Genomic DNA, 144,179 nt, shown 5'->3' on the forward strand with positions numbered 1-144,179 from the left:
ATGCAAACTTGGAATTTGAGCGCGTTGGACCACATTCGAGCCATTTTTCAACATTGTGCTTGGTTGATGATATGAAAGTTGAACTAACCGAGCCAATAGAGAATTTTGGATATGAAGAAGAAAGCGTTTTTATTTTAAAGTTTGCTATGCCAAGAAGACAAAATGGCATTCTTCACTCAAAGGCCAAAAAGTGCAAAATGAGACATCCGAGAGTTGGCCTATTTGTTTTTCTGCCACCGCCCCATGAGCGTCATCATAATCTTGATTCAAAGTTGGGGCGTAAATTCATAAGCTCCAAATGGCGAGAAAAGCGGTAAAGTTGGTATCCGTCGTGCCGCGACGTTAACTTAAGCGCTTGGTGGGAGGCAACCCATCGTTTTTAAATTTTTTAATCATTTTTGAAATTTGATTTTTTAGAATTGTTTAGTTTATGATTTGTGACTAATCTGCAAAATTTCACAATTTTTGGAGTTGTTTTGAATAGGTGGAGTTTTCAGAACAGCCACAAATCAGTAGCTGCTGGTTTCTGTAATTTGTTAGACTGGTTTCTGTGCTTATTTTCTGAATCTGGAAAAATTTGGGCGAATTTTACTCTTCGCGATCGCGCAACAACCTCACGCGATCGCGGTTAAAAAAAAAAAAAAATTAACTCAGCGCGATCGCGACCGAAGGTCACGCGAACGCGCTGAGGCGCGTTTTCAGTTTTCAAAACAGAGTAAAGAAAGGCAAAACGGTAGAAACCCATCATTTCCTTCACTTTTTCTCAAAAATTCTCTCAATTTTCTCTCAAATTCAACTTCAATTTTTAAGAAGAATTCTTCAACTTGCAACTACAAGGTATGTGATTCTTTCATTGTCTTGATCCTAGGGTTGTTTTTATCATCTTTCCATGTTAGAAATTGTGAAAGAAAAATTTTCTTCCACTTGTTTAAGCATGAATATATGATAAAATTGTTGAATTTCTTGTTATATAAATGGTTGTTTGTTGTTGAGTGATGTGAGTTGAGAGATGGGTGCTGATATATGAAAAAAAAAATGGGGCAAAATACGTGCTTAAAATCATTGAATTGAAGCCCCAAAAATGATGCCCATAACCTGTTTGTGAAAATGTTTCTGAGAATCTGAAATGACTCAGCGCGATCGCGCTGATAATAGACGCGATCGCGCTGAATAAATGGCTCAAATTTTCGCGATCGCGCCAGTTCCTTGCGCGATCGCGCTAAAGGAATATCTCAAATTGGCGCGATCGCGCCTGGTTGCCACGCGATCGCGCTGAAGGAAAAATGGCAGTGCCCAAACAGAATGCTTGCGCAGAGCTGCTTAAAACTTGGGGGACCAATTTCCTTAACCCAACTCCTCATTATACATCATTGTAGGTGTTCATATGCATTGTGTTTGTTTTGTAGGTACTTAAACTTTAAAAAATGGCTTCATCATCTAGTGCTGCCCAAGTACCCTTGATTGAATATTATGACACCACCACCTTCCAGTCAGCAAAATGTTCGAAGGTGTATGATAGGCTGCTGGGAAAGAGCTTCATTGAAGAGAGGGGCTTTGTAACAGAAAATCTGGAAGAAAAGATGCCCGAGTTCTATGGAAGGTTGGTAACAAGTGGCTGGATACGCTTTGCAGATGAACCAATCAGGGCAAACCATACCCTTGTGCGGGAATTCTACGCAAATGCTGCAGAGGCAGACATTACACATAGGGCAATTGTCAAAGTCAGATGTGTGGATGTCCTGTGCAATGCCTCAAGAATAAATGCCTATTACAATCTGCAGGATGGTGACAACAGCGAGATGACACAGATGTATGAAAAACTGCGGCAACAATGGTTTGTGACCCACCTCCACGGTGGGGAGCAACCAAAGTGGCTGACAACAATGCAGAGAAAGATTGACTCTGCAGAGTTCACTGCTGAGGCCAAAACTTGGCTTGATATTGTCGCATCCAGGGTGTTGCCTTCGAAACATGAGTCAGACGTGCCCATTGAGAGGGCCAAATTAATTTGTGCTGTGATGGAAGGGTTGCCTGTCGACGTGGGGAGGCTCATTATGCAAGAAATCCGGGAGGTGGTGCTTGAACGGACTAAGAGTCTATTCTTCCCGTCATTGATCACTTACCTGTGCTCCACTGATGGAGTGCCCACAAGGCCAGGTGACAAAGAAAAGGGGCCTGGGGGACCAATTCATCCTTTGAAAAAGAAAGGGTCTGTTGCTATACAAAAGAAAAGGAAGATTGATATAGCAGGCTCGTCATTTGGGCAGTTTACATCTACTGCATCAGATTCTACTGGTGGGGCATCTGCTCCTCCTATGGCTATACCAATCCTGCCACCAATACAAGAAGCAGCCAGGCCTTTTCAATATATCTCCACCCAGGTCCATGGGATGGACAATCGGCTTCAGCAGCTAGTGGCTAGTCTCCCTGCGGGCCCACATGGAGAAGGCACATCTACAGCTCCCTCTGTTCCTATTGGTCCAACATTAGCAGGTATTGTGGAGGACATGAAACATATCAAAGAAAAGCAGGGAAAAATAGAGAGGAGGCAGAAAAAGGCAAGGGAGCACGCCAAGAAGCAAAGCAAATTCCTGAACAAAATGATGAGCATTCTGAGGAGTGTATGCGGCGCACAACATGAAGAGGAGGAAAATGAGGACGATTTTGTCCTGCCAGAGCCCAGCAGCTCCAGTTCAGAGGGTGAGCAGAGATGACCATAGCACGCAGTGCTAGGAGGTATGAAAAAAAAAAAATCTGTGTTGATGTACTGCAGTGAGGACACTGCAAGTTTTTTAGTTAGGGGTAGGAACCTCCTCGGCTTTTCTTTGCCAGAGTTCTTTTTCCTGAGGGGGGTTTTATTTTGTTGAAACTGGCATGTTTAGGATGTTACTTAGGTTGAATAGAGTAATTTTGTTTTATTTGGTACTACTTGGCAACTAATGGCATGTATTGTGTTTTGTTGAAATTTTTGGACCCCTCGAAATTTTCAAAAATGCATACTTAGAACAGTTATTGTCTGACATGATTGATTCTTTATATGACATTGTGATTATTGGGGTGTTGTGTGTGATGAATTACTACTTAGGAAGTCACAAGTGTAAAAATTATTGTCCTTATGCCGATGTGTGTGTGAAGTGTTAGTTTGATTCTGTTTATGCATGTATAATCTAGAACTTGCCCGGTTGGTCTTGTTTGAAATGCGAAAGTTAGTTTGGTTGTGAAATGATCTTAGGCTTTCTTTGTTGAAATAGTCACTTTGCCTAAATAAGCCTTACCAAAAGTGTTAAATACCCTTAGTTTCCCTTTTGAGCCTTTTTGACCTTTTTCTTGGCTAGCAAATTATGAAACCTTACCCTTTGTGAAATTAATCCATCTTCGCACCCGTTCCCTCCTTGATGCTACTAGTTAGATGAGGCAAAATGCCTAAGTTGGGGGTGAATTAAATGTGGAGTACATGTTAAAAACATAAGTTGGGGGGTGGTGGAGTTTGCTAGTGGAGATTCGATGTGGTAGTTGCGTATAAATATATATATATATATATAATAATAATAATAATAATAAAAAAAACAGAAAATTGTAACGCAAAAAGAATTGTAAGTTGGTTAAAAGTAAAACCACATCGAGGTCGAAAACTGAAAGAAAATAAAGGGGTGGAAAGAAAAGAGGCGAATTAAGGTGACAAGATGTTGTAGTGTTCAAGGAGGGTGAGTCACTAATTTCCAAAAAGTATCCGACCTGTCCCTAAACCTACATTACAAGCCGAAACAAGTCCTAATGTGATCACAACCGAACGAGCCTAGGATGAAAACATAGAAAATAAGGGCAAGCATATGGTATTTGCATGTGTAGATATGAATTTCTTTGTGAGTGTGAGTGTTTTTCTCTTCTCTTTCGTCTTCGTCCCATTCTTGTCGTATATATGTGTGTTGGGACATTCTTTGGTCTATGTGAGGGCATAAGGATGAGAATTGAACAAAATAAAGTGACCACCTAAAGTAGCGTTTGTGTGCACCATAATATGTTCGATAATGTAATGTCATTCATTGAAGCTTCATTGTTAGTCGTAGTGTTCTTGAGTTATGCATATTGTTTTAAAGTAGAGAGTTGGGGGTGGTCGTTTAAAGGAAAACATGCATGCCGGTAGTTCAGAGTCAAAACCAATGTAGACATTGTTATTCTATAATATCTAGGTGTTAGATTGAGTCATGGTTTTGTATGGCTTGCTTGAGGACAAGCAAATACTTTAAGTTGGGGGTGTTGATGTGGCGTGATTTTACACCACAATCGATGCTTTTTAACTATAAGTTTTACTTGTTTTTAAGCAAGTCTATGTCATTTTACGTAGTTTTTGTCATGTTTCAGGTAATACGAGGTCCCTAGAGCCTAAGTGTGGAAAACAAGCAAAAAAGTTGCAAAACTGGAATTAACTGGAAGTTCTGGAAAAGATCCGTGGAACAATACTCTACGCGATCGCGCAGAGTACCCACGCGATCGCGCCCACGCGGGAATTGTACTCCACGCGATCGCGCTGGAATGTAACGCGATCGCGCCTACGCGCGTTGTTAATTCCACGCGGTCGCGCAGGATCTACACGCGATCGCGATTAAGGGAGCAGCGGAAGCTGACGTCATCAACGCGATCGCGCATACACATGGCGCGATCGCGATGAAGGAGTTTCGGCAATTTTCAACCAGAACCTGGGATTTGACGATTTCTTCCATTCCAGTTCCTATAAATAGAAAATGAGGGCAAAACATCAGTATCTTTGGCTCAACACAAGTCCTTGGAGGCTAGGGTTTCACACCAACACATTGGAGGAGAAGATTGGAAGCACTTTAATGAGATATTCTTAATCCTTTCTTCTACTCTTATTTTGTATTGAATATTTATGTGTGTAGTATTTATTTCAATACTTGAATCTCGTTTATGGAAGTATTCTTGATTAAAGTTTGGATTGAATCTCTTGTTTTGCTTATGTGTTGAATGATTTTATTCCTAATGAAGTGAGTTATTGTTTCTTTAATTAATCTCATGTTGAATGATTCTTAAGGGAGTAGCTAACCCTAAGACTTGCCCATTTATTTCGGTTTAAACTTGGAAGAGGCAAACTCGGGATTGGGAAAGATTAATTAACAAGAATTTGGGGCGTTAACCCTCATCTAATGGAAATCGACCTAGGAATAGGCGACACCACTTGTAGCCATATTCGGGTGTTCTTAATGCTCCTAATTGCTTTAGGGATATTCAATTAGGTAGTCTAGTTAGTCTTCGGAAGAAGCTAATTTAGAGTCATTATCCGAGGCTAAGTAATATAAACTCACCATTATTTGTAAATCATGAAATACATTGGATCGTTACTTGAGCGTAGTTTCCCTTGTATCCATGCTTGTGGCCATTGATCATTTTACTTGCTTTCTAGGTTAGTTTACATTTTTGCATTAGTTATAATTCTCTCAAACAAAACCAAAACATTATCCATCGTTTGGCTTTAGCGTAGTTGGTGAAAATTCCTACTTTTCCTAATCGCCTACATATTGTTCTCTGTGGGATTCGACCCCGACTCATAGTTGGGTAAATTATATTTGCATACGACCGTGCCCATTCTAATTGATAGGGTGGATTTGGACGTTATCACATACTTGTCTCCTGTAATCTCTATTTCAGTGATGATCCTCTTTATTGTATTTCATGCTTTATATACTCAGTACATATTTCGTACTGACCCCCTTTCTTCGGGGGGCTGCGTTTCATGCCCGCAGGTACAGATAGTCGGTTTGGTGACACTTTAGCATAGGACTTCTACTCAGCTGTCTTGGAGAGCTCCATTGTTCCGGAGCCTAGACTTTTGGTACAGATCTTATGATGTATATATATATGTTTATCCAGGGGTACGGCGGGGCCCTGTCCCGTCATATTTCGCTATCGATACTCTTAGAGGTCTGTAGACATATGTGTGGGTTGTGTATAAGTTTGTTCAGTTGTGTCTATACGATGTGCTATGGATATGTTCGTATGTAGTGGCAGCCTTGTCGGCTTGCGTATGATATTTATATGTAGTAGCAGCCTTGTCGGCTTGCATATGATAATGATATGTAGTGGCAGCCTTGTCGGCTTGCACATCATTTTATGATTTGATTAGCTGTGACTCCTCAGGAGACAGTTTATCTTGATATAATTATATGATGACGTTATGAACCTTCGGAGTTCTTTTGCAAGTTTGCATATTGTTCACAGTTTCAATTTGACTATATCTAACAGGTACGTATATGAGTGTCCAGCTCGGGCACTAGTCATGGCCCATGGGGTTGGGTCGTGACATATCGTGTACAAATAGTCCGATATATCGGCACCTCGATCCCCTTGTTGAGAGGGTTTCTCAACCTTAAAATTCCTGATGGTCGCGTAATCTTGTGGAATGAAATCTGTCAATACATGCTCCGGTTTTAGGACCGAGGAGGTCTCGCTGGTTTTTGCTTTTAAAGATATGCTCATCGTTACGGAAATATGAAGGTATAAAGGCTTGTTTGAAGGTTTGAAGATTAGATAAAGAACTGATAAAAAGGTGTGAAGATATGAAGGTTTGCTTATCCAAGCACATGAAAGTAAAAATTTCTTTGGTAAAAATCAGAAAAGTAAAAAAATGAAAGGGGGAGTTTGCTTTTATAGAGTGGGGCCAAGACGGTTCACATTCCGTAACCGTCTTCGCAACCAACCAGGTCTCGACAAGTGCTAATGTCATAACGATGTGACAGATGTGACCTTGATCTTATCTACCCATGGGAAGCGTACATGAGAAGGAACCGAATCACCCCTCTAGATCATCGGGGCATACATAAGTAAGCCGGCCTCCCAACGAGACCTAGGTCGGGCCTTGGCACTGATACTACTATGATCAGGTAAAACTGCCATATCGACCACAAAGGATGTGGTTCCGAACAGACTACGGTCGACTGCAAAAAGTAAAACATACAAATGTGGCGGTTGGTAGCGAGGCATTTCGAATTTGGGTGTACTATAGAATGAAATGACAATTGATCAAATATTGCAAAGACATGCACAAGAACGCAGGCTCAAACAATGCAAATAAAGTACTCAATAAGACACGATAAAAAATCGATCCGCAAAATTCTATTAAAATTGTTCCACTTCACAAAATCCCAACTTTCTCGGGTGCATTAGTCCATCAGAAAAGTCGAAAAGGCCCTACTCTACGGCTATAAGCTGAAAAAGAAAAGAAAGAAAAATAGCAACACCCTTAACCGGCGTAGTAAGCCGAAGGTTGAGAACTCCAGCCTATCCTGTGGGATGCTGCGACGGTACGTGACACCGTCTGGTATTCCCAGAATCTTCACCAAAAGCGGATGAACCGGGGATATTTGGCTCCGAAAAATCTTTTTAATTAAGTACTATTATCGGCGGGCTTTCGCCAAAAGGCATTTCTCGACTGTTCTCCATGATATGATGGGTTCGGACCTGACAGCCAACCCCCTAATGTCTAACTGGAAAGCTTCCGGTCTCTCTGCGTCCAGGTACCCTCGGCGGCGCAAATGTTTTTCTTCCCCGAACGACATCCTCGGCTACGGTCTTTCCCTTAGAAGCTTTTCCCATCGGAAGTCTTGAAAGTCAAACACATTGGGTTGAAATACAATACAGAGAAATGAAGGTCGAGTGATCGGATTAAGAAATTACCATGGCTTTTGCCTTTCCACCCTTCGGGTGCCATTCTCCTCCAGGAATGGCCTGTGTTACGGGAAGCTCGGAGAAGGGTGATTCAAAGATAGTTGTATCGAGCTCAGGTTCAATCGTATTTGGTAAAGGGTTCTACACCTCTGGAAAATCGGTAGACAATGGACGATGAAGTTGGGTTGTACGTATCATCACAAACCGATGAACCACCCCCAGTCATAGTCATCCTCGGGGTCAATCAGGCTTCGGTTTCCCCGAGGAAGCAGATGAACGATCCCCCCTCGAATCACCTGAGGTATGTATATATGAAATAAATGATCAAGGGTAAAAGCGATCCCGGCTATATTAGCCAACTTCTCGATGCAGTACACAAGTCTCCAAATCTGTGGGGCGATCTGGCCGATATATATCTGATACCGACGACAAAAGTCCTCGATCACTCAAGGAACAGGGAGAGTAAACCCAATGGCGAAAGGATAAGTGTATGACAACGAGTAGCCAACAACATGGTGATTTGTTTTTATCCCATTCCCAACAGGGTGAACGTCAACATCTGCACCTAAGTTGCAGTCTTCCCTGACTACGGTAATGGTGTCATTGTCGATACAAGATTCAAAATTCTCCACCGAATCAAAATGGTAAGAGATTTTGCAGTCGTTCGCATATTTAAATCCCGATGGAAGAATATCAGCAGCGAGAGATTCTAGCTCTTTATCAGAACCGGTGTCTCCCATGGGCGACAAAAATGAAGATTGATCTTCACCTTGGGTTAATAATGGAACGTAGTCCATAACCGTGACAGGTATAACCTAACAATAGATGATCACGCCCTGATGAAAGAAGGTTCAAAGCTCGAGGAGGGCTATGGGCTCAATATGGAAATCGCAGCAAGGTTTTTTGGGAAGAAGCAAGGTTTAAGTTTAAAAGAATGCAGATGCATGGAAAAAGAAAAATACATGGGCTTTATATAGAAAAGAAATCAAGGGGTCCTATAGCGTATTAAGGACTCTGACACAAGGAGGCTTCCCAAAAAAGATTTGGCGGCTAAGTAATAATGACCTAGCATCGGGCAGAGTGAAGTGTTGACTAGAAGGTCTTGTCCTAGGTAGATAGGTGCAGCTGCTGAGCTTTATTTGGGTCCATTTCCCGCAGTCAAAATTTCACCTCGGGAAATGGGGGGACTATATGTATACGGGTAAAACCGAGGATATGGGCATACTCAGTTTCCCGATGTTAAGGTTATGCTTGGCTAGGATACGATCGGTTTATCGGGGGTAAAGCATCAAGCTTGATCTGGAATGAGGCATTAAGGCAAGTAGAAGAGACGGTTAACCACCATGAAGAGAAGACCGGAATATCCGCCTTCAGCTTGATCTCGAATTCAATTAAAATGAATAAAGAAAAAGCAAAGGGTTAAATTTACCTCTATACTATCCGAAATTGCTAGTTTTGTATTCGGTTAAACTTTTGCTCCATTTATACATTGTTATTTGCAAATCTTTTAGTATTTCCAAATTCTTCATGAAAAAAGGTATAAATTTACCCCTCAATTTTTTACCATGGTTTAAAATTACTCTAAGGTTCGTTGGAGCTCCGTTAGGGCTGGATTCAAGAGAAAAAAATGAGACTTTCTCCTGATGGCAGGATCATATTAGACCAAAACGTTAAACTGAGGGCAAAATTATTCAATTTCGAACAATACAGAGATATAATATCCCTTTTCCCTACAGAAAATACAGTAACTCTTTTTGTTGACAGGAAGAAAGATGAGTTTAGATTTAAGAAATTAACGGAAATAAAATTTAATTGTTATATACACTTGCAAGAGTAATGAATCATTAGAAAACTACACTGGCGTTTTGGCCTCATGCTAGCTTGCTAAGCTTCTAATCTAATTGAGTGTGTTTGATACATACCAATCAACTAAGGTCTACATACTACTCCTATTTTTCTATCTAATTTTGATTGTTAGATATAACACCTTCACGTTGGAGAGGTTCAATCCTTATTATAATTTCTTGTACTGGTGCTGCTGCTGATGAAGTATTACTAGAAGAATTGCCGCCGTTAACAATTTTTTGACAAGTCTCAATGAGGCAGTGCCTGCAAGTAGGACAAGAAGAGTGTGAATTGAGCCATTTATCGATACACTTGACGTGGAACCCATGGTTGCACTTTGGGAGAACCTTAACTTTCTCTCCAACTCCAAATTCCGACAAGCAAATGACACACTCAGTGCCAAGCCCTGGATGTTTCAATTCAGTAGTGTATGTTATAACTGGGAATGTCTTGAGTGCTTTCTTCTTGATCCCTTTATTGGCTAGCTTTGGTGAAGAAGGGTTATTTGTATGGTTTAAGGATGAGTCTGCCAATATTAGGCTGGAGCACTTAAATGCACACTTTATGATGGAGTTCAAGACAAGTGAACAAATTAAGGCACATACAAGTACTGCCAACACCATTATAACATTTGCATCAATTGTGTTGTTGTTGTGTCCAATTGGTTTGTGGCTGATTCCGGCTGCTGCCGGAGGCGGAGCCATGGCGGCCTCCAGGAGTAGTCTTCTTGAGTAGTGGAAGTTCTCCATGTATTGTGTGGAAGTAGTTGCCATGTTTTTCTTTGAACTGTTTCTTTGTTAGTTGTTGTTGGATGAATTGAAGCACACCTCTTGGAGGTGGTTTCTTATATACAATTTTGTAGGCTAATAGGAGTAAAGTGAAGATCAACTTTTTGACTCGTAATAATGGAAGGATATTATTATTTTATTTATGTTCTTTATTTAAGGAATAGTTCAGAGTTACAAGCCATGTTTTATATGTTTTATACTAGTAATTAGTTTTACTTGTAAGCACTAAATATATTAAACATAAGTTAACTCTAATGATTTCTTTCATTTTCAATCTGGATACTCCACTAAGATCCTTTGATTTTGTAAAAGATAATGGGCTACCCACTCAAGAGTACTCAAGATGGGGCCAGCCACCTCCATTGCCGACTGCCTACTAGACTGCCACGTGTATGTAAACAAGAGTTGATGACTGGAAAACAAAAAGTTAGTCAAATTATAGTAATTGTGTAAATTAATATGTGTAATAGTACGTCTGTACACAAACCTTAAATTCATTTCACATCACTTGATCTACACCTTCGGTGTCCATTTAAACAGATGTACTTTCATAATGTTTTTCAAGGAAAACAATCACCTATTAATTCATTAAGAATATAATATGTCCAAAGAAACATACTACTTCATTCACAAATCAACTTGGGAGCATCATTTCCGAAGAAATTAAAAACCATCTATCAAAAAAAATATAAAACTTAACTAAGTTACTAGCAACAGCATTAAAACTCTTGGAATATATACAAAAATGACTTGATCTAAAGAAGGTGACATGTTCTAAACCTAGAACGATCTCTTCAACATGAAGCATAAACTATTCTCTCTTTTCTTGCTTATCGTTTTTTTTTTTCCAGAAAACAATTTGTACATTTTTGATCTTAAAATATTGTTAAATTTCTCCATATATAGGGAAAAAAATCGGCTAGTCGGAAAACAAATTGGACTATGGTTTATAATTGTCCGCATGAAATACTTCACCAGCTAGCCAATCTGATATGCTACTCTATTCCATCTGCACATACTACATAGATGATAAGCTAGGAGAAATGGAAGTGTCTGTCATCATTTCATGTCGATTTAGATTGAACTGATTAAAAATACTAAGAAAAGTGGTACCAATTAAGAGCCCGTTTGGATTGGCTTATAAAGTTCCTTATAAGTTATTTTCAATTTTTTTGAATGTTTGACTGGCTAGCTTAAAGTCATTTTGTGCTTAAAATAAGCTCAAAAAAATAATTGGGCCCATTTGACTTACCTTATCTAAAGCAGCTTATAAGCTGAAAACAGCTTATAAGCAAAAAAAAAAAAAAAAAAAGTTAGACTGCCTCAACTTATTTTTTTTAGCTTATAAGCTATAGCTTATAGGCATAAGTCCATCCAAACAGGCTCTAAATGGCACGAAAGTACTTTGAATCTTTAATATTAAATTTGTACAAACATTTGTCGCAGAAAACATTAAACCATATCTTACCTTTATTGGTTACCTTTTCGGCTTTTCCATGCGTCCACTAGCTAGCTAGCTAGCCTTTGTTTATAAGTAATCTTTTAGATTTGAGCAATCCTTGCTTAAGATTTTTAGTAGTAGTATTTAACTTGTCCCGATTTAGTAGGAAATCTTGAGAGATTAGTCCTGTTGGATTAAATGTTGGGAAAATTATGGGGAGTGTCCATTTGGTGATCTAAGTAACCAAAATTAGCCCAACTATTCACTTCTTATCATAATTGAATCTTCGGTAATCTAATTGACGTTTAAGTCTCCCACAATCATTTTCTCGTCCAAATTATATTTAGGCTTGCTTGGTTTTTGTCCCACTGTGCAGGCAATAAGGAATATTTCTAGATAAAGCATCACAGATGATCACAACCATATCCTCATCAGATCGATCATCACTATTGCAAAGCACAAAATCTGTCAGTTTTCCTCTCTTTACTACTTTGCCATTATTTTTTCCCTTTTTTTAGCTAGTTATTTCTTTTAAATTTTTTACCAGCTACTTCACAATTAATTTAAGCAGAAAAATATTCCTCCCATCCGCATCCCCGTTTGATTGCCATGTAGTCTAATATAATATTAGTTGAGCAAATTATCTATAGCTATACCAAATAGATACATTAAATATACATTGATGGTATTCAGCTGCAATTTGAGTTGGTTTCGTGTGTTTTTATACGTGATTATACAAAGCATATAAATTATATATACAAAGTATATGTAATGTTTATATATAGTTATACAAAACATGTACATTATCTATACACCGGTGATATAATGGGCTACATTGATGGCAAACTAGATATATGAGTCGTATATATGAGTTATTTCCCCTTAAAAAATGTTTGCTTGTTAATTTCGACATACTGTGATTTTGATTTATATAATACTTTTCAGGCCTATCTTTAGCCGCAAAGTGCCAATTTATTAAAGGACTCTAATTAATTTCCTTGTATACCACTCCATGATAGTGCTGTAGTTTTGTTGAAGACAGTCGGAAGAAACTGTGGTTGTCAATATCAGAAGCTGATTGTAGTTATCATTAATGAGAAAAAGCAACAACCAGTTGTAGAAAAATTGAACACATATATTATTACAATATAAGTTAACTTTTTAATGTCCTAGTGTACTGCTGCTACTACTTAATTCAACTTTTCAATGTCCTAGTCAATGTCCTAGTGTACTGCTGCTACTACTTAATTCAACTTTTCAATGTCCTAGTGTACTGCTACTACTACTAAATTCTCATTTTTTATGTAATCCCATATATCGAAACGAATATTCCTATTTCCTACTCGTACAACAGAATAATATTTAGTTTTTTCACATTTGGTTGAGTCCATTGCTTGGTTTAAGATGTAACTTTATTTGCCTTTTTTAGCTTAAACTATGAGTACGGGGTGCAACTACATCTATAAGTGTACAGTTTTAGATATCATATGTAAATACAAGTGAACAATAGAAATCAAAATTTAATTAAAAAGACTTTCCATGTAATCTTTTTAATTCGATTTGAAGATTATGTAAACTCTAGCTAATATTATGTAAAACTCTAACCAATCCCATTAATCCTTGTAGATTTGGAGACAAACTTGTTATCCTAGAAAATCTTTTACCGAGCCCCACTTGTTGTAAGTTGTATGATCACAAGACACCAAATAAATTTCGGAATCAAGTGTGTATATATATATATATATATATATATATATGGCTTGTAATAAAGCAAGATAAATTTTCCAAGATACTAGATAAAAATTTTGCTATCTTTTTTTTAAAATCGGTTTTTTTTGTTGTAGTACTTTCCTGGATAAGAGTTAGTTTGAACAAAACTTTGCTCCTCTTTTGTGATAACTGATAACCTTTTGTTCTTATTATTTTTTCCAATCGTATTGGACAATTGTTGGATTATCTTACTGTAGTTCTTTTGTTAAGTACTATACTCGAAAAAACAAATCAAAAGGGGGGGGGGGGGGGGGGGGAATTGAACTAATTAAAAAAAAAAATTAGATGGCATTAATTGAAAAATCGAAGTTGGATAATACAAGGTCAAATTCTAAAACCGAATGCACACCCTTGCAATTTACAACTACTAACATTTATTTCAAAGATAGAGTCGTAATAAAAAGCTTGAAAGGTGTAGAATTGACATGGTTTGTTCTCAATCAGTCCACACAGAACTATTATATTTATATCAGAATAGTAAACTTCCTTTTTTGTTTAACTCTTTATTTCAGAATATTTGTCCTAATTAAGATAGTTGATTATGATATAGAGACTGTGATGATACCGTAATGCACAGTGTTTTTGTTAATGCTTCATCAGTTGTTATACTCTTGCGCTTTTTGTTACTCATAAAGTACTAATAATCACTTCGCCCTATCCAGTTACGGACAAGAGTACACTTGTAAAGTACTACTCCTATGTTGATATTATTGTCACACGCTTTAAAAAAGATAAAGAGTGAAATCCACTACATAGATTTTATCTATGAGTAGGCATCAATCCACAACAACAACAATCCAAAAAAAAAAAAAACTGAAATTAGTTGAGAATTTTGTCGCTAAATCATTCGTAATTAACAATTTTAATTATTATTTATCATTAATTCATTGCTAAATAGGATTGACAAAGACAGCAGCAACGGATTTTGTTGTTTAACGGTGACAGATCTTATTGTTTAATTATAGTATTTATTCTTTCCTAGTTCCTATTTTTTAATCAGTGATCGATCTGCCACTTTTATTCACGTGCTAATCTGTTGGTAGTGGAAGTAAAAGGATAAAACAAAAAAAAATTGTAGAAAAAAAAAAAAAAAAAAAACACAGTCGGAGCTTAAACGACCATACCGGTAGGTCCTGGGTTCGAGTCACAATGGAGGGAAAGTGTGGAAACACTATAAATCCTCCTAAAAAAAATAAAAAAAAAAAAAAAAAAAAAACTCCCCATTCTAGAAAAATAGAAAGGATGATATTGATGTTCAAATAATACCGTCTCTTGCTATTGTAAAGGGGCAATTGGCTATGGATAAGTTTTCCTACTTTTGTGAAAATTCTTTTAATAGACTGAACTTCAAACAAATAGGAGTTCAGATCTTTCACTCAGTGGATAAGAATTATGTTTGTCGACAAGAACCACATATATTTTTAGAAATAACTAGATTTTATTCGCAGCATGTGATAACGAAACTACAGAACTGTGATCTCGAACTTTAATAAAACTCATTTCAAATGGCACTTGAAAACGTTTTGTATGTACTAGTCCCTACGAACGTGCGCTTGCACGTTATTCCTTGTTAATTATCACAAAAAAATCGGGTAATATTATTTATAATTACATTACAATTTTCTGTTAATGTATAAAACCAATCTACTACTGATTCTTATTTAATTTGTCCATCTTTTGATTAGATTTCAAGATGAAATTAATGTTATCTCTGTTCTTGATGGTGTAAATATTTAGGATTATAGTTTCACAATTGTAGTGAAATAACAATTCTTCACTGAAAATTAAAGTCCAAGATATTTAGTAAATCCAAATATAATTACATTGGTTTTGAGATTGTAGTTTTCAGTTGGGTTCGAAGTCCTAAATAGTAGGTAAAAAAGTTAATATTACAATATTATTCAATATGATATTATTTTGTATAAATTTTTTTAATTTAAAAGGGTATAAAAATCGTTCAATAGTTAAAGAATATTTTGTCAACCAACATTTATACTCATGCTTTTAAAATAAACTAGTCTCTATGTCGTGCTTTGCACGAATTTCTCTTGCTTCTAATACTACGATATGCGGACCTAAAATATAAACCTTCAACTGCAATTTTTTTTTCTCATTGATTTCCAAATATTTAAGAAATCCCTTCCGTCTCTTTTAACCGATAAAAAATAGAATCTTAAATAATTAGTTGCTTTAACGTACCTAAATTTCTCCAAAAGGAGTAAAAATACTTTCTAAATTTTGTATTCCGACATCCCAATAGTTTTATTGCTTGACGTAGTTGTAGAGCGTCCATGGATACTTTTTGCATTACTGAAATGGTCAACGGCAAAAAACCAAATACTCCCTCCGTCTCAATTTAAATGAGGGTTAATCTATTTGGGAGTCAAATAGTTCTTTCTTTAACTACGATTTTCTCCAAGTCTTTTCATATATTGTGAATTATTAATTATGCCCCACTTTTTTCCCTTCCTTTTGACTGTCTATGGTACTTTGATCTACTTATTATCCATCGTCCCAATTTATACGGGGGTTGACCTATTTGGGAAGTCAAACAATTCTTTTTTTGACTAAAATTTCAAATATAGACTTATAATACTTTTATGTAGTTTTCAAATATTAATTTTATTATAATTTACTTGAAGAATCTATATTTGAAATTTTAGTCAAAAAAAGAATTGTTTGACTTCCCAAATAGGTCAACCCTCATATAAATTGGGACGATAGATAATAAGTAGATCAAAGTACCGTAGACAGTCAAAAGGAAGGGAAAAAAGTGGGAGGCGCATCCTTGACCACAGCCGGCTAATCACAGATCCAATACTTAAAACTTATCCGAGCATCTCCAATCTTCATTTGCAAACAAAAGATATTAGAGTTATGTAAAACCCTTTATATATTGGTAAGAGGTGGTTAGAAAAGTTGTGTGAAATTGGTATGGTTTTAAGTTTTAAGAATAGGTAGCACGTTAAGTTTTAAGAAATTTAAGTATGCTATATAAAGTCATATGCTATACCGTGGAGGGTTGCTACCAAGAGTCCTATTGTCTAACAAAGTCGGAACATGATTGAAATTGGAATCCGACGCAAATTCATATTACTCATTAGGCAAACTTTTAAATGTTCCAATTTTATCCGAACATGAAATTATGTTTTCAAGAAATACTTAGACTTATAAGGGTAAAATGGTCGTTCAATATTTGAAGGTTATTTTTGGTCAACCAATATTTATATTCATGCTTTTATAATAACTAGTCTCTAAAAACGTGTCTCGCACGTTATTCCCTGTCTACCTCAATCACCACAAAAAACATTAGATAAGTAACTAGTTATAATTACATACATTTATTTTATGAGGTTCAAAAATGTTACTATGGTATAAGATCGTATCCACTTAATATTTCTTTGAAAAATGTTTTTTGTATACATTTTTTCTTCTTTTCCCCGTATGGGAAACATGTTACAATTAAGATAATTCAATATAAGGGATTGAGTGATCCCCATATGGGAGACATGTTACAACTAAGATAATTCAATATAAGGGATTGAGTGATCCCCATATGGGAGACATGTTATAACTAAGAGAGTGATCATACATTTAGTTATCGTCATTTACAAATATAAAAGTGTTGTATATCATTACAAAACATAATTAAATTTTAAGAACATCTCTCAATTTTAAGAAGATTTAGTTATTTATTTTTAAAAAACTTAAGTTATTCACAAAAGTGAAATACAATACTTAACAGAAAAACAAGTCCTCCATTGCCGTAAAATTTTCTTTCTTCATGGTCATTTTTATGATGAAATGCCTATACGAAGAAACAATTTCAACTATTTTATTTTCTTTTAGCATAAATTTTTATATCTATCGACTTGCAAAAGATAATCAATTAATTTATGATAGATAATCTTGTGTTTTTGCTCATCCTCCTATATTGATTCCCACAATTAACTAATAGTTATTCAACTTTGAGTTCATCACACAAAAGTCACTCTTTTATTTTTTTATTACATAAAAGTCATCAAACTTAAACTTTATCATACAAAAAATACTTTTCTATTTTCCTTACATAAAAGTCGTCTAACTTAACAAAATTTTATCACACAAGAATCATTTTTCTAGTTTTTTTAACATAAAAGTCATCCAAGTTTGATCAAGTTGTAGGGATCTAATAGCTCAATTGATTGGCTACATGAACTTTCATCTTGTTGGTGAGGGTTCGAATCCCCACGTTGCAATCCCCTCCCCATTTCCCCTTCTCCTACCCCCTATGTAATACAAAAAGAAAAAAAAAGTTTGATCGAGTTAACTAAAACGTAAATTTCACCCGAATTCTTTTATTTTATACCGAAAATATGACATGACACTGTACAAAGCTAGTTAGGAATGATTACATAGACCTTCACCCAGGTTTCACTTCTTAACACTAATCTCCCTTGTGGGTTATGAAATTAAGTTTATCTCCTTATTTTGATTTCTTTGTATCAATTCGAAGCCATGAAACATATCAAGCTCATAAATTTTGAGTTTATCATTATATTTGTTTGATGCTCTAACAAAAAATATTATGCTAAATAAAGAAAGGTATTTATAAAATTCAAAATACAAATGCCTATATTAGTAAGGGTATTTATAAAATTTACTAAACTGAATTTAAAGAAAGGTATTTATAATATTCACTAAACATCGTATTTTAATTCTTTTGTTTACCTAAATTTTACGTCTAATTTTGTATCTATCTAATTTGATCCTTCCTTTAGATTCAGTAGACTTATTATGACTAAGTAATTCAATACGTACCAAACTAAACTTTGATCTATACAAATTCGTTTAGTTAATATAAAGAAGTAATTCCTACTTGAATTGAGAGTCCTAGCAAAGTTTTCTTTGCTGATATGGTGTTGTTACGGTTGGATTCAAAGTCCTAATAGGTTCTTAATATGACAATTATATCCGAGATAGAATAGAATTATCTATTTGAAGGAATTATTTTAAAGGGTATAAAAGTCGTTCAATATTTGAAGGATATTTTGATCAACCAACATTTATATTCATGTCTTTAAAATAGTATAGACTAGTCTCTATGTTCGTGCTTTGCACGAATATATTTGCGTGAAATACTATGAAATGCGTATTTTAAAATAATAAATTTTCAGCTTATATATATTCTAAAAAATAATTATCAAGTATCTCAATTTTATAAAATACGGAATAATTTTCTTACAAAAATTTTATAATTCTTAAGGTCATATACAAAAATCGATCAATATTATCAAATCAATATTTCACACGTTTTTGACCAATACTCAATGCTTTTGACGTGAAATGAAAATGGTAAAAAATGTCCCTAACGTATTGAAGTGGTTTAAATTTACTTCCCTTCCACTTATTGGGCCTATATTGCCCTTAATGTTAATTTTCAGGTTAAAATTATCCCTCCTTCCCCCTATTGGCCCCCAATTGCCTTTATCGTTAAACATGTCCTCCTTTTAATAGAATTATAAAATATAATATGTATAATTTTAATTAAATAGATTGTACTGATTTATTGGTCTACATATATATTAGATCCAACCCATGAGTAACCCCACCCATCTGAATTTATTATGTAGCTTAAGTTAGTAATTTTTGTTAATAGTTAATTAGAAATTCAAAGTTTTAGATATCAGATAAAATTGTCAAGATGATGAATTTTATTCAAACATTGTTATATTTTGTTTTACTCTTGTCTTAAAATAAATACTTTAGTTCAATGACTCTTTTTATTTTTAAGATGAAACATAAGTGGTAAAAGGTGAACTAACACCTAAGCCTATTAAAATACGGTCTATGGTGAATTTAAATTTTACACGCTTAAGAGTCTTCAATTAATTAGATTATGATTGAAATTGATAGCCAATACTTGTCCTGTTTTTTTTTTTTTAGACTTAATTCAGTAATTGAAGAGTAAAAATATTTTTCAATATTATAGCATAATTTCATCTCACACCATTTCTTTTTTTTCTTCTTCTTCCAGAGAGATTTTTCAATTATTATATAGCATATTTTGTTTCCTAGCATTGTTTTTCCTTCTTTCAACCAAAGTTGTATTTATTTACGTATGAAGTGGCCTTCACTGACTTGGATTCATTTAATTATACTGAAGGGATAAATTTTAACGATTTGGTTCGAACAAGGAAAGATGACCAAATTGAGGGTTAGTTTCCATGTAAAACTCCACCTCTATGTCTTTTTAACCAAAATAGTCCATTGATTTATGTAAAAAGATTAATGTAAATAAGGGTATAAAAGTCGTTTAATATTTAAAGGATATTTTGGTCAACCAATATTTATATTCATGCTTTTATAATAATATAGATAGATATAGAAAGATAGATAGATAGATAGATACATGAAAAAATCCTAAATTTAAAGTAGGCAAACTTCAGATTTGAATTTTATGGGTTCAAATTCTTGGACAATGACTTCAAGTATTACTAGTAATTAGGATCTAAATTTTAAATATTTATATATAAAGTGAATTTCATAATACATAATATATGAAGTTTGGATCAAAGCTACTTGTAGGGATTCAAAGAAGACCAACAAGCCGAATCAAACTAGAAAAAAGAACTGATTAGTGGTTCGGTTTGATTTAGTTTGGTTTTGAAAAAACACCCAAACAAAATTGATTTTGATTTGGTATTAATTAAATAAATTCAAATTGAGATCAAACTAACGTACATTTTTAAAAATTATTTTATACATAAAAATATTTATTATAATCTGCTTTGTAAATATTTCTTTGATAACTTTGTCATAATTTTTGTTTCTTAACATTTTTACCATTATATTTGGGCTAGCAATTTTATCCAACTGTCTATGTATATTAACTTAAAGGGAAAATGGTGATTTTAGTCCTTCTGTTATTGCATAATTCCTATTTTAATCCCTGTGTTAGTAGACTTAGCATATTTGACACTGAATTAAACAAGGTGAGTGATTTTGGTCCAATCTCTAATGGAATTTGACAGAGCCAAACCGATCACTGCTGCTTCTAAGGGTGCTTTAGGAATTTACTTCTCCAGTTTTAATTATACGAAACGATATTCTTTCTTATACAGAATTGGTACTACAGGTTGATACCAAGTGGCGGAAAAAGATTGCATTAGTATTTTAATAAACAACTCCAAAGTAAAAAAAAAAAAAAAAAAAAAAATCCAAAGTACAGAGCACATTTAAGACGATGGCTTTTCTTTTCTCTAAGAACGTAGAGCTCTTCAAGCTAAAACTGATGAATTCTAGAATATGGTCTCAATGTAAAATTTATGTTGGAGCTCATGAGGCGAGTTTAGTTTTGCTTCAATTTTTGAGTTCTCGGCTCAATTTTTCTTGTTAGTTTTCAACTTAAAGTGTTGAAGTACCAGGGAATTCTATGAAGAAGAAAAAAAAAAAAAATAGAAAATGGCATTGAATGCTACGAAATCAGTGTCTTATTTTTTCTCAAAATTTCTTGTTGGAATCCCTAGTCCATATATTAACTTAAATGAATTATTACATTCCTAATTTTTACCTTGTCCATGCCAATAATCCATCTACTTTTAATCAAGTTTCTCTGTATATATTAAGTTTATAGAGTTAGAAAGAGCTCAACTTCTAAAAATTGAAGCTCACAATGTATGATATCAATTTTTCTTCAATGTTACGTTATGGTTGATAGGTTTTTATGTAGTTAGTTACAATGAATTGGATTAGATATGATTTTATGAAATAATGCGGTATTTAACCTCATATATATGTGATAAAAGTCAAACATATTTTGTTATAAGATGCTTCATACCGGACCACAAAAAAATAAAAAAATAAACCGAGAAAATAAAAAAAAATCGGGAAAAAAATGAAGATAAAACCTAGCTTTTATTGGTTTAGTTTGGTTTATAAAACGGATATCTTTTTTTAATCCCTTGCTCCTGAAACTCCTCCTTTTGCTTTCCTGGTGACTCGAACCCACAATCTTTAGGTTGGAGGTAGACGGTGTTTATCATCTAAGCAACCCCTCTTGCCAAAACGGCTACATGATTTGATTTGATAAATAAAAAATTCGAACCAACACAATCTATATTGAACTCATAACTTAAAAGTCTATATCTGCCCCTGTTGATGCACAAATTCAAAAGGCTTAATACCCAGATAGACCCTTAAACTTGGCATGCTTTGTAAGATAAGCATATAAACTTATAAGGTGACCAGATAGACACTTAAACTTACTCAAAGTGTAATTTTCAAGTTTTTCAGTTGTTTTGAAAACAAAAACTATATTTTTCAAACACTCACAATTTTCATGGCCAAACAAGCCCTAAATATATCACAAAATATTTTTTTTAAAATGCAAAAATAAGGCAAACGCATATACATGAGACTATAAATGTGCACTTAAACCAATAAATACTCGCTAATCGCAATTTTGCAGCTTTCAATTAACTCGATTTTTTTTTTTTTACACTTGAATAATTAAAAAACAATAACTTTAACCAATAAAAATCCTTAAAAAAAGAAATTTCAAATTAAGAATTTTTTTTTTTTAAGGATTTTCTTCTCGGCTTTACAGTTTTCTTAATTTGAAATTTCTTTTACACTTGAAATGCTGAACTTAGAAATTTCTTAATTTGAAATTTCTTTTTTTAAGGATTTTTATTGGTTAAAGTTATTGTTTTTTAATTATTCAAGTGTAAAAAAAAATCCGAGTTAATTGAAAGCTGCAAAATTGCGATTAGCGAGTATTTATTGGTTTAAGTGCACATTTATAGTCTCATGTATATGCGTTTGCCTTATTTTTGCATTTTAAAAAAAATATTTTGTGATATATTTAGGGCTTGTTTGGCCATGAAAATTGTGAGTGTTTGAAAAATATAGTTTTTGTTTTCAAAACAACTGAAAAACTTGAAAAATACACTTTGAGTAAGTTTAAGTGTCTATCTAGTCACCTTATAAGTTTATATGGCTATCTTACAAAACATGCCAAGTTTAAGGGTCCATCTACGTATTAAGCCAATTCAAAATCGATACTCATTCGGACCTTGACATTAAATTCGTTCCAAATGGCACTTTGAAAACATGTTCATCAATATCTTTGGAAAATTATCTACTAAAATTTTATATAGCGATCAAAACTGTTCCTAATCATATTTGCGATTGCAACCGATTGCGACAAACTACTTTTATGCGAATATTGAATTTTCTAGCTAGTTTGAACCCACCAAGCAGTCCCAATAAATATCTGAAGCAGCCTTATGACCTTTCTCTTTTGTGTCATTAAATTGGATAACTTAATTAATATTTGTTCGTGGCTCCAAGAAACATCACCACTTCCAGAAAGACCATGCTGGCTTAGGGGCTTTGTGGATTCTCTAAACGAGAAAAGGACCAAAATCATCCATAATGTTTGGGTTTGAATCAAAATCATACATATTCTTTCACATGGTGCACTAATAGTACATTATGTTTGCATAAGTGGTGCACTTTTAGTCACAATCCCAAATAAATTTAACGGAAAAGAACAAAAATGCCCCTGAACTTTTAGAAAAGGTATAAAAATACCCTTTATTCATCTATTTTGCTAAAACTACCCCTCAATTCAACTTTTTGAGAATTTATTCCCCTTGACTAACGGACAACACTAATTTTTTTTTTAAAAAATAAATTAAATTGCACATGACATTTTATTACTGAAAAATTAATTTATTCTTTTAAAAAGAAATCTGAAAAATCGTTATTTGTAGAATAAGGAAAAATAATTTTTCAACATCCATTTCTTTAAAAAAACAAATGTAGTAAGCCTTATATATATATATATATATATATATATATATATATATATATAAAACAGAATTGGATTTTCATTAAAACATGTGGAATTTTTTTAAGTTTGGAAAAAAATATTTAAGGGTGGAAACCCCATTTTTTTTTTAGAAAATTCAATTTTTAAATCTGAAAAACTGATTGTTTTTTTAAGTAAAATGTGAAAAACTAATACTCCATAATTTTCTTCTAGATTTAAAAAAAGATAGTTTTCTGGTTTTTTTTTTAAACACAGTTTTTCCATAAAAAAATTAATTTTTTCAGATTTTTATAAAAATCCAATTTTTCACATTTTGAAAAGAAAAAAAATTAGTGTTGTCCGTTAGTCAAGGTTTTACTCGTTAAAAAAAAGTTTTCCAAATTTAAAAAAATTCCAAGGTTTCAGATTTCTTTTTAAAAGAATAAATCAATTTTTCAGTAATAAAATGTCATGTGCAATTTATTTTTATTTTTTTTTAAAAAAATTAGTGTTGTCCGTTAGTCAAGGGGAATAAATTCTCAAAAAGTTGAATTGAGGGGTAGTTTTAGCAAAATAGATGAATAAATGGTATTTTTATACCTTTTCTAAAAGTTCAGGGGCATTTTTGTTCTTTTCCGTTAAATTTATTTGGGATTGTGACTAAAAGTGCACCACTTATGCAAACATAATGTACTATTAGTGCACCATGTGAAAGAATATGTATGATTTTGATCCAAACTCAAACATTATGGATGATTTTGATCCTTTTCTCTTCTCTAAACGGACGATGAACAAAAAATAAAGTATTCTTGACTAAGTTGAGAGAAATTGAAGAAGGAATTTAAAAGTGAATAGTACAACTATCATGGTACATAGATTTATATCCTTGATTTTTTTTAATGAGAAATCCCACATGGTGTGAAGCTAGGGATAGCGAAGGGGCAGGCAGGTGCAATGCGGATTAAAGTCAATATGGGACAGGGCAAATGGCGCGTGTTGAAGTAACAAGGTACGTAGGAAAAATACTCGTACTAAATTTTTTTATTTTTCCACCGACTTTTCACTGAAAAATATTTAGTGACTATTTTTCATTGAATATTAGTGGGAAATACCTAAATAGTAGTTTTTCACACGGAGAAATTAGAAAGGTTTTTAGCGTTTTAATGAGAAACTGTTTTTCACTATGAGTTTTCTAGTGAGTTAGTTCGATAGGAATGAAGTGGGAAAATAATATTTTATAGCAGAATCTTCTCACTAAAGTCGGTGGGGAAAACCAAAGGCGGATGGAGCACTATAACTAGGGGTTAAATTGAACCCCAAACTTTGGATGCCGGGTATAAATTTATGTGTAAAAATTTATTAAAATTATAATAACTAGTAGATATGAACTCATAACTTTAGAAATATAATGGTAAAGTTTAACCCTAGAGTTCAAATCCTAAATCCGCCTATGGGAAAAACCTTTATTTCTAGTAATGAAAAAACTTACGTGGCTCGAGGCAGAGCAGTCATGCAGAGTGGGACAGGTTGAAAACACAGAAAAATGCTCTATAACAGGGCAAAGAGGATTAAATATTTTACGGGTTAAAGTTCAACCTGTGCCCTGAAGTAATTAAAAAAAAGTGCTTTATCGATGTTGATTGATCATGATATCCATAGCAGCCCCCACCACCAGGGCCGTGTTACACCTCGGAAAATCCCCCGTACATGTACAGTGAATAGGCGAACAGAGGACGTAGTGTATACGATGATGTCACGACTCAACCCCGTAGGCCGTGACTAGTGCCCGATCTGGGCACTCAAACGCATTCTAGTATATGGCAGAAGCCGACAAGGCTTTATTCTAAATTTAGATAATTTCCAGAAAAATTTCGGCAGAGTTTCCTTTGTTTTACGGACTATCCCAAATACCCTGCACGCAGAAAATACCAACAAAGGCCTCACAGGGCCAACAAAGCAACATCTACATATATGCGGACCGGCCGCCGCGGCGAAGGGGATCGCCCAAACACAACACATACACATATCTGTACAGAAAGATCCCAACCCACAAACATGTCCACAGACCTCTAACAGACCGACATAATCATATGACGGGACAGGGCCCCGCCGTACCCATGAACGAGAAATATACATATGTAGAAGTGACAGACTATACCAAAAGATGACTCTGAATAAAAGAGCGCTCCAAAAATAGCAGAATGAGATCCTAAGCAGACGGATCAGCAAACCTGTCGTCGGTACCTGCGCGGCATGAAAACGCAGCCCCCGAAGAAAGGGGGTCAGTACGAAATATGTACTGAATATGTAAAGCCTGAGTTGCAGAAACAAAATCATAAATGGTGCAGAACATACAGAAAGTAAACGGAAAATCCAAAGTATCAGATACATATTTCGTAAACATGCAGAGTGTGTACAGGACATATGTCATATCAAATCCGGCCCCTGCCAAGGGACTCGGCAGACAGAACGTGGCCACCCTCCCGACGCTGGTGCCACAACACAGAAGAATCAGAATAGGGGCATAACCCCGTAACATAATATGTCATATCAGATGGCCATAGTAAATCATATCAGAACAAACGTACATGGCACAGCTTACTCCACAAACCCATGTACGCATATACCTGCCCCCTCACATCGAGGCACGGCGAACAATGCAGGGGGATTACGCTTGACAACATATCCTGGCCCGGGCTCAGTGTGGGAAACATTGGGGCATCCACGAATAGAGTCGTGAGAAACTAATGCAAGTAAAATATCATAAATGTTTCCATAGACTCAATGAGGCATATCAAAGACAAACCGATCCGATGAAGTCGGAAGGAATCATAGTAAATGAGTTGCGAGTATCAAAACAATTTATCAGACTTAATGAAATATTTAAAACCATATTAGTTAGGTAATTAAAAGGGTAGTCGAAACATTCCTTTCAAAAATCGTTCAAAAAGGGGACTTTAGTACATTAAGGGCAAAACCGGGAATAGCGGGCCCACCTCGGAACAAGCAAGGCGGTGGGCTCAAATTACGCCCTTTAAGCTTATGGGGTCACCTATAAAGGTTCTACGGACATTCTATAGCTTTTCAAGGAGTTTAGAGAAAGTTTGCATAATTTCAGGAAAAGCATATCAAAATGGTTCAATTCTACTGAAGGAAAACCTGAGATTTTCTCTTATGGATTCCGATGGCCAAGAAGGTCTTTTGAGGCCCGAATCCGATCCTAAAACACTTAGACATGCCAAAAGAAGGATCGGGGTAGCTTTACATACCTTTCAAGCTCCTTACGCCTTTCCAAACACTCTTCCCGTTTCGTCAAAAATTTGCAAATGGTCAAGTTTACCAATTGTAAGTTATAGATGCTACAAATTCAATTCAACTCATATTTGTCTACCGAAATTTCGGCAGCACTTCCCCTATACATATAGCACCCCCGAGAACTCAACTCGGCTCACAATCATCAACAACAACCCAAACAACAACATCAACATCAACATAAAACACTAGAAACACAGTATGGCAACACTAGTTCTACTTGCCGACACAATGTCATTACCTTCATTTCAACTTCAATTTCCAAACCAATTTCAACGATTTCACATTCATTATCAAACTAGATCATCACAACATAGTTTAGAAGCGTTTCATATCGTTTCCTTAAATTATACGCACGATATACATAATATACGAACTTTCCACCAAAGTCATAACTCATTCAAAACTTCTAATCTTTGGCATACATATTCATGACATGTTTTCATCTTCCAAATTCATCAATAATCATCATGACTTGCAACCTAACAACTTCATTTTCGCAATGTCGTAAGATCGTACTAAAACGACATAAGCTTCTACATTCCGTTTCAATACTAACTTATATCATTCTACCTTCATTTACATTGTAAACATCACAATAACACACTAACATACTAAACAACTTAATTCATTACCATTCCAAGTCCACATATCCTACGGCCATATGCTCCATTCATCAACTTCAACCAAATTCATTTCACTTCCAATTCCCATATGCATTTCATCACAACCATAACTAGAATATAACATGAATTCAACACATTATAGCTATACAATTCATACATACACACGGCTACACATCATATTCCAAACCCACTTTACAAACTTCCATTTTTCCATACAATCAACACATTTCTATAGGCTACAACACAAACAAGACTTTATATCACAAGAATAAGGAATAAATTCTCACCTTTTCCTCAAGTCTTCTTCACTTGAACTTGTGTTCACTTTGATGAAATAAGGTCTCCTTTCTCCAAACCAACTACACCAAGTTGAAAAGGGCACTCACTTTAGTAGGAATCCAACAAGAACAAAATTTTAGAAGCAAGATTTTTGGAGTTGATTTTTCTATGGCCAAACCCGAATGGTCTCTTCTCTTTTACTCTTGTTTTACTTTGTTCTTTCTCAAGTCTTCTAAGGGATAAGAATGATATATATAATATAGTCCCTTAGTTAGTTTATCACATGGGAAATTAATGAAACATGGGCTTGGGCCAAGGCCTAATGTGGCCGGCCACCCTTAAGAAAATGGGCCTCATTTTCAATTCAAGTTTTGAGCCCAATAGCTTATGGATCGTATTTTGTAATTCCCGAAACTAATTTTCAAAATTCCAAAATTACCCTTAGCCTTGTCTGGCTCTTTCATGACTTTATTCTCTCATACATAACCCTTATGTTCAACAAACTATCAAATTTGACCTTATATCTCAAGAATCCAATATTTATCGAATTTTTCCAAACGTGTGAAAACACGGGATATAACAGATGATTGACGAGTAAGAAAGAGTATTAGATGACCCTCAATGAGGTTTTAAAGGCATACAATGCAAGGAGAGAAAGTTGTTAAGAAAAACAAACCATATGTTGTGTATCGGACAAATAATGACGAGCAATGAATTGGTGATGACATAATGATGTCTCAGCGAAGTGTAATAACGTCCTTTAGATTGGTATTGCAGTGTTAAATAGGTGTTAAGAAGGTTCCATAAGGATCGGGGATTAAACGAAGTAATAAAAATGAGATTCAGTGAACTGGAGGATTATACGGTCAATTTTACGGACCGTATAATGGTTTTACGGCCGTAGAATGGACCATAAAGATGTCACAGAATGAAGTGGAGGAAAGGTGGGTTTTACGGTAGATTATAAGGACCGTATAAAATTTTACGGTCCGTAAAAATGAACCGTCAAATTGACACAGAGAAGGGTGATCACTGGATCAGTTTTATGGTCAATTATACGGACCGTATAAATTTATACGGACCGTAAAATGGCATCGGGACAGATTTGCATTTTATAAAAATATGATCCAAGTTCATTTTATTTATTTCCCACTCTCACTCCACGACCCAATCTCTCTCTAGAACATTCTACACTCTTCCAAAACAAGAACCCAAACAAAAATTTAGGATCAACTTCATCAATCCACAAAAACCTAGTGTAAAAACACATCAAAGGATTATTTAAGTCAAGAAATTCCATAGAAGGTGGAACTAGGGTTTTGTCTAAGTGAAGCATTTCAACTCAAGACTTGTTCAACTATCATCTAAGGTATGTTTCATGGTTTTATCATGTTATTTAAGGTATTAGGAGGCTAAGAAGCTTGAATTGTAGAAAGACATGGAAAATGGGTCTTGAATGGATGAATAGTGCCATGAGTGAATGATAGTGGAGTTGAATCATGAATGTTGAAGTGTTGTGATTATGGATACGTTATAAATGATGTTTATATCATGGAACAAGTATTAAATGCGCGAAAACACAATAACGAGTTATACGGATAAATGTGGGAAAATTGAAGGAAAATGGTGGAATGTGGTGAACATATATAAATGATGATTGTTGATTGTAATATTGTGGATGTTGATGTGAGCGTTGGGAATTTGTATAGACTATGGGAAAAGTAGTATAAATAAAGGAAATGCTGCCCAATTTTCTCTAGAAATAGTGACGTATTTCCTTAAGTCGACTAACTAACGCCCATACGAATTCTCTCGTGAAGGTAGCGACGCGACATTAAAGGAGAGCAAGTGAACGAATAGCTAGCTAAACGTCAAAGGTATGTGAGGCTAGTCCTTTCTTTCTAATGGCATGAATCCTATAGCATAAGTTCTTTTCCTCTCCATAAGCTCATGTAATCCGAGAAGCTAAAAGCCTATATCCCTACATATCTATATAAGATAAGAGATATGATAATGATGTCATTTATTGCTTACACTCACCTTATGCACAAATTCCTTGGTGAGGCAGAATGTCAATAATTGCTCCATAATGGGACCGGGGGATCACGACCTCACGTCACCCCGGTAGGGTACGGTTGATCTTGAGACTTATGCATACATTATGATAAGCATATGATTACAAGTATTTTATGATGAGCATGTCATGAACATATTACACCGTGCCTAGTTGGCCGGGTAGTCACCGCTAAGGCGGACAGCTATACAGATACACCATGACCTTTTGAGCATGGGCAGACACCACTAGTGTGCGGCATGAGATGGTACCCCGGACGCGGGAGGCCTGGACGCGGGCTAATGTTATTGATTATCACACCGTTCCGATCTGGACGGGCAGCTTGCATGTTATGCATATATGATATGATGACGAGTATGAGTAAGACAACATGCATCACTTCTCTTATGATTGCCATTCAGATCCAGATGTTCATATTGATGTTCTCAGTATATTATTGTTGTCTTTCTTCATTGTTCATGCCTCTCATACTCAGTACAATATTCGTACTGACGTCCGTTTTTTTCTTGGACGCTGTGTTCATGCCCACAGGTAGACAGGGAGGTGAGCTTGATCCAGAATCTTAGTAGCTGTCAGCTGATTGAAAGCACCCCATTGTTCGAAGGTGCTTATGATTCCTCTTTTGGTGTATATGTATATTTTGGGCACGACGGAGTCTTGTTCCGTCTAGATGTCTAGTATGTCAGAAGAGGCTCGTAGATACTCAGTGTGGGTTAGATGGTCTCACAAGGTGTTATTATATGTATATATATTATTTTGATGGCCGAGAGGTAACTGTATATAATGCATGTATGTTTCTATATAAATTATGATTTTCCTAAAATTTGTGTATAAAATTGGTAAGAGAGAATTAAATGAGTAAGACGGGTATTAGAACGAGTGGTGCTCGGTGGCTAGCCCCGGGTACCCGTCGCGGCCCCTAGTCGGGTCGTGACAAAAGTTTTATCAGAGCAGTTCGTCCTAGGAAGTGTCTACGAGCCGTGTCTAGTAGAGTCTTGTTTATGGTGTGTAGCATGCCACATCAATAAACAAGAGGCTACAGGGCATTTAGGAAAATGACCATTCTTCTTCTTATGAGAATCGTGCGATAGAGCCATACCTAAGATTCTATGTTCCCTAATAGTGTGCTGTGATTTTAGAAAATGCTGCCAAAGGGAAAAACTACAGCCGCCCATAAGGGCAAAGCCACGATAAAAAGACGGGCAGAACGAGAACTTCCGATGAATGTAGCGGAAGGTGAATCACAAAATGAGGCCTCACCCGAGGTAGAAGAGCAAGGAGCAGCCTCAGCTCCGATCCCTCCACCGGGTGCTTCGGGTCAACAAGTGACTGAGGCCATACATTTATTGACACAATTGGTTGCCGCTCAGGCACAACGACAGAATGCGGGCCCGAGTGATCGTTCAACTAGTACGAGAGCCCGTGATTTTATGACCTTAAATCCTCCGGAATTCTTTGGGTCAAAGCCGGATGAAGATCCATAAAATTTCATTGATGAAATGTTGAGGACCTTAAAGATTATTCATGCCTCCGAGACCGAATCCATGGAGTTGGCTTCTTATAGACTCCGCGATGTGGGGGTATTATGGTATAACAATTGGATGGCATCAAGAGGAGAGAATGTGCCTCCTCCAGTATGGCAAGAGTTCATGGATGCCTTTATTCGTCATTATTTGCCACCCGAAGTCCGCCGAGCTAGAGCGGACAGGTTCTTGAATCTAAAGCAAGGAAGCATGAGTGCTTGAGAGTATAGTATGAAATTCAATTCTTTGGCCAGATATGCTCCAACTATGGTGGCCGACATAGGGGACCGGGTCTATAGATTTGTGAGTGGCCTAGGGCCACATTGTTTTAGAGATTGTTTGACGGCCTCGCTGCAAAACGGGATGGATATTTCTAGGATACAGGCCCATGCTTAGAATCTTGAGGAACTGCAATAGCCGCAAAGAAGTGATCGCGATAATGATCGAAGACAAGGTAAGAGGGCTAGATCTATGGAAGCGAGCAGTGAATATAGAGGGGGACCGAGACAGATGCATTCTAGACATTCAGGTCAATCAGTGACCAGTGCGCCTCCCAAATTCTCAGACAGGAGGTTTGATCGTTCTTTTCAGTCAGGGCAGGGCCAGAGTTCGAGAGCCTCAGATTCTCAGCTTAGGGGAGATTTTAGTTAGCGGAGACCTCCAGTACCGCGGTGCAGCCAGTGCGGTAGATTGCATTCCGGACAGTGTCGTCAGGGTTCAGATTCTTGCTATGCCTGCGGGCAGGCTGGTCATATGATGAGAGACTGTCCGTCAGCGAGAGGTAGAGCTGGGACTCAGCCTACAGGGTCAGTAGCTGGGTCTTCTTCAGTACGCCTGATAGCACAGATTCCCCAGACTTCAGCCGGTAGAGGTAGAGGCAGAAGGGGAGCATCTACTTCAGGTGCTGTTCAGCCCCGCGTATATGCTTTAGCTGGGCGACAGGATCTTGAGTCCTCCCCAGATGTTGTCACAGGTACATTGACTATATTTTCCCGTGACGTATATGCTTTGATCGATCCGGGTTCTACTTTCTCATATATTACTCCATATGTTGCTGATTATATTAGGGTGAGACCCGAGCCAATTAAACCTTTCGAGGTATTCACTCCGGTTGGTAATCCTGTCATAGCAAGACAAATGTACAAAAAATGTGTAGTTGTGATATGTGATCGCCAAACAAAAGCTGACTTGATTGAGCTGGAGATGGTAGATTTCGACGTAATTATGGGTATGGATTGGTTGGCGTCGTGCTATGCTAATGTTTGTTGCCGGACGAAATTAGTTCGATTCCAATTCCCGGGAGAGCCCGTGCTTGAATGGAAGGGTAATATAGCTTCTCCAAATGGTAGGTTTATTTCCTACCTTAAGGCAAGGAAGATGATAGCTAAGGGCTACATTTACCATCTAGTTCGAGTTCACGACACCAAGGCAAGGCCACCAGCTTTCCAATCTGTTCCGGTAGTGAATGAATTCCCAGATGTATTTCCAGAAGAACTACCAGGTCTTCCTCCAGAAAAGGAAATTGATTTCGCCATCGATGTATTACCGGACACCGAGCCTATTTCTATTCCTCCGTATCGAATGGCTCCGGCAGAATTGAAAGAGCTAAAATCGCAGTTTATAAGGCCCAGTTCATCACCGTGGGGAGCACCGGTCTTGTTTGTGAAGAAGAAAGACGGATCTCTACGAATGTGCATCGACTATAGGCAATTGAACAAAGTGACGATAAAGAACAGATATCCCCTTCCAAGGATAGATGATTTGTTCGATCAATTGCAAGGTGCCAAATGGTTTTCTAAAATAGATTTGCGATTAGGTTACCATCAAGTGAGGGTTAGAGAAGCGGATATTCCCAAGACTGCCTTCAGGATAAGATATGGTCACTACGAGTTCCGAGTAATGTCGTTTGGGTTGACAAATGCCCCGGCGGTGTTCATGAATTTAATGAATAATGTATTCAGGACATTTTTGGATCTCTTTGTGATAGTGTTTATCAATGATATACTGGTATATTCTCGCACAGAATCGGAACATGCAGATCATTTAAGAATTGTTCTTGGTGTTCTTCGAGCCCGAGAATTGTATACAAAATTTTTAAAGTGTGAGTTTTGGCTAAATTCTGTAACATTTTTGGGCCATATTATTTCAGATGATGGCATTCGAGTCGACACTTAGAAAATTGAAGCTGTGAAGACTTGGCCAAGGCCTATAACGCCCACGGAAGTTCGTAGTTTTCTGGGATTGTCAGGCTATTATAGAAGATTCGTAAAGGGCTTTTTTCTATTTCAGCCCCATTGACGAAGCTAACTCAAAAGTCCGCTAAATTTCAATAGAACGACGCGTGTGAGCGTAGTTTTCAAGAATTGAAAGACCGATTAACCTCAGCTCCAGTGTTAACGCTTCCAGAAAGGCCAGATGGCTATATTGTGTATTGTGACGCTTCCGGCGTGGGACTAGGATGTGTACTGATGCAGCACGGGAGAGTTATTGCATACGCTTCGAGGCAGTTGCGGAAACATGAACAGAATTATCCAACTCATGATCTCGAACTGGCCGCGGTTATTCACGCCCTGAAAATATGGAGGCATTATTTGTATGGTGTGCATGTTGAAATCTATACAGATCACAAGAGCCTTCAGTATATTTTTAAGCAGAAGGAGTTAAACCTACGGCAGAGGCGGTGGTTAGAATTGTTAAAAGATTACGATGTTAACATTTTATACCACCCTAGGAAGGTGAATGTAGTAGCCGATGCACTCAACCGTCGATCAATGGGCAGTTTAAGTGAAGTTCCTTCGGGAAGGAAAGAAATGGTTCGTGAGCTCTATCAATTAGCAAATCTTGGAGTGCGTGCGATTGATTCGGCTAGTGCAGGTATCAGCATTAATAACCCCGCGGCTTCATCCTTGAATATAGAGGTAAAGGAACGGCAGTATGAAGATGCCCAGTTAAGCCATTACCGAGACCTATCTCATGAGAAGGAAAAGTCTCCATTTGAAGTTTCCGTAGACGAAGTCCTTAGATGTCAGGGCAGACTATGCGTACCGGATGTGGCGGAATTACGCCAACGAATTCTAGAGGAAGCTCACTATTCTCGGTATTCTATCCACCCATGAGCAACGAAGATGTATCATGATCTGAAGATGATATATTGGTGGAATGGCATGAAGAAGGACATAGCAGAATTTGTAGCTCAGTGTCCGAATTGCCAACAAGTGAGAGCCGAATATCAAAAACCAGGAGGCTTATTACAAGCAATCGAAATCCCTATATGGAAATGGGAAGAAATTAATATGAATTTCATTGTAGGATTACCTCGCTCCCGAGGAAAATATGATTCTATATGGGTGATCGTGGACAGGCTCACAAAAGCAGCTCATTTCCTCCCAGTTAAAACGACGTATTCAGCAGAAGATTATGCTAGGTTGTACTTGAAAGAAATTGTACGATTTCATGGGATTCCGTTAGCTGTTATTACAGACAGAAGGGCACAGTTTACAGCCAAGTTTTGGAAATCCTTCCAAGAAGGTCTAGGTACTCAAGTCAAGTTCAGCACGACATTTCATCCGCAAATCGACGGACAAGCCGAGCGTACTATTCAGACCTTGGAGGATATTCTACGAGCGTGTGTGCTAGATTTTGGCGGTAGTTGGGATGAGAATTTACCCCTTATTGAATTTTCCTACAACAATAGCTATCATTCCGGTATTCAGATGGCCCCGTATGAAAGTTTATATGAGAGAAGATGTAGATCTCCAATTGGATGGTTCGAAACAGGAGAGGTACAATTAATAGTCCCTGACTTGATTCAACAAGCAGTCGAAAAAGTCAAGATCATCCGAGACCGATTGCTGACAGCTCAAAATCGCCAAAAGTCTTATGCGGATAACCGCCGACGACACTTGAAATTTCAGGTCGATGATTGGGTGTTTCTGAAAGTATCGCCAATGAAAGGAGTAATGAGGTTTGGTAAAAAGGGGAAGTTGAGCCCAAGATATATTGGACCTTATAGAGTCATTCGCAAGGTGGGTCGTGTAGCCTACGAATTGGACTTACATTCAGAACTCGAGTCAGTGCACCCAGTTTTCCATATTTCAATGCTCCGCAAGTGTATTGGAGACCCGACGAGAATAGTTCCGATTGATGATGTTCAGGTGACGAAAAATTGGCATATGAAGAAATGCCTGTTGCCATTTTAGATAGACAGGTGCGAAGACTTCGAAATAAAGAGGTTGCTTCGACCAAAGTTTTGTGGCGAAACAATAATCGGGAAGAAATGACTTGGGAAGCGGAGGAAAGCATGAAAGCAAAATATCCGCATTTATTCCAACCCCCAGAGGAGATTCTAGATGAAACATCGACGAGATGAGGTATGTATGTTTTATTTTTATGCTTTTGGTCGTGTGTGGCCATAGATATGTTGGTGTTGTGATGTAGCCCTGTGAGACGATTATATTATGGGTTGCTGTGACAGGTTAGTAGTGCCAAGTTACAGAGGAAAATCTGGCGAAATTTCTATAGAATCCCGAGTGTTTAACATTCGAGGACGAATGTTCAAAAAGGGGGGGAGAATGTTACACCTCGGAAAATCCCCCGTACATGTACAGTGAATAGGCGAACAGAAGACGTAGTGTATATGATGTTTGACGAGTAAGAAAGAGTATTAGATGACCCTCAATGAGGTTTTAAAGGCATACAATGCAATGAGAGAAAGTTGTTAAGAAAAACAAACCATATGTTGTGTATCAGACAAATAATGACGAGCAATGAATTGGTGATGGCATAATGATGTCTTAGCGAAGTGTAATAACGCCCTTTAGATTGGTATTGAAGTGTTAAATAAGTGTTAAGAAGGTTCCATAAGGATCGGGGATTAAACGAAGTAATAAAAATAAGATTCAGTGAACTGGTGGATTATACGGTCGATTTTACGGACCGTATAATGGTTTTACGGTAGTAGAATGGACCGTAAAGATATCACAGAATGAAGTGGAGGAAAGGTGGGTTTTACGGTAGATTGTACGGATCGTATAAAATTTTACGGTCCGTAAAAATGAACCGTCAAATTGACACAGAGAAGGGTGATCATTGGATCAGTTTTACGGTCAATTATACGGACCGTCTAATGGATCGTAAAATGGCATCGGGACAGATTTGCATTTTATAAAAATATGATCCAAGTTCATTTTATTTATTTCCCACTCTCACTCCACGACCCAATCTCTCTCTAGAACATTCTACACTCTTCCAAAACAAGAACCCAAACAAAAATTTAGGATCAACTTCATCAATCCACAAAAACCTAGTGTAAGAACACATCAAAGGATCATTTAAGTCAAGAAATTCCATAGAAGGTGGAACTAGGGTTTTGTCTAAGTGAAGCATTTCAACTCAAGACTTGTTCAACTATCATCTAAGGTATGTTTCACGGCTTTATCATGTTATTTAAGGTATTAGGAGGCTAAGAAGCTTGAATTGTAGAAAGACATGGAAAATGGGTCTTGAATGGATGAATAGTGCCATGAGTGAATGATAGTGGAGTTGAATCATGAATATTGAAGTGTTGTGATTATGGATACGTTATAAATGATGTTTATATCATGGAACAAGTATTAAATGCGCGAAAACACAATAACGAGTTATACGGATAAATGTGGAAAAATTGAAGGAAAATGGTGGAATGTGGTGAACATATATAAATGATGATTGTTGATTGTAATATTGTGGATGTTGATGTGAGCGTTGGGAATTTGTATAGACTATGGGAAAATTAATATAAATAAAGGAAGTGCTGCCCAATTTTCTCTAGAAATAGTGACGTATTTCCTTAAGTCGACTAACTAACGCCCATACGAATTCTCTCGTGAAGGTAGCGACGCGACATTAAAGGAGAGCAAGTGAACGAATAGCTAGCTAAACGTCAAAGGTATGTGAGGCTAGTCCTTTCTTTCTAATGGCATGAATCCTATAGCATAAGTTCTTTTCCTCTCCATGAGCTCATGTAATCCGAGAAGCTAAAAGCCTATATCCCTACATGTCTATATAAGATAAGAGATATGATAATGATGTCATTTATTGCTTACACTCACCTTATGCACTAATTCCTTCAAGGTGAGGCAGAATGTCAATAATTTCTCCATAATGGGACCGGGGGATCACGACCTCACGTCACCCCGGTAGGGTACGGTTGATCTTGAGACTTATGCATACATTATGATAAGCATGTGATTACAAGTATTTTATGATGAGCATGTCATGAGCATATTACACCGTGCCTAGTTGGCCGGGTAGTCACCGCTAAGGCGGGCAGCTATACAGATACACCATGACCTTTTGGGCATGGGCAGACACCACTAGTGGGCGGCATGAGATGGTACCCCGGACGCGGGCTAACGTTATTGATTATCACACCGTTCCGATCTGGACGGGCAGCTTGCATGTTTTGCATATATGATATGATGACGAGTATGAGTAAGACAACATGCATCACTTCTATTATGATTGCCATTCAGATCCAGATGTTCATATTGATGTTCTCAGTATATTATTGTTGTCTTTCTTCATTGTTCATGCCTCTCATACTCAGTACAATATTCGTACTGACGTCCGTTTTTTTCTTGGACGCTGTGTTCATGCCCACAGGTAGACAGGGAGGTGAGCTTGATCCAGAATTTTAGTAGCTGTCAGCTGATTGAAAGCACCCCATTGTTCGGAGGTGCTTATGATTCCTCTTTTGGTGTATATGTATATTTTGGGCACGACGGAGTCTTGTTCCGTCTAGATGTCTAGTATGTCAGAAGAGGCTCGTAGATACTCAGTGTGGGTTAGATGGTCTCACAAGGTGTTATGATATGTATATATATTATTTTGATGGCCGAGAGGCAACTGTATATAATGCATGTATGTTTCTATATAAATTATGATTTTCCTATAATTTGTGTATAAAATTGGTAAGAGAGCATTAAATGAGTAAGACGGGTATTAGAACGAGTGGTGCTCGGTGGCTAGCCCCGGGTACCCGTCGCGACCCCTAGTCGGGTCGTGACAGGCGGGCTCAAGGCCAAGGCCACTAAGGCAAACGGCCTTGAGACCCCAAATTTTTGGGGCCTCATTTTTATCATGTTTTATTGCTAATTTGTTTAAAAAATTAGTGTGACTTATAATATTTTTATATATAGTTTCTAAATATGTAAATTGTATTTTAAAAAACTTAAAGATTGTATGTCCGAATTCAGGATACAAATAATAAAATTTGACTCTTAAAAATCAAATTGTGTAACAAAACTTGAGATAGAGGGAGTAAACAATTTTTTTTTTTTAAAAAAGAAGAATTGTTTTTAGTGACGTGATTGATTAGTTATATTGTTGTCACTTGAATATTTTTTAGAATAAATTGATTTGAAAAAATTGTTAACAACTTTGTATTGTTCTTGACGATTATAAAATATTAATTAATGACTTCCCATATAAAAAAAACTTTAAAAATAGACTTTAAATAAACATATATATCACATTTTTTTCTTTTAATAAAAATAGAATCTCTCTTTGAAGTTTGACTTTAGGCTCCCTAATCTTGTTGAGACGGCCCTGCCCACCGCTTTTGCATGCCTATGTGTGGAGCCAAATTAAAGGGGTACAAGTGCTAAGGCTAGGTGTGCATAATTTTTTGAATGTGATCCTCCCTCATTTTAATAAGGTGGTGGGACCCTTTTACGTTTTCCCAAAAAAAAATAAAAAATCACGACAATACTATATATAGGCATTATGATTTATTAGTATGCATTCACTAGATGAATGTCTTAATTAATTATTTTCTTAATTATGATATAATGTATAATGTAATATGAAATAAAACTATGAAGTAAATACACAGAAGAAATATGTAGAGAGATATCAGATTATATTATTTCTGCTCTTTCAATATTGTATCTGTGCATCCTATTTATAGGAGCAACATGACATGGGATATTTTGAGATATTTTGGGATATTTATAACTTAATGGATATCCACTACTTGGGATATTTATAACACTCCCCCTTGGATGTCCATTAATAGATGATGTACCTCGTTAAACCTTATTAAAAAAAAAACCATGTGGGAAAAATTCCTAATGAAGGAAAAAGAGTGCACATATCTAGAAATACGCTTTGAGAGCTGCCTCATTAAAAACCTTACCAAGAAAACCCAATGGGACAAAACTTGGTTAAGGAAAAAAGAGTACAACACGTATTTCACTCCCCCTGACGAAGACCAAGATTCAGATGTCGGAGTCTTCGCATTCCAATCTTGAATATCATCTTCTCAAGAGTTGAAGTTGGCAAAGATTTAGTGAACAAATCTGCAGGATTGTCACTTGAACGGATTTGTTGCACATCAATATCACCATTCTTCTGGAGATCATGTGTGAAAAATAACTTTGGTGAAATGTGCTTTGTTCTATCTCCTTTTATGAAACCTCCTTTTAATTGAGCTATGCATGCAGCATTATCTTCATATAATACTGTGGGCATTTTTGTATCACACTTCAAGCCACATCTTTCTCTGATGAAATGTATCACTGATCTCAACCACACACATTCTCTACTTGCTTCATGAATAGCGATTATCTCAGCATGATTTGAAAAAGTAGCAACAATGGACTGCTTGGTCGATCGCCATGATATAGCAGTACCTCCGCATGTAAACAGATAGCCCGTTTGAGATCGAGCTTTATGTGGATCAGATAAATAACCTGCATCTGCATAACCAACAAGATCTGTACTACCTTTGTTAGTATAAAACAGACCCATATCGCTAGTTCCCTTCAGATATCGCAATATATGCTTAATCCCGTTCCAATGCCTCCGTGTAGGAGAAGAGCTATATATTGCTAGCAAATTAACAAAAAATGCTATGTCAGGTCTTGTAGCATTAGCAAGATACATAAGTGCACCTATTGCACTAAGATATGGTACTTCAGGACCAAGTAGCTCTTCGTTTTCTTCCTGAGGTCGGAACGGGTCTTTGCTCACTTCAAGTGAGCGAACAACCATAGGAGTACTTAAAGGATGTGCATTGTCCATGTAAAACCGATTTAAAACTTTCTCAGTATAGGCAGATTGATGTATAAAGATCCCTTTTGCGAAATGTTCAATTTGCAGACCAAGACAGAGTTTTGTCTTTCCGAGATCTTTCATCTCAAATTCTTTCTTCAAATATTCAATCGCCTTTTGGAGCTCTTCTGGAGTTCCAATGAGGTTTATGTCATCAACATAAACAGCAAGTATAATGAACCCTGATTTTGTTTTCTTAATAAAAACACATGGACAAATGGCATCATTTATATATCCTTCATTTATCAAGTACTCACTTAGGCGATTATACCACATACGCCCTGGTTGTTTTAAACCATATAATGATATTTGTAATCTGATTGAATACATTTTCCGAGACTTTAAACCAAATGCTTCAGGCATTTTATATCCTTCAGGAATTTTCATATAAATTTCATCAAGTAAGCCACATAGGCCGTGACAGCATCCATCAGTATAATTAATGTGACATCTTCTGTTGTTTGGACTGCTGGCCCAATAAACATTACGTTTACCAAGATGGATCATTTTACTTGGTAATTATTCTACGTCAACATGCTTTAAGAGACGTAGAAATCAAATCCTCACAACCTATACAATATTGCGCGCTATATTGTATATTGTCGACAAGATATCATGTTGTATCGGTTCGCAATTCGACATAACTTACTGAGATCTCATCACTTCATTATTTTCAGGTACCTGAACCTCCTATAAGGTTTATGAAGTGTTATGTCGTAGCTCTTCAAGAGCACATTGCCTCCTTATTATGATCATTTGCTCCTCCCTTTTTCAAGGATTATTATATTTGGAACCGATTGGTCTACCATGCTCCATGCACGCTGTAAACTTTGTCCTTCAGGGACATTAAGAGCATTTTGCAGATGAAATATGAAATAGTTGGGTCAGCAAATGCTTCCAGCATTTGACTTGAATTATCTGAGGATCATACTGATGATAATTCACAACATATTTCTTAGCTGCTTATTCTCTCCCCCTTATTTTAGTGACATATGTCCTCATTTTCTTTGGGAAAATCCATCTGTGTGCATCATGGTATATCCATTAATCATATACCGCACATCAAATGCTAAAAGATGAAAATATCTAGTTCCTGACCCTGAACCAAATATGAGGGGAGAATTTATCAAAATTTATTGATCTGAAGCATACAAGTGCTGTTGTATGCAATATATCATATCTCAGACCAACATCTGAAACTCTGTTCTCATAAGCAATGGTTTAGTTGTATTATGGAGGCATCCAATGCCAAACCAACTTAGATATAAATCAGCATTATCAAGATGATTGTCTTGATTACATATTCTGAAAATTGTGCTTCCAACTCAATTATTTTGAGCAAGCAACTTTGTAAATGTCAAACTGCCAGTTGACAATAAACATACATGTGACTGTCTTAAATAGATGCATCTATTTAAGACATCACATTGCAGGTGAAGGGGCCCACATTCACCTTTTATATTTTTCAGAATTTTGGGGATTCAGTCCCAACATTAGCTGGTGTAATCAACTTATTATGAGAACAAGCAACACAAACAAATTCTTGAAGAATATTCTAGTTCTTCAATATGTTTTTTAATACTCAATTAGCACATCAGATTTAAATCAGGACGATCAAAATGGTCTTGTCAACTGATAAAATTATCTGTACCCGTAAACTTCAAGTTTACTATGACGAGTGCTATTTCTTTTAATAAACTTCTGGTTTACTATTGCATAAAATTTTATGTCAAAACTTCTGATTTATTGTGACATGCGATCTCATCATGCTCGGGTAACGCTTTACACACGTGACCCTACCCGTAATAAGTTGGAGATATTCAATCTTCCAATCATCTGTAGTCTCAATATGATGACCATTTTTCTCGCTAGTAAACTTCAGGTTTACTATAATTTATTTTCCGATCGAAATAATTATGATCTGAGATGAATGGTACTATCATATATAAGCTCTTCGAGAGACATCAATTTGTTCACCATAATCATATATTATTTGGACACTGCTAGTGTCATGATACTTGTAAATAAATAATTAGCTCTTCTGGAGCCTTTGATCATTAATTTCTATTACCAAATATTTCTTAAATACTTCTGGTACCATTAAAGCAAATTTCGACACTACTGGTGTCACAAAATAAACATTGAATTCTAAACTTCAATATTTCAAACATCTCCTTCAGGGAGATTCATCATTAACTGAGAATTTTGTATCTAAGCTCAAACACATAATAATCAAATCCTTCATAAAGAAATACATTAATTGTTATTTCCTTCAAGGAAATCAATAACAACTAACCATAATGTATTAATGTGGTTATAGGAGAAAGCATTCTACTCTTCTTCCTTTTGCCTTAGAAATATGCTTCGACGTACGACAGGTACATATAGCAATGTCTGACTTTCATACCACCAGAATATAACATCTACATTCCTTGTATTTTATCCCTCCAGGAGATAAGTTGTGGTATTTGTTCATTCACTTCGGGGAATGAAACCTGATTATTTAAATGTGCTTGAAATACGACGCTCATCAATAGCTCGTTATTTTGCTCAAACACAAGAAAATATTGCTTCAAAGTATTTCTCAGATATTTTGGTAATTCTTTCTGCTTCAGGAGTAAAGTTTCAGAGTTTTACTGCTTCGGGAGTAAAGTTTCAAGTTTTACCACTTCGGGAGTAAAGTTTAAAGGTTGACTAATTCAGGAGTAAATTTCTGAATTCTACTACTTCGGGAGTAGATTCCAGAGTTGTACTATTTCAGGAGTAGAATTAAAAACCTTACTACTTCAGGAGTAAATATATAGGCTTACTACTTCTGGAGTAGAATTCAAAGTTTGCTACTCGTGGAGCAAAATTATGAGTTTAGTACTTCGGGAGAAAAACATATAATATTCAGAATATTTCTTCTCAATTATTCTACCTCTTCTGGAGATGGATCATAATATTTTCACAATCAAATGCACGTTTATATTTATAGGCTAAACTATATATTATCACATTCACTTCAGGGAATGGATCTATATTTGCAACATTTATCAAAAGTTTTCATTCTTCAGGAATAAAACATAATTATCTGAACGTGCCTTAAGCATATCAAATCGTGATAGCTTATAGCCTCTTTTAAGATATTGCTACTTCAGGAGCAAATCGAGGCATACATATAATGTGAAGAATTTTTCTCTAACACATCTTCAATCATAAACACAATAAGCCCGTAAAAATATTACCACTTCTGGTGTTCACTGATATAAACTCATTTAATCATTTCATATTTGCGAACTAACCTTCCAGTAGAATATTGGCATAAGGCCTTCAGCAACTTTGGTTTCAAGATATTTTGTCAAAAAGAGGCCGAAGTGCTATATTCCATAGTAATATTTAAAAAAAAAAAAAGGCCATGTTTCTTAGTTCTTACTACGCTGATGGTGAGCTTCTCCCAAAAATCAGTTTAAAATTTTCGTAGTTGTTAAAGTCAACAACAATCAACCATCAAAACAAAGATAGAAAAATACTTGGAACATGTTACCTGAACTGTTTAGACTAAATAAGTACTGCAAGTCCTTTACTTTATCTCCAGTGAGGCAACGACTTGTACTCAGTGTAATTCCAAGAATTGCACCTTCGAGACTTTCAAAGTATTTGCTCAAGATGGCTAAGGCTCGTGCTGATAACGTAATATGAAATAAAACTATGAAGTAAATACACAGAAGAAATATGTAGAGAGATATCAGATTATATTATTTCTGCTCTTTCAATATTGTATCTGTGCATCCTATTTATAGGAGCAACAGGACATGGGATATTTTGAGATATTTTGGGATATTTTGGGATATTTATAACTTAATGGATATCCACTACTTGGGATATTTATAACATAATGTGCATATTCCTGATCAGCTACCACTAGGTTATCCTGAAAAATTGTCTTATCAGCAAATACCGCAACATATTGTCCTAACTTTTTCTTATATAATACTCCTATAGGGTTAGGGAATTTGATATTTCCTAATCCATGTAAAGAAGATTAAAAAGAGAGAAAAGAAAACACAACACAACGACTGCAAAGAATTTAAATAGCAAAGTTGAAATGTGGGATATATAATTAAATCAAAATACGTTAATTGAGGCAAGAAACACTTCTTCAATAGCCTTTTGTTCAGTTTCTTATGGATTCAAACTCATCGGTATGAGTCAAGAAAATGGATTCTTAGCCTCTGATGTCTATATAAAAGAGCACGACAGAGCAAAAATACTTTCTTTAACTTTTATTCTAACGGGCTGACTACGTAAAAGTTCTTCGATATTGGTTCATGGATTACTCGAACTAAGTTCTGATGTGTTTCTAGTTGTGTTAATCAAGCAATCAAATCTTAGTATATACGTATATGTTTTATGTATGCAGCATGATTTGTATATAGAAGATGTCTAGTTTTTGGAGCTTGTCAGCTCGATCAAAGTTTTTCTTGTGCAGAGGATGCAAGTTGCAACTATGCACGATACTAATCGGTTTCTTAATTTTAATTAGCTAAAGTAAGTGACATAAGATCGAAAAGGTAGTTAATTGATATGAAATTAAGGTTGTCACTTAGCAAAACCACTGATAAATTAGTAATAATTTCCATTTCAGTTCATTTAAATATTCTTAAAGAGGCTCCCTTTTAACATGACCATTACATTACACTACCACCGTCTCATCTGAATGGATAGAATTTAAACTAGCCAATAATACCTTCCTAAAAAAAGAAAAACTTAAAGTGAATGGTAAGGTTTGATCGTACTACTTAAACCCCAAATATTTAATCTCTAGTTTAATCCTTATTAATCTATTTGGTTTGTGGATAAGTTATTCCAAATCTTTATCCATTACGAGGTAAGATTGACTTGTGGTCCCCTTCGTTGCAAGTAGTATGATTACAACATACAAAATTAGTTTGGAAATCAAGTTTAAGCTTAATTAAGGATTCTTGTGGTTTATAATTAAAGGAAAATAATCTTCTTGGATACATAATCAAAGTTTTATGTGTTTACCCCGAATGTGGGAAACCAATTAAATTTGTACGCGGGTATAGGACATGTGTTTGGATCCCAAAATTATAGGGAAATAAAACGTATGAAGGTTCTATTTTAGAACAATTAATGATTGGCTGTTTGCTGAGGATACAAATATTTGCTAATAAACACGCAATGCTTGATTGGAGAGATATAAAGTAGATGAAAGCAAGTGATATGAATCGGATGTGATATTTCAAGAGTGTTTGTATATATGCTTTGATGTTACAAGTGTTCTTGAAAATGAATAAGCCAACCCCTAGGTGGATGAGCTCTATTTATAGTGTTGCCTCTATGGGCCTCATACCATACAAATTGTTAAAATAATAATAATAAGGACAACTCTGAACGGATTTGGTGGGATTAGGTTGGCCGTACGGTCTGACACACGCATGGTTGGTGGTTGACCATGGCAGGACGCTACTGACGTATGGCTCGTGTGCAACAGTTGTACCGGACCAACGACACGGATACTCGGGGTAACGGCCTCGAGCAACTCGGTGATGAAGGAACCAGACCAAATGGTCATCCCAATCGGTTCCGGACTGGCGTTCCTCCGGTTCAGAGTGAAAGTATTCATGTATGTTCTTGCTCCCTTCTTTCTTCGGTTTCTCGTTCCACCGGTTTGACTCATATCCGGTTTTTACCGTATACAGATAGCCCACACTTCCCGGATCACCGATCTATCGGAGTAACGGGAAGTGGATAAACCACGAAACTGGTGACTCCGTTGGCTCGTCGTTATCTTCTTATTTTGGCGGGAACGGTTGCGTCACGTTCCCCCTTTATCGGCCACGTGTCTTATCTCGAATGGCCGGTTCTGACAACCGCCGCTCGCACGTCGCTTCGAGTCGCTTCTCATTAATTACGGGGGACACGTGGCATCCCCCGATTGGTTGGGGAACCGTAACCGTCACAGTCCCACGCCTATATAAGGCTCTTTTCCCCTTCATTCCAACACTTTCACGATCCATTTCTTCTTCATTTTTCACTCTTCTCTGCATTTCCTCATCTTCACCATATTTAGTAGTCTTGTACAACCAATCTGTCGTTGATTTATTGCATACACTACGTGAAAAGGGGGCAACTTTGTTACCATTTCTGCTAAATGTTCTCATTTGAGTGTTGTTTTGCACTTTGTTATTTCTCGAATCACCAGTTCCCCCAATCTTCTTGAACTTTTCTTTTGAGTCCTCTTCCTTTCATATCTTCAAAAATGTCTGAAACCACTTCCCATGATGTTCCATCGGTTTCATCTCCGGGTTCCGAGCCTGCATCTCCGGCCAAAACAAAAAGCACTTTTGAGCCCACGGCCTCGGATATTATACCGGCCAAGCCCAATTTCAACAAAGATCTCGAGGTTGAAAAACCTTCCTCGGTGTCCGATAGGGGATTTGATGTGAGGCGATACCCCTCATCCATTACTGAGGAGAGGCTAGACATAGTCCGGGCCGACTGCGGGTGGGACACCCATCCGGTTCGGGTTTTTGCCCCCGGACCAGATGAATCTGTTGCTGACCGTCGGGAAGGGTTTCTGTACATGTACACTTATCCTTTCACTCTCAAACTCGACCCACCAGTGGATCCGGTCATTCTCGACATGTGCTGGACTTACGGCGTGACGTTGGCTCAGATCGGCCCGATTGTTTGGACGGTCGTAGCGTGTCTCCGGTTGTTGGCCAACAACACTGAGAAGGAGTTCACGCTGGCCCATCTGATACGCTTATACTCCCCGAGGGTGTTCCGGGGTGGCGTAATAAAACTGGCCAAGTGTAGCCGGAACCCCTTCTTTTCAAAAATGGATGAAGACAGAGATAGGGGTTGCCTGGAGCGGAATGTCCGGGTGAAGACCGAGGACATTAATCCGGCCAGTCACATGCCCTTCCCGGAGAAATGGAACAACAAGCGTAAGTTCCGAATTTTTAAGTGATTGCTTTTGCATGTTTCGTCAAATTTCGGTCACACTTTCTCACCGTTTTCCTTATTTTTGTCAGCCAATGGATACATGCCTCCGGTCGTTCGTAATCTGAACGAATGGGTTACGGCCCTCCTCAGCCAATATGACCATGACAACCGGACGTGGGCCCACCTGTCACGCGGCCAATGGGTTGCCCAGAACCACGGTGCCACTTCGCTTCTACCCATATTCGCTACGTCTTATGCTATCCGTACTCATTGTGTCTTTAATTTTTCAGGTTTACCTAAGGGCTCGGTAGCCCCCAGATCGGAGTCGATAGCCGAACCCACAATGTCGGTGTCCGAGTTTGATACGGCGGGTGCATCTCGTGCCCTTGCTGCTGCTACTGCTGCCAAAAGAAAAAGGCCCTCGGACAAAGGGCAACAATCGAAGAAGAAAAGGGCGAGAAGCGTTACTCGGCCCTTACGGGATGAAACAGAGCCCGACATTATAGTTCGGAGAGTCGATGCCGTATATTCCGTGGCCCCGATACCGGAGGAGTCTGTCGTAGTTGCACCTTTTCCTTCGGTCGGTGAAGAACTTTTAGTTCCGGCTTCTCACACAGGTGCGGAAGAAATCCTTTCTCCAGCTCCTTTACGGTCGATTGACTTCGTCGACATTTCAGGTGAAACCTCCTCCGAAGAGCTTCCCCTTCAAAGGACAAGAAGGCCTAAGGAGGCGGCCGTTGCTGGAACCGGCCAAAGGGCTGAGCCGGTCCCGGAAGGCGAAGTCCCTACTGATATTCATCCGGCTCCCGAGCACGAGTCTGCTGCTACCACGGGGCCCCCGAGTTTTGCTGAAGATACTGGTGTTGTTCCAAGTTCTTCGACTCCGAGGCCTGACGAATTTGAGGATATGTTCTCGGGGACTCCTCCCGCTACCGGAGAAGCCGCAGGATTCGGACATCTTACGATCCCTCGGGCCACGAGGTCTGCCAACCGGACCTCCGAATCTGGGACCAGGGATGGCTTGGTGCACATCTTTCCGGCCCCAAGCGTGGAGCCGAGGAGAACAAGATCGGCTGTGGTTACTGTCCCCGAGGACTGCAGCTTTCTTTCCCGTCTGGTGGGTGTCGCCAGTTACCTGAGGCCTCTTGTCTCGGACTCGGATAAGCGGAAGATGACCGGGGTCACTTGGCAGTGCCTTATCAACGAGAGTATGCACGCGGCCAACCGGGTAAGATTCTTGGTCGTCTTTGTATAACTTTGCTGGTAACCTTAACCTTGCCTCGTTCACTTTTGCCGATAACTTTGAACTTTCTTCATTTTGCAGAGTGTGGTGCTCGCCAACGAAGCCTTCATCCGTGCCCAACAAGAGATGGACGATCTTAAGGGCCAATTGGATGCCCAGGGCCGAGAAACAGAGAAGTATGTGCATCTTCTTCGGGAGAAGGAGGAGGAGCTGATTCGAGCAGTTTCTCTCTCCCATCTTCAGCCCAAGCTTGACGCAGCAAAGGCCGAGAACCGCCGCTTGAGGAGTGAACTGGTCGCCATGACCGAATACAATCGGAGCCTCGAAGCTAAGAAGATCGGCCTTAACCGGGATAATGTTCAAATTTCCTCGAGGCTGGGTGAGCTAGAGACCGCTTTCTCCCAGCTCCGGGAGGAGCTAGATGTGGGAAGTAGGATGCTTCTAGTTTGGCCGAGAGGAATCAGCTTCTTGAATCTGAGAGTGCCCGGTATCAGGAGCATGCTAGGGTGTTCGAAGAGAAAGTGGAGAACAGGTCTCGGATGTGCGATGACCTGAAGAACCAACTCAAGGAATCGGCCGATGCAAATGACACCCTCCAGGCTGAGCTTCAATCGGCCATTCAACTGCAGAATGTTCTTGGGGAGGCTCGGGATGCTCTCGAGGCAAAGCTAGCCCAGGCCAAGGCCGAATTGGATGAATCTCAGAGAAGCGTGGAGGCCGCCGAGGCTCAAGTTATCATTGTTGCTCAGTACGAGAAATGAAAATCTCGGAGGATCACTCTTGAGCAAGCCGAGCATGGCTTTTCTGATCTTCCGGCCCTTATTGCCGAGGCCAAGAGGATCGAGGGAGAGGCTAAGGATGCCCTCAGTTCTGACTCTGATGATTCCGAGCGGACGGTGTCTGAGCATTCCGGCTCCAGCCATTCCGGGTAGTTTAGGGCCTGTGTTTGGTTTTTATCTCTTCATTTTTTCCTTTGTAGGACTTTTGTTTTTGATGTAAAAATATCCCTTGTATAAATGAAAAGTGCATCTTTCTTGTTTCTTCGTTTTGAATGTTTGCTATTATTTTTGCCATGATCGTTGGTCCGTTTTTGGACAAGTCAACTCATAGTCGTTAATTCACCGTGCCCGTAGGACTTATCCGATGCTTCATAAGTTCAGACGTCTCCGAATTACGATAGGCATTTCCTTTAGGGTCAGTATTTTTTCAGCCTTGGCTAAATTTTTGACGTAGCAGTCCCCGTTTGGGGGAGTTCATCAAATTTTGGCTCGGATCATTATGACCTTGTTGACTTTGTTGAATTTGGGGCACAGTACTCGGTATAGAGTATGTGAATGAGGCAGTGCCGGAATACGGCGGTTATCATCGGGGAAAATTCCTTTTAACAGAAAGACACGCGAGATTTTGCTATCCAAACTTTTGATAACTTTGTGTTTGCAAAATGTTTGTACATATGAGAATTTTAATTCCTTCTACCTTTGCCGTAGCAAATATACAATGGGACACGATTCATTATGATCGTTTGGTCCTTACATCGAAGGCCTTAGTTTTGCCATAGCAAATGCTAAATGGGACACAATTCATTATGATCGTTTGGTCCTTACATCGAAGGTTATGGCCGATGGCCGGGCCTTAGTTTTGCCGTAGCAAATGTTGAGCTTCTCCGCCTTCTCTGACTGGGGTTGTCTTTGATGCGGGCATAGTATTCCCCTAGCACTTATCCAAGCTGCAAGGTCGGGTGAGTGCTATTAAGTCCCCAATCAGAGGATGTGACCTCGAATTTCCGGGCGCTGGTCTTTTATCTTTGTCGAGTAACACATTCTACTTGTTGCCTCATTAAAAACCTTGTCGGAAAACCCATTTTGGGACAAAACCGTACTAAGGAAAAGAGTGCAACACGTGTTTTCAGGCCTAAATTCTAATTTTATCCCGTTCTTGACTCCCTGCAAAAGAGAAAGGTTAATCAGAGAATACGGGGAGGCCATACCTTAGCAGTAGTATCTTTTCAGATGAGCCACATTACAGTTATTACGCAGCCGTTGCCCGTCCATGGACTCCAACTGGTACGATCCTTTGCCCGTTATGCCGGTTACCTTATACGGGCCTTCCCAGTTCGGACCCAACTTTCCCTCGTTGGGATTCTTAGTGTGCAAGGTAACTTTTCGAAGCACCAAGTCCCGTCTTGGAAATGTCAAAAGTTGGCTCTTCGATTGTAATATCTTTCCGTTCTATGTTTTTGGGCCGCTATGCGGACCAGTGCGTTTTCGCGTAGTTCATCTGTGAGGTCGAGCTTCACGGACATGACCTCCTTGTTTGATTCCTCGGTGGTATACCTGAACCGGAGGGTCGGTTCGCCAACCTCCACGGGGATAAGGGCTTCGGCCCCGTAAACCAATGAGAATGGGGTTTCCCCCATGCTCGATTTGGATGTGGTTCTGTAAGCCCACAGCACCTCCGACAATATTTCTCTCCAATGGTGCTTTGATGTTTCAAGTCTTTTCCTCAAATTTTGGATTATCGTCTTGTTCGTGGATTCTGCCTGTCCGTTTGCACACGGGTGATACGGGGTTGACACGATTTTCTTGATCTTCAATCCCTCGAGAAAATTGTTGACCTTGCCACCCACGAACTGAGGACCATTATCATAAGTTATCTCGGCGAGGATGCCGAAACGGCAGATGATGTGATCCCATATGAAGTCGATGACTTCCCTTCTCTCTGATTTTTTCAAAGGCCTGCACTTCAACTTAGAAAAATAGTCAGTCATAAACAAAATGAAACGGGCCTTACCTGGTGCCTAGGGTAACGGACCCACAATGTCCATTCCCCACTTCATGAAAGGCCAAGGTGAGACCACCGAATGCAGCAACTCCCCGGGCTGGTGAGTAATCGGAGCATGCTTCTGACACCCGTCACATTTTCGGACAAAACTTTTCGAGTCTTCGTCCATCCGGTTACAATAATAACCTGCCCTGATAATCTTTCGAACCAAAGCTTCTGCACCGGAGTGGTTGCCACAGGTTCCTTCGTGTACCTCTCTCATCACGTATTCCGTTTCACCGGGGCCCAAACACTTAGCCAGGGGACCAAGGAAAGAGCGTCGATACAATTGGCCGTCCACCAAGCAAAAATGGGCAGCCTTGGTCCGTAGTGACTGTGATTCCTTCGTGTCATTTGGGAGCTTACCATCACGCAAGTAGTCAATGTACTTGTTGCGCCAATCCCAAGTTAAGCCCATTGTGTATATTTCGGCGTGTCCGTTTTCTATGGCCGTGTTCGATAAGTGTACCATTGCCCCGGGGTTGACTTCCTCCCCTTCGACCGAGGACCCCAAATTTGCTAATGCATCGGCCTCGCTGTTCTGCTCCCTCGGTATGTGCTGCATGGTCCACTCTTTAAATCGATGAAGCACCACTTGGGTTTTTTTGAGGTACCTTTGCATCCGCTCGTCCTTGACTTCGAATACGCCGTTCACTTGGTTTGCGACCAAAAGAGAATCACACTTTGCCTCGATCATTTCGACTCCTATACTTCGAGCCAATTCCAAACCTGCAATCATAGTGTTACACCTTGGAAAAATCCCCCGTACATGTACAGTGAATAGGCGAATGGAGGACGTAGTGTATACGATGTTTTGACGAGTAAGAGAGAGTATTAGATGACCCTCAATGAGGTTTTAAAGGCATACAATGCAAGGAGAGAAAGTTGTTAAGAAAAGCAAACCATATGTTGTGTATCGGACAAATAATGACGGGCAATGAATTGGTGATGGAATAATGATGTCTTAGCGAAGTGTAATGTCCCTTAGATTGGTCTCGAAGTGTTAAATAAGTGTTAAGAAGGTTCCATAAGGATCGAGGATTAAACGAAGTAATAAAAATAAGATTCAGTGAACTGGTGGATTATACGGACCGTATAATCGTTTTACGGCCGTATAATGAACCGTAGAAGTGTCACAGAAGTGATTGCTGAAAGGTGGGTTTTACGGTAGATTATACAGACCGTATAATGGTTTTACGGTCCTTAAAAATGAACCGTCAAATTGACACAGAGAAGGGTGATCACTGGATCAGTTTTACGGTCAATTATACGGATCGTATAAATTTTTACGGACCGTATAATGGACCGTAAAATGGCATCGGGACAGATTTGCATTTTATAAAAATATGATCCAAGTTCATTTTATTTATTTCCCACTCTCACTCTCACTCTCACTCTACGACCCAATCTCTCTCTAGAACATTCTACACTCTTCCAAAATAAGAATTCAAATGAAAATTTAGGATCAACTTCATCAATCCACAAAAACCTAGTGTAAGAACACATCAAAGGATCATTTAAGTCAAGAAATTCCATAGAAGGTGGAACTAGGGTTTTGTCTAAGTGAAGCATTTCAACTCAAGACTTGTTCAACTATCATCTAAGGTATGTTTCATGGCTTTATCATGTTATTTAAGGTATTAGGAAGCTAAGAAGCTTGAATTGTAGAAAGACATGGAAAATGGGTCTTGAATGGATGAATAGTGTCACCATTGAATGATAGTGGGATTGAATCATGAATGTTGAAGTGTTATGATTATGAATAAGTTATAAATGATAATTATATCATGAAACAAGTATTAAATGCGTGAAAACACAATAATGAGTTATACGGATAAATGTGGGGAACTTGGAGGAAAATGGTGGACTGTGGTGAATATATATAAATGATGGTTGTTGATTGTAATATTGTGGATGTTGATGTGAGCATTGGGAATTTATATAGACTATGGGAAAAGTAGTATAAATAAAGGAAGTGCAGCCCAATTTTCTCTAGAAATAGTGACGTATTTCCTTAAGTCGATTAACTAACGCCCATACGAATTCTCTCGTGAAGGTAGCGACGCGACATTAAAGGAGAGCAAGTGAACGAATAGCTAGCTAAACGTCAAATGGTATATATGGCCAGTCCTTTCTTTCCAATGGCATGAATCCTATAGCATAAGTTCTTTTCCTCTTCATGAGTTCATGTAATCCGAGAAGCTAAAAGCCTGTATCCCTACATGTCTATATAAGATAAGAGATATGATATGATGATGCTATATTGATAATGATGTCATTTATTGCTTACACTCACCTTATGCACTAATTCCTTCAAGGTGAGGCAGAATGTCAATAATTGCTCCATAATGGAACCGGGGGATCACGACCTTACGTCACCCCGGTAGAGTGTAGTTGATCTTGAACCTTATGCATGTATTATGATAAGCATATTATGATAAACATATGATTACAAGTATTTTATGATGAGCATGTCATGAGCATATTACACCGTGCCTAGTTGGCCGGGCAGTCACCGCTAAGGCGGGCAGCTATACGGATACACCATGACCTTTTGGCATGGGCAGACACCACTAGTGGGCGGCATGAGATGGTACCCCGGACGCGGGAGGCCTGGACGCGGGATAATGTTATTGATTATCACACCGTTCCGATATGTACGGGCAGCTTGCATGTTATGCATATATGATATGATGATGAGTACGAGTAAGACAGCATGCATCACTTCTCTTATGATTGTCATTCAGATCCAGATGTTCATATTGATGTTCTCATTACATTATTGTTATCTTTCTTCATTGTTTATGCCTCTCATACTCAGTACAATATTCGTACTGACGTCTGTTTTCTTTGAACGCTGTGTTCATGCCCACAGGTAGACAGGGAGGTGAGCTTGATCCAGATTCTTAGTAGCTGTCAGCTGATTGAGAGCACTCCATTGTTCGGAGGTGCTTATGATTCCTCTTTTGGTATATATGTACCTTTTGGGCACGACAGAGTCTTGTTCCGTCTATATGTATAGTATGTCAGTAGAGGCTCGTAGATACGTTGTGTGGGTTAGATAGTCTCACAAGATGTTATATGTATATATCATTTTGATGGCCGAGAGGGAAATATACATATAATGCATTTATGTTTCACTATAAAACATGTTTTCCTATAATTCGTGTATCACATTGGTAAAAAAGCAGTAAATGAGTAAGAGGAGTATTAGAGCGAGTGGTGCTCGGCGGCTAGCCCCGGGTACCCGTCACGGCCCCTAGTCGGGTCGTGACACATAGTCTCATACTCGGCTTCATTGTTAGTCAATTTAGCAGTTCTAATGGACTGTCGAATGACATCCCCGGCCGGGGTCCTAAGGACAATCCCTAGTCCTGAACCTTTAAGGTTCGAGGCCCCATCCGTGTGTAGAGACCAAATGCCCGTGGCCTTTCCCAAGGTCGGCAGAAGTTCTCATTCGACCTCTGGGACCATAGCCGGGGCAAAATCCGCCACAAAATCGGCTAAGACTTGGGATTTGATGGCCGTTCGAGGCCTATATTCGATATCGTAATCGCTAATTTCTACAGCCCACTTTGTTAATCTACCTGACAGCTCCAGTTTATGCATGATATTTTTTAGAGGGTAAGTGGTTACTACACGTATGAGGTGGCATTGAAAATAAGGCTTGAGGTTTTTGGAAGCGCTTACCAGTGCCAATGCCAATTTTTCCAAATGGGGATAACGGGTCTCCGCATCCTCCAAAGTTCTACTTACGTAATAGATAGGGAATTGCGTACCTGATTCTTCTCGGACCAAAACGCCACTTACCGCCACTTTGGAGACAGCTAGATAGAGGTAAAGCGGTTTGTCCGCCTTCGGTGTGTGCAGCAACGGGGGACTAGACAAGTACTTCTTCAATTCTCGTAGAGCTTCTCGGCACTCCGGTGTCCAAACGAAATCGTTCTTCTTCCTGAGCAAAGAGAAGAAACGGTGACTCTTGTCCGAGGACCTCGATATGAAGCGACTCAGCGCCGCTATTCTTCCGGTGAGCCTCTGTACCCCTTTTATGCTGTTCACAACCTCGATATCCTCGATGGCCTTGATCTTGACCGGACTGATTTCAATTCCCCGGTTTGACACCATGAAACCCAGAAATTTACCGAACCTTACTCCGAAGGCACAGTTTTCCGGGTTGAGCTTCATGTTGTATTTGCGGAGCACATCAAAGGTTTCCTGCAAATGCTTTAAATGGTCCTCTGTTTCCAGGGACTTAACAACCATATCGTCAACATAAACTTCCATCGTTTTCCCTATTTGTTCTTCGAACATTCTATTAACTAGGCGTTGGTAAGTTGCACCGACATTTTTTAGTCCGAAAGGCATGACATTGTAACAGTAAGTCCCATATCAGGTGATGAAGAATGTTTTCTCTTAATCCTCCGGGTGCATCCAAATTTGGTTATACCCGGAGTAAGCATCGAAAACTTAACATCTCATGTCCGGCCATCGCATCGATCGTTCTGTCGATGTGAGGCAATGGAAATGAGTCCTTCGGGCATGCCTTGTTTACATCCTTATAATCGACACACATGCGAAGTTTATTACCTTTTTTGGGCACTACCACCACGTTAGCAAGCCAATCCGGGTACTTCACCTCCCGGATAGAACCTATTTTTAAAAGCTTTGTTACCTCGTCTTTCACGAAGGCGTGTTTTTCCTCCGCCATGGGCCTTCTTTTTTGCTTCACCGGGGAAAACTTCTCGTCCAAGCTGAGCTTGTGAGTTGCTATTTCCGGTGATATACCTGTCATATCTATATGCGACCATGCAAAGCAATCGACGTTAGCTCGAAGAAACTCAATTAATTTGCGCCTGATCTCCGGGGTGAGCCCCGTGCCCAAGAATACCTTTCTGTCCGGTAGGTACTCGAATAGGATGATCTGCTCCAGCTCCTCTACGGTTGATGTAACACCCCGTACCTTTAACCTAATCTTTGACCATGAACCTAGACTTAGAAAACCAGATAAAGAATGTGGGAATTGGAAATTTCCTCTTCAGCTGTAAGATGGTGGTTTACGCCCATGAACAGTGACCGTATTTCAGTTTACGGGCCGTAAATCAAATTGTAAACTGGTAGTTGAATGTCATATGGTTAAATACGGACCGTATTTCACAATACGACTCGTATTTCAAATCGTAAACTGAAACCAAGGATTTCTGAGCATTCTGGAATTTGGCAATTTGATGTCAAATGGTTAAATACGGACCGTATTTCAAAATGTATTTGGAATTTGGGAAAACTTCCTTCATGAAATTTGTAGAGCTTTGAAATACCTTTCCAACGGTATATTATGGGGGTCAAACGGACATCTGTGCAAAAAGTTATGGCCATTTTACTGAAGAGAGGCAGTGTTGTCCGTATTTTAAAATACGACCAGTATTTCAAAATACGGCCAGTATTTAACTGGGCCGAAAAATGAATTTTTCCAGAACAGTATATATTCGTCCATATCAGTTCAAATCATTATTTTTCATTCCTTCAAGCCCTAGAACGACTTCCTACCCTCTTCCATCATCAAGAACACCAAGGTAAGCCTACTCTAATTATTCCAAATCAATTCTAATACCTATCCTTGTAATCTAAACAAGAAATCATCATTCCAAGACTAGGGTTTTCAAGAAAACCTATCTCAAGGTTCAAGAATTCAAGATTTTGGAAATCTTCTTCAAAGCTCAAGTCTTTAATTCAAGTTTTGGAGCAAATTAAGGTATGTAGAACTTCCATCCGCATGTGGGAATCTCTACGTTCTTCCCCATGCTCCGTTTCTTGATATCCATGAAGTTCAAATCCTAGGGCATTAAACCCAACATATTGGTAGCCCGTATTTATGTATATGAATTTTGTATCTATATTCGTTATTGTATTCCTAATCTTCCATTACGGTTATTAGGAACCCTAGCTTAATCCATGAATCATGAATTCTTCCTCATGTATTCTCATTATGTTTATATGAAACTTTATGATTTTATGTAGCAAGTTACAAGCATGTTTTCAAGTCAATTATATATATATATAAAATTATGAACTATTGTTATTACTCATGAATCAAGAACATGTTTGCAAAACTATGACAAGTTATCTCATGAAACCATATTACAAGATATTTCATGAAATCATGTTTACAAGTTATTTCATGAAATCATGATTACAAGTTATTTACAAGTTATTTCACGAAAATCATGGGCTTCTTAGCCAACTATATCATGTTCATGTTTTTGGGAATTGCTTAGTTAATCGAGAAGGCTCAGATAGCCTGAAACTACGTTGCCACCGTAGGATAAGGGTTGTCAGCAAGGAGGCAACACCTTCATTATGCAGTTTGGATCCTTACATGCTTATTATTACTTAAATCTCATATCCCTGGAAAGGTTGTGAGTGTTCTGCTGGTAGGACGCAAGTACCAGATCATGTTGTCGGTTATACTATAACATTCCCCACGTTACAAGCAGTTTTACATACATGTATTTCCATTGATTTACTGTTTTCAGACTTTACTCACGTTTTATGCTCATGTCCAAGTTACATTCAGTTTCAGTTCGTGTCATATACCTATACTGTGCCATGTTCTTCATTTCTGCAGGTTTTACATACTAGTACTATTCACCATGTACTAACGTCCCTTTTGCCCGGGCCCTGCACTTCACGGTGCAGATACCGGTTTTCAGGAGCATACACTTGCGCAATAGGATCACTTCAGTTATCAGCTTATTGGTGAGCCCCACTCCTCTCGGGGTTCAACATGGAGTCTGCATTAGTATTCAGTTTATGGTAGTCTAGGGCCATGTCCTGATAGTTAGTATTCAGAGACATGTTTTAGAGGTTTCATAGACAGATGTTAGTTCACAGAGTCAGTTGTGCTTTCATGTTTGCAGACTATTATGTTTTCATGATATTTCATGCTATGAGAAAATTTCAAGACTTTATTCCGCAAATTATATTTTCTTGATTCATTTAAATTGCATCATATAGATTATGTTGTTTTGATGCCCATGTTAACAAGCAAGGCATGAGGTTCGCTCGGACACATGCAAGCAAGGCCCGAGTGTCGTGTTACTCCCAGGCCATGGTTCGGGGCGTGACAGTTGACTTGGTTGCATCCGAGTAATCTGGCATGCCGAATGATCTGGGTACCTCGAAATCATCCTCTTCATGCACTGGATCCGACCCGGTATACTTTGATTGCTATTGGGGGATCTCCCCTCCGGTTACATCCTTTTCCTCCTGAGCCGGCTCCTTGGGCCGAGGCGCCGCTTCCTCTACTGCGAACATTTCCCTTGCTGCGGGCTGCTCACCTCGGATGGTTTTCACCCCCTCCGGGGCGGGGAATTTCAGCAACTGATGCAGTGTTGAGGGCACCGCCCTCATGCTATGTATCCAGGGTCTGCCCAATAGTGCATTATATTTCATGTCCCCTTCGATCACATTGAACACCGTTTGTTGAATGGTGCTATCCACGTTCACGAGAAATGAGATCTCCCTCTTCGTGGTTTCGCTCGCCATATTGAACCCGCTGAGTACCCGGGCCACTGGTACGATCCGATCGAGCAGTCCTAGCTGTTCGACCACTCTCCATCGGATGATGTTGGCCGAGCTACCTGGGTCAACCAAAATACGTTTAACCTTAGTTTTAAAGATAATTACAGAAATTACCAATGCATCATTGTGCGGTTGAATGATGCCCTCTGCGTCTTCGTCATTGAAGAAGATAGAGCCCCGGGTTGAGTGATCTCGGATGCGCTTTTCACGAACAATAGAAACCTTTGTCTGTTTCATTACCGGCCCTCGAGGGGCGTCAATACCCCCAACTATCATGTTGATTGTATGCTGGGGTTCGACCGGCTCGGCCCTTCGATGAGCTTCTCTTTCCTTGTAATGATTTTTGGCTCGCTCGCTCAGCAGATCTCGGAGATGACCGTTTTTCAATAACCGGGCTACCTCTTCTCTCAACTGGCGACAATCCTTGATTCTATGGCCATGGGTTCCGTGATATTCACACACCATGCTCGGATCCCGTTGGCCCGGATCTGACCTTAGCGGTTTCGGCCATCTTACATCCCGGACGCGGCCGATAGCCGAGACGAGGCCCGAAGTACTAACGTTGAAGTTGTACTTCGAAATCTTTGGTGGACCTTTATTACTGGCAGAACTTCCGGCATCGCTCCTGAACGAGAGCCCCCGGTTGTTTGACGGGTGTTCGACCCGCTTGCTACCCCGACCTGAGAAACGGCTCGGGCTCTCCATTGACTTTTCCGACCTAAAAGTTTGTCTCTCCGAATGGGAGTATGGCCAAAACCTTTCCCTCGATGATTCGGCCTTCGCTTCATAACCCTTCCTTGGTTTTTCAAAACTTCTATCCATTTTTACCGGGACCGGGGGGAGCTCGAACTGATCATCCTCCACCCGAATCTTCGATTCATACCGATTATGGACATCGGCCCATGTCACAGCCTCGTATTCCAGCAAAGTTTCTTTTAATTTGAATGAAGCAGTTGAACTTAGCACGTTGAGCCCGTTTGTGAAAGCTTGCGCGGCCCATTCTTCTGGAACCGGGGACAGTTCCATCCGTTCCCTCTGGAACCGGTTGACGAACTCATGCAGTAACTCATCGTCCCGTTGGGTTATTCGGAAGATATCGGCCTTGCGGGCCTGCACCTTTTTGGCACCGGCATGGGCCTTTACGAAGGCATCAGCGAGCATTTCGAAAGAAGTGATCGAATACTCAGGTAGGTGGTCATACCACGTCAACGCTCCCTTTGACAGGGTCTCCCAAAATTTTTTCAACAATATTGACTCAATCTCATCTTTCTCCATATCATTTCCTTTTATGGCATAGGTGTATGAGGTCACGTGCTCATGCGGGTCCGTTGTGCCATCATATTTCTGTATATCGGACATTTTGAACCTCTTTGGGATCAGTTTCGGGGCCGCGCTCGGAGGAAAAGGCCTTTGGATGTACCTTTTTGAATTCGGCTCTTTTAGTAAAGGCAGAGCCCCTGGGATCTGATCCAGCCGAGAGTTGTATGTCTCGACCCTCTTTTCGGTTGAGTCTACTCGTTTTGCCAAAGTTTCGAGCATCTTTAGAACCTCGATAGAAGAACCGGCTCCGGAGTCGTCGCTCTCAACCATTCGTGCCTCGTCGCTTCCGGTTTGGGCAACACCCTTTGCCTTTTCCGGCTCTGCTTCACCTTTTCCGCTCTGCAACCGGGAAATTGCGATTCCTTGCTCGGCGATTGCCGCTCTTTGTTCCTGTAACATTTTGAAAATTAAATGTAAGTTAACATTGTCGTTTGGTGCGTCCAGTTCTCTCCGGCCCTGGGTCCGGGACAACGTAACGGAATTGTGAGTATTTAGAGGATCAGTGACCGGTAGGGCGGCATTCTCCTGGTCACGGTATTTTGCCGGTTAAGTCCCTCCCTCGAATCGACGAGGTTCGGGTCAGCGGGATTTGGCAATCCCCGTAGTCCGCTGCCTTCATTTTCCGCCACAATCTCGGTGTTGTTGACATTGCCGGATTGTTCGATGTCGGCCATTTAGTTCGTTTTCGCAGAGACGGGCAGGAGATGTTTTTTATTTTGATGAATATGATAGAAATCAAGACCAAAGACCACTATTATCCTAACCCCACGGTGGGCGCCAAACTGTTTACCCCGAATTTGGGAAACCAATTAAATTTGTACGCGGGTATAGGACATGTGTTTGGATCCCAATATTATAGGGAAATAAAACATATGAAGGTTCTATTTCAGAACAATTAATGATTGGCTGTTTGTTGAGGATACAAATATTTGCTAATAAACACGCAATTCTTGATTGGAGAGATATAAAGTAGATGAAAGCAAGTGATATGAATCGGATGTGATATTTCAAGAGTGTTTGTATATATGCTTTGATGTTACAAGTGTTCTTGAAAATGAATAAGCCAACCCCTTCAAAGGAGGTGGATGAGCTCTATTTATAGTGTTGCCTCTATGGGCCTCATACCATACAAATTGTTAAAATAATAATAATAAGGACAACTCTGAACGGATTTGGTGGGATTAGGTTGGCCGTATGGTCTGACACACGCATGGTTGGTGGTTGACCATGGCAGGACGCTACTGACGTATGGCTCGTGTGCAATGGCTGTACCGGACCAACGGCACGGATACTCAGGGTAACGGCCTCGAGCAACTCGGTGATGAAGGAACCGGACCAAATGGTCATCCCAATCGGTTCCGGACTGGCGTTCCTCCGGTTCAGAGTGAAAGTCTTCATGTATGTTCTTGCTCCCTTCTTCCTTCGGTTTCTCGTTCCACCGGTTTGACTCATATCCGGTTTTTACCGTATACACTATGTCAAGTATTACTTTTGAAAAGATAAAATGGTGGTTAACAGAAAGTTTGAAAGGTGTAAAACTAATTATTATAAAGGGTTATTTCAGTCATCTAGAACTTTATACGGGAAGAGCTATCTATCCTTTTTGAAGTTAACTCTTTTTATCTTTTAAATCATTGTTAAATTAATTAAATTAGTTAATTAATTGATCTTGGTAAATTGTTTTCTTCTCTTTCTTTTTGCCCTTTTTGTTTGCTCATAGAAGTACCAACATGCAGTTGGACACCTATTTAATTTTGGGCTGGTCTACATAACCAAAAACGTGTTATGTGTCGTGGGCTCATCACTAATCCACCAAATTGTGCCAATTTGTCACCTTCTAATGACGGGCAATTCGCAGAATTGTCCTTTTGGGATGGTCTTTAAATTTTGCCCCTCAAATTGCTGGTCTTTAAGTTTTACCCTTCGCCTAAAACACATGTGCTCTGGGTTCGAACCCCCACTCAATCAAAAATTTAAAAAAAAAAATCGTAAAACAGAGTTTGAATTTCGTTCTGCCCCTCCGGCAGACATTTAACCAACTACCTTGTTTAAAAAACTTCATCCATAGCCAGTTAAACGTTTTAGCATTAAAATCACAATTGTCGCAAGCTTCAAGAAGTGGTTTTGAATTTCGAATATGAAAATTGAGTTTAAATTTAGTCGGTGTTGTCGAAAAAGTTTGAAAAGATTGGTAATTCAAACTTCAAAAATTTTTACTTTCAATTTCAAACAAATATGTCTGAAGTCTGACCGTAGCAAGCCAAACTTCAGGTACAATCGTCGATTGTTTGGTCTTGGCAAACCAAACTCAAGCCAAATGTCATAAGTTTGCTGCTAAGCCTCGTACACGAATTTTGCAACTTCAATTACATATGCCTGAAGTTGGTTCTGAAGTGGCTAAACATACGAATTTTTATACACTGTAGCTATGGTTTAGATGGTGATCCCAAAATCATTATTTGTTCACTTCCCCGCTTTAATTTGTTTGTTTGTTTCTTATAATATATTTAACTATCAAATTATTTATTTCATTATGGTTATATCTAACATATCAAATATAAAAATTAAAAAAGAATATTTTGACGATTTTCTTATGGGTCAATTTGGGGTAAATCTTAAGCCTAATTAGGCCAAAATTTTAGATAGGGACTCGGGTTGTGCCCATATTGACCCGTCATGAAAATATTTCGGGTCCTTCGAAGAAATGTTCTATTTCGGGGGTGGTCTTTAATTTTTGTCCCTCAAATCGTTGGTCTTTAATTTTTTCCCTTCGACACTTTAAGTAATAAAAAATTGGTTGAAAATACCCCTGACATTCTGGGTTCGAACCCCAGCAGAGTAAAATAAAACATAAAAAAACCGCAAGGCGAGGTTTCATAGAAACTACGCTCATTCGGGCAAAGTTATGTCTTAAGGTATAGGTCTGTAGTATGCCTTTTCCGGCATAGCTTTCTGTTGGAAATCTTACGAAAAATACTTGATCACGAACACTCTAGAGAATTCTTCATAGCTTAAGGCATGTCAATAAAGACACTGTCCTTAAGGATATTTCACCTGGTATAGGCGTATCCCCCATGATTCAACAAGCTCTTATAGTATAAAACTAGGAACCAGAATCTACCAAAGATTAAAGATGAAAATCCAGCACAATATAATACGGTAGAAGAATTTAGTATTGATTTATTTCTACCCCACGTAAAATAAGAAGACATAGACTTCATATGGATAGGATATACCATCTCATCAAATGGCTCAAGGATATAGTCCCAACGTTGGCAGTAAAGATGTCAAGAATAAAAGCAACTAAGTCAAGGAATAAAGGCAATTAACATCTCTAATGATGATGATAACGGATGATATTAAAGGGTATTAAAAGTGACCACTTGTCTGTTACAACACAAAATAGACGTTGGGATAGTTATGACAATCATCATATTAAAGACTCATTGCCTTGGTGTAGAGAGAATGAATTTATACAATATTCTTTTTGAGATATTAAATTATTTTTACATCAATCCCCCATATATCTCAAAAAGAATTTCAAGGAATAAAATAAAATAAAATAAAAAATTTTGCTGGATTTTCACATATGAGTATAATGCGTCGAATTTGGTGTCGCGTAGACTATGAATCAGACCTAGATAAAATAAGATTATACTTACAGAATAACTGGTGAAGTTTAGAACTTCTATGAACCAAGAATTCTTTTGTAAGCCCATTGTCTTATTTTATCACATTATACTCGCACAATCTTTGTCGTTATCGCGGTTTTGCGCTAAGAGGTCATGCGCGTGTCCTGGTATTCATGAGTGCTCTAGAAATCTGTAACAATTTCATAGGAGCGGCACCACTCCACACTTGTATAGTTCCAATCATCAAGGTATTCTGCAGAGCAATACACCACCTATAAATGATATTGAATTGGATTAAGTGTTTAACTCAACCTTACTTTGCCTTGCAGTATTGCACTATATTCACACACCATAGGAAGAGACATAATTTAATAGTACATTTTTGATCAACTAATGACTTGTTATTACTCATATGAACATAATTCATGGGATCTCCAATCACATAGGTTGAGTTACCATCATTGTTAATCTTCTCAAATGACAAAATCTCATTTCCCTCGATGTTTCTTTTGGTCTTGTAAATCGGCCAAATTCACCTCAGACTTCACACAATTATAAAAATCATCATATCTCGCAATAGCTGCTCTTATCACAATATGTCGACACAAATAAATATTGCTTTTGTTCAAATTTAAATACTCGCTAAGTAATTTCTTAACCACTCAGCCTCATAAATAGCCAACCTCAAAGCTACATTCAGCTATCATTATTGATATACTCTGTAGTAATTATGTTTTTCTTGATTGATTTATATGTTATTTCACCCCAACAAAAGGCGAACACATGGCTTTTGTTATACCCCATTTTAACCGGGTTAGAGCGGAGTATAACATATTGGAGATTCCTAAATTGTTTTGTTTTAAGGAGTCGCCACCTAATTAATTTTACGGTGAATTAGGACACCTAATTATTAACTAAGGTATAGCTAATTAAACCTCCGTTAATAGTCTGCTTAACCAGTATGATTCTAGGTAAGAGTTCTGTATTATCCTAAAGGGAAGGGGTTAGGCATCCTCTAGAATCCGTTAACTTACGGTTATCCGACCAAACTTAGGTTAATTAATTAAGGTTAAATATAGTGTTTAAATTTTAAGAAAATAGCTTGTAAAATATAGTAATGCTATTTGAACTGATTTGTAGGAAAATATATGACTTGCATAAAAGGAAATGCTTTTAAAAATGAGACTTATAAATATTGTTAATCTTTGAATGAGAATAGTGATGTTATCTTAAAATAAGACTCATAAAATATAATATTTTGCATAAGAAAAAGATAAATGCTGTTTATAATAAGACTTATAAAAGGGCTTCAATTAATAATGCTACTCAAAACGAGACTAACAAATTTGCATAAAAGGAGATTCTAAAGTGTTATTTAAAAATAAAGTTATAAATGCCGCTAAAGCTTTAAATGGAAATAGGATAATGCTATTCCAAATAAGATTTTTCAAAATATGATAATTTTGCATATAAGTAAAAACAAAATGCGAGTTTGCATAGTATTCCAGTAAATGTTTGAAAACAAACTAAACAATGACGTATTAATTGACTTGACATTTTACAAGCATAAATGAGATTCTGTTTTGTTAACTACATTTGGTCAAAATATGCATAATTTGAATACATCTTAAAAAATTGTTTACAAAATATTCTTAAGTTCATACTTGCGTATTAGCGGCGTTTTAAAATTCCTAGGATAGTAAGAACAAAACATGATTCTTTTAACTCGAAAATACGTATTTACGCTATTGAAAAATTAATTATTCTAGAAATAAGTATTATAAATAATTTTAACATAAAAAAAAAAAGAAGAAAATGAAACCTATGGAATTAATTTCGGGTTTTCCTTTAAATTAACTACCCGTTACACTAAATCTAACCCAACTAATTCATTATGGATTCATCTAGAACTAAAAAAAATAAAATGTTAGTCATGCATAAACGGAAATCAAATACATAACGAGAATAAAATAGAAAGAATAAATGCAAGCCAATGGATCTGGCCCATTTGGGCCACTGCTGCAAATCTGTTTTTTGCTATATGGGCCACTGCTGCAATTCTGTTTTTGCTATATGGGCCTTGACCCAGAATTTTCATTTGATGCGGATATGGGCTGGACACGAGAGGGACTTCGTTGGGCTTTCAGCCCAACACCGAATGCAAGAGAAGAACGAGCCCCTTGGGCTCGTATGCGACGGTCATGCATAAAAACGAAAGAAAAGGGATTAGTACTTAGCCAATAAATAAGACTAAACATATATAATGTGAATTCAGAACAGACCAGTGGATTATGTGTATATTTGAATATACATACATATACATGATTTAACGGGAGGGAGCAAGGAGAAGGAAAGTATTATGAAGCTTCGGGTGCACAAGGTCCAGTCCTCAGAAAAACAGCAATTATTAAGCTCAAAACAATAGTAGTGAACAATCAATAATATAGCAGTGAATAATAGAAATTGCATCCAAGAATATGACACTTTGAACCAACGACTAGTTATGACAGAAAATAGGATTCAAACACAGTTGCAGATGGTAAAATTCAACAGCAACATGCCTTTAGAGAGTGGCAATATTTTGCCTCGAAACTAACCAAAACTTAGTTCAAAATGCCACAAACAACAACTAAGCGTAGCAGCCAAAAATACATCACGGCAGAAGCAGGACTGAATCAGAACAGAAATACAGGATTCAGCAAAATACAATAGATATACTTCATATAGATCAAGACATATCCATTTCATTGTTAAGCAGGATGAAGATGTCCTACAATGGTGCTTTTAGAGCCAATTTCACATTCGAACAGGCAAAAAAAAGAAAACTGGTATTCGGCTGCTTACATAAATGATTCAGCTAATCAGATCACTAATCATTTTAGAAGGCATCTTCACACTTAAAAATAGACAGGACCCACTTTCTTATTCAATTTTTTGACATATGTTGACTTAAATAAGGGACTGGAAACCAAAAGGAAGAAACAACAAAGATAGCTTTAGATCTAATCCTCACAAAAAAAAACCAATAACAAGAACTAAAAAAAAATCAATAACTAAAGGGAGAGAGATTACAACACAATATTTTTATGAAATCCTTTTGAAGAATACTGATGGTGGGGAAAGAGATTTTTGGTTTTAATTCTTAAGCCACATGTTTCTACTCGAAAAGTTACAATCTAAAGTGTTTAAAACATATCTTAGGAGATCCTTCACATTTCACTAACCTTCTAACTGAAATAACATAATTCATGCTTTGTAAATCACCTTCCACAAACATAGGCGAGCATGGGTAATTTAAGAATGGTAACTACATTGAGCTAGAGAGATGCCAATTCATAGCTAAGTTAGCTTAAGAGCACAAGACTACAAGACATTAGACAAGCAAACTTTAACCATTCTTAAACCCTACACATGATCCAGTTTTCATCATAAAGTAGCCATCAACTTAAACTAACCCATTCCTAACAGCATTATACAAAATCTATCATCAACAGAAATTGAGGGACTTGACTAATAATCGCCAAAATACACAAAAACTAAACACTTTAAAACTACATCTAATAGATGCATAAGTTAACCAAGCCCGATTAAACTAAACAAAAACACATAAAGCACAACTGGCACTTAAGACCTAAACTAAATGCACCAACGCATAGCTAATTAATTGAGGCTAAAACAAAACAGATCATATAAATATTAAAAATGAAGAACTGCTAAAGTTAACGAAAGGGAGAGAATTACGAACCTTTTCCGGGTGCAGCGAACAGGGTACGGAGTCTCCGATATACCTCGAAACGACACAAAACTCTGAGCTCTCGATACTCAGACTCGAAACAGTCTCGGAAAAACGAAAAAAAAGATCAGAACGACTTCTATTTCAAATGAATATCCGAGCAATATTAAAACGTACGAAACTTAGTAACTTTTCAAAGGGTTTGAAGGAACTGGTAGGATTCGATTTTGGGTGTTTTGTAGTTCAAGAACCTTTTTTTCTCAGGGAGGTTTTTTCCGATCCCTCTCAAAAAAAATCCCCGTCCGTTTTATAGGGTTTTGCTTGGTGCTGTGTTGAAATAAAAATAGATACGCGTGGGGAACAGGGGAATGGGGGGTGGTAGAGGTCACGTGGGGGAGACACGATGAAGTGGGGGTGTCAGGGAGCGTGGAGATGCAACGGCGTGGAGAAATCGATAGGTGTGGGCGTGATATGGTGAATGGAGGTGGGGATCACGTGGTGTGGTAGGGGTGTGTCAGATGAAGCAGTGGGGGTGAGGGTGCGATGGAGTGGAAGGTGGAGGTGGTGGGTTGGTGATGATGGTAGGTGACGATGAAGGGGTGTAGGTGGCGGAGGTTGGAGGCGGTGAGGATGGGTGGCGACGAGAAAGGGAAAGGGGAAGGTTGAGCTGCGGCGGAAAAAATGGGGAAAATGAAGGGGAACCCTAAAAGGGTTCCCTTATTCGAATGACAAAATGGATCGGACCCGGTCCACTTGTGGACCGGGTCAATTTTAGACTGGGTATTAAAAAGAATAGGCTAATAAATTAAAACACGAATTGTTCTAAAAATTGAGATAAGGGATATGGACTAGTCCAAAATTATCAGGAGTCAAACAGGCTTTAATTTGGAGTCCGGTAAGTCAGAATGCGGACCGAGCGCAAGAAATAGTTTGACTTCTAAATTTGAATCAGAGACCGATTTTGATCAACGATGTACTAAGGGTGCCAGAATATCACCTGGTACGAAAAATGTGCAATTGTAAAAAGACCTGGATAATGAAATTTATGTTGTTGCAATGACCGTGTGATAAAAATTTTGACGATAAATAAAGCTATCATTTTAAACGCGCGAGAATAAATGCGGTGTGTATGCGGTATTTGATAAAATGCCGAGAAGTGTCAGTTTCAATGATACCAAATACCGTAACGAATAACTGGCGGTGATAACACTGCAAAATAATGATAATAATAATAATAGTATTAATAATCAATAACACTGATAATGATAAATGATGGTGATAATACTGATGCCCATAATAATGATTGTAGTGGTAATAATAATAATAATAATAATAATAATAATAATAATAATAATAATAATAATAATAATAATAATAATAATAATAATAACAATAATAATAATAACAACAACTATTGATGGTTAATAACAAAGCAGCAATAATAATAATGATAATAAATTAATAATAATAATAATACTAAAGATGGTAATTAATAATAAAAGATAATGATAATAATAATAAATAACAATTATCGATAATAACATAACAGTAAATGATAATAAATTAATGATAATAATAATAATAAAAGAATAACAGTTATTGATAATAACAAAAGTGATAATTAATAATGATAATAATGGCGATAATAAAATAATATGATAATGATAATAATGATAATAAAATAATAATAATAATAGTAAATAACAATTGTCGATAAAACAATGATCATAATAAAATAACGATGATAATGATGATTAATAATTAATAACAACATAACACTGATAATACTAATTAATAATAATAATAATAATAATGATAATAATTGGGAATAACCAGAATGATAATAATTAATGACAATTAGTAATAATAATAATTTAAGAATAGTAACAATAATTAATAATAGTGATAATAATAATAATAATCATAATAATAATAATAATAATAATTATTATTATTATAATAATTGCAGTAGGATAATAAACGTGGGTGTTAATAAAAGACTAATAATTATAGTAAAATTAAAATGCATATTTTCAATTTCTCAAAATACCAGAAGTATTAATAGGTATTTCGGGGGAGAGGCGGGACAAAATTGGGTGTCAACAACTTGTCCCTCTTTGCCTGACAATGATGAAAGAATTTTCGGGCAAAGACGTTGACTTAGTAGCCTATTTTGTCCCGGCTAAAGGATTGTGGAGGACTAAGGGCAAAGAGAATTACGGTCGAACTCTGGTCTCTGAATCGCCTACATATCTCGGGTTGCACGAGAATCAGGCCGTGTGTAGTTCTGGAATGTCTACGACCCTTATGTCTGGCAAATTACGATTTGGTGCGAATCCTCGCAAAAAAATATTGTCCCAGTGTCGAGTTATGATGACACTTGGTATTGTGATAGAACCCTGAAAATTGATTGTGCTGGAATGTGAACGGGAAATTTGAATTCGGAGCTGAGTGTTCGAGGTAGATCTTTGACCCTTGTCGAGAAGTCTGCTTGTCCTTCCCGACGTATTGCCCCAGTTCGCTGCCGAAGAAACAGTTTCACGTTGCGCTAAAGCTCCTGCGAAACTAAAAACTAGATGAAAATAGTCAGTAAGAATAAATATTGAAATACAACGACGCAAGTGCGGTGCAATGCGGCTGCGAGCATGTGCAGGGTACTAATAATAACAAAACAAGGCAGGTGCGGTGCAATGTCCTTATGCGGAAATTTAAAAAGGGCGGTGCATGGCCCACGTGATATATGAAAAGGCGGTGCTCAGCCTTATGCAGAAATTTACAAAGGGCGGTGCATGGCCCATGTAATATATGAAAGCGATGCGAAGGGCGGTGCGCAGCCCATGCGGAAATTTTAAAAGGGCGGTGCGCAGCCCATGCCTCATATGAAAGGCGGTGCATGGCCTTATGCAGAAATTTTAAAAGGGCGGTGCATGGCCCAGGCAATATGAAAGCGATGCAAAGGGCGGTGCGCAGCCCATGCATCATATGAGAGGCGGCGCATGGCCTTATGCAGAAATTTAAAGAAGGCGGTGCATGGCCCAGTAAATATATGAAAGCGATGCGAAGAGCGGTGCGCAGCTCATGCATCATATGAAAGGCGGTGCATGGCCTTATGCAGAAATTTAAAAGGGTGGTGCATGGCCCAGGCGATATGAAAGCGATGCAAAGGGCGGTGCGCAACCCATGCATCATATGAAAGGCGGTGCATGGCCTTATGCAGAAATTTAAAAGGGCGGTGCATGGCCCAGTAAATATATGAAAGCGATGCGAAGAGCGGTGCGCAGCTCATGCATCATATGAAAGGCGGTGCATGGCCTTATGCAGAAATTTAAAAGGGCGGTGCATGGCCCAGGCGATATGAAAGCGATGCGAAGAGCGGTGCGCAGCTCATGCATCATATGAAAGGCGGTGCATGGCCTTATGCAGAAATTTAAAAGGGCGGTGCATGGCCCAGTAAATATATGAAAGCGATGCGAAGAGCGGTGCGCAACTCATGCATCATATGAAAGGCGGTGCATGGCCCTATGCAGAAATTTAAAAGGGCGGTGCATGGCCCAGGCGATATGAAAGCGATGTGAAGAGCGGTGCGCAGCTCATGCATCATATGAAAGGCGGTGCATGGCCTTATGCAGAAATTTAAAAGGGCGGTGCATGGCCCAGTAAATATATGAAAGCGATGCGAAGAGCGGTGCGCAGCTCATGCATCATATGAAAGGCGGTGCATGGCCTTATGCAGAAATTTAAAAGGGCGGTGCATGGCCCAGGCGATATGAAAGCGATGCGAAGGGCGGTGCGCAGCCCATGCGGAAATTTTAAAAGGGCGGTGCGCAGCCCATGCCTCATATGAAAGGCGGTGCATGGCCTTATGCATAAATTTAAAAGGGCGGTGCATGGCCCAGTAAATATATGAAAGCGATGCGAAGAGCGGTGCGCAACTCATGCATCATATGAAAGGCGGTGCATGGCCTTATGCAAAAATTTAAACGGGCGGTGCATGGCTCGGTAAATATATGAAAGCGATGCGAAGAGCGGTGCGCAGCTCATGCATCATATGAAAGGCGGTGCATGGCCTTATGCAGAAATTTAAAAGGGCGGTGCATGGCCCAGGCGATATGAAAGCGATGCGAAGGGCGGTGCGCAGCCCATGCGGAAATTTTAAAAGGGCGGTGCGCAGCCCATGCCTCATATGAAAGGCGGTGCATGGCCTTATGCATAAATTTAAAAGGGCGGTGCATGGCCCAGTAAATATATGAAAGCGATGCGAAGAGCGGTGCGCAGCTCATGCATCATATGAAAGGCGGTGCATGGCCTTATGCAAAAATTTAAAAGGGCGGTGCATGGCCCAGGCGATATGAAAGCGATGCGAAGGGCGGTGCGCAGCCCATGCATCATATGGAAACGGTGAGTTGATATGGAAACGGCGAGCATACGCAGGGGTACTTAAAAATAAATAAAGCAATGTATTCGAAGGCAATAGAAAATATTTGTGCGTTGATATATATTTGAAAAAGATAATTTGCAAGATTAGCTCATTGTGATTGCCGAAAATTATTGACATTTAAAGGCATAATTGATAGAAGAACTCTCAAACCGTTCGACGCGCCATCCTTACAAGGCTGTACATGTTTTAGCTTCTGCAACTTGGAAACCTGCATCCAAAGAAAATTTTGTAAGTTTGGGGAGGGGGTTGATTCGCGTTGACTTGGAGGATCCGGCTCTTGGCGCTTCATGCCTCCAACTTCGTCTGAACTTGTAACCTCCGCTCATTTTAAGTCTTGGCCAACTGGTAAACAGTCTGATTACAATCACATTATTTCAAAGTAAAATAGACATAGTAAAATATGTGTATTGTGATAAATGGTTTCTGCTGAACTCGGAACTGTGACACATTGTGAAACAAAGCGAATGCCCCTTTTCCAATGTTTTCCTTTGTCCGATGACTCTGTTGAAACAATATTCTTCCAAGTCTCTCGATGTCATCTTGCGGCGACGCTCTTTAAAAAATTGTCCCAGTTTCTGGCACAAGGGATATTGAGCCTCTAAAATGGCGAGACCGAGCCTATATAGGCTGCCTACATATCCTGTATCCGACAGGAAATCAGGTCAAAACGTAGTTCATATTACAAACAGGAATGAAATGGGATTTTCTAATAATATGACCGAGGCCTATGCAGGCCGCCTACGTATCCCCCATGGGAATCAGGCCAAGCGTAGTTCATAATTACAAGCGGAAATAAAAGTTGAGGGTTTAAAATGATGTGACCGAGGCCTATGCGGGCCGCCTACGTATCCCCCACGGGAATCAGGTCAGGCGTAGTTCATAATTACAAGCGGAAATAAAAGTTGAGGGTTTAAAATGATGTGACCGAGGCCTATGCGGGCCGCCTACGTATCCCCCACGGGAATCAGGTCAGGCGTAGTTCATAATTACAAGCAAAAAGATGGAAATCTTATCTTAAAATCCAACCCGGTGTAGGTTTGTTACGCATCCCGCCACGGGAGAGTAGTGCCATTACATGGAAAGTATTGCGGAATATTACATACAAATAAATAGAAAACTCCTAAACATAATATCTCTTGACGGCATCTGTGTTGATAGCTTTCGACCAAATTTCACCATCCATTTCTGCTAAGACTAACACTCCTCTAGTCAATACTCGATGGACCATATAAGGTCCTTGCTAGTTAGGTGCAAATTTTCCTTTAGCTTCATCTTGACATGGAAATATGCGTTTCAGTACCAATTGCCCCGTTTTGAATTGTCTCGGTCTTACTTTCTTGTTGAAAGCTTTGGCCATTCTGTTCTGATAGAGCTGCCCGTGATAAACTGCATTCAATCTCTTTTCGTCAATGAGCATCAATTGTTCATATCGATTCTGTACCCATTTAGCGTCACTTAACTCAGCTTCTTGGATGATTCTCAGAGATGGGATTTCTACCTCAGCAGGTAACACCGTCTCTGTCCCATAGACCAAAAGATAAGGTGTTGCCCCCGTTGAAGTCCTCACAGTAGTACGATATCCGAGAAGAGCTAACGGCAGTTTTTCGTGCCAATGCCTGTAATTATCGATCATCTTTCTCAGTATTCTCTTGATGTTTTTATTGGCTGCTTCAACTGCCCCATTCATCTGAGGGCGATAAGGAGTGGAATTGCGATGGGTAATCTTAAATGTATCGCAAATCTCCCGCATCAGATTACTGTTAAGATTAGCTCCATTATCCGTTATAATTGATTCTGGGACTCCGAATCGGCAAATAATGTTGCTCCGAACAAAATCTGCTACCACTTTCTTTGTTACCGACTTGTGCGAAGATGCTTCCACCCACTTTGTGAAATAATCAATGGCTACCAAAATGAACCTGTGTCCATTCGAGGCGGCTGGCTCGATGGGACCAATGACATCCATACCCCAAGCTGCGAAAGGACACGGAGAGCTCGTCACATTCAATTCATTTGGCGGAACTCGAATCAAATCACCATGAATCTGACATCGGTGACATTTCTGCACAAAACGGATACAATCTGATTCCATAGTCATCCAGAAATAGCCTGCGCGAAGGATTTTCTTGGCCAGTGTAAAGCCATTCATATGAGGCCCACACGTACCGCCGTGCACTTCTTCAATCAAACGGGCTGCTTCTTTAGCATCAACACACCTTAATAGCCCTAAATCCGGAGTCCTCCTATATAGGATTTCCCCACTTAGGAAGAAATGGTTTGCTAATCTCCGAAGTGTTTTCTTCTGAACACTGGTTATGCCTTCCGTATAGTCTCCTGTCTTAAGATATTTCTTAATGTCGTAGTACCAAGGTTCTCCATCAGGCTCCTCATTCACATAGAAACAATAAGCATGTTGATCGTGCACATTTACCTTGATAGGATCTATGCGATTTTTGTCCGGGTGCTGAATCATAGAAGACAAAGTGGCCAACGCATCAGCGAACTCGTTCTGTGTCCTTGGAACGTGTTTGAATTCTACCTTGATAAATCTCTTACATAAATCCTTCACGCAATGCAAGTATGGAAGTATCTTCACATTCTTAGTGGTCCATTCACCTCGCACTTGATGAACCAGTAAGTCTGAATCGCCTATAACCAAAAGTTCCCGTATATTCATATCGACGACCATTCTGAGGCCAAGAATACAAGCCTCATATTCCGCCATATTGTTGGTGCACAGAAACTTGAGCTTTGCTGAAATGGGGTAATGCTGACCTGACTCTGAAATCAAAACTGCTCCAACACCGACTCCTTTAGAATTTGCCGCCCCATTGAAGAACAGTCTCCACCCTGGGTACTCTTCTGCGATATCTTCCCCGATAAACAACACTTCTTCATCCGGGAAATAGGTTTTAAGGGGTATGTACTCCTCGCCCACAGGATTTTCTGCAAGATGATCGGCTATCGCCTGCCCTTTGACAGCCTTTTGAGTAACATACACAATGTCAAACTCGCTCAGCAACATTTGCCACTTAGCTAGCTTCCCAGTAGGCATAGGCTTCTGGAAAATATACTTGAGTGGGTCCATCCTTGAGATGAGGTAAGTAGTATACGCAGACAAATAATGTCTCAATTTCTGTGCAACCCAAGTCAACGCACAACAGGTGCGTTCCAATAGCGTATATCGCGCCTCGTAAGGCGTGAACTTTTTGCTCAAGTAATATATCGCTCGCTCTTTCCTTCCTGTTTCGTCATGTTGTCCTAATACACATCCAAACGCGTTCTCTGATACGGACAAATACAATAACAAAGGTCTTCCAGCTTCTGGAGGCACCAAAACAGGCGGGCTAGACAAATATTGTTTGATTTTGTCAAAGGCTCTTTGGCAATCTTCAGTCCATTTGGTAGGAGCATCCTTCCTCAAACACTTAATTATCGGTTCGCATATTACCGTTGAATGCGCTATAAATCGACTGATGTAGTTGAGACGCCCGAGGAAACTCATCACATCTTTCCGACTCTTTGGGGCGGGCAATTCCCGAATGGCTTTTATCTTCGAGGGGTCCAACTCTATGCCTCTTCTGCTTACAATAAAACCCAACAGCTTCCCTGCAGGAACACCGAATGCACACTTTGCGGGGTTCAACTTCAGATTGTATCGCCTCAACCTGTCGAAGAACTTTCTCAAATCCGTCAGGTGGTCTGAGCTCTTTCGCGACTTGATGATGATATCATCCACATAGACTTCAATCTCTTTATGAATCATATCATGGAAAATGGTGGTCATGGCTCTCATGTAGGTGGCCCCTGCGTTTTTGAGCCCGAAAGGCATCACTCGATAATAGTACACCCCCCAAGGTGTGATGAATGCCGTTTTCTCTACATCTTCCTCGTTCATTAGGATTTGGTGATATCCCGCGTAGCAGTCAACGAAAGACTGCATCTCATGCTTCGCACAATTATCAATGAGCATGTGTATATTCGGGAGAGGAAAATCGTCTTTTGGACTAGCCTTGTTGAGATCCCGGTAATCCACGCATACTCTAACTTTACCATCCTTCTTTGGTACGGGAACGATATTGGCTAGCCAAGTGGGGTACATTGTAGTCCGAATGACCTTCGCATCAAACTGTTTGGGGATTTCTTCTTTGATTTTCAAGCTCAAATCCGATTTAATGTTTCTCTTCTTTTGCTTTATCGGAGGACAGGATGGATCAAGAGACAACTTATGCGAGACGATGTCAGTGCTTAGTCCGGGCATATCATCGTAAGACCAAGCAAACACATCTATATATTCTTTCAACAGTTTGATCAATTTTTCCCTCTGCGACGGGGTCAAATGGACACTGATTCTCACTTCCATCATAATTTTTGAATTACTCAAATTTATAACTTCCGTTTCATCCAGATTCGGTTTTGGCTTATTCTCAAAATGTTCGAAATCTTTAGTTAATCCTTCAGGTTGCATATCTTCTTCATATTCTTCAGAATCTTGCTCGGCATTTCCTACGGGCTTGCTTGTTTCATTATGTGTCACATTCGCAGTATCGGCAGATTTATTTATTTGATTGCTGAAAAGTAAAAGAAAATTAATTAAACAAAGACAGGAAGAATATAAATAAAAGCACGACTTGAAAATTGCATTTAAACTTTGAAAGTTTGGAGGCAAAGATAACAAAAGCATAGGCACGATTCAGGCCTCAATTTCAAATCGTGTCTGTTTCATCAAATGCTGAATACAATTAGTCTACCAAGACTCCCGAAGAAACGGGGGCGGGGTACAAGTCCAATTGTTCAAGCGGCATCCCGGCTCTGCATCTCGAATAGTCGAATCTTCAGAACAACCGTCCGAAACCATGTTGCATTCGGTTTCTTCTTCAGTGATGAACAAGTTCTTAAAACTTTCCAGGAGGGTATTCTCAAATATCTCCTGTGGTGCTTGAGCATCGGAAGCTTTAGAAAATGACTGATTCAGGCGAGGAACAGGCTTTGGCAAGGGAACGTCGCTCTTTCTTCTGAGACTAGCTGAAGCAATCTCCTCGGGGGTGGGCTCATATCCGAGCCCGAAAGTATACTTGTGCCCAGGCAGTTGAATTGGTTCCACAATTCCATCTGAGTTCGGGCCGAGGCCTTGACCGGGTCGGAAGCCATTTCTCAGCATCTCCCACGCCACCATCATAAGTACCTGTGGCAATTCCATCTTCCTCACTTGAGCGGTGCACACGTTCTCCTTGATATGGAAAACAGATCCGTCTAGCCTTTCCACACTTTGAATAGGAGGAATTGAACATTCCGGGTATAGAGAATTATTGCCTTCTCCATGGATTACTACTTCTTGATGATCCCACACGAACTTTAAACTCTGGTGCAAAGTGGAAGGAACCGCGCCAGCCATGTGGATCCATGGTCTCCCGATCAGCAAGTTGTAGCTAGTAGATATGTCCATCACTTGGAACTTCACTATGAACTCCACAGGCCCAATCTCCAGAAACAGATCAATCTCTCCAACAACATCTCTTTGGGCTCCGTCAAAACCTTTGACACTGACCTGACTGCCGCGGAGTTTCCCGACATCGATCCCTAAGGCTCGTAGAGTAGCGACAGGACATATATTGACAGTTGAACCTCCGTCGATCAATACTTTGGAGATGAACTTATCCCTGCATCTGATGGTGATGTTCAATGCTTTATTATGCCCCAAACCTTCAGGTGGCAACTCGTCATTATGAAAAGATACTCGATGGGCCTCAAGGATTTCCCCCACCATAGCCGACAGTTTCTCACTGGAAGTCTCAGCTGGAACATAGGCTTCACTTAGTATTTTCACTAGGGCACTCCTGTGCGCTTCAGAGTTCATCAACAATGCAAACAAGGAAATCTGAGCTGGTGTTTTCTTCAATTGTTCTATAACAGAATATTCTTTCGTCGGCATTTTCCTCCAGAATTCTTCGACTTCAGCTTCTGTAACAGTTTGTTTCGGACCATTCTCCTTGCTTGACGCCCCTCGTGCTATCTCTTCAGGGGCATAGCACCGTCCAGACCTAGTCATTCCGGTGGCAATGGTTTCCACGACCACTCTCCCTTTCCCTTTATCTCTCTCACCGGATTGATAATCCCAAGGGACCGCTTTGGTGTTGCGAGAAGGTGTTGGGGCAACGAAAGTTGTGATACTGGGCCTTGGAGTGAGCACTTCGAATGGGGCCCTCTTTTGAACCGTGATTATTGGAGCAACACAAGCCGACGATTCAACCTCCTCCCTTTCCTTAACTGGCACGATGGTCCCCTCTAGATTGCAATCTTCATCAATGGTGATCATGTGCACATTTGCATCGCCGTGATTCGGCAGTGGATTGTTGTTTATGTTCGGGGGAGCTTCCTTAAGCTGTATGACCCCTTCCTTGATTAATGTCTCAACTCTATCCTTGAGAGCAAAGCAGCTTCCGGTATCATGCCCTGCAATTCCCGAATGATATGCACAATGTTTAGTCCCGTCATACCATCCCGGGATGGGATCAGGAGTTCTTCCTTGAATCGGTTGGAGTATCCCTGCCATTTTCAGCCTCTCGTACAGTTGGGCTAAAGGTTCGGCTAATGGTGTGTAAGTTTTGGTTGGTCTTCTTTCGACATTTGGGCGTGGTCTAGGGGTGTTTTGTGGGCGGTTTGGCGGATGGTACTGGGGTTGCGTTGCGAAGGTTGGACGGTGTTGTGGTGGGTTTTGGTAGGGAGGGGTCCGGGGTGAATAGTATGCTGGTTGAGTATGATAGACGGGAAGGGGGTAGGTGGGGGTTGGTAATAAGGCTGAGGTGTTTGGGTGTACTGGCTGTAGTGTGAGGGCTGGGGTGAAGAATATTGGCGGGTTAATTTTTGGGTTGGTCTTTGATCTTGGATGGCCATGACCGGGGATACTCCGTCTCTCTTCTTCTTAGCAGGATCTGCCTGAATGGCCTTACTTGTGGCCTGCAAGGCCGCAAGATTTGTAACTCTCCCTGTTTTAATCCCTTCTTCTATGAAGTCCCCCATCCTGATGACTTCAGCAAACTTCTGCCCAATGACACTTAACATTCTCTCATAATATGTGGGGTCCTTTAGAGATTGTACGAAAAGCATCGTCATTTCACTCTCTACCATTGGAGGCTGGACTTTCGCAGCTTCTGCTCTCCAGCGCATAGCGTATTCCCGGAAAGTTTCTGTTGATTTTCTCTCCAGCTTCATTAAATAAAACCTGTCCGGGATAGTCTCAGTGTTGAACCTGAATCTGTCCATGAATTCCTGGGCCATATCTCCCCAACTGTGCCACCTCTGCGGGTCTTGGTATGTGTACCAATCAAGTGCCTCTCCTGTTAGACTTCTTATGAATAGTTTCATTCTGATAGTTTGATCTTTACCCACTCCGACAAGCTTATCGCAATATGATCTCAAATGAGCCCGAGGGTTTCCCTTCCCGTCGAACATGTCAAACTTCGGCACTTTATACCCAGCGGGTAATTCAATGTCAGGGTGAATGCACAGATCTTCATATTCAAGCCCTTCACATCCCCTGTTGGTCTGGATATTTCTGACAGCTTCCCTCAGACTGCGAAGCTCTTTTGCCACATCCTCGTCTGCTCTTGCCCTGGCTTCCCTTTCTAACTCTTCATAAGGGTCAACCTCTGGATGCTGCAAGGCCTGTATCTGGGTAGTGAAAGGCTGAGCTTCTGCCACATATTGCGTGTTATGGCTAGCAATACGCGCCAGTGGTGTATGTTGAACTGCTTGGTAGTTTTGGGTATGTGGGTTAATTTGGGTAACTGCAGGTTGAGGAATGTAAGGGGTAGTGAAAGGTTGCGAATTGGTTTGTTGGAAGTTGGCTTGTTGCTGGTCATTTGGTTGTGAGGTAGTTTGTTGTATGTTGGCTTGTTGCGGGGTTGTTTGCTGTTGGACAGTTTGTTGCGGGATGGTTGGTTGTGGGTGGATCTGGTGTGGAATGGCTTGTTGTGGATTCGATTGTTGTGAAGTGGATTGTTGTTGGTTAGTTTGTTGGGGGTTGGAGGTATTTGGGTGGACTGTGTAAAGCGGAGGGTTTGAGGGAGAAGGCTGTGGAGCGGGCGAATCGACAGGCGAAAAGGATGGTGGAATTGTCGCGTTTGTTCTTTGTTCAGGGTGATGGACAGATTGGTGAGATTCCGCAGTCGCTCAATTTCGGTTTGCATATTGGCCACTTGCTGCAACAATTGGGCAATGAGTTCATCATTTCCCCCTCCCGAAGCCTCAGGTTCCTCTCTTGGAAGAGTGACGAGTCCCAGGCCAGTTTGTTCGGATGCCCCTGAATCATTCATATTGCCGGATGTTCGTGCTTTTGATCTCGTGAAGTATGGATGGTCTGCCAGTTCGCAGTCAACGCGAATCAACCTTTGGGGGGATAATAAGAATTAAAATAAACCTTTAAAAATGAAGAAAACTGCGTTAGTACAGGGCAAATGCTTGCTTTGAAATTAATGTGAAAATTTAGTAAATAACGTTGAAAGAAACGCATATTGCATGTCGAACCAACATATATTGTGTAGCAAACGAAACGCATATAGCAAACAAACATATATTGGATAGCAAAACATATCAATGCGTCCTATTATGTAAGGGACCCTTTTTGTGCCAAAGGTAGGCTTAGCGTGGATTTGAAGGATAAAATATGTAGTCATGCGTCATTCCAGTGCGCTATTAATTGAAGTCCCAAAAACGAATACAGTGCTTAAAATCCCAATGCAAAAGAAATTATTACAATGCCTATTGAACAAGTTAACTAAAATGAAGATGGCCCTTCGTCGCTCTTGAGTCTCTTGGTTGCCCGAATTGACTGATCAATCTTTCGGCGATTCTGGGCAAGGTATGACATAGCTAGAACACCCCCTGTTTTGATGCCCTCTTTGATACAAGTATCGCCCTGCTCAGCCAGCAGTGTATCCAGCGCTTGCATGCTTTGCTCGTAGCTAAGTGCTTGTTGTTTCCAATTCTCTACTTCCCTTTCCTTTTCCTTAAGTTGCGCATGTTGCTCAATTTCAGAAACAAGATTTTTCTTACGCAATTGTCGGAGTAAGATGAATGCTTCGGCTTCCCCATCCTTAATCCGATCTTTCAGACTAACGCCGGGTTTGATTGATTCCTCCAAATCAGCGGCCAGCCATTCCATATAGTTGTCCTCGCACCCAGCTTGGTATCTATTTGGCTCCACTGAATCTGCTTTTGTAGTCTCTTTCAATTTCCACATGCGAATAACCTCTTTTGCAAAAGGAATTTTCCCTTCTTTGTAGTCAGCACAGTAATGATTCATATCTGCCACTAAAGGTATGTTTTGCTTCCTCCCTGATTGTCTCAAAACTCTCAGCGGGGCGTAAGGCTGCAAACCTCGAAGTCCTATCAAGACCAAAAATGGTATGATCTTCGTTCGAAACACCAAAACCTCGGACGGAAACCAACTGAACATCCATTGCATCGAGTCATCGTTCAAATGGCTAAGAAATTCTACCCACTCCTTCACACACTTTGGTTTCTCAAATGATTTTGCTGTTAAGATAGCACCTGGAACGTGACCCAGAACGTGATTCTCACCCGTCGGCTTCCGGAATTCTAGACCCCCGTTGACTTTCCGAAGATGTTCCATTAACCAAATTTGCAGAAGCAAGTTGCATCCTTCAAAATGTTTATACCCGTGTTTACAACGGCCTAATGCTCGGTAGATATCTGCCACGACCATAGGGACCAGAGTGTAGTGTTTCCCGTCGATGCCACCAAAAAGAGCCTTAGTTACAGTAACAAGATGGGTGTGAATGTCTTTTGTGGTTCCTTTAGGAAATACTATAGTCCCTAAAAAACATACTGCGAAAGCGAAGCACCGCTTCTGCTTCCAAGAGTCATACGAGAAGAATTCATCCTGATGATCGACGAAACTCCTTTGATAACTGAATCTGTGATACAAATACTCGAGTGGTATCATAGACTTCTGCAAACATCCCACACCTTTACCCTCTCTGAACCCGAAGCTGTCAGCAAATTCTTTTGGTAAAGGTTGCCTCGGAATAATCATGCCACAGTTTTGCTATTTTCTTGGTTTACGTAATAATGCCACATTTTCTATATAGCCTCCTATTTCCTCTAACAACGGAGTCATCTCAATGTTTCCAAATCTAAACACGACCCTCTTTTCATCCCAAAACACGGTTGCCGCCTCGATGATGTCTCTGCAGGGCTGGATATCCATCAAAGACGGTAAGTGTCCCAATGCTCCACGTACAACCCGCTGTCCGTAATCCCCCAAATCAACCCACCATGCTGTTAGTTGGGAAGGGACGCTCAAAACCATGCTGAATCTCGGGTAGGCATTGTGTTGACTCATGGTCACCTGCGTTCACAAATGGTTAGTTCTACCTAAATAGCACATGGTCCACATAACGCACATTCATCCTTCAAATCAATGCACATAACGTGATAACCGTCGCTCGGGGTCGTAGACCCACCTGGACATTTGGAAGAGGTTGACTAATGAACTTAATACACCCTGGGTATTAAGCCTCCTAGGTTCGTGCATGCCCTTAAAGGGTTTTGGCTTAGCTCTATCTTAGGCTGACTAGGAGTTGTTTTCCTATGACGCAAGGCTCCCCCAAGCGGACAACTTGGGAGTGGAAAGTCCGTGGCCGTCGACTGCACCGCTGATCGACTAAATCCACTAGACCAATCCAACTAAAGGGGTAATTTAGTAGTGCACGGGCTCAAACTGCGAAGCCGCTTTAAGTGTGTGAATATGTGTGAGTTTTCCAGGAGTGGAAGAAATATGAGCGGAATGCCAATTTAAGGAAAGCAATAACATACATATTACATAGAAAATTTACATAATAAAACAATCACTTAAAAGAACATAAAAAAAATAAATAAAGCAACAATAAAGGCAAAAAATAAAGAAAACAACCAAATATCCAACAAATTTAATTATTAACCTAAGTTGTTATGGTTAAGAACCTAAAAGTCCCCAGTGGAGTCGCCAAGCTGTTATACCCCATTTTAACCGGGTTAGAGCGGAGTATAACATATTGGAGATTCCTAAATTGTTTTGTTTTAAGGAGTCGCCACCTAATTAATTTTACGGTGAATTAGGACACCTAATTATTAACTAAGGTATAGCTAATTAAACCTCCGTTAATAGTCTGCTTAACCAGTATGATTCTAGGTAAGGGTTCTGTATTATCCTAAAGGGAAGGGGTTAGGCATCCTCTAGAATCCGTTAACTTACGGTTATCCGACCAAACTTAGGTTAATTAATTAAGGTTAAATATAGTGTTTAAATTTTAAGAAAATAGCTTGTAAAATATAGTAATGCTATTTGAACTGATTTGTAGGAAAATATATGACTTGCATAAAAGGAAATGCTTTTAAAAATGAGACTTATAAATATTGTTAATCTTTGAATGAGAATAGTGATGTTATCTTAAAATAAGACTCATAAAATATAATATTTTGCATAAGAAAAAGATAAATGCTGTTTATAATAAGACTTATAAAAGGGCTTCAATTAATAATGCTACTCAAAACGAGACTAACAAATTTGCATAAAAGGAGATTCTAAAGTGTTATTTAAAAATAAAGTTATAAATGCCGCTAAAGCTTTAAATGGAAATAGGATAATGCTATTCCAAATAAGATTTTTCAAAATATGATAATTTTAAATATAAGTAAAAACAAAATGCGAGTTTGCATAGTATTCCAGTAAATGTTTGAAAACAAACTAAACAATGACGTATTAATTGACTTGACATTTTACAAGCATAAATGAGATTCTGTTTTGTTAACTACATTTGGTCAAAATATGCATAATTTGAATACATCTTAAAAAATTGTTTACAAAATATTCTTAAGTTCATACTTGCGTATTAGCGGCGTTTTAAAATTCCTAGGATAGTAAGAACAAAACATGATTCTTTTAACTCGAAAATACGTATTTACGCTATTGAAAAATTAATTATTCTAGAAATAAATATTATAAATAATTTTAACATTAAAAAAAAAAAAAATGAAACCTATGGAATTAATTTCGGGTTTTCCTTTAAATTAACTACCCGTTACACTAAATCTAACCCAACTAATTCATTATGGATTCATCTAGAACTAAAAAAAATAAAATGTTAGTCATGCATAAACGGAAATCAAATACATAACGAGAATAAAATAGAAAGAATAAATGCAAGCCAATGGATCTGGCCCATTTGGGCCACTGCTGCAAATCTGTTTTTTGCTATATGGGCCACTGCTGCAATTCTGTTTTTGCTATATGGGCCTTGACCCAGAATTTTCATTTGATGCGGATATGGGCTGGACACGAGAGGGACTTCGTTGGGCTTTCAGCCCAACACCGAATGCAAGAGAAGAACGAGCCCCTTGGGCTCGTATGCGACGGTCATGCATAAAAACGAAAGAAAAGGGATTAGTACTTAGCCAATAAATAAGACTAAACATATATAATGTGAATTCAGAACAGACCAGTGGATTATGTGTATATTTGAATATACATACATATACATGGTTTAACGGGAGGGAGCAAGGAGAAGGAAAGTATTATGAAGCTTCGGGTGCACAAGGTCCAGTCCTCAGAAAAACAGCAATTATTAAGCTCAAAACAATAGTAGTGAACAATCAATAATATAGCAGTGAATAATAGAAATTGCATCCAAGAATATGACACTTTGAACCAACGACTAGTTATGACAGAAAATAGGCTTCAAACACAGTTGCAGATGGTAAAATTCAACAGCAACATGCCTTTAGAGAGTGGCAATATTTTGCCTCGAAACTAACCAAAACTTAGTTCAAAATGCCACAAACAACAACTAAGCGTAGCAGCCAAAAATACATCACGGCAGAAGCAGGACTGAATCAGAACAGAAATACAGGATTCAGCAAAATACAATAGATATACTTCATATAGATCAAGACATATCCATTTCATTGTTAAGCAGGATGAAGATGTCCTACAATGGTGCTTTTAGAGCCAATTTCACATTCGAACAGGCAAAAAAAAGAAAACTGGTATTCGGCTGCTTACATAAATGATTCAGCTAATCAGATCACTAATCATTTTAGAAGGCATCTTCACACTTAAAAATAGACAGGACCCACTTTCTTATTCAATTTTTTGACATATGTTGACTTAAATAAGGGACTGGAAACCAAAAGGAAGAAACAACAAAGATAGCTTTAGATCTAATCCTCACAAAAAAAAACCAATAACAAGAACTAAAAAAAAATCAATAACTAAAGGGAGAGAGATTACAACACAATATTTTTATGAAATCCTTTTGAAGAATACTGATGGTGGGGAAAGAGATTTTTGGTTTTAATTCTTAAGCCACATGTTTCTACTCGAAAAGTTACAATCTAAAGTGTTTAAAACATATCTTAGGAGATCCTTCACATTTCACTAACCTTCTAACTGAAATAACATAATTCATGCTTTGTAAATCACCTTCCACAAACATAGGCGAGCATGGGTAATTTAAGAATGGTAACTACATTGAGCTAGAGAGATGCCAATTCATAGCTAAGTTAGCTTAAGAGCACAAGACTACAAGACATTAGACAAGCAAACTTTAACCATTCTTAAACCCTACACATGATCCAGTTTTCATCATAAAGTAGCCATCAACTTAAACTAACCCATTCCTAACAGCATTATACAAAATCTATCATCAACAGAAATTGAGGGACTTGACTAATAATCGCCAAAATACACAAAAACTAAACACTTTAAAACTACATCTAATAGATGCATAAGTTAACCAAGCCCGATTAAACTAAACAAAAACACATAAAGCACAACTGGCACTTAAGACCTAAACTAAATGCACCAACGCATAGCTAATTAATTGAGGCTAAAACAAAACAGATCATATAAATATTAAAAATGAAGAACTGCTAAAGTTAACGAAAGGGAGAGAATTACGAACCTTTTCCGGGTGCAGCGAACAGGGTACGGAGTCTCCGATATACCTCGAAACGACACAAAACTCTGAGCTCTCGATACTCAGACTCGAAACAGTCTCGGAAAAACGAAAAAAAATATCAGAACGACTTCTATTTCAAATGAATATCCGAGCAATATTAAAACGTACGAAACTTAGTAACTTTTCAAAGGGTTTGAAGGAACTGGTAGGATTCGATTTTGGGTGTTTTGTAGTTCAAGAACCTTTTTTTCTCAGGGAGGTTTTTTCGGATCCCTCTAAAAAAAAATCCCCGTCCGTTTTATAGGGTTTTGCTTGGTGCTGTGTTGAAATAAAAATAGATACGCGTGGGGAACAGGGGAATGGGGGGTGGTAGAGGTCACGTGGGGGAGACACGATGAAGTGGGGGTGTCAGGGAGCGTGGAGATGCAACGGCGTGGAGGAATCGATAGGTGTGGGCGTGATATGGTGAATGGAGGTGGGGATCACGTGGTGTGGTAGGGGTGTGTCAGATGAAGCAGTGGGGGTGAGGGTGCGATGGAGTGGAAGGTGGAGGTGGTGGGTTGGTGATGATGGTAGGTGACGATGAAGGGGTGTAGGTGGCGGAGGTTGGAGGCGGTGAGGATGGGTGGCGACGAGAAAGGGAAAGGGGAAGGTTGAGCTGCGGCGGAAAAAATGGGGAAAATGAAGGGGAACCCTAAAAGGGTTCCCTTATTCGAATGACAAAATGGATCGGACCCGGTCCACTTGTGGACCGGGTCAATTTTAGACTGGGTATTAAAAAGAATAGGCTAATAAATTAAAACACGAATTGTTCTAAAAATTGAGATAAGGGATATGGACTAGTCCAAAATTATCAGGAGTCAAACAGGCTTTAATTTGGAGTCCGGTAAGTCAGAATGCGGACCGAGCGCAAGAAATAGTTTGACTTCTAAATTTGAATCAGAGACCGATTTTGATCAACGATGTACTAAGGGTGCCAGAATATCACCTGGTACGAAAAATGTGCAATTGTAAAAAGACCCGGATAATGAAATTTATGCTGTTGCAATGACCGTGTGATAAAAATTTTGACGATAAATAAAGCTATCATTTTAAACGCGCGAGAATAAATGCGGTGTGTATGCGGTAGTTGATAAAATGCCGAGAAGTGTCAGTTTCAATGATACCAAATACCGTAACGAATAACTGGCGGTGATAACACTGCAAAATAATGATAATAATAATAATAGTATTAATAATCAATAACACTGATAATGATAAATGATGGTGATAATACTGATGTCCATAATAATGATTGTAGTGGTAATAATAATAATAATAATAATAATAATAATAATAATAATAATAATAATAATAATAATAATAATAATAATAATAATAATAATAATAATAATAATAATAATAATAATAATAATAACAATAATAATAATAACAACAACTATTGATGGTTAATAACAAAGCAGCAATAATAATAATGATAATAAATTAATAATAATAATAATACTAAAGATGGTAATTAATAATAAAAGATAATGATAATAATAATAAATAACAATTATCGATAATAACATAACAGTAAATGATAATAAATTAATGATAATAATAATAATAAAAGAATAACAGTTATTGATAATAACAAAAGTGATAATTAATAATGATAATAATGGCGATAATAAAATAATATGATAATGATAATAATGATAATAAAATAATAATAATAGTAAATAACAATTGTCGATAAAACAATGATCATAATAAAATAACGATGATAATGATGATTAATAATTAATAACAACATAACACTGATAATACTAATTAATAATAATAATAATAATAATAATGATAATAATTGGGAATAACCAGAATGATAATAATTAATGACAATTAGTAATAATAATAATTTAAGAATAGTAACAATAATTAATAATAGTGATAATAATAATAATAATCATAATAATAATAATAATAATAATTATTATTATTATAATAATTGCAGTAGGATAATAAACGTGGGTGTTAATAAAAGACTAATAATTATAGTAAAATTAAAATGCATATTTTCAATTTCTCAAAATACCAGAAGTATTAATAGGCATTTCGGGGGAGAGGCGGGACAAAATTGGGTGTCAACAGCTTTTAGCGGACTTTGTCTCATATGAATCAAAGATCCAGAATCATCACTGTATCTCTCTAACACAACAAAAAATCCATCTAATACCATGATTCATGGTATCACATCAAAATATTATTTCAAAAACAGAATTGATCTCATCATCAATAGCTTCTTTCCAAAACTTTATTTTCAAAAACATTTTAAATAACAAAAGTCCACGTGCAATATTATCATAAAAATTCTTTCAAGATAACTCTAGTAAGACCATGACCCCCACATTTAAAAATTTTAAGATAGGGAAATAATATTTTCATAAATAATGACATTGTAAGCCCCACATTTTCAAAACTTTTAAGATAAGGTAAGAATATTTTCATAACTCATAAGAAGTTTTACTAATTTCTCATAAGACATTTCATCTTATAAATAACAAACTAATAATATAACTTCACTCAAATAATTATGTAAAATTAACTCCTACTATGTCATCATCAACAAATATTTTAAGAAAGCAATATGAGAGAAGTAAGTATCAATATCCCTTGTATTTTTGTACTAATGAGAGAAGTAAGTAGCATACCTGGAACTTAGACAGATTGTACTAAATTATTCTCTTTTAATTTTCCATAAGAATAAAGCAAGAAAGGTATCCTTAAGATTGTTGAAAATCTTACGAAAAATACTTGATCACGAACACTCTAGAGAATTCTTCATAACTTGAGGCATGTCAATTAAGACACTGTCCTTAAAGATATTTCATCCGGTATAGGTGTATCCCCCATGATTCAACAAGCTCTTTTAGTATAAAACTAGGAGCTAGAATTTAACAAAGATTAAAGATGAAAATCCAACACAATATAATATGGTAGGAGAATTTTTTATTGATTTATTTCTACCCCACGTAAAATAAGAAGACATAGACTTTATATAGATAGGAAATACCATCTCATCAAATGGCTCAAGGATATAGTCCAACGTTGGCAGTAAAGATGTCAAGAAATAAAAGCAATTAAGTCAAGGAATAAAGGCAATTAACATCTCTAATGATGATGATAACGGATGATATTCAAGGGTGTTAAAAGTGACCAATTGTCTGTTACAACACAAAATAGACGTTGGGATAGTTATGACAATCATCATATTAAAGACTCATTTAACTTGGTGTAAAGAGAATGAATTTATACAATATTCTTTTTGAGATATTAATTATTTTTACATCACTTTGTAGTGTAACTTAATTTCTACAAAACTATGCCGCCTTAAGGCATAGTTCTGTCGTCCTACAGAACTATGCCTTAAGGCATAACTTTGCCCCCAATAGGCATAGTTTCTATGAAAACCTTACCGTGCAAAATTGTTTTATTTTTAACTCTCCTGGGTTTCGATCCCAGAATCTCTGATTTCATAGACCAGCGAATAAGGATACTTTGGCCCACAAATTTTCAGTAAATGAGAAGTAGGGGCAAAAATGGAAGACCAACAATTTGAGGGACAAAAATTAATGACCAGTCCATATGAAGAACAGTCCGCACAATTTTTTTAAAGATATTCTCAGCCCAACCCGCTCAAATTTGGGTAGATTGAGTTGATCCTATTTTCATGGGCTTTTGCGACCCATATAACTGTCATAACTCACCATAAGATGCCCATTATGCTTGGCCCATACAAATTGAAATCAGGGCGATTTGCAAAAGGGTCGATCCAACCAGACAAATCACAAATGTACAAACGATAAAAAATACACTTTCTTAATGGTAAGAAAAATGAGAAAACCTAATGTAACTTGAATAGCAATGTCTTGCTAAAGAAAAAAAATCGAGTGCAAAGTTTTAGATAATTGTCAGAAAATTTCTCAAATCCCTACTTTAAGAAAGAAAAATCAAAACAAGAAAAAAAAAGGTACTTTTGGCATATATTTGTACTCATGAACCTTGAATTACATGTTTGCATAGACTGTATAATTGGAATACTACTTTTTCACTTCCGGGAAAAGGAAAACAAAGTGCTAATTTTGAAAGTGTATGATATATCCGCGCTTGAGATAAAGGAAATTATGAAAGACATGTCATCCATAATACAATGGAAAGATTTTTCATCACAACTTGAAAGCACCATTGCTTCTAAATAATTGTACTCTAAAACCCATAAAAACAACAAAACTTCTTAATAAACTAATACTATCCAAATCCAATTTGCATCGATTTTGGTTTAGTAAGAATTTCAATCATGTTTGAAGATGGATTTTCTTGATTTTAGGGTTTTATCTTGACATTCAGCAATTACAGGAATGTCAATGAAAATTTTAAAAGAATAACATTGTCACCTTAGACCATATAAATAATTCACATCTTTCTAGCCGCCTAAAAGAAGCATTCAGAAATAAAATTACGCTACGCAGAAGTTAGTTGATCACTAGGACAAACTAGATTCAAACACTCCAGGGCCCCATACAACTATATGAAGGGTTGTAATGATGTGGTTTGCTGGATTTGTAAAATGACATGAAAATATGCTACTTTTATAATGGCAGGGAACAGATGATCCCAACTATTAACGGAGGACAAAAATATTTTATTTCATATAGTTCAAGGGTAATTTTGAACTTTTTCCATACAGAAAGAATTGTTATTTCAATAATAAGAGAACACCAGTATTGTCACCTTAGACATCAAATATTTTCATCCCATGCAACTTCGTGGAGGGTTCTTCACCCTTTTCTTTTGCTTCAAACTTCAAAGATATCAAGATCAAGAAACTATGAACAACAGGTGAATAAAAGCACCCACTACATTGCACCCCAACACTGTCAATACAAGTATACAATTTCAAAATATATAGTAGATAATTATATAAAATGCCACCTGCTGATACAAAAGAGTTATGTTTACCTCACATTCGTTTAAAATTCTGGGTTCGCCTTTGCCTCACCAAAGTAAAAACTATAAGGCGACAGGCCAACACAAAAATATAATACAACTCACACAAAACTTATGCAGATCAAGAACAACAAGTGCATTGAGCCAGTCCATTCTCATAGCAAATATGACACCTCTTATTTTGTTCTTCATCCTCATCAAAAATTCGAGCAAAGGCAAGAACCTTACATCCCCACAACCTCACAAACATAATCAATTGGCCTTAAAGGAAGGCCTCTTAATAACTTTGGCAATTCAACAATTTCATTCAATTGCTTAATCAATTCAGCACCTCAATGTATTTCCCTTTGATAAAAACTTGTGGCAATGATTATTGTTCTTCTCACCCATAACACTTCTGTAATTCCTTCCTATACACGTTGTGCATTGAGACGTCTCTTTCATCGACTTTAACCTGATAACTTCTTAATATCATTTTCACCATATAACAATCTTCGAATTCCTTCGTATACTCGTGAAGTAAATCATACACGACTTGTTTTGTTTCAAGTTTCAAGATACCTTTTGTTAGGTTATAATAATAATAGACTACTTGCTCCAAATTAGATTTTTATAACCTTTACTTGTTTTAATGATCTAATTGCAAGTCCCTTCGGGGACATCCGATTAAAAAAAAAAAAATCTAATTGCAAAGCTAAAAATATATTCTATTTTCTTGTTTCTTATTATTTTTTTGTCATTCCTCTCTGTCTTAATTATAAGTCAAGATGTTAAGAGGTTTGGACTTAAATTCTGACTTGTAAATGTTTGTCCATCTAGTAATGTCTATCTGGTTAGTGAATATCACTACTAAAAAAACAGTGAAATTCGACCAAAATTTTCGACTACATGCGATCGAAAAAGGCCAATTTTCAACCAAAATTTCGACCGCAAGGCATGGTCGCTAACAGGTAGTGTGAAATTTTTTTCGACCTCACGTGGTCGAAAATTTTCGACCTCACGCGGTCGAAATAAGTTTTCTACCTAAATTACGAAAATAAAATTTTCGACCTCACGCGGTCGAAAAATTTATTTTTTATTTAAATATTAATAAAAAAATTTGACCGCTATTATTTTTATAGAAATATTATTTAAAGTTTTCGACCTCTTCTGGTCGAAATATGATAGAAGATAAAAATAATAAAAAAATATTTTCAGAATTTCGACCGCATGAGGTCAAAATTTAGCAATATTGTTGCCAGATTTCAACCTCATGAGGTCGAAATTGAAAATGTTGCCCAGATTTTCGACCTCGTGCGGTCGAAATTTTAATTTGTGAGTACAATTTCGACCTTATGAGGTCGAAAATTATCAATATTTGGATGAATTTTCGACCCCATGAGGTCGAAAATCTGGAAAAAAAAATTCCAGCATTCAACTTCTTTTACAGCAGCCCACCTGTCAATCACACTCATCAACCAAATCAACGATGCAATTCATCAACACGTCCAATTCATCAAAGTACTTCTACAATCATAAACTTCACATTCTAAAATCAAATTCAACCTCAAGTTTCAATTTAAAGTACTTCTAAATATCCTTAAAACTACATTCAAACACTTGAACATTGTAAAGTTAAAACATCCATAAACTAGTTCCTACAATCAAATTCACCTTCAAAAGTACATCTAATTCGAATTAAAACTATCATAAAAAAAAATTTACATATCCAAGAAAACATAGCAATATTACAATCCAAAAGTATACGAATCAAAAAAGTCAACGTTGGGTGTTAGAGACATGATCCGATTCTGCCCTACTATCCTCATCAACAAGAGCATGAACTATGTTGTCTTGTGACCTACGTCATCTACTGGGCTGTGACCTAAATCTCAAATTGTTAATATTCACGAAAAAAGAACCAAGTTTTCATCTATTGTACCGAGCTATTGTTTTTTTCTCCCAGGAACCTTTTCTTATCATAATGACTTGTATTTCCATAAGCTCTGCAACCAGAAAAGGTGCTAGTGCCATTAGGATATTCTACTCCAAACTGCAAGATAACTAACTCATTAAGTGGCCGCTCATCCTCACCACAACTGCAATGTTGAAGAAACAAAAGTTAAAGATATAAAATAAACTGGAATTAAACAGGAAAAAATGGACTAAAGTTGATAAAAATCTCACCCTCCATAGATTACAATATCCGTGTTCCGAGCAGCAGCAGTATGAGAAAATCGTCCCTGTGGTTTTTGGCCCATTACATCAAGCTGCGTCCATGATGAATTTATCACATCAAGAACCCAAACATCATTGTAGTATTTCTTGTCTCCAACTCCACCAATCACATATACTTGTAAAGTGAGTTTTTGCCTTTGTTAATAATTGTTTAGTATATTTACTGAAAGACTACAGTATCAGTTACTTGCCTTCGACCCAAAATTCACAGAGGCATGACCGGCTCGAGCACCAGGTGATCGTCCAACAACATCCAGCTGGTAAGAAAGAGAACGAACCGTCATCTTACACAATCTTTAGACAATTATTATCTCTATATCTAGACTATAGGAAATAGAAAATCAAGACAAAGACTGAAGCTAGTACCTTTGACCACACTAGTGTGTCCATGTCGAGCACATCAACATCACCTTGATATCAGTCACTACAATCTCCACCATAAATATAGAGCCTATTACCGATCGCAACAGCACTATGACTATCCCTAGAAGCAGGCATTTCATCCCTCACATCAGGAGATGACCACCTCATAGTTTTAAGGTCAAAAACATGTAAATCATTCAAATAGTTTGCCTCGCCTTCACCACTACCACCAAAGATGACTAATTTATCACCACCAATGAGAGTAGCCGTGTGACTTTCACGCGGGGCAGGTGGATTGCCTTGACATTCGAGTTGAGTCCATTCTTGGCTCCTGACATCCAATACATGAATATCATTGACCTTCCTTAAGCCATTTGTACCCCCAAATACTACCATTCTGTGGCCAGCAAGAACAGCACTGTGGCTATCTCTTGGCCCCGGTCCTTGCCCTGTTGTCACAAGGATGCTCCAAGCCATTGCCTCAAGATTTAGTACAAGTACATCGCTAAAATGTAAACCCCCTCGACATCCCTGAAATTGAGAAAATCGATTTAATGGAGGTATATTTGACCACTAAAAGATATCAACCAATTCACACAAAGTTATCTAGACATATGCTGCACATATTAAAATTACTGTGGACCACTTCAATCTCTAGAACAGAGAATACCTTTATATACGTATCCAACACATATCAACAGGAAAAAATACTAAACCAGCAGAAAAACAACACCAAACAAGCAGAAAACAGCAATGCAGCAGAAAGAAACAGAAGAAAAACAGCAAAAAAAAAAAACAGCAGAGAACTAACGAGCAACCCAAAAAAAAAAACAGCTTCATCCTAAACTGTTTTTAACCAGCAACCCAGCAGAAAAACAACACTAAACTGTTTTTAACCAGCAAATGAACACCTTCTCTCTCAAATCCAGAAAACACATCTTCTCTCTCGAAGTTGATCATTAAATGAACACCAAAAGCCAAACTAATTGCTATCACATTTAATAAAACTACCTGGCAAACAGATTGACCGACTCTCTCAGGGTATTCTCCTCCAGTAGCTCTTGATGCTCCCACAGCCTGTCATCAATTTACATAAATGAAATTTCAAATCTTTCGTGCTGTCTTCACTAAAAATTAGAAGTACAAAATGTACAAAAAAAGAAAATCTTTCTTCTTTCAGGCTACAATTTTCAAAGATTAAAAATAGGTATCACTAATGTCTAGAAAGACTAAAAATCATAAATGAAGATAGATATCACTAATGTCTAAAAGGAAAGATCTTTCTTCTTTCGAACTACTATTTCAAGGATTAACAATAGCTATCACTAATGTCTAAAATGAAATATCTTTCTTCCTTCAGACTACAATGTTCAAGGACTAACAATAGACATCACTAATGTCTAAACAGACTAAAAATTAGAAATTTAAGTTAGGAAAAAAAAACCAATATTTACGAAGATCAACCTGAATTGAACGCTAAAATAAAGTAAATCAAGTGATCAGGCATATCAAACATAATATACCCTGAAATGAACCTTAGAATTACGCAATTTAATGGGAATTATAGTTTGAAATTTCAAATCTTTCGTGCTGACTTAGCGGAAGATTCGAAGTGCAAAATGTATAACAAAGTAAGATCTTTCTTCTTTCAAACTACAATTTTGAAGGATTAACAACAGGCATCACTAATGTCTAAAAATACTAAAAATCAAGAATGAAGATAGATAAAAAGCCGCGATATTTACTAAGATCAACCTGAATTGGACAGTAACAAAGTAAATCAAGTGATCAGGCATATTAAACAAAAATACCTAGAAATGAATTGGACAATAACAAAGTAAATCAAGTGATCAGGCATGTTAAACATAAATAAATACCTTGAAATTGTACAGTAACAAAGTAAATCAAGTGATCAGCCACATTAAAAAAAAGAAGGAAAAACCCCTAAAAATGAACCCTAGAATTACACAATTACAACACAAAATTACCAAATTACTACGGTTACGAGGATGATTGAAGCGACAACGAGCACCATAGCCACAAATACCAGTCCTCAAGTAATAAATACAATCAGCCTCGTTTGGCCTTTCAGGAACACAAGAACAGAAAAAGCTGCTAAACCCACATACAAAAACCAAAATCCTGATTATGTAGGCATCAAACAGAAGCAATGAGGGACAAACCAAGAAACCCACATGGATATTCTGGGGAAAAGAGAAAGGAACTAAATAAAAACAAAACAAAAAAACTTACAGAGGGGAACTTGTTACTAGAATAGCAAATAAATTTCAATTTACACTTAGTAAAATTTTAACAAATAGCTACAAATGCAAACTTTAACAATAAATATAAGTAATCTACTAATTAAATTACAATTACAAAGTAATGTAACTAATAATGATAGATATGAGATATTTACCAAAAAAAAAAAATGACAGAAATGAGATTGAAAAAAAAAATGGAAAAAAATGACTTACCTTTAGTGGCGGCGGACAGCAACGGCGGCGACGGAGGACAGGCAGTGGTGGGGATGGAGCGTCAGCGGCGGGGAGGGGTAGGGGTGTGGTGGGGTGGAGTGTCGACGACTGGGTAGGGGTACGGTGGGGGTGGGAGTTTTAATATAATTAGGTTTTGGTTGTTGGGAATAAGAATTGCACGATTGAAGTTTGTGGGAGTATATTAAATTTTACAAGTTTATTATTTCGACTGCGTGCGGTCCAAATAGTTAAGTCAGATTTGACTTAATTATTTCGACCGCATGCGGTCGAAATATGATTTTTTTTAATTAATTATTTTATTTATATAATTTAATTTTTTAAAATATTTTTTCTCATTTATTATTTGTACAAAATAAGTTTCGATCTCATGCAGTCAAAATTTTATTTCCCGTGTAAATATCGACAGCTTGAGGGCGAAATCCCAAAAAAAAAAAAAATCTAAAAATTTCGACCTCATGTAGTCGATTTTTTTTCGACAAAAAAAATGCTTTGGAAAAGGCGTGATTCATTAAGTGAAAGACGCTAACCGAATAGTTAGAGATGCCGCAAGCAAAGATCATATAGCCTAATTGACTGCAAGTTGAATAAGCTATGACCCTCTTTAGATCATTCTGTAATATTCCCGTGGTTGCCGCAAGGAATGACATCATAGCTCCTGCAAAAGTAATAACAATCAAAGACGTAGGTGAGTATTCAAATAAAGGGGAGCACCTTGCTATCATGAAAACGCCAGCTGTTACCATAGTAGCTGCATGAATCAAAGCGGATACTGGAGTGGGACCCTCCATAGCATCGGGTGACCAAGTATGAGGTCGAAAATTTTTGATCGAAATTCACTGTTTTTTTTAGTAGTGTATGTAAATTTGTTGATGTAGTAGTTTAACTGATTAAGTAGTCACATTCATGTTGAATAGAATAGAAAAAGTACTAACATAAAAGAAAAAAGAAAGAATAAACAAAACAAATATAACATGGATAAACAGAATTAAAAAATTGCTAATTACTCCGCCTTTCTCTTCGATAAAACGCACATATTTAAGCTATACAATTTATGTTACTTCAAGGGTTGATTAGCTGACCCATCCAGCAGCCCCAATTGACCCGTTTAAAAGATGGGTCGGCTGGTGTTGCAACCTAAATTGACCCAACAAAGAAATATTATTGACCCAACCCGTTAAATATGGGATGGGTTACACATTCATGGAACAAATCTATCACCTCTATTTAGTTGTTCAGTTTAATATAACAGCTTTTAAGAAACTAAATAATACGTCCAAAATCAATTACGAGGTTTTCACGTCACTTCAGTAGTTGAAAACTTTGTTTTTATCTTCTTTTGTTTCGCTCTTGCCATTTCTTTTCCTATTTTTCTTATTACTTGCTTCGTTTTATAATAGTGCCCTGATTTGTTTCTATGAATTAGGAGTTCCAACTCACAAATATCATTCTACCATCAATAATCACGTCTGCTATTTTGTGGAGGTTGTTCCCAAAATTCCACATTCAACTCCTAGAGTACACATCATTGCTCTGCTATGTTCATTACAAAAAACAAATCTCAAAAGAATTCTAGATAAATAAGAACCAAAAACTATATAGGAAAAGATAAAATTGCCAAAAAATTATGAGAAGTTACCATGAACGATCCTCCACAGAAATTCCACAAGGAATAGCCTTACTTGAAGAAGTATGAATTCTCTGGCTAGGATGCTAAAAATATGGACGCCTGTATTTTCCTCAGCCAATTTGGTTACTCTATCTAATAGCTGAAGGGCTTCATTTCTCACTTGTAATTTGACCTCGTAAATTGCATCCATTTTATGTTGTAGCAGCACATTCTTGTCCCTAGTTGTTACAAAAATTCTACTACCTTTACCAAACCAATCATGATAACCAGCCAAAGCACGTATCTGGTTCACATGATCAACTCCATCAAGAACAACGAGGACCTTCTTAGATTGAAGTTTTTCTCTTATCAAGTTGGTTCCTTCAAATATGTCATTAGCCTGAACATGATAATTGAAGGTTTCTTTCATGAGGTCATTTTGCAAATATACAAGGTCATGTTCCTTTGTAACTTCCCCAATATTTGGAAGAAAAACTGCACCTTCAAAGTGGTGTGAAAACATGTCAAAAATGGCTTTTGCAGTTGCAGTCTTTCCCGTTCTTGGGGCTCCCCACATCCCAATAACACGAACATTTTCATCAAATCCTATCCTTAGACATCCTAGCCTTTTCATGTGAAATTCCACTGCCCTGAGATGCATTATTTCAGTTGATTTTATGATTGTCACCTCCCTCTCAACCACTTTAACAATTTCTTGGATGACCATTGCTTCATTCCTATACATAGAACAAGAAATAATCAAATGAGATTACCAAATTTTCACAAGAACGAAAAAGTAAAAACAAATAAAACAAAAACGACAAACTTATATTTGTTAATAAGACATATTTCATCTTTCACAATTTACGTGATACTAGTTGTTGGAAATATTAACAATATTAATCAGTAAAACGAACAAAAGGATAGAATCAACTTATCGGATGAATGCTGCGTTGTGGCAAGCCGCTGCCTTGCAAGCGATTTTGGACCGATTGTGGTGCAAATCGTTTATCCAGGTCGCTCCCCAAGGTTCCACAGCACTTCCAAACACTTGCACTAGTGACTGGAAGTTTGGAGTTTGCACAAACACAATTGCTCATAAAAAGAAGAAGAAGCAAAGACTTTACTTTATCTTTTTTGATATGTCCAAATATGATCCCATAAGATCATATATGTAGCAAAGTATTTAGCTTTTTCTGAAAATATTTTTCATGAAATTATAAGAGTAATTAAGATCATAAAGACAATTGTAATGAAGGCCATTAAGACAATTCAAAACATTTTCCTTCATTATGAGGGCTACCATTAAGACTCATAAAACATTTAATCAATTCTTCTTTTGACCAAAATTAATAGTAGATATTATATAAATTTCAAAGTGTTTCTTATTCTTTATTTGAGATATTAATAATATAAGTATATATGTTTTACAATCCCCCACATATCTCAAAAAAATAATAAGAAATAATTTCAGGGCAAAAGGAAGGAACATGTACGTAAGTGTCAATATCTTTCAATTTGAATTAACACATAGTGAAATGAGGCAACAACTAATACCCACAAAGTAAGTACTCTTGAACTAAATGGACATAAGTTGAGACCCCCACAACACATACGATATCCTTAATTTTATGCAAACTCCGCGGTACTAACAAAGTGTTTTTATGGTCATGCACACACCTCGGGTCTTATGAGTGCTCTAGAAAGACAGCCCAAGTCTTTCATAAAAGGCGACCACACCTTTACACTCATGTAGGTGATTCTATCAAGTCTATCTCAAATAGACCACCTTAAGGCTATCATTAAGAGCAGAATAAGCTCAACCTTCTCATATCAAACGGTGAGTCCATTAAGTGCTTCTCACTAGCACCACCACAACGGGTTATGGAAACATTAAGAGTAAAATTCAAGTAAATCCATCAAGTGCATCTCAAACACACCCCCACAACGGACTATGTATTAAGAGTAAAACTTAACCTTACAAAACACTACCACACGTCATAGGGATAGGATATGTAGTGTATATTGACGGCCTATATGGCTTCGTTTGACCATAAACGGGTATCCACCATATTACCTCAATCCATGGGCTTTATCCCTATCCCCCTTGACGTTTCAAGAATTATTCTCTTTGCCAAATTTTGGTTAACGATCCGCCAAATTTCTCTCGGACCTTACAAATTCTAAGCTTTAACAATTGCTTGACAACATTTTCGCCATCTAGGGTGCAGCATTCGGGCTGCTTCGCCTAGCTGCACGACGCTTGTATTGCTCTCCCACAACCCCGTTTTTATTTGCGTTCATACTCTTTTTTTTTCTATCTATTTACCCATATGTTTACGTTCTTAAACTCCCTATTTATATGCGATCAAAGCAGCCTTTTAACCACTTTTTTCTACGCCCTTGCCTTTTCTCCGATCTTTAAAATTTCTTCCTTTGAAAATTCTCCCTTTAGAGTGTTGGAATGATGGTTAAGAGTTCTTACTTTTGAGTTCCCACTCTGACTATTTAGAAGGCTATAATAATACCTTAATGAATTGAAGCGGATAAAGCTCAGCATTTCCGGAACCGGAACAAGCTCTTCTTTAGCAGCCTCGCTTTGTTAGCTTCTTGTTAGCAGTACTAGTTTGTAGTCTTTATTAACCTGGAACACAAGCTTTACCATCCAACCCGATCTGACCTTCGAAACTCATCATGTCTAACGCAAATATGTCCTTGTTTTTTCATTGTACACACTACTCTTAGCAATTCCAATTGCCTCCTGTGAGTCACAATGCAAAGAACTGGTTTAGCTTGTTCCCCATAATGACACATCTGTCAATATTAGAGCTAAAAATCATCATTTACAAGTAATAACATGTGAGTTATTTCAAGACTGATATATGCACTTGTAACACCTTTTTTTTTTTTTTTTGTTAAATCATTCTCAAAAATGCAAATTACATTTTTCATGATGAATATTTTTCTCATTTATTACCCTCACTATTTTGAGAATTTAATAAAATTTTATACTCATGAAAATATATCACACAATAATGAAAAGGTTTTAGGTAAAAGATAATTTTACCTTTTTATATCTTGAGTTTGATAGGTAGAAAAGTGATTTACCTTTTCAACTCACAACGAAGCTTGTAGATAACTTCTATTTTCACATCTACTGATTTTCTAGTTCTTCATCACCTTGACATCCACAAAGAGATCGTAATATATCTCTTGAGTTGACTTCGTCCACTGATAAAGTTGTGCAACAACAACAAATATCACAATGAGAAACTAAAATTTTATGATCAAATACCACCCAACAATTTAGGCTTAATAACCCGGGTTATTATTATTATTATTATACAAAAGAACAATTGCATATAAAGTGAAGTTAGGTGAGCTTTTATGAAATTACCCATAAAATTGAGAAAATAAGATTTATTGGCCAAATGACTTTTTCAGATCTGTTTTTTTTTTCAAATCTTTCTTATGCGTAAAAAATAAGATTTCTTATAAAAAAATCATAATTATTTGGGAGAAAAGTGAAATAAAGATTTGTGCTTACCTATTTCTGACGTCGATCCCAGTTAAGTTGGCAGCATCAGTTAAGGCTTGTTTCCATCTCTTCACCCTTTCCGGTTGGTCCTTGTATTTCTCATTGAGTTTAGCAAATGAATTGGCCAAAGTATTCCTTTGGTGTCGAACATCAGATGGATCCACATCATAAAATACTGGCACAACAGATAGCTCATACTTCTTATTGCATTCCATAATCTTTACGAGTTCGTCCAAGCACCAAGGTGATGAGGCATAATCTACAGAAAAAATAGGGATAGCCGTTCTTGATACTTCAACGGCCTCTAAAAGTTGGGTAGAAATCTCAGTTTCTACTCTGAGACTCACATCGTCTTTAAAAATTGTCAGCCCACTGCTCTCTAAAGCTTCATACAGATGGGATGTGAAGCTGTTCCTAGTATCCTCTCCCCGAAAATTCAAGAAACCGTCGTACTTCTTTTTAGCAAACTTTTCAACGTCGTGTTTTTTCGGGAGATTAAGCCTCATCGAAGTCAAAATGCAATTTGTCTTCAGATTCTTCAAAGTCGGGAAGAATAACTTTGGGGTGCAAACAGCCATTGTATATGACTCCTCAACCTAGCTAATAACAACGTGAGGGAACAAAATTGGGATGGACTATGTTAAGGATCCTAAATAAAGCAACAATATCTGAGAAAGAAATAGTTGAGGGAGGGAGAGAGAGAGAGAGAGAGACCAGAGAGGCGCTAACAATATTTACTCTACTTCCATTACTCTAGCACTTTGCTGTTTAACCCTGAAGGCTAAGCCCCTTAACATAGGATCCCACATATAATTTTTACTTGCGCAGTTAAAAACATATATGTATTTAGTAAATGGGTACAGTAAGTGGGTATATTTACGGAACATGACGATATTTTTCAGTTTACAAAATATATCAATAGGTTTGTTACAAAATCTATACGAATCAGTTAAATTAAAATGAAGTAAATAAAACACATTAAATTAACTGTTTTCCTTATTTTATCCACTTTTCTCTCTCCATTCAAAATTAATAGATATTGTTTCCTGATTTTCTCCAACTTTTATTTTTTTATTTCATCCACTTTTCTCTCCCATTCAAAATTAAGAGATATTATTCCCTAGTTTTCTCCAACTCTTACTCAAAAAGTCCATTCTAATCGGTAATTTTTATGTACAAAGTTCATACACCAGAAAACATATATGTATAATTTTTGTATGCAATATGTATAACTATATAAATTCATTATAATTTTTATATATGAAACATGCATAAAAATCGTATGTGTATTTTGATTATGATAAAGTACATTTAAATTGTAAAAAAAATATCATCAAAGTATGTATAAATTTTGAGAAAATATGTATAATAAATTTGTAATTGATACAAACCAGATTCCAACAAAGTTCATACACCAGAAAATAAATATGTATAAATTTTTGTATGCAATATGTATAGCCGTATAAATTTGTTATAATTTTATGTATGAAATATGTGTAAAAGTTGTATGTATATTTTGATTATGATAAAGTTGTTGTAAATATGATAATGTGGATGTCCATAACTTCTAGGAGTTAATTCACCATTATGTGCACCATTATATGTAGTTATACCACACCTCCACTACTCCCTCATTCATCTCCCACAACCACATATTCTTCCTACCTTCTCAAGGGATTAATGACATATTCAAGACAATCTTGTAACCCTCTCTCTATGGAGTAGTATAAATAGAGATATGATATGTGATGTACTACACACTTGAAAGAAAAGAAGAAAGTCATCTTTACATTGTTTTATTTTATATTGTTTATCTTGTTCTAATATTTTATATTGTTACTTTGAGCTTGTTTTTGCAATACGTTATCAGCACGAAGCTCTAATCTTCAAACTCCGAGTAATATATTAATCTCTTCGACTGTGAGGTATGTTTGCTGTCATTTTCCTTCATAATATCAATATGCTAACGTGGTAACAGAAAGCTTTGGTAATTTAATTTTGTTCAAGGTGAATTATCAGTACTACTGCTATTCGTTGGTTTTTGTATGTGGAATCGGCTTTCCTTCTCTAAAATTGGGTTGATGTTTAAACTCTTTAATTTTCTGTTATAAATCAAACAGAAAAACGTGACAAATCTTGCTACTCAACTGATGCAGTCTATGTGGATGGACTGTAGCTATCACAAACATTTGAATTTCTTAACATATGGTAAATAATTAATTTTTCATTCTTTCTTTGGTAAGAATCCTGCAAGTGCTTTATAATTCACTAGTTCCTCTAAAACTTTACAAGTTTAGAAACGACATGTCATTTATCCTACTCAAAAAAGGTATGTTAATGTTTGTAACAACAATTTTGATCAAGGTGTATAGGTTGTGAAATTTTTATAATGGCTTTACAGTATTGTCTTAATTGATCCTTGAGTGATGATTGTATAATTGTTAGTAGGATCCTTTATCTGTTTCAATTAGTTCCTTTAATCTTACTTTCTAGTGATGAAAAGATTTGCTCTTTTGTGAGAAACAAAAGGGTACTATTTGTGAAAAAGGACACTGTTTTGAGAGAGAGAAAAAAAGGTATTCTTCTCTGAAAAAAATAAAAGTACTCCTTTTGGGAAAGCAATGTACTGTTATATTTTGTTTGTGGAAATAAATATTCTGTTTTGAAATTACGTTATTTTATTATTTCTAACTTTAATATTTTTATGATAGTTTTAATCATCATATCGAATTTGTCGAAATTTGAGTTTGTGACACTTGATATCTCTGGAAAGAACTACTTATCATAGGTCCTCGATGCTGAAATTCACCAAGATGCCAAAGGTCTTGGTGCCACTATTACTCAGGATAATACAACATTGAGTCAGGACAAAGCAAAGGCAATGATTTTCCTTCGTCATCATCTGGATGAAGGATTGAAGGTTGAATACCTGACAGTGAAAGATCCACTTGAATTGTGGACTGGTTTGAAGGAAAGGTATGACCACATTAAGGTAACGATATTGCCCAAGGCTCGTTATGAGTGGATTCACTTACGATTACAGGATTTTAAAACTGTATGTGATTATAACTCTGTTGTTTATAGAATTACTTCCACACTGAAGTTATGTAGGGATAATATAACTGAAGAGGATATGTTGGAAAAGACTCTTACGACTTTTCATGCCTCCAATTTGGTATTACAATAGCAGTACCGTGAGAGGGGTTTTAAAAAGCATGTTGATTGATCTCATGTCTTCTTGTGGCTGAGCAGCATAATACCTTTTTATTGAAAAATCATGAAGCCCGTTCCACTGGAACTGCTCCATTCCTGGAAGCGAACGTGGTAGCAGCACATGGCGCAGCTGAAAGAAGACAAAACAATCGGGGCCATAATAATGAGTGTAGGCATGGCAAGGGCAAGGGACGATATAATAATCATCGTGATGGTGGTCACCATAAAAGGGAGAACAATATGGGCTATCAAGGCAATCCTTCAAAGAGCAACTATCATCGTTGTGGTTTGAAAGGTCACTGGAAAAATGAATGCCGGGCGCCTGAACATTTTGCCAGGCTTTATCCAAATTCCTTCAAAAGAAAGGTAAATAGAGGTGGTGCCTCTTCGCCTAATGCCTAGGTGGAGTCACACATGACTTTAAAAAATGATGATGAGGCAGGGCCTTCACGAAAATATGATGATAATGTTGAAACTAATTTGGCTTTGAAAGATGATGGTTTTGATGGGCTTGATGATATTACTCATTTGGAAGTTGAAGACTTCTTTGGAGATCAAAATTGAGATTTGGTCGTTTCACTGGGGAATGTGTTATGTTGTTATTGTTTATGTGTTTTAAGTTGTCCTTATGTTGTTTTATTTTCGAGTAGTACTTAAGTTCTCTACGTTGTTTTATTTTCAAGGATTAGTACTTAATTTTTATGTTGTTAGTTTCTATATTTCTTACAATGTATTTTTATTTTTACGAAGATAAATAAAAATTCCCCAGTCTTCAATTGGATCCAAGATGAGTAATGGAGATATGTGCCTTTTGGATAGTGCTACAACTCACACTATATTAAGAGAAAAGAAATATTTCACTCATTTGGTTATGAAAAAGGCCTATGTTAATACAATATCTGATAGTACAAAATTAATTGAGGGTTCTAGAAAAGCGACCTTATTACTACCTAGAGGAACAATATTGGCCATTAATAATGCACTGTATTGTAGCAAGTCTCGAAGAAACTTATTAAATTTCAAGGTTATTCGCCAAAATGGCTATCATGTTGAGACTGCCAATGAAGGACAGGTTGAGTACCTTCATATTATTACAATGAAAGCGGGGGAAAAGTTTGTGCATGAAAAATTACCCGCACTTTCTTCTGGGTTGTACCATACAAGTATTGGTGCAGTTGAAACACATGTTGTAGTAAACAAAAGATTTAATGGTTCTAATGATTTTATCATTTGGCATGACTGGTTGGGCCATCCTAGTTCTAATATGATGCGTAAAATAATTAAGAATCCACATGGGCATACTTTGAAGAACCAAAAGATTCTTCAATTTAAGGAATTCTCTTGTGTTGTTTGTCCTCAAGGAAAATTGGTTATTAAACCATCAGCAACTAAGGTTGGGATTGAATCCCTTGCATTTCTGGAACGTATACAGGGTGATATATGTGGGCCAATTCACCCTCCATGTGGACCATTTAAATATTATATGGTCTTGATTGATGCATCTACAAGGTGGTCACATGTTTGCTTATTATCAACTCGCAATATGGCTTTTGCGAGATTGTTGGCTCAAATAATAAGGTTAAGAGCACAATTTCCAGATAATGCGATAATAAAATTCGTCTTGATAATGCTGGTGAGTTTACATCTCAGGCCTTTAATGACTATTGTATGACCACTAGAATAACAGTTGAACATCCGGTTGCTCATGGTCATACTCAAAATGGTCTAGCAGAATCAATGATTAAACGCCTACAATTGATAGCTAGACCATTGCTAATGAGGACAAAACTTCCTGTTTCGGTACGGGGACATGTTATTTTGCATGCAGCAGCACTTGTGCACATAAGGCCAACCAGTTATCATGAATTCTCCCTATTACAATTGGCTTTTGGTCAGGAGCCAAATATTTCCCATCTTCGAATTTTTGGATGTGCGGTATGCGTTCCAATTGCTCCACCACAACGCACAAAGATGGGTCCCCAAAGAAGGTTGGGGATATATGTTGGGTATGAATCTCCTTCAATTTTAAAATATTTAGAACCGATGACTGGAGAATTATTTACAACAAGATTTGCTGTGTCATTTTGATGAATCAGTATACCCAACATTAGGGGGAGAACATAAGCAGTTGGAAAAGGAGATAGAATGCATTATCACTATCTCATTTAGATCCTTGAACAAATCAATGTGAGCAAGAGGTTCAAAAGATGATTTATTTGCAAAATGTCGCAAATCAACCGCCAGATGCATTTACTAACCGTCCAAGAGTTACTAAATCTCATATTCCAGCTGCAAATGCCCCAGTTCGAGTTGATGTCCCGATAGGACAAACGGTTAATGCAAATGAGTCCAAGCCACGTCTGAAACATGGTAGACCAATCGGTTCGAAGGATAAAAATCCTCGAAAAAGAAAAGAAATAAATGATCAAGATGATCATAATGTGAGGGAAATTGCTCTTGCTCAAGAAGAGCCCCGAGACTTAATAAATGATAAACCCATAGAGGAGGTCCAGATACTTCAAAACGGTTATATCCCGTACTTTCGCATGTTCGGGAAAATCCGAAATAATTTTGATTTGTAAGGAATGAGGTTATATGTTGGTTTGAGTTAAAATGTGTGTGTGTGTTGTCTATGAGAAAAATTATTGTGGAGTTGTTGAAGAAGGCCAAGCGCAACATCGAGATTTCGAAAATTAGTTTCGGGAATTACAAAACGAGAGTGTAATGAATTGGGCTCAACCAAATGAAAACAATTTTGGGCCCAATAACCATAGGGGTGGCCGGCCATTGAGGCTTGGCCCAAGCCCAAAATAATTGTGAGCATGTGATAAATTAATAAGGGGGCAATATTATATAATCATACCAATCCATTAGAAGGTTCAAGAAACATTTACAACACAAGAAAAATTGAAGAAACCCCTTTGAGGAGCTCTCGGCTAAGCACAAAAAAAAATAAAAAAATTCCCTAGCCTTTGATCTTGAACCAAAAATCTTACTCTTCTTGAATCCTTAACAAGTGCAAGACTCTCTACAACGTGGTGCAATTAGTTTGGCGAGGAGGCAACGTTTGTGGCAAGTGAAAGTTGGAAGAAAAGGTAAGGATTCCATGTTCTTGTTATGTTATGAAAGATTATATATGTGTTGTGATGTATGGAAATAAATGAAAGTGTGAAAATTTGGTGTGTTGAGAATATGTGTGTGTGGCCGTGTGCTATATGGGAGGAGGAGGAACATGGATTAAATTATTTGATATGTTAATTGTGGTGTTGTAGCCTTATGATGTAAATGGAAGCATAATGGTTCAAAACTAGCATGAAAATTGGTTGTAAGTTGTTGTGGAAAGATTATGTGAATTTACTCAGTTTAATGTAATCATGGAAGTGTAATTACTAAAGTGGGAAATGATGTTGTTGTTAATGAATTTGGAAGAAGACGACGCGACTTTATTGTTTTGTCGCATTTGTTGAAGTATCGGATAGAGTATGGAATTGGTGAATTGTTTGAACCCTTGAGTGTTGTTTAAAATATCGTCGAAATGTACTTGAGTGATTCTTAATTAGTTAATGGATATGGAAAACATGGATAGTAGCTTGATATTGTGGAGTTGAAATGAAAGTTTTTGCTTTATGAAGAAAAGAGGAATCTTTGCATTCTAGTGCGATCTGTGGTAGTTGTTTATATTGTTGAACGGGTTGTTGTTGTTGTTGTTGATATATTGAGCCGAGCTAAGTCTTGGGGATGCTATATGTATAAGGGAGATGCTACCGAAATTTCGGTAGGCCAGTATAGACTTAAGTGATTTCTTAAAAGCTTGCAACTCACAATTGGTAAATGTGACCATTTGTAGATTTTTGGCGAACTTGAGGCTTGGTTTTGGAGACGTATAGGTGGCGGAAAAGGTATGTAAAGCTCATCCTTTCCTTCTTTGGCATGCCCTAGATCTATTAGGTTGAGATTTCGACCTCGGGGACAATTCTGCTCTTCGTAATCCGAGATTGGGTTTTGTTACTATTCATTCAGTGCCATTGAACCCTAAAAGGTGCATTTTGCTTAAAAAGTGGCTAAACCTCCATAACTTTTACAAACGTAACCTGATCACTTTGAAACTTTCCTGGATGACTCCGTAGAGTCTAATAGACGTGATTCTTGTCCGCCACCTCGACTTGGCCCGAGGTGGGCCCGCTATCCCCGATGCCCCTCTTATTGTTGTGTTTGTCCTATTCCCGTACGGTAAGTCAAGGGAACTCATGGTTATTGTTCCGACTACTAAGCGGGAGATATTTTATCTATCCGAGACGGATTTTAATGATTATTGAACCAATTGCGGGGACAGAAACCCTGATATGTGTTATATGGCATTAGCCAATGTACTTTTGCCCGGAGTTCGCAGGTAACTCCTGGTTATTAGGCTGTTTACTATACGATAGGTGTTATGACCACCTTTATGATCATTATAAAATGTTTTTGACATCTAAAGCGTTTTAAAAAAATCTTACCCTGAGATTTTAGACAAACTACTTATTTTCTGTGTCTTCCGATATACGATTTTGGTATACCTGAGTCCTGTGTGATGCATGATCCTGGCATGTATGATTTACGTGTGGAATGTGATAATTTGGCATTCTGTATGGTTATTTTCTGTTTTGCCGAGTCCCGGGCCAGTTATGTGAATATGCGCATATGTAATATTGGTGGCTGGACCCTCGACCGCGGCGTGTCCGACATTGACTGCTAGACCCTCGACCGCGTCATGCCGGACGTGTGGCATTGACTGCTGGACCCTTGACCGCGTCTGCCGCACTTGTGATTATGCCTTACATAGACCGCTGGACCCTTGACCGCGGTATGTCGAATTTGTGATAGTGACCGCTGGATACTCGACCGCGGTATTTGTGATTGTGACCGATGGATACTCGGCCGCGGTTTGTGTGATAGCGACCGCTGGACTTAGGGCCGCGGAAACGGCGCGTTTATTTTCCTATGTCAGTGAAACAAAAAGGTTTTCCAAAAGAAAGCAAACATTTTGGCATTCCCATTGCCGTGTTGATTTTCCGAAACTTCTTTTGCTGTTGTACGCCGGATACGACTCCTTAGTATTCTGGCTATTGTGCTCGCTTTCTATATATCGTATTTCAGTTGTGACCTTGCTTTCTGTGTTGTATGCTTTACATACTCAGTACATATTTCGTACTGACCCCCCTCTTTTCGGGGGGCTGCGTTTCATGCCCGCAGGTACAGATCCACATTTTGGTGACCCGCCGGCATAGGACTCCATCTTGTGGTTTGAGGTGCTCCCTTTGTTCCGGAGCCGACGTTTTGGTACATACTCTTCTGATGTACATGTTATGTTGTTCAGGGCCCTGTCCTGCCAGGTGATTCTGTCGTATTGTATTAGAGGTCTGTAGACATAGACGTGGGTAATGTACAGTTTTGTCTGGATGTGTCGTGTGAGTTGGGTTTGGGCGGCTCATCCGCCGTGGCGACCCTATCGGTTGCATGTATATATGTTTCAATACGTTATGTATAATCTGAAAGCCTTGCCGGCTTCTGTGCAGTGTATATGGTTGTAAGTACGCGTGTGGAGCCTCGTCTGGTATTTATTTATATACAGGCTATTTGTATGCTGGATTTGGTAAATGAGCACCTAGGGGGTGCCCAAGTCGGGCACCAGTCACGGCCCACGGGGATGGGTCGTGACAGAAGTGGTATCAGAGCAGTTCCGTCCTCGGATTGTCTACAGGCCGTGTCTAGTAGAGTCTTGTTTATCGGTGTGTTGTGCACCATATCTATAAACAGGAGGCTACAAGACATTTAGGGTGTTATCTTTTCTTCTGGTCCTAGATCGTGCGATAGAGCTGTTTATCAGGAGTGTTCTTCTCTGACGAATTGCAATATTTTCAGCGATGCCTCCGAGGAAGGCCACGGGCGCCCAAAAGGGCAAGTCTACAGTGGCAGGTGAGACCAGCCGAGCTCAGGTGGCTACTAGGGCCCGTACCCAGATCGAGTCAGATGTTGTGCCTTCGACAGCCAGTTCCGTTACGCCACCGGTACCGGAGGGGTCTGGAGCAGCCACAACTGCATTACCGGGGGCGGCCCCACCGCCAGCTCCCGCGGCACCAGTACCTGTACCCCCAGCCCCCCAGCCACGGGCAGATGATGGGACCCTGAGAGAGGCAGTCCAGTTATTGACTCAGTTGGTGGCGGGACAGGTTCAGAGACAGGGAGCAGGAGATGATCGTGTAGACGGACGCAATGGTAAAAGGGCTCGTGATTTTCTGCTTTGTCGCCCACCAGAGTTTTCCGGGTTAAAGCCCGCAGAGGACCCTCAGGAGTTCGTCCGGCAAATGCAGCGTTCCCTGCGATTGATTAGTGCCTCCGAGGCAGAGTCGGTTGAGTTGGCGTCATACCGGTTGCACGACGTAGCAGCTAACTGGTATGAGTCTTGGATGTTATCCAGAGGTGAGGATGCCCCTCCAGCGGTATGGGGAGAGTTCACATAGGCCTTCCTGGCCCATTTTCTACCTCCGGAGATGAGGCGGGCCAGAGTAGATAGGTTCCTGCTATTGAGGCAGGGGGGCAGGAATGTTAGGGAGTATAGTCTGGAGTTTGATTCGCTGGCCAGATACGTGTCCACCTATGTTGCTGATATGACTGACCGGATGCACCGGTACGTGATGGGGTTGGATGATTATTTGGTTGACAGCTGTACGGTGATGGCGGCCCAGACAGAGATGGACATTGCCCGTATACAGGCCCACGCCCAGAGTATGGAGGACCGACGCTGAGGGCGCCAGCCTGACAGGGATTATGATAGGGGTCCGCCCAAGAGATCCAGATCCGCGAGATATTCTGGGGGATCGCGAGGCAGGCAGCCTCAGCAGCAGCAGAGCGGATATCCTCCCCAGCCAGCACAGAGCACCCCCCCCCCCCCCCACAATTCCCTGGTTGGGAATCGGATGGTGCAGAGTATTCGAGGGCAGGCCAGAGCTCTAGGGCTTCAGACTTTCAGAGGGACAGAGATTCCAGCCAGTGGAGGCCACCTTTACCCCGCTGCCCTCTCTGTAGGAGACACCACCGGGAGGGGGAGTGCCGTCGTGCCACGGGTGCTTGCTTTACCTGCGGCCAGCAGGGCCACTATATGAGAGACTGCCCACTCGGGGACCGTGCCGGGGGAGCAGCCCAACCTACCGGGTCAGTCGCTGGTTCGTCTTCCCCTTCGGTAGCCATGCGCCCGATGGGACGGGGCACACCGGCACCAGCAGGTCGTGGCAGAGGTCGCGGCGGAGCCTCCAGTTCCGGCGGTCCATCGAACCACCTATACGCGCTGACCAGCCGGCAGGACCCAGAGATGGCACCAGGTGCCGACCCAGGTATATTATCAATCTTTTCTTGAGAAAATTACGTGTGGATAAATCTGTGCTCTATTATATTATGTGATTTTCTTCCTCCGGGTGTTAGCAAAAGTAAAATAATCTTCAACCCAGCAGAACTATATGAGATAACCATAAACATACCTATGGAAATGGACATTGAGGATTCGGAAGGGCGACACGATAGTCGTATGGTTTAGACCCGGGGTGGGACCCGCTACGAAATCATTTTGAAAATCTACTGAAACTGTGATCTGTCCTAAATTGTCTGGCAAAGGTCGTGTGGGGCAGCCGACGCAGTTGTATTGACCTTAACGCATCCAAACGCACAAAAGTTCCAAGGTTAAGCGTGCTGGGGCCAGGGTAATTTTGGGATGGGTGACCCCCTGGGAAGTACCCCGAAACTTTCATAAAGCCAAGCACAAAAGATAAATGGGAACTTTGGTGTAGCCTAAAGGGAATTAAATGTACTAAATGGTGAGAAACCTTCAATAGGTCGAGTAGGCTAAGGCGAACCCAGCCGGTAAAGAAAAAGAGATAGCAATCGCAACCTTTGGAAATCTTCGAAGAAAAGACGAATCCCTCCCCGGATGTATCAAGAGACCCCATAAGGTCAGTTTAACATTCGAGGACGAATGTTCTAAAGGGGGGGAGGATGTTATATCCCGTACTTTCGCATGTTCGGGAAAATCCGAAATAATTTTGATTTGTAAGGAATGAGGTTATATGTTGGTTTGAGTTAAAATGTGTGTGTGTTGTCTATGAGAAAAATTATTGTGGAGTTGTTGAAGAAGGCCAAGCGCAACATCGAGATTTCAAAAATTAGTTTCGGGAATTACAAAACGAGAGTGTAATGAATTGGGCTCAACCAAATGAAAACAATTTTGGGCCCAATAACCATAGGGGTGGCCGGCCATTGAGGCTTGGCCCAAGCCCAAAATAATTGTGAGCATGTGATAAATTAATAAGGGGGCAATATTATATAATCATACAAATCCATTAGAAGGTTCAAGACACATTTACAACACAAGAAAAATTGAAGAAACCCCTTTGAGGAGCTCACGGATAAGCACAAAAAAAAATAAAAAATCCCTAGCCTTTGATCATGAACCAAAAATCTTACTCTTCTTGAATCCTTAACAAGTGCAAGACTCTCTACAACGTGGTGCAATTAGTTTGGCGAGGAGGCAACGTTTGTGGCAAGTGAAAGTTGGAAGAAAAGGTAAGGATTCCATGTTCTTGTTATGTTATGAAAGATTATATATGTGTTGTGATGTATGGAAATGAATGAAAGTGTGAAAATTTGGTGTGTTGAGAATATGTGTGTGTGGCCGTGTGCTATATGGGAGGAGGAGGAACATGGATTAAATTATTTGATATGTTAATTGTGGTGTTGTAGCCTTATGATGTAAATGGAAGCATAATGGTTCAAAACTTGCATGAAAATTTGTTGTAAGTTGTTGTGGAAAGATTATGTGAATTTACTCAGTTTAATGTAATCATGGAAGTGTAATTACTAAAGTGGGAAATGATGTTGTTGTTAATGAATTTGGAAGAAGACGACGCGACTTTATTGTTTTGTCGCATTTGTTGAAGTATCGGATAGAGTATGGAATTGGTGAATTGTTTGAACCCTTGAGTGTTGTTTAAAATATCGTCGAAATGTACTTGAGTGATTCTTAATTAGTTAATGGATATGGAAAACATGGATAGTAGCTTGATATTGTGGAGTTGAAATGAAAGTTTTTGCTTTATGAAGAAAAGAGGAATCTTTGCATTCTAGTGCGATCTGTAGTATTTGTTTATATTGTTGAACGGGTTGTTGTTGTTGTTGTTGATATATTGAGCCGAGCTAAGTCTCGGGGATGCTATATGTATAAGGGAGATGCTGCCGAAATTTCGGTAGGCCAGTATAGACTTAAGTGATTTCTTAAAAGCTTGCAACTCAGAATTGGTAAATGTGACCATTTGTAGATTTTTGGTGAACTTGAGGCTTGGTTTTGGAGACGTATAGGTGGCGGAAAAGGTATGTAAAGCTCATCCTTTCCTTCTTTGGCATGCCCTAGATCTATTAGGTTGAGATTTCGACCTCGGGGACAATTCTGCTCTTCGTAATCCGAGATTGGGTTTTGTTACTATTCATTCAGTGCCATTGAACCCCAAAAGGTGCATTTTGCTTAAAAAGTGGCTAAACCTCCATAACTTTTACAAACGTAACCCGATCACTCTGAAACTTTCCTGGATGACTCCGTAGAGTCTAATAGACGTGATTCTTGTCCGCCGCCTCGACTTGGCCCGAGGTGGGCCCGCTATCCCCGATGCCCCTCTTATTATTCTGTTTGTCCTATTCCCGTACGGTAAGTCAAGGGAACTCATGGTTATTGTTCCGACTACTAAGCGGGAGATATTTTATCTATCCGAGACGGATTTTAATGATTATTGAACCAATTGCGGGGACAGAAACCCTGATATGTGCTGTATGGCTTTAGCCAATGTACTTTTGCCCGGAGTTCGCAGGTAACTCCTGGTTATTAGGCTGTTTACTATACGATAGGTGTTATGACCACCTTTATGATCATTATAAAATGTTTTTGACATCTAAAGCGTTTTAAAAAAATCTTACCCTGAGATTTTTGACAAACTACTTATTTTCTGTGTCTTCCGATATACGATTTTGGTATACCTGAGTCCTGTGTGATGCATGATCCTGGCATGTATGATTTACGTGTGGAAAGTGATAATTTGGCATTCTGTATGGTTATTTTCTCTTTTGCCGAGTCCCGGGCCGGTTATGTGAATATGCGCATATGTAATATTGGTCGCTGGACCCTCTACCGCGGCGTGTCCGACATTGACTGCTGGACCCTCGACCGCGTCATGCCGGACGTGTGGCATTGACTGCTGGACCCTTGACCGCGTCTGCCGCACTTGTCATTATGCCCGACATAGACCGCTGGACCCTTGACCGCGATATGTCGAATTTGTGATAGTGACCGCTGGATACTCGACCGCGGTATTTGTGATTGTAACCGCTGGATACTCGGCCGCGGTTTGTGTGATAGCGACCGCTGGACTTAGGGCCGCGGAAACGGCGCGTTTATTTTCCTATGTGAGCGAAACAAAAAGGTTTTCCAAAAGAAAGCAAACATTTTGGCATTCCGATTGCCGTGTTGATTTTCTGAAACTTCTTTTGCTGTTGTACGCCGGATACGACTCCTTAGTATTCTGGCTATTGTGCTCGCTTTCTATATATCGTATTTCAGTTGTGACCTTGCTTTCTGTGTTGTATGCTTTACATACTCAGTACATATTTCGTACTGACCCCCCTCTTTTCGGGGGCTGCGTTTCATGCCCGCAGGTACAGATCCACATTTTGGTGACCCGCCGGCATAGGACTCCATCTTGTGGTTTGAGGTGCTCCCTTTGTTCCGGAGCCGACGTTTTGGTACATACTCTTCTGATGTACATGTTATGTTGTTCAGGGTACGGCAGGGCCCTGTCCTGCCAGGTGATTCTGTCGTATTGTATTAGAGGTCTGTAGACATAGACGTGGGTAATGTACAGTTTTGTCTGGATGTGTCGTGTGAGTTGGGTTTGGGCGGCTCATCCGCCGTGGCGACCCTATCGGTTGCATGTATATATGTTTCAATACGTTATGTATAATCTGAAAGCCTTGCCGGCTTCTGTGCAGTGTATATGGTTGTAAGTACCCGTGTGGAGCCTCGTCTGGTATTTATTTATATACAGGCCATTTGTATGCTGGATTTGGTAAATGAGCACCTAGGGGGTGCCCAAGTCGGGCACCAGTCACGGCCCACGGGGATGGGTCGTGACAAAAACAATGATAGTGAAGAGATCTCGATAAGTTATGACTCGACGGGGAAAAGGTGGAACCGAAATGATATTGCGGTCGACAATATTTTTGCTTATAATGTTGCTGTTGAAATAATGCAACAAGATGAGGATCTTGAGCCAAAATCTGTCGATGAATGTAGATAAAGAAATGATTGGCCAAAATGGAAGGACACAATTCAAGCAGAATTAGCTTCACTTGAAAAACGTGAAGTTTTCGGACCAATAGTCCGAATACCTCAAAATGTCAAGCCAGTGGGGTACAAATGGGTGTTTGTGCGAAAACGAAATGAAAAAGGTGAAGTCATAAGATATAAAGCACGACTTGTGGCACAAGGATTTTCGCAAAGGCATGGCATTGATTATGTGGAGACATATTCTCCTTTGGTGGATGTAATTACCTTCAGGTATCTAATAAATCTGGAAGTTCATGAAAAGCTTGATATGCGACTGATGGATGTTGTCACAGCCTATTTATATGGCTCATTGGACCACGACATTTTTATGAAAATCCCTGAAGCATACAAAAGTTCGCGGGAAACTTGTTCAATAAAGCTTCAGAAATCTTTATATGGATTAAAACAATCAGGGTGTATGTGGTACAATCGTCTCAGTGAATATTTGCTAAAAGAAGGATATAAAAATGATCCTATTTGTCCTTGGGTTTTTATAAGAAGGTCTGGGTCTGAATTTGTCATAATAGTTGTGTATGTTAATGACTTGAATATCATTGGCACTCCTAAAGAGCTTTCACAAGTTGTAGAGTGTTTGAAGAAAGAATTTGAAATGAAAGATCTAGGTAAGACAAAATTTTATCTAGGCCTACAAATTGAGCATTTGACAAATGGAATATTTTCCATCAATCAACATACACTGAATAGGTTTTAAAACGTTTTTACATGGATAAATCACATCCGTTGAGTACCCCGATGGTTTTGAGATCGCTTGACATAAATAAAGATCCATTTCGACCTCAAGAAATGATGAAGAGTTCATTGGTGATGAAACTCCATATCTCAGTGCAATTGGGGCACTAATATATCTAGCCAATAATACCGACCAGATATATTGCAGTGAGTTTATTGGCAAGATTCAGCTCCTCCCCAATAAGCAGACATTGGAATGGTGTTAAGCATATATTCAGGGAACAATTGATATGGGATTATTTTATTCTTATGAATCCAAGTCGGATATGATCGGTTATGCAGATGCAGGATATTTGTCTGACCCACATAAAGCCCGATCTCAAACAGGCTATTTATTTACATATGGAGGTACAGTTATATCATGACATTCAATGAAGCAAATAATAGCTGCCACTTCTTCAAATTATGCGGAGATAATAGCCATTCATGAAGCTAGTCGGGAGTGTGTTTAGTTGAGATCAATGTCTCAACATATTCAGGAAATGTGTGGTTTTCTTTTGAAAAGGGATATTCCAACTATATTGTACGAAGATAATGCTGCATGTATTGCTCAACTGAAGGGAGGATACATTAAAGGAGACAGAACAAAACACATTTCACCAAAGTTCTTTTTTACTCATGATCTTGAAAAGAAAGGTGAGATAAATGTTCAACAAATTCACTCGATTGATAATTTGGCAGATCTGTTCACTAAAGCATTACCAACCTCGACATTTGAGAAGCTGATATACAAGATTGGAATGCGTCGTCTCCGAGAACTAAAGTGATCTTTTCATCAGGGGAAAAAAATACGCGTTGCACTCTTTTCCCTTGGTCGAGGTTTTGTCCCATTGGATTTTCCTGACAAGGTTTTTAACGAGGCAGCAAATAATGCGAAACGAGACACATTATCGGACATCCAAGGGGGAGTGTTGTAAATATGATAATGTGGATGTCCATAACTTCTAGGAGTTAATTCACCATTATACGTAGTTATACCACACCTCCACTACTCCCTCATTCATCTCCCACAACCACATATTCTTCCCACTTTCTCAAGGAGTTAATGCCATATACAAGACAACCTTGTAACCCCCTCTCTATGGAGTAGTATAAATAGAGATATGATATGTGATGTACTACACACTTGAAAAAAAAAATCATCTTTACGTTGTTTTATTCTATATTGTTTCTCTTGTTCTAATATTTTATATTGTTACTTTGAGCATGTTTTTGCAATAAAAGTACATATAAATTGTATAAAATCTTATCAAAGTATGTATAGATTATGAGAAAGTATATATATGTATAATAAGTTTTCTGATTGATACAAACCAGATTCCATACACATTTCATACACTAATTCATATCGAATTTATTCGCATTTCATACACATTGTACCGTATACAGCTAAATGATATATAGCAAATTTCATACACATTTCATACATATATTAGTTTTCAACATTTTTGAAAACTACAGTTTATATAATATATAAAGATTTCAAGCACACAATGATCACACATATCTCAAAACGATACAAACCAATTTTTGTATACAATTAATACACAGGTTAGTAATAAAAAATACTTTGTAATATTGATTGAAAATTTAATCTAGGAGAGAAGATGAATTTTAGGTCTGGAAATGGTCTCTATCATAGAAGGAGAGGGAGATGGAGAGAGAGAGAAATCTTTTAAAAAAGTAGAAGTTGATTGGTAACTATCCTAAAATTAAACCTACATTTAAAATCAGATTCTTTTCCTTTAAAAAAGCCTAAAATCATGGGATCCCATTAAGCCAAAATCTAGTATACTCTGTAATTTTGTTGGTATGTTTTGTAAATAAGAAAAAGTATCCTTATATTTTGTAATATAGAGTTTTAAGTAGTATTATTAGGTCATTTTCCCATTTTTTCCTGCCCATTACTTTCAATAAAGCCCAAGCCCATTCATAACTGAGTGTTTGTTGGCCAGTTCTTAAGCATTCTCTAAGGGGTCGTTTGGTTGGAAACAAGTTATCCCAGAATAACTTATCCTAAGATTAGTCATTCCGGGATTAGTTATTCCACCATCCACAGGGATAAAATAACACTACAATCCCGGAATAACTGATCCCCAGATTATTTATTCTTATCCCTTGTACCAAACGAGCCCTAAGTGTTGGAAGTACGTCAGACCCTTCTCCAGGCCAAAAGAATTGTGATCTCAATCAATTCCTTTTATAGCCCCTTAACACCGAAAAGAACACAAATACCATTGAAGGCAAATTATATACATATTTATACTCACATGATATATATATCATATACCGATAGGTCTCATAAAAGACCGATTCATTAATTAAAAAAAAACTCATCAATCCTTTATGATACACACATGTTATATATCATATAATAACAGGTATCATCGATGGTAGGTCCATTCCTTCAAAAGAAAAAAATTATAAAAAATACAACAAATAGAGTTTAAGCTTAATTTTGATATATTAATTTGATATCATTTTTAGCAAGTTAAAGTTTGTAAAAAAATTATAAAAAAAATAGAGTCATATCTTAGAGATTACTTTTATTTTCATTTGCAAACGAGAAAGTATTATAAGAATATATTTTTTATTAATTTAGATTTTAATAAATAAACTAGTGACTCTAATATTTTTCTTATATTATTTCTTGTTGTAGTCTAATTATTTAATTTTTCTATATTCTTATAATCTAAAATTAATTAGCTACTATATTGATTTTTATATTAAAAAAAAAAACAGAAAAGAAGACAAAAGAAAGAGAAGAAAACAAACATACTTACCTCAGTGACGTGAGCACATGTGCAGTGCTTCCATAATCCGTCAGTTGCACAACGCAAAGAAGAGGGAGGTAATTATTTTGTAGGACAAGGGTATTTATATAATTAGCTTATGGAGGGGCATTTTCGTGTAAATAATTTGCCTATAATGGACATTTTGTGTTGTTTTCCCAACTATATTTGCATAGTCCGTTCCATTTTGTTAGCAAAATTTTAGAGTACGCATGTATCCACTCTATGCGTCCACTCAATTTCGTTGTATTAATGCATACTGTCACAATAAGTTGTATGCACGAGCTCAACAGACTGTATCAGTGCACACAACTGCGCTGGATATGCAAAATTCGCAGGATAATTTTAGATACAGTCATCCGCCAGTGAAGATACATACAATACAACATACAGTCGAAGAAAACGACGACCGATATGTTACGAATCGGCCCCAACCCACACTAACAGCTATTGGGCCAAAAAAAGTAATAGGGTCAAAAGACTTTCACAAAGGCTGATTTGGGATCTAGGCCCATTTAGCAACTAGTTAAAAAAAAAAAAAGACGAGTTAAAATATTGGTTATGAGTATTGTTTTGTACTCTCATCCCCTTTATCAGAGTCTAAGCTTCTCATCTCCTTTCTAGTTATCTTCTTCTCTCCTTTCTAGTTATCTTCTTCAATAGTTCTCTTTTGATTGTTGTTCTTTATTAGCTCCATTTGTTGTTGTAATCCTGAGTTTAGTGATTATAATATCTCAGTGTTTCTATCGTGAAATTAGAGTTATTTCATTGGTGCTTTCATTGACGTACTCTAATGGCAATGGTGGTATTAGATCGATTCACCGGTGTCGGTAATCCAGAGGACTGGATTTATCAGGCATAGCAAAACTTCACGTTCCTTGGCTTCTCTGAGGAATATTGGCTACCTCTTCCTTCCTTAATCTCGATGGTGAGGCACTCGACTGGTTTCGTTGGATGTATAGCAACAAAAAATTTTGGGATTGGAAGCATTTTACGGAGAAGTTAGCGTTGTGTTTTCAAGTATGACTCTTCACAGAGTCTTCTATGGTGCACTCTCAAATTACCAATATTCTTGCTTTGCTACAGAAGGTGCAAGACAATTATTCAGGTATGTCTAAGCAAGTTGACAAAATACATCTCTCAACTTCCAGTATATCTAATCTTACGGGATTGCCACCAACAAAAATGCAAGGGATTACAATAAAAGATGCAATTTACAGTGCTACTACGACGGTTAGCGAAAAGATTGCTTCTGCTTTGCCCGATGGAAACTCAAGCACTGCGTATAATTTCGGGGTACATCTTGCAATCGACACAAAAACAGTGGAGGAAAATTCCCCAGAGTCAATTGAATACATAGTGTTTGTCAAAATTCCCAGAGTCATGAAACTACTCTGGTTTGCCAAATTGCAAATAATGACACATTGCTCGTTCTTCCTGTTGCCCCAGAGTCATAAGCGGGAAAGGTCTGCGGGTTATTCTGGTGATTATCAAGGAGGTTATAGGCCTCATTTTTTCAGACAATCAGCCCCTTCAGCAGTTAGTGCACCTACTCGGTTCCAAGGGTTGCGTTATGACCGATCCACTTATTCTGGACCGGGTCAGAGTTCGAGGGCACCAGTTTCTTCTTACAGGGAAGAGTCCGGTCAGGAAAGGCCCCCATTGCCTCGTTATGATCAGTGAGGTAAGTTCCACTCTGGCCAATGCCGCCAAGGTATAGAGGTGTGTTACACTTGTGGGCAGCCTGGTCATGTTATGCGGGACTGTCCGTCTCGCGGTAGAGGTGGCTCGGCTCAGCCGACAGGTTTGGTCCCATACTATTCATCTTCTGTTCGCCCTCCTGGGCAAGGTTCTTCTTCAGCCCCAGTAGGTAGAGGTAGGGGCAGAGGTCAGACATATGGTTCAGGTAGCAGTCAGAACCATATTTATGCACTTATAAGGCGACAGGATCTTGAGTCATCCCCAGATGTTGTGACATGTATCTTATCCATATGTTCTCATGATGTTTATGCATTAATTGATCCAGGCTCCACGCTATCTTATATTACTCCATATGTTGCTGATAAGTTTGGTATTTGTCACGACCCAACCCCGTAGGCCGTGACTAGTACCCGATCTGGGCACCCGAACCCATCTATCAAATATTATCTCAAATTCTATCAACTCATTCTAGTATATGGCGGAAGCCGACAAGGCTTTATTTCAAATTTAGGTAATTTCCAGAAAAATTTTGGCAGAGTTTCCTTTGTTTTACGGACTATCCAATATACCTTGCACGCAGAAAATACCAACAAAAGCCACACAGGGCTAACCAAGCAATATATAAATATATGCGGACCGGCCGCCTCGGCGTATATGATCGCCCAAACAACATATGCGGACCGGCCGCCTCGGCGTATGGGATCGCCCAAACGACATGTACATACATCCATACAAAAAGACCCTAACCCACAAACATGTCCACAGACCTCTAAACAGACCGACAAAATCATATGACAGGACAGGGCCCCGCCGTACCCATGAACGAATATATACAAATGCACTAATAAAAATATATATACCAAAAGTATAAGCTCCGGAAAGAGAGGAGCACTCCGAATAGCAGAAAGGGTGTCCTAAACAGGTGGATCACCAGGCTGTGCGTCCGTACCTGCGGGCATGAAACGCAGCCCCCGGAGAAGGGGGTCAGTACGAAATATGTACTGAGTATGCAAAGCAGAAGGTACAGAAATAAATCTGAACAATAATCGAATCAGATATATAGAAAATAATACATATAAAAAAAAATATCAAAATGTTTATTTCCAAAGTATAAATTATGCATAGGGTACAGGAAAATGTGGTCGCCCGCCTGTCGATGGCGCCACAACACAGCATAACACCAGAAAGTTTCAAATCTCTGAATCCCCGTCACACATCACAACACAACATAACGCCAAACACAGCATAACGCCAAACATAAGTGGAACCCGGCCCTCGAGCGAGGAGCACGGTGAACCATAATCACAGCATAACACCGGAATGTATCACAAAGCGCACGACAACAGAACCGGCCCGGGAACCGGCGAACGATATCATAGGGCACGAGCGGAGTAGTGAGGAATCATATGCATAAAATCATCATCATAAATCCAAAAGATAAGTAAAATAGTCATATTTGAAATCGGAACAATAATTACAACATTTTTTTTCCCAAAGTTACCGAAATTACCAAAAGGGCATCGCGGGACCCACGGACGAGTATAGGCCCGAACCGAGCCCGCCTATGAAAAACATACTCATTTTATATCATACAAACTCCTACGAAAATTTCAAAGCAATCCGAGCTTTTCTGAGGAAATTATGAACGTTTGAAGTTTTGGAATCGCTAAAGAATGAACTTTAAAACAAAAATCAGCTTTCATGTAATCTTTACAAGTTATGGATTCCAAGAACATAAGGATCAATGTTTTGCCATGACAAGGCAAGGATGCCAAAGAACAAATGCGATTCATAAACATGCTCGGATTGTGAGAATAGAGTTTCCTCGAGGCTTATATCATAACCTATTTTAACTAAGGCATGCCGAAGAAGGAAGATTACTTTATATACCTCAAACGCTCTCCAATACGATCCAAACTCAAGCTAAATCCAACCTATGATTCGGGCTGCCCACGATCTATAAACAAGCCATAAAATGTCAAACATTAGCTAAAGACTTTTTGGGCATTAAATTCCAATTTCGTCCTTAATTCTACAGAAATTTGGGCAGCATTTCCCCTGTAAATAGGCTACCCCGAGAATTTAACTCGGCCGTATCAATCAACAACAACAACAACAACAACAACCAACCTAACAACATTAATAATCAATCCGAAAGGTAATACAACAATAATAGCTCTCTTTTCTATCATTCATCAACTTTCATAAATTCAATTCGACGACTTACCTTCAAGCCAAAATCGACGCTTATACGCTCACATACTAACCCGAACCCATACCAAAAACATTTCAGGACATTCTAAGCAATTTATACAATTTTTCCAACAATCCATAAATTTTCCCAAGCTACCCGAAACAGCCCCTAACCGAGACAGCCCCCCTAACTTTTTCTTCATTTCCAAATCATGGTTCGTATCTACAATTTACATTCTAACAATGCTATTTTCATCAATACACAATTTACATTAAATGTACAACAACTTCCAAATCAGTCCGCAATATTTACAACATCAATTTGAGTCAATAAACTTTCATTTCCAACATAGAATTCATGGCGACGACGGCTAAACAATAAGCGATACTAATTCAATTCTTGGCACATAAGGTGACCCATTTTCGGCTAACACTACACATATACATATATGGATGATTCTCAATTGTTCTTCACCTTACAATGATCATAATCAACTAACTAGGCATTAATTCATAATTTCAATCACAACACAACAACACCCATTTACACGGCTCAAGCTCCACATACACAACTCACCTCCAACATTTCATATTTCATGATTTTCCTCCATTATAACATACTACAACATGGATATAACCTTCATAACGCAAAAACAAAATCAAATCTTACCTTTTCTTCTTCAACCTTACAATAGCCTAGGGTTTGCAATTGGATACAATGAATGGTTAGATGAGCCAAACAACTCTTCCACGCTACTTAGGGACTTCAATATAGTGGGTTAACACCAAGAAATTAATTTTTGAAGGCAAAGAAATGGGGGTTGGTTTTCTTGGTCCTAGCCGTGAGCTCCCCCTTGGTTCTTCCACTTTTGTTTTGTTTTTTTGTTTTTTTGCTAAGTATAGAATGGTGAGGAGATGACTTAAGGTCATCTTTTTAAGTCCCCATAATATCTCTTATTGTTTGTGGCCCACACAATGTGGTGGACCAATTAAAATTGAACACCATTTGTGTGGGCCAACCATGGAAATTGTGGATAATTTTTATCTTCCAATTTTTATCACTTTTGGTCCCAAATTTTCCTAATTGTTCCATACCAATAAATTCATGCACCACATATATCTCAAAATAAAATCGAAGGTCAAGAATCTCGACTTTGTATCCCGAAATAATTTTTTTGTCCTTAACTTATCATAATTAAATCCGGATTATTCCACTGTACAAAAATACGGGTTCTAACATCCTCCCCCTCTTTAGAACATTCGTCCTCGAATGTCAGATTAACCTTACCGGTCATACAACAATTTGGGGGAGTTTCCTTACTAACTATCACAACAATACAATCATTGATCAACGATTCATTTATCAAACAACATAGTCAAATAGAGAATTGGATTACATGTAGGCTCTGAAAATAAATGAGGATACTTCTTCTTTATATGCTCCTCAGCTTCCCAGGTAATTTCCTCTCGGTTATTGTTCCGCCACAACACGTTAACAGAAGCCATATCTTTGTTCCGCAACCTTTTTACCTGGCGATCCAATATGGCTATAGGCTGCTTCTCATAAGATAGCTCCTCTGTGACCTAAATGTCATCTACAGGAAAGACTCTGGAAGGGTCACCAATACACTTACGAAGCATAGAAACATGAAAGACCGGGTGTACCGCTCCCAAGTCAGCTGGCAAATCCAATTCGTAGGCCACCTTGCCTATTTTTTGAATAATCAGATAGGGCCCAATATATCTCGGACTGAGCTTTCCTTTCTTGCCAAATCGCATAACACCTTTCATCGGTGACACTTTCAGGAACACCCAATCGCCAATCTGAAACTCTAACGGTCGACGTCGCTTATCGGCATAAGATTTCTGTCGGCTCTGGGCTGCCAACAATCTTTCTCGAATAAGTTTCACCTTATCCACGGCCTGCTGAACCACATCTGGGCCAATCAACTCAGTCTCCCCAACATCAAACCAACCGATCGGTCATCTACACTTCCTGCCATACAAAGCCTCATATGGTGCCATCTGAATACTGGAGTGGTAGCTGTTATTATACGCAAACTCAACAAGCGCTAAATGGTCGTCCCAGCTACCCCTGAAATCAATAACACAGGCACGCAACATATCTTCCAATGTCTGAATAGTGCGCTCGGCCTGTCCGTCGGACTGGGGATGGAAGGCTGTACTCAGGCTCACCTGGGTCCCCAATCCCTCCTGAAACGATCTCCAGAACTTAGCTGTAAACTGGGCACCTCTATCAGAAATAACAGACACAGGAACTCCATGAAGTCGTACAATCTCCCTGACATAAAGCCTGGCATAATCCTCAGCTGAATAGGTGGTCCGAACCGGAAGAAAATGGGCTGATTTCGTCAGCCGATCAACAATAACCCAAATAGAATCATACCTCCGTGGAGTGCGAGGTAGACCTGTAATAAAGTCCATATTAATGATCTCCCACTTCCACGTCGGTATCTCCATCTCCTGTAATAGCCCACCGGGCTTCTGGTGCTCAATCTTAACCTGCTGGCAATTTGGACACTGAGCAAGGAACTCTGCTATATCTCTTTTCATACCGTCCCACCAATATAGGAATATGATATCATGGTACATCTTCGTCGACCCTGGGTGAACAGAATATCGAGCGTAATTTGCCTCGCCCATAACCTGTCGCCGCAACCCTGTAATGTCAGGTACACACAATCTGCCTCTGTGAAATAACACTCCATCAGGTGAAATCTCAAACGGAGTCTTCTCCTGTGCCAGAGCTGCGTCTCTGTACTGTGCCAGAATAGGATCCTCATACTGATGCCGCTTAATATCTTCTGTAATAGAGGACTCAGCCATACCTCGAACAGAAACTCCAACATCTCCAGAATCAGCCAAGCGAACTCCAAGACTAGCCAACTGATGAATATCGCGAACCATTTCTTTACTCTCTGATGGCACATCTGCTAGGCTGCCCATAGACTTGCGGCTGAGTGCATCCGCCACAACATTAGCTTTCCCAGGATGGTAGAGAATGTCAACATCATAATCTTTCAGCAACTCTAACCACCTCCGCTGCTGCAAGTTCAGCTCCTTTTGCCTAAAGATGTACTGAAGGCTCTTATGATTTGTATAAATGTCAACGTGAACCCCATATAAATAATGTCTCCATATCTTCAAAGCATGAATGACCGCGGCCAGCTCCAAATCATGAGTAGGATAATTCTTTTCATGTTTTCTGAGCTGCCGGGAAGCATAAGCTATCACCCTGCCGTGCTACATCAACACACATCCCAAACCAATACCAGAGGCATCACAATAAATCACATACCCATCTGGACCCTCCGGAAGAGTCAGGACTGGAGCCGTAGTCAACTTCTCTTTCAGCAACTGGAAGCTACGCTCGCAAGCATCTGACCACTGAAACTTAGCTCCCTTCCGAGTCAGCCTTGTCAAAGGCGCTGAAATGGAAGCAAACTTCTCCACGAATCTCCGATAATAACCAGCCAATCCCAGAAAGCTACGCACCTCTGTCGGCGTCGTAGGTCTAGGCCAATTCTTTACGGCCTCGATCTTCTGGGTATCCACCCGGACGCCATCAGCCCCAATAATATGTCCTAGAAATGCCACTGAAGATAACCAGAATTCACACTTAGAAACTTTAGCATATAATTCCTGGTGCCGAAGTGTGCCAAGTACCGTCCTCAAATGGTCCGCATGCTCTGCCTCTGACCGAGAATAAACCAGAATATCATCGATAAATACGATCACAAACATATCCAAGAACGGTCTGAATACCCGATTCATCAGGTCCATAAATACTGCTGGGGTATTTGTCAGCCCAAAAGACATAACTCTGAACTCATAGTGCCCATATCGGGTCCTGAATGCTGTCTTGGGAATATCAGCCTCTCGTACCCGTACCTGATGGTAACCCGATCGCAGGTCTATCTTCGAGAAGTACCTGACACCCTGCAGCTGATCAAACAAATCATCAATCCTGGGGAGAGGATATTTATTCTTGATGGTTACCTTATTCAACTGCCGATAATCAATGCACATCCGCAGTGAGCCGTCTTTCTTCCTCACAAATAATACCGGAGCTCCCCAGGGTGACGCACTAGGCCGAATGAAACCCTTCTCCAATAAATCTCTCAACTGCTCTTTCAATTCTTTCAAGTCTGCAGGTGCCATTCTGTACGGAGGAATAGAGATAGGCTGAGTGTCTGGCAACAGATCAATAGAAAACTCTATCTCCCGTTCGGGAGGAAGACCCGGAAGCTCATCTGGGAATACATCTACAAATTCATTAACCACTGGGACTGACTGAAGAGTCGGTGCCTCTGCCTCTAAATCATGAACACGGACCAGATGATAAATATACCCCTTTCTGATCATTTTCTCAGCCTTGAGGTATGAAATAAACTTACCCCTCGGCGATACTGTATTACCTGCCCACTCTGTAACTGGCTCCCCTGGGAATTGGAATCGGACTATCTTCTTTTGACAATCAACATTAGCATAGCAAGAAGCTAGCCAATCCATACCCATAATCACGTCAAACTCGATCATATCTAACTCTACCAAATCCGTCTTAGTGCAGCGGCCACAGATAATCACGGAACAATCTCTATAAATCTGACTGGCTATAACAGAATCCCCTACTGGTGTAGCTACCTCAAAAGGCTCTATCGGTTCGGATTCTATCCCAATTTTATCAGCAACGAGTGGAGATATAAATGATAATGTAGAACCAGGATCAATCAATGCATACACATCACGAGAGAAAACCAGTAATATACCTGTGACGACATTAGGCGAAGCCTCCTGGTCCTGTCTGCTGGCTAAGGCATAAATGTGGTTCGAAGGACCGCTAGAACCCGAAGCTCCGCCACGACCCCTGCCGCGGCCTGCTGGTGCTGGAGTACCTCGCCCCGCAGGGCGCATCGCCACCGAGGCTGAAGATGAACCACCGGCTGACCCGGTAGACTGAGCTGAACTGCCTTTACCACCTCTAGCCGGACAGTCTCTCATCTGATGGCCCTGACGGCCGCAAACAAAGCATGCACCAGTAGCTCGGAAACACTCTCCCCAGTGCTGTCTCCCACAGTAGGAACACAAAGGTCTGGGTGGCCTCATCTGACTACTGGAACCTCTATCCAACTGTGAACCTGAAGCCCTGGAGCTCGGGCCTGCCCCTGAATATCCGGCACCCTCAGATCTCCTGCCGGTAAACTCTGGGGGTGTACCCCGTGATGATTGAGAAGGATATCTGCTCTGCTGCTGCTGCTGAGGCTGTCTGCCTCGGAAATCTCCAGAATAGCCTGCGGATCTGGCCCTCTTGGGCGGCCTTCTGTCCCGATCTCTGCTGGAATAATCAGCTCTATGTCGGTCCTCCATACCCAGAGCATAAGCCTGTAGTCGGGCAATATCCATGTCTGTCTGCAATGCCACCGCCATACAGCCATCAATCAAGTAGCGGTCTAACCCCATCACGTATCTGTGCATCCGATCGGCCATATCTGCTACTATGGCAGGTGCGTACCGGGCCAGAGAATCAAACTCCGTATTATACTCACGAACACTCCGACCCCTCTGCTGCAGATGTAAAAATCGGTCAACCCGCGCCCGCCGTAACTCTGGGGGCAAAAAGTGGCGGGTAAAAGCAGCCACGAACTCGTCCCAAGTAGCTGGGGAAGCACCCTCACCCCTAGATAGCTCCCAGGACTCATACCAGTGAGCAGCGACATCCCGTAGTCTATGCGAAGCCAACTCAACAGACTCAGTCTCTGAAGCCCTGACCAAATCTAGTGAGCGCCGCATCCCCCGAATAAAGTCATGGGGGTCCTCATCGGGCTTAGACCCGTAAAACTCTGGAGGGCCACATAATAGAAACTCTCGAACCCTCAGGCTGTCACGCCTATCGTCATCATCATCATCTCTCCGCCCGCGTCTGCGAGCCTGTCCCGCTACCAGAGTGGTCAATAACTGCACAGCCTCTCTCAATGTCCTGTCCTCCGCCCTTGGCTGAGGAGCTAGAGGCGCGGGAGCTGGAGCCCCTGGAGCTAATGGTGAAGCTGCTCCAGACTCCTCTGACGATGAAGACGTAGCAGAGTCGGCTGGCCGGGACGTAATATCACGCATCATCTGAGCAAGGGTCCGAGTACCCTTCTGAGCCCGGCTGGTCTCTCCTACTACACCCTTTTTCTTCTGGGCGGCCGTCGCCTTTTTCGGAGGCATCACTGAAAGAAAAACAACAACAGATCAAAACAGAATCATCCTAATAGCACAGTTCTATCGCACGATCTAAGATCAGAAGAAAAGACAACATCCTAAATGTCCTGTAGCCTCCTGTTTATAGATGTGGTGCACAACACACCGATAAACAAGACTCTACTAGACACGATCTGTGGACACTCTGAGGACAAACCGCTCTGATACCACTTCTGTCACGACCCAACCCAGTAGGCCGTAACTAGTACCCGATCTGGGCACCCGAACCCATCTATCAAATATTATCTCAAATTCTATCAACTAATTCTAGTATATGGCGGAAGCCGACAAGGCTTTATTTCAAATTTAGGTAATTTCCAGAAAAATTTCGGCAGAGTTTCCTTTGTTTTATGGACTATCCAATAAACCCTGCACGAAGAAAATACCAACAAAAGCCACATAGGGCTAACCAAGCAATATATAAACATATGCGGACCGGCCGCCTCGGCGTATAGGATCGCCCAAACAACATATGCGGACCGGCCGCCTCGGCGTATGCGATCGCCCAAAAGACATGTACATACATCCATACAGAAAGACCCTAACCCACAAACATGTCCACAGACCTCTAAACAGACCGACAGAATCATATGACAGGACAGGGCCCCGCCGTACCCATGAACGAATATATACAAATGCACTAATAAAAATATATATACCAAAAGTATAAGCTCCGGAAAGAGATGAGCACTCCGAATAGCAGAAAGGGTGTCCTAAACAGGTGGATCACCAGGCTGTGCGTCCGTACCTGCGGGCATGAAACGCAGCCCCCGGAGAAGGGGGTCAGTACGAAATATGTACTGAGTATGCAAAGCAGAAGGTATAGAAATAAATCTGAACAATAATCGAATCAGATATATAGAAAATAATACATATAAAAACAAATATCAAAATGTTTATTTCCAAAGTATAAATTATGCATAGGGCACCGGAAAATGTGGTCGCCCGCCTGTCGATGGTGCCACAACACAGCATAACACCAGAAAGTTTCAAATCTCCGATTCCCCGTCACACATCACAACACAGCATAACGCCAAACACAGCATAACGCCAAACATAAGTGGAACCCGGCCCTCGAGCGAGGAGTACGGTGAACCATAATCACAGCATAACACCGGAATGTATCACAAAGCGCACGACAACAGAACCGGCCCGGGAGCCGGCGAACGATATCATAGGGCACGGGCGGAGTAGTGAGGAATCATATGCATAAAATCATCATTATAAATCCAAAAGATAAGTAAAATAGTCATATTTGAAATCAGAACAATAATTACAACATTGTTTTTTCCCAAAGTTACCGAAATTACCAAAAGGGCGTCGCGGGACCCACGGACGAGTATAGGCCCGAACTGAGCCCGCTTATGAAAAACATACTCATTTTATATCATACAAACTCCTACGAAAATTTCAAAGCAATCCGAGCTTTTCTGAGGAAATTATGAGCGTTTGAAGTTTTGGAATCGCTAAAGAATGAACTTTAAAACAAAAATCAGCTTTCATGTAATCTTTACAATTTATGGATTCCAAGAACATAAGGATCAATGTTTTGCCATGACAAGGCAAGGATGCCAAAGAACAAATGCGATTCATAAACATGCTCGGATTGTGAGAATAAAGTTTCCTCGAGGCTTATATCATAGCCTATTTTAACTAAGGCATGCCGAAGAAGAAAGTTTACTTTACATACCTCAAACGCTCTCCAATACGATCCAAACTCAAGCTAAATCCAACCTATGATTCGGGCTGCCCACGATCTATAAACAAGCCATAAAATGTCAAACATTAGCTAAACACTTTTTGGGCATTAAATTCCAATTTCGCGCTTAATTTTACAGAAATTTGGGCAGCATTTCCCCTGTAAATAGGCTACCCCGAGAATTTAACTCGGCCGTATCAATCAACAACAACAACAACAACAACAACAACCAACCTAACAACATTAATAATCAATCCGAAAGGTAATACAACAATAATAGCTCTCTTTTCTATCATTCATCAACTTTCATAAATTCAATTCGACGACTTACCTTCAAGCCAAAATCGACGCTTATACGCTCACATACTAACCCGAACCCATACCAAAAACATTTCAGGACATTCTAAGCAATTTATACAATTTTTCCAACAATCCATAAATTTTCCCAAGCTACCCGAAACAGCCCCTAACCGAGACAGCCCCCCTAACTTTTTCTTCATTTCCAAATCATGGTTCGTATCTACAATTTACATCCTAACAATGCTATTTTCATCAATACACAATTTACATTAAATGTACAACAACTTCCAAATCAGTCCGCAATATTTACAACATCAATTTGAGTCAATAAACTTTCATTTCCAACATAGAATTCATGGCGACGACGGCTAAACAATAAGTGATACTAATTCAATTCTTGGCACATATGGTGACCCATTTTCGGCTAACACTACACATATACATATATGGATGATTCTCAATTGTTCTTCACCTTACAATGATCATAATCAACTAACTAGGCATTAATTCATAATTTCAATCACAACACAACAACACCCATTTACACGGCTCAAGCTCCACATACACAACTCACCTCCAACATTTCATATTTCATGATTTTCCTCCATTATAACATACTACAACATGGATATAACCTTCATAACGCAAAAAAAAAAAATCAAATCTTACCTTTTCTTCTTCAACCTTACAATAGCCTAGGGTTTGTAATTGGATACAATGAATGATTAGATGACCCAAACAACTCTTCCACGCTACTTAGGGACTTCAATATAGTGGGTTAACACCAAGAAATTAATTTTTGAAGGCAAAGAAATGGGGGTTGGTTTTCTTGCTCCTAGCCGTGAGCTCCCCCTTGGTTCTTCCACTTTTGTTTTGTTTTTTTGTTTTTTTGCTAAGTATAGAATGGTGAGGAGATGACTTAAGGTCATCTTTTTAAGTCCCCATAATATTTCTTATTGTTTGTGGCCCACACAATGTGGTGGACCAATTAAAATTGAACACCATTTGTGTGGGCCAACCATGGAAATTGTGGATAATTTTTATCTTCCAATTTTTATCACTTTTGGTCCCAAATTTTCCTAATTGTTCCATACCAATAAATTCATGCACCACATATATCTCAAAATAAAATCGAAGGTCAAGAATCTCGACTTTGTATCCCGAAATTATTTTTTTGTCCTTAACTTATCATAATTAAATCCGGATTATTCCACTGTACAAAAATACGGGTTCTAACAGTATTAAACCAGAATCTTTATCCAAGCCTTTCTCAGTTTCTACCCCAGTCGGGGAGCCTGTTATTACAAGACGAATTTATCATAAGTGTCTGATTATTATATGTGGCCGCAAAACTCTTGATGATTTAGTAGAATTAGAAATGGTGGACATCAATGCCATTATGGGTATGGACTGGTTGGCTTCTTGCTATGCCAATGTTGAATGTTGGTACAAAACTGTGAAGTTTCAATTTCCGGGCGAACTAGTTCTTAAATGGAAGGGCAATACTCCAGCACCAAAGGGTATGTTTATTTTCTACCTTAAGGCACGGAAGATGATCTCCAAAGGCCATATTATCATTTAGTTCGAGTTAGGAGCACTGAAGCGGAACCACCAACTCTACAATCCGTTCCAGTAGTTAATGAATTTCAGGATGTATTCCCCGATGAATTTCCAGGTGTTCCTCCCGAAAGGGAAATCAAACTTGTGATTGATGTGTATCCGGGCACTCAACCCATCTCTATTCCTCCCTATCGTATGTCCCCTTCCGAATTACAAGAATTGAAAGGTGCAATTGCCGGACTTGCTAGAGAAGGGCTTCATTAGGCCCAAAATTTCTCCGTGGGGAGCGCCGGTATTATTTGTGCGCAAGAATGATGGCTTACTAAGAATGTGTATTGAATACCGGCAACTAAATAAGGTGACTAACAAAAATAAATATCCACTGCCCATAATTGATGATTTATTTGATCAGCTGCATAGTGCCAAATGTTTCTCGAAGATTGACTTAAGGTCAGGATAGCATCAGCTACGTGTAAAAAGGGAAGATATTCCAAAGACAGCTTTCCGAATGAGATACAGGCATTTTGAATTCTTAGTTATGTCTTTCGGATTGACAAATGCTCCAGCGGCATTCATGGCACTAATGAATATTGTATTTGGCCCTTCTTGGATATCTTAGTTATTGTATTCATTCACGATATTTTAGTATATTCTCGTTCTGAAGCAGAACATGTTGATCACCTTCGGAAGATGTTGCAAATATTGTGAGATCGAAGGTTGTACGCAAAGTTCTCCAAATGTGAATTCTGGTTAAATTCAATAGCTTTTCTAGGCCATATTATGTCTGACGAGGGTACTAAAGTTGATAATCGAAAGATTGAAGCCGTTAAGAATTGGGCCAGGCCAACAACAGCCTCAGAAGTTCAAAGTTTCTTGGGCCTTGCGGGATATTATCGAAGATTTGTAGAAGGATCCTCTTCTATAGCAGCCTCGCTGACAAGGTTAACTCAGAAGGCAACCAAGTTCCAATGGTCAGAACCTTGCAAACAGAGTTTTCAGAAATTGAAGGACAAATTGACGTCCGCCCCTATTTTTACCCTTCCAGAAGGGATTAAGTGTTACACTGTATATTGTAATGCTTCATGTACAGGTCTGGGATGTGTATTAATGCAAAATGGTAAGGTGATCACTTATGCCTCCAGGAAGTTACGGAAACATGAGAAAAACTATCCAACCCATGATCTTGAGTTGGCGGCTGTAATTTACACTCTGAAGATATGGAAGCATTACTTATATAGAGTTCATGTTGGTATTTATACAGATCACAAAAGCCTTCAATATATATTCAAACAAAAAGAGTTGAACTTGAGGCAACGAAAATGGCTCGAATTGCTGAAAGATTATGATGCCTATATCTTATATCATCGTGGCAAAGCCAATCTTGTTGCTGATGCATTAAGTCGCAAGTCAATGGGTAGTCTATTGCATGTGCCAACTGAAAAGATGGAAATGACTAAAGAACTTCACCGCCTTGCAAGCCTAGGAGTTCGCTTATTAGATTCAGAAGATACTAGTGTTGCCATATAGAATATATCTCAGTTGACTTTTTTCTCAGAAGTAAAGGCTCAACAGTATATAGATCCAGTTCTAGTCAATATCAAAGAGGGAGTTCAACCGAACCGGATTTCAGCCTTTGAACTCGATTCAGATGGGGTTCTTAAACATCGAGGCCATTTGTGTGTTCCAAATGTAGCCGGACTTAGGGACAGAATCATGTCAGAATTCCATTATTTTCTATATTCTATTCATCGTGGCTCCACAAAGATGTATCACAACCTTAAGGGTTTCTATTGGTGGAACGATATGAAAGAAAGATATTACAAGCTTTGTAGCTCAATTCCCCACTTGCCAACAGGTGAAAATTGAACACCACAAGCCTAGCGGCTTATTACAGGAAATGGATATCCTGGCTTGGAAATGAGAAGCGATTAATATGGATTTCATTGCGGGATTTCCCCATTCTTATCGCAAGTTTGATTCTATTTGGGTGTTCATCGATAGGCTAACCAAATCAGCCCATTTCTTTCCAGTAAGGACTACTTATGCTGCTGAAGATTATGCCAAGCTGTACATTAAGGAGATTGTGCGTCTTCATGGTATTCCTGTGTCTGTTATTTCTGACAGAGGCACTCAGTTTGCAGCAAACTTCTAGAAGTCTTTCTATAAAGGTCCTTGTACTCAGATGAGTCTTAGTACAACCTTCCACCCATAGACAGACGGCCAGGCAGAGCGAACTATCTCGACTTTGGAAGTTATGCTACGGGCTTATGTATTGGATTTCCAAGAAAGCTGGGATAATCATTTTCTTCTTATAGAGTTTACCTATAATAATAGCTATCACGCCAGTATCAAAATGGCTCCGTATGAGGCTCTGTAAGGTAGGAAGTGCAGGTCTCTTGCCGGTTGGTTTGAAGTCGGAGAAGCAAGTTTGTTTGGGCCAAGTCTTGTTCATCAGACTATTGAAATGATAAAGCTTATTCAAGAGCGGTTACGTACAGCTCAGAGTCGTCAGAAATCTTATGCGGATGTACGACGACGAGAATTAAAATTCCAGGTAGGTGGTTGGGTGTTTCTGAAAATATCACCTATAAAGGGCGTAATGAGGTTTGGTAAGAAAGAGAATCTTAATCCTAGATACATCGGACCTTATAAGATCGTCCGACGAGTAGGCCAGGTAGCTTATGAATTGGAGTTACCATCAGAACTACAAACAGTCCATCCAGTCTTCCATGTATCCATATTGAGGAAATGTATCAGAGATCCTTCCAGAATCGTACCTGTTAAAGATATACAAGTCATAAAGAATCTATCCTATGAGGAAGAACCAATTGTCATCCTCGACAGATAGGTCCGCAGACTTAGAACCAAAGATATGGCTTCGGTAAAGGTTCTTTGGAGAAGCAAAGATAGGGAAGAGATGACATGGGAAGCTGAGGCGGAAATGAAATCCAAATGTCCTCACTTATTCCCGGTTAAAGGTACATAATAACTAAACATTCCTTCATCTCCATCAATGACTTTAACTAAAACAAGTATGCTAAGATTCAAATGTAATTTTGCTCTATAATGTAGATGACTTGCAAGATAAAAGTCATATTTAAACTTTTCGAGAGGCATGTAATGGGAAATGTTATTATGTTATTTTATGATTATGTGTTGTCGAATACGGGATCCTATATGGCATGTAGATTGGTTTTGCTGTATGCAGGCATTGGTAGTACCCAATTTACAAGGGGAAACTCCGCCGAAATTTCCACAGAAATTAGCATAAACAAGTATACCTCACGTTCTCTAAACATTCGAGGACAAATGTTCTTAAGGTGGGGAGAATGTTACATCTCGCCTTCCGAAAAGCTAGCATGTCTCGTACCTTGTAGTATATGCTCGTAAAATGATAGTGACTTTGAGTTCACGGGAGGTGCAAATCACGACGAACACTTGTCAAGGGATTAAAACTCTTGTTAGAGATGTGATTCCATGTAAACAAAGGTTTAAGTTCATGTGTAGCAAGTATCGAAAGGATTAGAAGTTAAGCGAATGGAAGGAATTAAGTTTGTCGAAACTTAGGAAAAACTTGGCAGAATTCCGGACAGGATTTTGGTCCAACTTTAGGGAGGTGTATCTCCTAGAATATGAGGAGTTATGGAACGCATAACCTATGTAAATTAAAGTTAAGAGAGTTTTCTTTCCAATACAACTGACAGATCGCAAATCCAAGATGTACGTTGGAAGACACGGCCCATACAAAATTGTATGATTTCGCTGATGGCAAGTCGACGGTTGCACATGGACAAACCATCAACATGTTGACCGTCTGTCAATGTGCACGTCGAGTTGAGGCAGTGGCAACCGACTTTCACAAGTATAAATACCATCCCTATGTTATTTCCACCATATTTCTCCAAGTCTAGAAGCATCATAGCATATGTTTACACCCTTCTAAGGATTCTATCTCCACCATAAGTATTGCAATCTATCATCCAACTAGGCTCAGGAAGTGCGGGTAACGTTGTGAGCCTAGATTTTATCTTTATATCGTTGTGGGAAAAGTGTATCTCGTGTCCAAACCGGTAGCAAGTACTAATTAACGCAATTGAGGTAAAGATTTCCTTCTCTATTACCAATAAATTAAGTTAATTCGAAGTTATATTTGTTAGATTGTTGGGTGTCAAGTCTAATTGGGCGAAAGACGGCATAATCCTCTTATGGGACGTTGTTAATGGAATTGTATGATTATTGAATTAGATCAAATGCCTTTGATGTTGGTTTTGTTGTTGTTGTTGTAATCATGGGAACGTAGTATAATAGAGGAAATGCTGCCCGAATTTCCTTAACCCCAAATAGTCTCAAAGATGCAAACAATTAAGGCCTAACTAAGGTCGACTATCGCCATGTAGGGGCAAGGGATGAGCGGGATTCGGAATAAGGAATTCCTTCAAGTAGCGGATCGACGAATTAAGGTATGTAAGGTGTTTGCTACTCCTCTTTCCTTGGCACAAATCTAAATTTAGCGTACCGATGCTTATACCCCGATGATTCTACTCCATTCATGTATCACTACTTATAGATGTTCCTTATTGAATTACTTCCATCTTTCCCCAGGTAGTTTTGATATACTTCTCCAATGATTCTTGAAATATTATCATGTTTATCATCATTAAGTTATTTCTTTGGCTTCGATGCGAATTTCATAATTCATTCGGAGGTTACCGACCTTGTGTCACTCCGACTTGCATTATGAATATATATATATTCACTATTTTACTACACCGCGCCGCTACAGCCAGGCACGTAGATATGCACAACAAAGCAGTGGGCATGTTATGATGTTACCCCGGATGCGGGATGATGATGCTACTATATGTATATACTTGCATATGATATTTTTTAAACTCATGCATTGCATGTTGTACGTCATCAGATGGCTCAGGTTACTTCTATCCTTCTATATTTACGTCTGACTTATGTTATTGTTTCCTGCCTTACATACTCAGTACTTTTATCCATACTGACGTCCCATCCTACGGGACGTTGTATTTTGTGCTGCAGGTCCTGACAGGTGTAGCGGAGGACCTCCACCACAGCAGGATTTCCAGCTTCAGCGGGTGTCAGCAAAGTGTCATTACTCGGAACTTGCTATCTTTTGGTATACATATGTTATCATGATATATGTTCACATGCTATGGGTACGTCGGGGCCCTATCCCGACCCTTATGCTTTTGTATGCACACTCTTAGAGGCTCATAGACATAGTGGGGTATGTACATGTTAGGTCTGGCCTCGTCGGTCTTGTTTTGGTTTTGGTATTCTCCTGATAGCCTTGCCGGCTTTATGACACTCATGATGTTGTAGCGGCCTTGTCGGCTCGCTTATTTTTATATATATATATATATACATATATGTTGGATCATTGCATATTTCTATAATTGGGCCCTTTCTGCGTGCAGATGTCCTTTGAGTCATATGATATCGAATAACGGTTATATGATAATCATGGTAACTGTTACGCGAGGTGCTATGCAGCCTATAGGTCGGTGCTCGTCATGCTCCTCGTCGAGTGGTGACATCATAGCCAGATCTGACACTAATGATGATAATGAGAATGATTAGGTAAAAATTTTTGATGTTAGGAAAAATCTGAAAAGTTACTCTAAAAAAATTGATATCTTTAGAAAATGTGTTGATTGATGCCTATCATATCCTTATTAATGAGAAGAATTCTCTAAATGAAGAAATTAATGATTTAGAACAAGTAAGGGATGATTTAGTAGTCACTGTTGTAGATCTGAAAGTGCAAGTTGAGGAAGTAACTAGAGAAAATTCTCTGTTACAAACCCAAATAAAAAAATAGATGAACACTCCATCTAAAGGGAAACAAGTGGCCAGTAAGACTTACCTTGAGCTTGAAAATGAGCTTAGGAAAACCAAAATAAGTCTCACTACTGAGCTAGAGAAGAATAAGCAACTTCAAGAGGATTTGAAAAGGGTTAAAATTGATTTTGACAAGTCACTTCATTGGACCTGGTCCTCTGATGTGGTTGCTGCTATGTACAAGAGTAATGGTGGAAGGCAAGGCATTGGTTTACAAAAGGCCAAAGCTCCATACAATCCCCATAGCAAGTATGTTACTGCAACTAATAATTGGCTATGCACTTATTGTGGTCAAACTGGCCACTACAAGGATACATGTAAAGCCAAATTTCAGTCTTGGCAGAAAAATAAGAAATTTGCTGAAAAAACGTCTAAGGTTCAGGGACATAGCCCGCGAAAGAAGAAGAATGTGCTGCCTGCATGGGAAAAAAGAGTCTTAATTCCCCGTTCTATCAGTATAAGGGACCCAAAATGGTTTAGGTTCCTAAATCTAACAAGTGACTTTGTTTGCAGGCTGGAGGGCGAGGAAGCAATAAAAAAGGTACATGGATAGTGGTTACTCGAAGCATATGACTGGAAGAATTGATGATTTCCTCTCACTCAAAGCCTTCCAAGGTGGAAGTGTGTCTTTTAAGAATAGCAAGAAAGGATATATTGTTGGTATTGGCAAAATTGGCAAGACACACTCCCATGAGATTGAAAATATCTATTATGTAAATGGCTTGAAGTATAGTCTGTTAAGTGTGTCCTAAATCTGTGATAAGGGAAATGAATCTTGTCTTGTTCTTACACCGTCAACAATCTCAAAACTGGTGAAGTAGTGTTGATAGCAAAAAGGTTCAGGAACATCTACGTTGCAGATTTTTTATTCATTGAATGGTGGTGATTTGACATGTCTCAGTGCTATAGATGATGATGATGAGCTATGGCACAAACGACTGGGACATACAAGCTTCTCTCTATTGAGCAAGCTTTTTGTGAAGGACCTGGTCCATGGGCTGCCAAATGTCAAGTTCAAAGATCACAAGGCGCGTCGTGCTTGCATAAGAGGAAAGCAGGTCAGATCCTCTTTCAAACCAAAGAAGGAAGTGAGCACCTCAAGGCCACTAGATCTTTTTCACATGGATTTGTGTGGTCCAATGAGGGTTCAAAGCAGAAGAGGAAAGAAGTATATCTTTGTGATTGTTGATGACTACTCCAAATTTACTTGGACTCTATTTCTAAGAACCAAGGATGAAACATTCCCTGTGTTTGTGGCCTTTGTGAAACAGATTCAGGTGAAGCTGGGAAATCAAGTTGTGAGTATAAGATCTAATCATGGTAGGAATCAAGTTGTGAGTATTAGATCTGATCATGGTACTGAGTTTGACAATGCCAAGTTTGAAGAGTTTTGCGCTAAAAATGGTATAAGCCACAATTTTCTACTCCCAGAACACCTCAGTAAAATGGTGTTGTGGAGAGGAAAAATAGGACACTTGAAGATATGGCCAGGACAACGCTGATAGCAGGTGGTGTGTCTGAAATTTTTTGGGTTGAAGCTGTTAACACTGGTTATCACTTGATAAACAGGTGCATGATCAGGTCCTTGCTTGAGAAGACTCCTTATGAATTGCTAAATGGGAGAAAGCCCATGCTGACTTACCTGAGAGACTTTGAATACAAATGCTTTATTCTCAACAATGGCAAGGAGGCTTTGGGAAAGTTTGATGGAAAAAGTGATGAAGGAATATTTCTGGGGTACTCTTCTCATAGCAAGACATATAAAGTCTTCACCAAAAAAACTCAATATATAGAGGAAAGTATGCATGTGATCTTTAACGAATCAAATGAATTGGGTGATAAAAGGATACACAGTGATAAAGCTGAAGATGGGGAATTTTCTAAAATTCCTGATGAGGCCATAGAAATCTCTAATGGAAAGACTGAAATGATGAGCCAAGTCGAGCGAAGCAATGAAAAAAATGCAACAGCGTATCCAAAAGGTACAGAGGAACCTGGTTCCTCCATTATCCCACTTGAAGTTGAACATCGGGTAGCTGATGTTGTTTCAAGCACTCCCGAGAATGAGAAAAAAAATAGAAGTCATGTCTCTGTAGATATCAATGACGGATCAAACACGGAGGGACCTAATTCCTCGAACCCTGAAGTCCAGAGATCCAACTGAAAGCATAAAGGTTCTCATCCAATCCACAATGTGATTACTCCCTTAGACTCTTGTATTCAAACTAGGTCTAGGGCGAGAAACATGTTTGCCTTCTCAGCCTTCTTATCTCTAATTGAACCCCAAAATATCAAGAAGGCATTAAAAGATAATGACTGAATAGCTGCTACGCAAGAAGAGCTTCATCAATTTGAGAGAAACAAGGTGTGACACCTGGTCCCCAGGCCTTCAGACAGAACAGTGATTGGGACTAGGTGGGTGCTTCGCAATAAGCTTGATGAATTTGAAAACACTACAAGGAACAAGGAAAGGATGGTGGTTTAAGGATACAATCAAGAAGAATGTATTGATTATGATGAGACTTTCGCTCCTGTTGCAAAAATGGAAGCAATTGGGATTCTTATTGCTTTTGCATCTTATATAGAATTCAAATTGTTCCAAATAGATATCAAAAGTGCCTTTCTTAATGGGTACCTGAAGGAGGAAGTGTTTGTCAAGCAACCTCTGGGTTTTGAAAGTCATTGTCACGACCTAACTAGAGAGCCATGACGGGCACCCGGAGCTAACCTACCGAGCACCTCTGAACATACATCTCATAATCATTTCTAGGTGTACCACAACGATAGCTCATAGGCGTCATACTCTGTAAGGGCATATATCACAAGATAATGGCACATCTCTATATAGTCATCAACAGCTATGCCCATAAACATAAGCCAACAAGGCTGCCAAAATATTATACAACAATATGAGCTGATAAGGTTATAGGACATTTAGCTACATACATCTGTCTACGAGCCTCTATATAGAATACATGAATTCATAAGTACGGGGCAGGACTCCACCATGCCTAAGTATATACAAAAAATAGTAATACCAATAGACTGTAGCTCCGAATCAAATGGAGCACTCCTGAAACTCCGCTGATGAAGCTCCTAAGTATCTGATCTGTCTCCCTGCTTTCCTGCGGGCATGAACGCAGCGTCCACAAGAAAGGACGTCAGTATGAATAATGTACTGAGTATGTAAGGCATGAACAACAACATAATAAAGATATGAGGAAGATGAGATAAAGAGATAACTTGTATACCTGATTGCCTCTTAAGGCCGATATCATGCATGCTTAACTTTAGAAAAATAAACATTTTCATATATATATATATATATATATATATATATATATATATATATATATATATATATATATATATTATTGTTGCGGAATGAACAACCACATCTGTAACTATATATCCTGCGTCCGGGATGAGATCATAGTATACCAACTGATCAGGAGGTTATGAGTATATAACGTCATCACCTTTTTCCCATATCCCATATATACATATATAATATAAATAGCATGCATGAGAGCCCAAATAAAAGCTACTACTTTATCAGAGTGACGTAAAGTCGGTAACCTCCGATTTATATTATGGAACAATCATCATTGCTATATCTCACCTTGAAGAAGCAATTATCATAAGGTGAGATCAACAACAATGAATAAAATCAAGAAAATCATGAAATAAGCTCAATAATCTCATAATAACATCAAAACCATAAGCTTTGGAATCTCCAGAAATGGGTTCATCATCATCATCATTATCATCATAGAAAACATCTATCTTTAGCATCATAAGAACTTTGAGAATCATGAACTTCTAGCTTTTTGGGAATAATGATATTATGGAAAACATGTATGGGTTCATAAAAAGAGAATCATGCCTTTAGAAAGAAAGAGATTTAGCCGTAACATACCTGGAAGCTTACTCCTCGACTTCCCAACCTACCTCCTGTCTTGTGATCTACTTAAGATCATTCATAGTCTCGTAATCTACCTATAAAATCATTCATACTATTGTTAGGCTTATCGTCATTTTCTTGTCTTAAGCCTTCAAATTAAATCCTTTTAGAATCTGCCGAAATTCAGGCAGCATCTCCTCTGTTTATATCCCTAGCTCGAATTCACAATACTAACAACCAACAACAACAACATCAACACTAACATCAAAAACATCATCCTAAGTACCAATCTACTCCATGAAACATCCCACACGATATTTACCCAATTTCTCAACCAACTAATTCATTATACGACTATTTAATAGCTTTATCTTCGTAAATAAACCTAAATCAATATCAATAAGGAGAGATTCATACCTTGTTCTTACTAGAACAACAATATCTTCAATATTTACTTTGAATCCAAGCCAAATCCACCGCAAAACGATATTATAGTCACCGATATACGTCACGCGAGCCTCGATTAATAGTCCGCCACTCGAAATCACTCCAATCTCTCAATTTTATGACACACACACACACTCTTATATGTTGCTGAGCTTTTGGGGAAATAATTTGGGTGAAAAATAAGGGTTTTGACCCTTATATTGAGTGTTGAAGTCAGTTGTCACTGACTTAAAAATTACTCTGCGCGTTCGCATAGCCTTATGGCACATTTGAGCAGGGTTGCTCAGTGTTTCTCTGCGCGTTCGCGCCACCTCCAGGCGCGTTCGCGCCACCTCCAGGCGCGTTCGCGCAGGGTTATTCCCTGCTCTTGTAGTCCATCTTGAAATGCTCATAACGTTTGATTCCGATGTCAGATCGACGCGCAGTTTGTTGCGTTGGAAACTAGACTTCCTGAACATCCATTTAGGCTTTTGTTTTACGTCAAAACTCCTGATATACTAGGAGATATTACTTTCTCAAGTTAGACCAAAATTATCATACGAAACCTTGCCCATCCTTTCTCTAAAGTTCCAACAAACTTAATTTCGTTAATTCACTTGTTTTCCAATCCTTCCATGACCTATTACATGAACTTAAACCTTCATAACCATAAAATATGTGCATATAATCTCATATATCCTAGAAAATAACTCCAATGTCTACAATTGAACAACACCTAACGAATCTTAACGTACAAAACTATGAGGTGTAATAGTCATGAGCATCCTGAGCATGTGTTCAAGCTTGACAAGGCTCTATATGGTTTAAAGCAAGCTCCTCCGGCATAGTATGAGAGATTGTCAAAGTTTCTTCTTGAAATGGCTTTACAATAGGAAAAATTGACAACACCTTATTTCTGAAGAAAAGAGGAAGGAATTTTTTTATTGTTCAAGTTTATGTTGATGATATCATTTTTGGTGCCACCAAGATTCCC

At 38.8% G+C, this 144,179-nt stretch overlaps 4 protein-coding genes and 1 pseudogene across 6 annotated transcripts; 1 reads left to right on the forward strand and 4 right to left on the reverse strand.

Annotated features, from left to right (window-relative positions):
- Window positions 1-9,478: 9,478 nt before the first annotated feature.
- LOC132615672 (RING-H2 finger protein ATL78-like) lies at window positions 9,479-10,351 on the reverse strand. The gene has a single exon (XM_060330284.1). The coding sequence runs from the start codon at window positions 10,296-10,298 to the stop codon at window positions 9,642-9,644; it is 657 nt and encodes a 218-aa protein (XP_060186267.1). The 5' UTR covers window positions 10,299-10,351; the 3' UTR covers window positions 9,479-9,641.
- A 62,714-nt stretch (window positions 10,352-73,065) lies between these two features.
- On the reverse strand, window positions 73,066-76,066 carry LOC132615679 (uncharacterized; annotated as a pseudogene).
- Window positions 76,067-92,348: 16,282 nt separating this feature from the next.
- LOC132613951 (uncharacterized) lies at window positions 92,349-101,892 on the reverse strand. 2 transcript variants are annotated; one of them, XM_060328275.1, is made up of 11 exons: window positions 101,127-101,891; window positions 100,688-100,810; window positions 100,108-100,340; window positions 97,610-98,316; window positions 96,501-96,628; window positions 95,953-96,060; window positions 94,487-94,552; window positions 93,836-94,006; window positions 93,303-93,369; window positions 93,062-93,227; window positions 92,349-92,973 (listed from the first exon to the last, which is right to left on the reverse strand). In XM_060328275.1, exons 3-11 carry the CDS (start codon window positions 100,137-100,139, stop codon window positions 92,808-92,810), a joined length of 1,611 nt encoding a protein of 536 aa, XP_060184258.1. In that variant the 5' UTR covers window positions 100,140-100,340; window positions 100,688-100,810; window positions 101,127-101,891; the 3' UTR covers window positions 92,349-92,807. The 2 variants fall into 2 exon arrangements, 1 of the variants encoding a protein (XP_060184258.1); XR_009572135.1 differs by lacking the exon at window positions 92,349-92,973 and having other exon boundaries at window positions 93,159-93,227; window positions 93,479-94,006; window positions 101,127-101,892.
- Window positions 101,123-101,695, reverse strand: LOC132612792 (TMV resistance protein N-like). Its single transcript, XM_060326882.1, has one exon. It carries the CDS (start codon window positions 101,693-101,695, stop codon window positions 101,123-101,125), a length of 573 nt encoding a protein of 190 aa, XP_060182865.1.
- Window positions 101,893-102,770: 878 nt separating the features above from the next.
- LOC132615101 (uncharacterized) lies at window positions 102,771-105,042 on the forward strand. 2 transcript variants are annotated; one of them, XM_060329654.1, is made up of 3 exons: window positions 102,771-103,042; window positions 103,891-104,109; window positions 104,370-105,042. In XM_060329654.1, the coding sequence occupies exons 2-3, from the start codon at window positions 103,999-104,001 to the stop codon at window positions 104,730-104,732; spliced, it is 474 nt and encodes a 157-aa protein (XP_060185637.1). In that variant the 5' UTR covers window positions 102,771-103,042; window positions 103,891-103,998; the 3' UTR covers window positions 104,733-105,042. The 2 variants fall into 2 exon arrangements, with proteins under 2 accessions (XP_060185637.1, XP_060185636.1); XM_060329653.1 differs by lacking the exon at window positions 102,771-103,042 and having other exon boundaries at window positions 103,053-104,109.
- The last annotated feature ends 39,137 nt before the right edge of the window (window positions 105,043-144,179 follow it).

The sequence above is a fragment of the Lycium barbarum genome, chromosome 10 (assembly GCF_019175385.1).
Source record: "Lycium barbarum isolate Lr01 chromosome 10, ASM1917538v2, whole genome shotgun sequence".
Lineage (NCBI taxonomy): Eukaryota > Viridiplantae > Streptophyta > Magnoliopsida > Solanales > Solanaceae > Lycium > Lycium barbarum.

Bases quoted from the DNA above. Each gene is read 5' to 3' on its own strand.
- LOC132615672 (XM_060330284.1), bottom strand. From the start codon at position 10,298: ATGGCAACTACTTCCACACAATACATGGAGAACTTCCACTACTCAAGA.
- LOC132613951 (XM_060328275.1), bottom strand. From the start codon at position 100,139: ATGCTGAGCTTTATCCGCTTCAATTCATTAAG. The intron at 94,553-95,952 runs GTAAGTCATTTT...AATTGATGACAG, and splicing joins GCTGTCCGCCGCCACTAAAG to GCTGTGGGAGCATCAAGAGC. The intron at 92,974-93,061 runs GTGAGATTTTTA...TCAACATTGCAG, and splicing joins GATATTGTAATCTATGGAGG to TTGTGGTGAGGATGAGCGGC.
- LOC132612792 (XM_060326882.1), bottom strand. From the start codon at position 101,695: ATGGCTGTTTGCACCCCAAAGTTATTCTTCCCGACTTTGAAGAATCTG.
- LOC132615101 (XM_060329654.1), top strand. From the start codon at position 103,999: ATGATTTTCCTTCGTCATCATCTGGATGAAGGATTGAAGGTTGAATAC. The intron at 104,110-104,369 runs GTAACGATATTG...GTGGCTGAGCAG, and splicing joins AAAGGTATGACCACATTAAG to CATAATACCTTTTTATTGAA.